Consider the following 117,154-nt stretch of genomic DNA (forward strand, 5'->3'; position numbering starts at 1 on the left):
TGATCTTTATATCGAGGGTTGAAATACAAAATAGACCAATGAAACTCATTTTTCATGTAGTGTAGTATATTCTTGAAGGCATTTATATCACAAAATAGTTCTTTAATAGGTCAAAGGAAGGGGACGCCTGGGTGGTTCAACAGGGTAGACAATTACCTCAGGTCATGATCCTGGCGTCCTGTAATCCAGCGCCACCTAGGGCTCCTGCCCAGTATGGAGTCAGCTTCTCCATTTGCCTGCTGCTTTCCCTGCTTGTGCGCACTCTCTGTCACCCCTCCCCCTTCAAATAAATAAATAAAATCTAAAAAAATAATAATTCAAAGGAAAAATTCCTTTTTTGGTAACTAAAATAGCCGAGTAACTGTTTTGAACCATATAGCTAATGTGAATTATGTCATTAACTTTCCTTGTGATAGCTGCTAGAAAGCTCAGAACCAATTTTACAAACTTACCTCAAACAACTATGAACTTTATTGGCATATGCCGATCTTTCTGTTATCTTAAATAACCATATTCTCTATGAATCCCCTAATTATTTTTACCTTGTGCAGTAACACTGAAAGCTGCTAAAAACTTTTATTATTATTATTTTTTAAAGGATTTTATTTATTTGACAGAGAGAGATCACAAGTAGGCAGAGAGGCAGACAGAGAGAGAGAGAGAGAGAGAGGGAGGAGGAAGCAGGCTCCTTGCCCAGCAGAGAGCCCAATGCAGGACTCTATCCCAGGACCTGAGACTATGACCTGAGCTGAAGGCAGAGGCTTAACCCACTGAGCCACCCAGGCACCCCGTATTATTATTATTTTTTAAAGCAATCTCTACACTTGAGTTTGGGGTTCAAACTCAAGATCCTGATATCAAGAGTCTACCTTTGGCAGAGGTAGACTGACTGAGCCAGCCAGGCACCCCTCAAAACTTTTTAAAAAAGAATCAGAGGGGCACCTGGGTGACTCAGTCAGTTAAGTGGCTGCCTTGGGCTGAGGCCATGATTCCGGGGGCCTGGGATAGATAGTCCCATGTAGGGCTCCCCTATCCCTCTGCCTTTTGCTCTGCCACAAGCTCCCCCTGGTTGTACTCTCTTTCTCTGTCAAATAAATAAATAAAATGTTTTTAAAAGAGAGAGAGAATCAGAGAGGTGCCTGGCTGGCTCTGTCAATAGAGTGTGTGACTCTTTTTTTTTTTTTTTTTTTAAGATTTTTATTTATTTATTTGACAGACAGATTACAAGTAGGCAGAGGAGATAGGCAGAGAGAGAGAGGAGGAAGCAGGCTCTCTGTCGAGCAGAGAGCCTGATGTGGGGCTCGATCCCAGAACCCTGGGAGTCCTGGGTTCAGGCTGCACTTGGGTATAGAGATCACTTTAAAAATACTAAAAGAGAGTCAGATATAAATAATAGATAAATAAAAATACTCTGACAGTATTGTTATGGGGAACATCCCCTTAGGTAGAGGAAAGGAACATAGTAACTCCTCACGTATAAATTCAATCATCCAACAAATGTTAGTTGAAAATTTCACATGCCAGACTTGATTTTAAATATTTATTAGATTCTTAAAATATGATAAGAGTTTCGTGGAAGGAAGCAAAAATTACCCTTAAGATACAGGCATGCATATATGTAATTTTTCCTTTATTGCCAGATTTCCAGCCCCTTCTTAAGGAAGAAGGGGATGAAATGTGCAAGAAGGAAAAGAGCATGAAAATTGTGGTTTCTCTTGCTGATCCAAGAAGTAGCATGATGTACACATAAAAATCTGTCATATTGTCATATTGTCAAATACATATAGAATATATTTCCAGGCTCTGTTCTGTCATGTTGCTGTCTTTCTAATCAGTTCTTCTGGACCCCATCTTTTCCCACAGCTATGACTTTGATCAGTTTCATCATTGTAGCAAATATGCAGTTGCATGTATTCCTTCAACAGAAATGTACTAATTTACATGCCAGAAACCATTCTAAGGTTAATAATAGCTAACATTCACTGAGCACTCATTAGATGCTAAACTCTTTGCTAAGCACTTTGTATGTATTATTTCATTTAACCTTCACAATTGCTCTGTAAGTTTGGTGTGGCTATGATTCTGAGGGTTTTTTTTTTCCCCAGATAAGTAAACTGAGATTTGGAAAGGTTAATTAACTTGACCCATGTCACACATGCAGTAAATGGTGGAGCCAATATGTAATTTAATCCCAGGTCCCTTGACTGTGTGGATGTTCACAAAGATTTCCCCTACACAATTAGATGTACAGTTATTCCCCCATTGTCTGCACCCTGCAGCCCCTGGTAACTTCTGTTCCACTTTCTGTTTTTATGAGTTTGCCTATTCTAGATACTTCATATAAGTAGAATCATATAATATTTGTCCTTTTGTATCTGGATTCTTTCACTTACTCATACAATGAGTTGGAAAGTATTTTCTCCTCATATATTTTGAAATAGGTTGAGAAATGTAGGAGTTAATATGTTTAATGTTTGGTAGAAATAATCAGTGAGGCCGTCTGATTCTGAGTTTTTCTTGTTGGGAGGTTTTTGATACTGACTTAATCTCCTTATTGGTAATAATTCTGTTGAAATTTTCTATTTCTTTATAATTCAGTTTCAGCAGCTGTGTGTTTCTAGGAAAATTTTCCATTTCATCTAGGCTGTCCTACTTGCTGATATACAATTGTTAATAGCATTCTCTTATAATCCTTTTTATTTCTGTAAAATCAACAGTAATGTCCCCAGCTTCTTTCTGATGTTATTAATTTAAGTCTTCTCTTTTTTTGTCTTAGTCTACCTAAAGGTTTTTCAATTTTGTTGTTATTTTTAAAGAATCTACCTTTGGTTTCATTGATTTTCTCTATTTCTATTCTCTATTTTATTTATCTCTGTTCTAATCTTTATTATTTCCTTCCTTCTCTTAGCTTTAGGTTCAGTTTGTTCTTCTTTTTCTTATTCCTTAAAGTGTAAAGTAAGGTTGTTGATTTAAAATGTTTCTTTTTTGGGGGTGCCTGGGTGGCTCAGTGGGTTAAGCCTCTGCCTTCAGCTCAGGTCATGATCCCAGGGTCCTGGGATCAAGCCCCGCATCGGGCTCTATGCTCAGCAGGTAGTCTGCTTCCCCTCCTCTCTCTCTCTCTGCCTGCCTCTCTGCCTGCTTGTGATCTCTCTCTCTGTCAAATAAATAAATAAAATCTTAAAAATGTTTCTTTTTTTGAAGATTTTTATTTATTATTTGACAGACAGAGATCACAAGTAGGCAGAGAGGTGGGAGGCGTGGTGGGGGAAGCAGGCTCCCTGCTGAGAAGAAAGCCCAATGCAGGGCTAGATCCCAGGACCCCAGGATCATGACCTGAGCCAAAGGCAGAGGCTTTAACCCACTGAGCCACACCAGAGCCCCTAAAATGTTTCTTTTTTTTTTTTTTAAAGGGGACTTAAGGTCTTTTTTTTTTTTTTAAGATTTTATTTATTTATTTGACAGAGAAATCACAACTAGGCAGAGAGGCAGGCAGAGAGAGAGGAGGAAACAGGCTTCCCGCTGAGCAGAGAGCCCAATGCGGGGCTTGATCCCAGGACCCTGGGATCATGGCCTGAGCCGAAGGCAGAGGCTTTAACCCACTGAGCCACCCAGGCTCCCCCTCAGTTTGTTTCTTATGATTAAGAGTCCCTTATGGTTTGTTTCCCTGATTTTGTCTTATTTTATTTTTTCCTCTCTTCTCCAGTGATCCTCTGTTTTGTTTCTTTAATTCCACATATGAGTGAGAGTATATGATAATTGTCTTTCTCTGATTTATTTCACTTAGCATAAAACTTTCCAGTTCTATCCATGCCCTTGTAAATGCAAGATTTCATCTTTGTGATGGCTGCACAATATTCCATTGTGTGAAACTGAGGGTTGTTGGGGGGTGGGGGGAAGGATAGGGTGGCTGGGTTATGGATATTGGGGAAGCTATGTACTATGGTTAGTGCTGTGAATTTTGTAAGACTGATGATTCACAGACCTGTACCCCTGAGGCAAATTATATATGTTAATAAAATATATATATATACCACATCTTCTTTATCTATTCATCTGTCAGTGGACATCTAGGCTCTTCCTATAGTTTGGCTATTTGGACATTGTTGCTACAAGCACTGGGGTTAAGGTGGCCCTTTGGATCACTACATTTGAATCTTTGGGGTAAATGCCCAGTAGTGCAACTTTTTGAGGAACCTCTGTACTGTTTTCCACAGTGGCTGTACCAGCTTTCATTCCCACCAACAGTGTAAGAGGGTTTCCCTTTCTCCATACCTTTGCCAACATCTGTCACTTCCTGACTTGTTAATTTTAGCCATTCTAAGAGGTGTGAGGTGGTCTCTCATTTTGGTTTTGGTTTGTATTTTCTAGGAAATTTTTCATTTCACTTATTGTACTTTTCAACTCCAGAATTTTTGGGGTTCTTTTTATAATTTCTATCTCTTTATTGATAATCTCAATTCTATTTGACATTGTTCTACTAGTTTCCTATAATTCTTTGCTCTTGGCTTCCTTTAGCTCTTTAGACATATTTAAGACCATTGATCTAAAGTCTTTGTCTAGTAAATCCAATATTTCTTCAGGGAGATTCTTCAGGAAGTTTCTATTAATTTGTTTTTACTTGTGAATGGGTCATACTTTCTGTTTTTTCTTTGCATGCCTTGCAAGTTTTGTTGAAAACTGAATGTTCTAAATATTATTATATGGCAGCCCTTGAAATATTATTCTCCCCACTCCCTAAGGTCTTTGTTTGCTTCTTGGTGTAGGTGGTTGTTGTTTGTTTGTTTAATAGTCTAATTTATTTTTGTAAATTCTCTGTTCTAGAATATGGCCAATGAAGCTTGTATTCAATTAGCTTAGTGGTCAACTAGTGTTTTGATAGAATTTCCTTAAATGTCTGGAGTCAAGAAAAGAAAAACAGAAGAGGAAAAAGAGAAAGGAAAAAATACTCTCCCAAATTTTGCAGACTGGCTCTATGTTGGGGCACTCTCAATGCTTAGCCAAATTCATTTACAATTCTATGTTAGCCTTCAATTCTTCTCACACAAATCCTGAAGATCAGCCAGAAGTGAAAGCTTAGGACTTCTCAGGCCTTTTCTGAGCATGTGTGCAGCTCTGGGCATGCATGTGGCTTCTCAATTTCCCAACACGAGAGATGTTAAAAACTCTTTATTCTCCCACATACTTCCTTTCATAGCCTTTTCTATCTCAGGCTTTTTAGCCTATCTATTGGTTGTCCTGATTATTTTTTTTAAAAGATTCTATCCATTTATTTGACAGAGAGATCACAAGTAGGCAGAGAGGCAGGCAGAGAGAGAGGAGGAGGCAGGCTCCCCGCTGAGCAGAGAGCCCGATGCGGGGCTCTATCCCAGGACCCTGGGATCATGACCTGAGCCGAAGGCAAAGACCTAACCGGCTGAGCCACCCAGGCACCCCTGTCCTGATTATTTTTTTAAAAGATTTTATTCATTTATTTGACAGAGAGATACACAGCGAGAGAGGGAATACAAGTAGGGAGTAGTAGGAGAGGGAGAAGCAAGGCTTCCCGCTGAGCAGGGAGCCCGATGTGGCGCTTGATTCCAGGACCCTGGGATCATGACCTGAGCCACCCAGGTGCCCCAGTTGTCTTGATTATTATCCCTTTCCCAGGCTGCTCCAGACAATACTTCTGCCTTTAAACGCTTTTAGCAAAAGCTACCCAGGAAGCCCTGGGAATGTTCTAAGTCAGGTGAAATAAAGGCAAACCCTTACACCAGCTGTTGAGGGAGCCACTAGTCCAGTTGAAACACCCAGTCATGGGGCGCCTGGGTGGCTCAGTGGGTTAAAGCCTCTGCCTTCGGCTCAGGTCATGATCTCAAGGTTCTGGGATTGAGCCCCGCATCGGGCTCTCTGCTCAGCGGGGAGCCTGCCTCCTCCTCTCTCTCGGCCTGCCTCTCTGCCTACTTGTGATCTCTGTCTGTCAAATACATAAATAAAATCTTTGGGGGAAAAAAAAAAAAAAAAAAGAAAGAAAAGAAACGCCCAGTCACAACCTTTGGGATTAAGGCCTATATTGCTCCCTCTGGTGGTATCAACTTCTCCCAGAAGTACATGCAGGATGTCATCTTCTTGGCTGCTGGGGACCTGGGGAGTGGGAAGTTGCTAGGCAAGTGATCAGAAACACCACTGCACTCTTTTATTTTAACATAACCACTTCTTTTCAAGTAAGCTTTCTCTGCTTTTTTTTAAGGTTTTCACCGGATTCCAGAGTTCTGCAAAAGGTGACAGTTTTTATCATCTAATTAGTTGTTTTGTGGAGAGATGGAACCCTGGAATTCCCTAGTTTGCAATTTTTGGTGATGTCACTCAACAAGCATAGTTGCTGTAAACTTGTTATTATCTTCCAGAGTTCTTATAAAGCTAATTTTGAGAGTGTTTGCCAGTTTGTTTCCTGCGTTTGTGAACAGAAGGATTTGGGAGTTTCCTACTCTGTCATTTTTGCTGATGTCACTCAAACACAGGAATTTTTTGTATCTGGACAAATTGCCCATCCCAGTATTTTATACCACCAAAGAATAATTACTGAAAGGAAGCAATGTCTGGCCACTCTGACTTCTATACTGGCTTAGTGTTGGTTTTCAGCCCCAGCATTTTCATTGTAGGAAGCTCTGTCTGAAAGAAGATAGGACTTATTAAAATGACCAGCTGCACTTCTATTAGAGCAATCTCTACATTTAAAAAAAATGTATTATTTCGGGGCACCTGGCTGGCTCAGTCAGAAGATCATGCAACTCTTGATCTTGGGGTTGTGAGTTCAAGTCCCATGCTGGGTGTAGAGATTACTTAAAAATAAATGAACTTTTAAAAAATAATAAAAAATAAAAATAAAAATGTTATTTAGCTTTTCTTCTCTCCCTCTTTGCTTTCTTTCCATTAGCACATTTTCTTCCTTTTACTTGTCTGTATTTTCCTGTTTCTTTGTGGTTAACATGCACGTTAATTTTATAATCAGAAGAAAATCAAGCTTTTCAAAAAGAGGTAAATATCTTGTTTCATAAATGGAATAAAAGAAGTTTCGTGAATGTGATAGGAAAACATCAAAGCTCCTTACTAATTCTCATGAAGAACGGTTACATTTTTCAATTGTCTTTTCACCTGAGGAAAAATAAAAACAGTTGCAGTATTACTTTATTATATTACAGTGTTCTAGAATTGATAGTTAAGAATTTTTCAGCCTTTCTTTAGGTCGTGGTGGTCATACATACCTGAAGGAATGGCTCTGGTGGGTTGAACTAATATTCAGTAGGTATTCTTCAGTTTATAACCTTTTGGAATTATTTAACCCAATGTTCATATTTAAAAAAAGAATTTTTTTCAGAGATCACAGTCAGGTTTAGAATAAGCTAACAGTTATTCAGGATTTCTCTTTTTCTCAGGTATTTTCAGTAAATTCTCATTTCCTTCCATAATTACCTGTATACTCATATACATAGAAATAGTCACATAAACATAACTTACTTTTCTATAATAAAAAATTATCTCAAGAGTCTATTTCTATCTCTATCCTACACTCAGATCCATGTAAGTTGGGTTTCTGTGTATCTAAGTCAAAAGCAAATTTAACTTCAGCTCTCACTGACTTGACATAGTTGAGTCTCACTGTTTAAGGCCTACACTATGGGTAAACAACTTCCCCAGAAAAGGTCTCCAAATGAGGGAGCATTCTGGGAACAAATAATAGAAAGAGATAAGGATAATGTTGATGTCAGACTCTAGAAATTGAGACTGTGAACCTTTCAATAAAATCCTGCCTTTTTGGTCTTCTCTTCTGGCAGAAGCAGAGCTTTCTTAATCATAGTGAAGTCAAAATTAAATGCTTATCTACTACTCATTTCTCCGGAATACATGATGTATTTTCTCCTCATTTACTAGCCACTTGCACATATTTGCAGATACTTTGATTGGTGGGTCATAACATGTTAGAAATTATCAACCTAAAAAAAACTATCAATCTTGGCTCACTGGAATAATGATAACTACTAGAGCATCAGTAAGTACTATCTTATTTTATAGCCACTGTGGGATTTATTTAATTGGGAAAAAACATAGCACTAAACTGGAATTTTGTAGATGTTAAGAGTTTATATAGCACAAGTGTATGTATAAGAGCTTTTGATTCTTTACATGGGCTGGACTTCACTTGAAGAAGTATAGTGTATGTAAAAAATAGTACAGATAAGCCAAGTTTTGTTTATAGTCATATTCCCTCACTTAGTCATGAACTTTGTCTCCCTTGCAATGGGAATTGGAAAAGCTACCAATTTTGTAGCCTGTGCCTTTGTCCTGGTGCACACTGAGTATATTAGTCATGTAAGCAGAATTAAAGTGCTTTACCTGGGACTTCTGTTAGCATCATCATAATTTTTACTCCACCTTTCTCATTCTTATTTTTAATTTTTATACTCCCAAATTAGTTCTCATAGTATTTTACTTCTGCCAAAGACGGTCTTTTATTATCCTTATCTCTTTATTTAGGAGAAATTTTTAATTTTAGAGTGTTTGGAAAATACTATATATTTCAACATATATTTGCCCTTATATAAAGCCCTCCAACTATAACATTGCTGAAATTGTTAATTTTACAGTAACATTTCTTAAGTTAATTTATCTGTCTTACATGCCCTTTGATGTTTCATACTTTGTTCCTAGGACCATTTTTATTCCTATCAGTCATTTTTATTCCTATCAAAATACTAGAAAAAAATCTATATGGTATAAGGAAATTGTAGTGGCTTTGGTCATTTCTACCAAGAATTTTTTCCAAGAATTGCCTAGCCTTTATCTGGTTTATTTACTTTTTATCTGTTTCACTCTAGTTCAATTTTATCTTCCTACTTTTTGAATGAATAATTGACTATGCATGAAGGGATGGTCTGCATCCAAAGTGTTCTGGGCTCTACAGTAATAGTGATCTATGCCCAGGGGGAGCAGAATTCTACTTGTCACAGATGGTGGAAAAGCTGAAAGATCCAGATACTGACTGAAGAAAATAAAACATAATTTCTAGTTAAAAATCACTTCAAAATTTTTTCAGGTTAAACTATGACCAAATATGGTTTATTCTGGTAATATGAGTGGTTAGATATAAGAAAATCTATCACCATAATCCATAATACCACCAAATTAAATGAGAAAACCTTATGATCACATTCATAGTGAAAAGGAATTTGATAAAATTCTGCAAGAATTCCTAATAAAAGTAAAAGAGGAATAGAAAAAACATAAATAATAAGAGTTTTTTTTACTGGGAGCTTGGGTGGCTCAATCATTTAAGCACCTGCCTTCCACTCAGGTCATGATCCCAGGGTTCCGGAATTGAGTCCCACATAGGACTCCCTGATTAGTGGGTGGTCTGCTGCTCCCCCTGCTTGTATGCTCTCTTTCTCCCAGTCACATAAATAAATAAAATATTTATTTTTAAAAAAGAGTCTTTTTTTTTTTAAACCAAAAACCAACAACGAAGAGTATCCTAAGTAGCAAAAGACAAAGCATTTTGTTTAAAAGCAGGAACTATACAGAGGCACCTTGGTGGCTCAGTCAGTTAAGCGTCTGACTCTTGGTCTTGTCTGAAGTCACGATTTCATGGGTCATGAGATTGAGCCTCACATGGGGCTCTGCACTCAGTGGGGAGTCTGCTTGAGATTCTTTCCCTTTGTCTCTCCCCTGACTTGTTTTCTCTCTTTCTCTAAAATAAATAAATCTTTAAAAAAAAAATCAGGAACTATATAGATATTCCTACTATTGTTATTATTCAACATTATTTTAGATATTTTATGCTTTTACTGTTCAATATGAGAGCTACTAGTCACATGTGGTTATCTACATTTAAATTAATTAAACTTAAAATTTTCAATGTAGCTCTTCAGTCTCAGTATGCACATTTAAAGTGCTCCGTAGTTAATATGTCTGGATGCTACTGTATTAGACAGCACAGCTTTAGAATATTTCCATCCTCACAGAAAATACTCTAGACAGTGCTGTTCTAGAGACTGAAATAAGATAAGAAAATCTGTGTCTATACAGTGAAAGATGAGATTAAATGATCTTTTTTGGGCTAATGTATACTTATATACATAGCAAACCCAAGACTTCAGTAACAAAAACTCTATAATTAATAAAATAATTTGGATTCAATATCAATACACAACAATAAGCAATTTTCTATACCATAGCTATACATACCTAGAAATGGAAATGAGAAAATATCACAGTTACGATAGCAGAAACAAAGAACCCCTAAGCCAAACAAATGAATACATATACTGCATGATTTTACCTATATGTGGAATCTAAAAAGTCAAGCTCATAAAAACAGAGAGTGGAATTGTGGCTCCCAGGGTCTGGGGAGAGGATGTGGGATAAATGCAGAGATGCTGGTAAAAGAGTTCAGAGGTTTATTAATGTAGGATGAATATGTTCTGGAGATCTCATGTCTAGCGTGGTGACTATAGTTAGTAATACTGTATTGTGTTCTTGAAATTTACTAAGAGATTTATTTAAGTTTTTATTCAAATTCCAGTTAGTTACTATATAGTATAATTTTAGTTTCAGGTGTGCAATATAGAGATTCAACAATTCCATACATCACCTCGTGTTCATCACAAGTGCATTTCTTGATCCCCATCACCTAGTTCACCCATTCTCCCCCCACCTTCCCTCTGATAGCCATGAGTTTATTTTCTACAGTTAAGAGTCTATTTCTTAAGACAACTGACAGAATGGGAGAAGATATTTGCAAACGACATATCAGATAAAGGACTAGTGTCCAGAATCTATAAAGAACTTAGCAAACTCAACACCCAAAGAACAAATAATCCAATCAAGAAATGGGCAGAAGACATGAACAGACATTTCTGCAAAGAAGACATCCAGATGGCGAACAGACACATGAAAAAGTGCTCCATATCACTCGGCATCAGGGAAATACAAATCAAAACCACAATGAGATATCACCTCACACCAGTCAGAATGGCTAAAATCAACAAATCAGGAAATGACAGATGCTGGCGAGGATGCGGAGAAAGGGGAACCCTCCTACACTGTTGGTGGGAATGCAAGCTGGTGCAGCCACTCTGGAAAACAGCATGGAGGTTCCTCAAAATGTTGAAAATAGAACTGCCCTATGACCCAGCAATTGCACTATTGGGTATTTACCCTAAAGATACAAATGTAGTGATCCAAAGGGACACATGCACCCGAATGTTTATAGGAGCAATGTCCACAATAGCCAAACTATGGAAAGAACCTAGATGTCCATCAACAGATGAATGGATCAAGAAGATGTGGTATATATACACAATGGAATACTATGCAGCCATCAAAAGAAATGAAATCTTGCCATTTGCAACAACATGGATGGAACTAGAGCGTATCATGCTTAGCGAAATAAGTCAAGCAGAGAAAGACAACTATCATATGATCTCCCTGATATGAGGAAGTGGTGATGCAACATGGAGGCTTAAGTGGGTAGAAGAAGAATAAATGAAACAAGATGGGATTGGGAGGGAGACAAACCATAAGTGACTCTTAATCTCACGAAACAAACTGAGGGTTGCCGGGGGGAGGGGGTTTGGGAGAAGGGGGTGGGATTATGGACATTGGGGAGGGTATGTGATTTGGTGAGTGCTGTGAAGTGTGTAAACCTGGTGATTCACAGACCTGTACCCCTGGGGATAAAAATATATGTTTATAAAAAAAAAAAAATTAAAATCTGTACTTCAAAAGACACCATAAAGAAAATGAAAAAAGCAGTCGATGCTGGGGGGAAAAAAACGCAAATCCTATTTCTAATAAATGACTTGTAAAAAAAAAAAAAAAAAAAAGAGTCTATTTCTTGGGGCACCTGGGTGGCTCAGTGGGTTAAGCCTCTACCTTTGGCTCAGGTCATGATCTCAGGGTCCTGGGATCGAGCCCCACATTGGGCTCTCTACTCAGCGGGGACCCTGCTTCCCTCTCTCTCTGCCTACTTGTGATTGCTGTCAAATAAATGAATAAAGTCTTTTAAAAAAGAAGTTGTTACAAAAATAAGAATACTGTATTTCTAGGCCCCATTTTCTGCCTTCCTTATTTTGTACAGTATTTGATTCAACAAAATTGCTCAGCAGGGAGCCTGCATCCCCTTGTCTCTCTGCCTGCCTCTCTGCCTATTTATGATCTCTCTCGGTCAAAAAAACAAAATCTTTTTTTTTTAAAAAAGGAGTCTGTTTCTTGATATGCCTCACTTTTTTTCCCTTTGCTCATTTGTTTTGTTTCTTAAATTCCACATATGAGTGAAATCATATGGTATTTATCTTTCTCTGGCTGACTTATTTCACTTAGCATAATGCTCTCAGCTCCATCGATGTCATTGCAAATGGCAAGATTTTATTCTTTTTGATGGGCAAGTAATATTCCAGTGTGTGTTTGTTTCTGTGTGCGTGAGAATATGTGTGTGTAACACATCTTCCTTATTCATTCATCAGTCAGTGGGTACTTGGGCTGTTTCTGTAGTTTGGCTATTGTAGATAAGGCTGCTATAAACATCCTGGGGCATGCGAATACCTTTGAATTAGAATTTTTGTATTCCTTAGGTGAAACCCAGTAGTGCAATTGCTGGATCATAGGATAGCTCCATTTTTAACTTTTTGTGGAAGCTCCACACTCTTTTCCAGAGTGGCTGCACCACTTTGCATTCCCACCAACAGTGCAAGAGGGTTCCCCTTTCCCCACATCCTCACCAGCACCTGTTTCTTGTGTTGTTGATTTTCGACATTCTGATAGGTATAAGGAGATAGTTTTGATTTGTATTTTCCTTATTATATATGATGTTGAGCATCTTTTCATGTCTGTTTGTCTTCTTTGGAAAATTGTCAATTCATGTTTTCTGCCCATTTTTAATCAGATTAATTGTTTGTTAGGGTGTTGATTATTTGACTTTTATAAGCTCATATAGATTTTGGATACTAACATTTCATCAGGTATGTCATTTGCAAATGTATTCTCCCATTCCACAGGTTGCCATTTAGTTTTGTTGATTGCTTCATTTGCGGTGCAGAGGCTTGTTATTGTGACAGAATCCCAATAGTTTATTCTTGCTTTTGTTTCTCTTTCTTCAGGAGGCATATCCAGAAAGAACTTTGCTACAGCCAAATTCAAAGACATTACTGCCTATGATCTCCTCTAGGATTTTTATGGTTTAGGTCTCACATTTAGGTCTTTAATCCATTTTTTAAAAAAGATTTTATTTATTTATTTGACAGACAGAGATCACAAGTAGGCAGAGAGGCAGACAAAGAGAGAGGGGGAAGCAGACACCCTGCCAAGCAGAGAGCCCGATGCGGGACTTGATCACAGGACCCTGAGATCATGACCTGAGCTAAAGGCAGCGGCTTAACCCACTGAGCCACCCAGGAGCCCCTTTTTAATACATTTTGACTTTTTTTTTTTTTGTATGATGTAGGAAAGTGGCCCAGGTTCATTCTTTTGCATGTTGCTGTCTAGTTCTCCCAACACCATTTGTGAAAGATACTGTCTTTTTGCCATTGGATAGTCTTTCCTGCTTTGTAAAAGTCTAATTGACCTTTTAGTTGTGGGTTATTTTCTGGGTTTTCTGTTCTGTTCCACTAATCTATGTATCTGTTTTTGTTCCAGGACCATACTGTTTTGATCACTAAAGTTTTGTAATATAACTTAAGTCCAGAATTTTGATGCCTCCAGTTTTGCTTTACTTTTTCAAGGTTACTTTGGCCATTTGGAGTCTTTTGTGGTTCCATACAAACTTTAGGATTATTTGTTCTAGCTCTATGAAAAATACTGTTGGTATTTTGATAGGGATTGTATTAAATGTGTAGATTGCTTTGGGTACTATAGACTTTTTTTTCTTTTTTAAATAACATATAATGTATTATTTGTTTCAGGGGTACGAGTCTGATTCATCAGTTTTACACAATTCACAGCACTCACCATAGCACATACCCTCCCTAATGTCCATCCCCCAGCCACCGCATCCCTCTCACCTCCCTCCCCTGCAGCAACCCTCAGTTTGTTTCCCAAGATTAAGGCTCTTATGATTTGTCTCCCTCTCTGGTTTCATTTTGTTTCATTTTTCCCTCCCTTCCCCTGTGATCCTCTGCCTTGTTTCTCAAATTCCTCATATCAGTGAGATCATATGATAATTGTCTTTCCCTGATTGACTTAATTCGCTTAGCATAATATCCTCTAGTTCCATCTATGTTTTTGCAAATGGCAAGATATCATTTTTGATGGCTGCATAGTATTCCTGTGTGTGTGTGTGTGTGTGTGTGTGTGTGTGTGTACACACACACCATATCTCCTTTAAAAAATATCTTATTTATTTATTTGAGAGAGAGAGAGAGAGAGTGCAAGTGAGAGAGCAGAAGAAGTAGGAGCAGCAGAGGCAGAAGGAGAAGCAGGTTCCCCATTGAGCAGGGAACCTGATGCCGGGCTTGATCTCAGGACCCTGGAATCATGACCTGAGTTGGAAGGCAGTTGCTTAACCAGCTGAGCTGCCCTGGCGTCCCTATATCACATCTTCTTTATCCATTCATTTTTGAGGGACATCTAGGCTCTTTCCACAGTTTGGCTATTGTGGACATTGCTGGTATAAAGATTCTGGTGCACGTGCCCCTTCGAATCACTACATTTGTATCTTTAGGGTAAATACCCAGTAGTGCAATTGCTGGGTTGTAGGGTAGCTCTATTTTCAACTTTTTGAGGAAACTCCATACAGTTTTTCAGAGTGGCTGCACCAGCTTGCATTCCCACCAATTGTGTAGGAGGGTTCCCCTTTCTCCACATCCTCGCCAACACCTGTCCTTTTCTGACTTGTTAATTTTAGCCATTCTGACTGGTGTGAGGTGGTATTTCACTGTGATTTTGATTTGTATTTCCCTGATACCAAGTGATGTTGAGCACTTTTGCATGTGTCTGTTGGCCATTTGGATGTCTTCTTTGTAGAAATGTCTGTTCATGTCTTCTGTCCATTTCATGATTGGATTATTTGTTCTTTGGGTGTTGAATTTGATAAGTTCATTGTAGATTTTGGATACTAACCCTTTATCTGATATATCATTTGCAAATATCTTCTCCCATTCTTTTGGTTGTCTTTTGGTTTTGTTGACTGTTTCCTTTGTTGTGCAAAAACTTTTTATCTAGATGAAGTCCCAATAGTTCATTTTTGCCCTTGCATCCATTGCTTTTGGCAATGTTTCTAGGAAGAACTTGCTGCTTCTGAGGTTGAAGACTTTGCTGCCTTTGTTCTCCTCAAGGATTTTGAGGGATTCCTGTCTCACATTGAGGTCGTTCATCCATTTTGGTTTATTTTTGCATGTGGTGTAAGGGAATGGTCCAGTTTCATTCTTCTGCATGTGGCTGTCCAATTTTCCCAAAACCATTTGTTGAGGAGACTGTCTTTTCTCCATTGGACATTCTATCCTGTCTTGTCAAAGATTAGTTGACCGTAGAGTTGAGGGTCCATTTCTGGGCACTCTATTCTGTTCCACTGATCTATGTCTGTTTTGGTGCCAATATCATACTGTCTTGATGATTACAGCTTTGTAATAGAGTTCAAAGTCTGGAATTGTGATGCTGCTAACTTTGGTTTTCTTTTTCAACATTCCTCTGGCTATTCAAGGTCTTTTCTGCTTCCATATAAATTTTAGGATTATTTGTTCCATTTCTTTGGAAAAAAGTGGTAGGTAGCATAGATCTTTTCACAATATTTGTTCTTCCAGGGGAGCCTGGATGGCTCAGTTGTTAAGCGTCTGCCTTCGGCTCAGGTGGTGATCCCAGAGTCCTGGGATTAAGCCCCGTATTGGATTCCTTGCTCTGTGGGGAGTCTGCTTCTCCATCTCCCTCTCCTGCTGCTGTGTTCCCTCTCTCATTGTCTCTCTCTCTCTGTCAAATAAATGAAATTTTTAAAAAATCTTTAAAAAAATATTTGTTCTTCCAATCCATGAGCATGGAAAGTTTTTCCATTTCTTTGTGTCTTCTCAACTTCTTTCATGAGTATTCTATAGTTTTCTGAGTACAGATTCTTTTCCTCTTTGGTTAGATTTATTCCTAGGTGTCTTATGGTATTAGGTGCAATTGTAAATGGGATCGACTTCTTAATTTCTCTTTCTTCTGTTTTGCTGTTGGTGTATAAAAATACAACTGAATTCTGTGCATTGGTTTTATATCCTGACACTTTACTGAATTCCTGTATGAATCTAGCAGTTTTGGAGTGGAGTCTTTTAGGTTTTCCATTAAAAGTATCATATCATCTGCAAAGAGTGAGAGTTTGACTTCTTCATTGCCCATTCAAGTGCCTTTTATTTCTTTTTATTGTCTGATTCCTGAGGCTAGGACTTCTAGTACTATGTTGACTAGCAGTGGTGATAGTGGACAGCCCTGCCATGTTCTTGACCTTAGGGGAAAAGCTTTCAGTTTTTCCCCATTGAGAATGATATTTGCTGTGAGTTTTTCACAGCTGCCTTTTATGATATTGAGGTATTTACCCTCTATCCCTACACTGTGAAGAGTTTTGATCAAGAAAGGATACTGTACTTTGTCAAATACTTTTTTAGCATCTATTGAGAGTATCATATGGTTCTTGTTCTTCCTTTTATTAATGTATTGTATCTCATTGACTGATTTGTGGATGTTGAACCAAACTTGCAGCCTATGAATAAATCCCACTTAGTTGTGGTGAATAATCCTTTTTAATGTACTGTTTATCCTATTGGCTAATATTTTGGTGAAAATTTTTGCATCCGTGTTCATCAGGGATATTGGTCTATAATTCTCCTTTGTCTTTGTCTGGTTTTGAGATCATTCTCCTTTGTCTTTGTCTGGTTTTGAGATTAAGATAATGCTGGCCCTCATAAAATAATTTTGGAAGTTTTCCTTCCATTTCTATTTTTTGGAGCAGTTTCAGGAGAACAGGAATTAATTCTTTTTAAAATCCTTGGTGGAATTCCCCTGGGAAGCCGTCTGGCCCTGGGCTCTTGTTTATTGGGAGATTTTTGATGACTGCTTCAATCTCCTTACTGGTTATGGGTCTGTTGAGGTTTTCTATTTCTTCCTGGTTCAGTTTTGGTAGTTTATATGTCTCTAGGAATGCATCCATGTCTTCCAGATTGTCAAATTTTCTGGTATATAGTTGCTCATAATATGTTCTTATAATTGTTTGTATTTCTTTGGTGTTGGTTGTGATCTCTTTTCTTTTATTTATTATTTTATTTGGGTCCTTTCTCTTTCCTTTTTGATAAGTCTTGCCAAGGGTTTAACAAACTTATTTAATCTTTCAAAGAACGTTTCAAAGAAGTTTCATTGATCTGTTCTACTGATCTTTTGGTTTCCATTTCATTGGTTTCTGCTCTGATCTTTATTATTTCTCTTCTGGCTTAGGCTTTATTTGGGTTTAGGCTTTATTTGCTCTTCTTTCTTCAGCTCCTTTGAGTTGTAGGATTAGGTTGTGTATTGAAGACCTTTCTTATTTCTGGAGAAAGGCTTATATTGCTATATACTTTCCACTCAGGACCACCTTTTTTGCATCCCAAAGATTTTGAAGAGTTGTGTTTTCATTTTCATTTGTTTCCACGAATTTTTTAAAATTCTTTAATTTCCTGGTTAACCCATTCATTCTCAAGTAAGCTGGTCTTTACCCTCTATGTATTTGAGTTCTTTCCAACTTTCCTCTTTGAGTTCTAGTTTCAAAGTGTTGTGGTCTGAAAATATACAGGAATGATCTCAATCCTTTGGTACCAGCTGAGACCTGATTTATGACCCAGTATGTGGTTATTCTGGAGAATGTTCCATGTACACCAGAGAAGAATATGAATTCTGTTGCTTTGGAATGGAATGTTCTGAATATATCTGTGATGTCCGTCTGGTCCATTTTGTCATTTAAAACCTTTATTTTCTTGTTGATCATTTTCTTAGATGATCTGTCCATTTCAGTGAGGGGGGTTTTATGGTCCCCTACTATTATTGTATTATCATCAATGTGTTTCTTTGATTTTGTTATTAATTGGCTTATATAGTTGGCTGCTCCCATGTTAGAGGCATAAATATTAAAAATTATTAGATCTTCTTGTTGGACAGACCCTTTAAGTATGATATAGTGTCCTTCCTCATCTCTTATTATAGTCTTTGTCTTAAAATCTAATTTGTCTGATATAAGGATTGCCACCCCAGCTTTCTTTTGATATCCATTAGCATGGTAAATTGATTTCTACCCACTCACTTTAAATCTGGAGGCATCTTTGGGTCTAAAGTGAGTTTCTTGCAGACAGTATATCGATGGATCTTTTTTTTTTAATCCATTCTGATATTCTGTGTCTTTTGATTAGGGCATTTAGCCCATTTACATTCAAGGCAGTTATTGAAAGATATGAATTTAGTGCCAGTGTATTGCCTGTAAGGGGACTGTTACCATATATTGTCTCTGTTTCTTTCTGGTCTACTACTTTTAGGCTCTCTCTTTATTTAGAGGACCCCTTTCAATATTTCTTGTGGGGCTGTTTTGGTGTTTGCAAATTCTTTTAGTATTTGTTTGTCCTGGAAGCTTTTTATTTCTCCTTCTATTTTCAATGACAGCCTAGCTAGATATAGTATTCTTGGCTGCATATTTTTCTCATTTAGTGCTCTTAATATATCTTGGCAGTCCTTTCTGGCCTGCCAGGTCTCTGTGGATAGGTCTGCTACCAATCTAATATTGCTACCATTGTAGGTTACAGACCTCTTGTTCCGAGTTGCTTTCAGGATTTTCTCTTTGTCTTTAAGACTTTCAAGTTTTAGTATCAGATTATGGGGTGTTGACCTATTTTTATTTATTTTGAGGGGAGGTCTCTGCATCTTAAATTTTGATGCTTGTTTCCTTCCCCAAATTAAGGAAGTTCTCCACTATAATTTTCTCCAATACACCTTCTGCCCCCCCCCTTCTTCTTCTGGGATCCCAGTTATTCTAATATTGTTTCATCTTATGGTATCACTTATCTCTCAAATTCTTTCCTCATGATCCAGTACTTGTTTATCTCTCTTTTTTTAGTTTCTTTATTCTCCATGATTTGGTCTTCTATATCAATAATTCTCTCTTCTGCCCCATTTATCCCAGTGTAAGAACCTCCATTTTTTAGTACACCTCATTAATAGCTTTTTTTTTTCAACTTGGTTGTATTTTAGTTCATTTATTTCTGCAGAAAGGAATTCTCTATTATCTTTTACGCTTCTTTCAAGCCCAACTAACATCTTTATAATTGTCATTCTGAACTCTAGTTCTGACATCTTACTAATGTGCATATTGATTAGGTCCCAAGCAGTTGGTACTGCCTCTTTATCTTTTTTTGTGGTGGGTTTTTCCACCTTGTCATTTTGTCCAGAGAAGAATAAATGAATGAGAGAACAAAATGCTAAAAGAGTAACACTGACCCCAGAAAAATATACACTAATCAAATCAGAAGAAACCTGTAACTGGGGGGAGAAGAAAGAAAAAAAGAGAAAAAAAAGATCAGGCTGGTAAATAGAACAGAGGCACACACTTGATTTTGGTTATATTTTGGTCTTCTAAAAGAAACTGCCTCCCAAAATTCTAAAGAAAGAAAAACATGTGTGTGTGCGTGTGTGTGTGTGTGTGTATACATACATACATACATGGGTGAACATGATGTTAAAGGATGAAATATGACTATAAAGATGAAAATTTAAAAAGATTTTTTAAAAGGAATTGATAATGGTGCAAAAACAATGAATACTGTTATGCTGAAAAGAAATTTAAAAAAAATTTTTAAAAGGAATTGATAAGAAGCTAGTTGAAAAAAAGAAAAAATAAGGAGAGAATGTGATCAGGCTGGAGACTTGAACAAAGCCATATGCTAGATTTAGAGTATATTTTGGTCTATTAGAAGAAACTCTATCCCAAAATTTTAAAGGAAGAAAAACTTATATGTATACAAAAAAATAAGGTTAAATATAATGAAAGGATAGAATATGAGTATAAAAATGAAAATTTAAAAGTATTTTTATTTTTTTTAAAGATTTTATTTATTTGCCAAAGAGAGAGAGCACAAGTAGGTAGAACAGCAGGCAGAGGTAGAGGGAGAAACAGGTGCCCTGCTGAGCAGAGAGCCAGATGCAGGACTCGATCCCAGGACCCAAGGATCATGATCTGAGGCGAAGGCAGATGTTCAACAAACTGAGCCACCCATATGCCCCTAAAAAGGATTATAAAAAATGTATTGAAAAGATAAAATAGTTATAATAGGTTAAAATAGGGGCGCCTGGGTGGCTCCGTGGGTTAAAGCCTCTGCCTTTGGCTCAGGTCATGATCCCAGGGTCCTAGGATCAAGCCCTGCATCAGACTCTCTGCTCAACAGGGAGCCTGCTTCCCTTCTTCTCTCTCTGCGTGCCTCTCTGCCTACTTGTGCTGTCTGTCAAATAAATAAATAAAATCTTTTTTAAAAAATAGGTTAAAACAGGAAAGAGGAAAAATTTTCTAAAAAAAGAAAAATAGAAAAAGAAAAAATAATGAAAATTTTAAAAATTTAACTTTGAAAGACTAAAGTATCATGGGAAAAGAGCCATGAAAACTGTATTGCATTCCCCTAGCTCTGGAGTTCCACTGTTCTCATTGATCAATGGACTTGGTTTGGTTGGATGTTCTTGCTGAACTTCTGAGGGAGGGGTCTTTTGCAGTGATTCTCAAATGTCTTTGCCTGAGGGGGAATTGTACTGCCCTTGCCAGGGCCAGGGTAAACAATCTGCTTAGGTTTGTTCTCAGGAGCTTTTGTTCCCTGAACGCTTTCTGTACAGCTTTGGAAGATGGGAATGAAGATGGCAGCCTCCCAATCTCTGGCCCAGTGGAGCTGAGAGCTCAGGACCCCACTCCTCAGTGCGCCCTCAAAGAAAAGCAGTCAGTCCTTCCCATCTCCCTGGTCTCCGGCTGCACTCCAAGCTCACCCAGCCTGTGACTGAGTGTTTCTATCTCTGGTTCATGGCCCCGTTTGGAGTCTCCAAACCCAGCAGATTCCTGCAGTGTGCTTCCATGCCACTCTTCCCAGTGGAGGAAAGGGGGTGCCCCCGATCTGCCACTTGTGGGGTCCCTGCTTTGCCACTTGTTGGGTCCCTGCTTGAAGAGCAGTGGCCCGACAGAGCCTCGGATCACTGTTTAAGGTAATTCCGAGCTGAGAGTCCACTCCTCAGCTCTGTCTCTGCAGCCGGCTTCCCTGCTCCAATATCTGGGAGCTCTGCCACATTCAAGACACCCCTGGTCTTTTGTGACCCTGCAGTTCATGAGACCACACTGTACCAGTGTGGGCTCCACCCGCAGCTTAGCCTCTTGAGTGACGTCCCTCAGTGGAGCAGACTTCTAAAAGTTCTGATTTTGTGCTGCGCTGCTCTACCACTTGCCAGGAGCCCCCACCCCCCGTCTATCTTCCCATATATATTGCCTCAGATTCAGTTCTCCTTACGTACTACCTTCCAGAAAGTGGTCACTTTTCTGTTCTTAGAACTGCTGCTCTTCTCTTCCATCTCCTGTTGATTTTGTCGGTGTTCAGAATGGTCTGATAGCTATCTACCTAAATTCCTGGGACCAGATGAAATTTAGGTTTCCTATTCCTCCACCATCTTGCTCCTCCCTGGGTAGTAGAGACATTTTAGCAATATTTTTTCTTCCAATCCATGAGCATGAAAAATGTCTTTTCATTTCTTTGTGTCATCTTCAGTTTCTTTCATCAGTGTTTTATAGTTTTAAAAGGTTTTCACTTCTTTGGTTAGGTTTATTCCTACACATTTTACCATTTTTGGTGCAAGTATAAATTAATTTCTCTTTCTGCTGCTTCATTGTTGGTGTATAGAAATGCAACATATTTCTGTACATTGCTTTTGTATCTTGCAACTACTGAATTCATTTATCAATTCTAGTAGTTTTTTGGTGGAGTCTTTAGGGTTTTCTGTATATAATATCATATCATCTGCAAATAGTGAAAGTTTTACTTCTTCCGTCCTGATTTGGATGCATTTTATTTCTTTGTGTTGTCTGATTGCTGTGGCAAGGACTTCCAGTACCATGTAAAAGTGTACTCCAGTACCGGAGTAAAAGTGGTGAGAGTGGATATCCCTGTCTTGTTTCTGACTGTAAAGGAAAAGCTCTCAGTTTTTCCCCATGGAGGATATTAGCTGTGGGCTTTTCATATATGGTCTTTATTATGTTGACATATGTTCCCTCTAAAACTACTTTGTTGAGGGTGGTTTTTTTTTTTGTTTTTTTTGTTTTTTTTTTTTGGATGTTGTACTTTGTCAAATGGTTTTTCGGCTTATATTGAGATAATCATATATTTCTTACCCTTTGTTTTATTGATGTGATGTATCACGTTGATTGATTCGTGAATACTGAACTACCCTTGTAAACTAGGAATAATTCCCCTTTGATTGTAGTGAATGATTTTTTAAATGTATTGTTGGATTTGGTTTGTTAGTATTTTTAAAAAAAGATTTTGTGTGTATTTATTTGACAGAGAGAGAGAGCAAGCACACAAGCAGCCGAGCAGCAGGGAGAGGGAGAGGGAATGAGAGGGAGAGAAGGAGGCTCCCTGCCGAGTAGGGAGCTCCATATGGGGCTTGATCTCAGGACCCTGAGATCATGACCCAAGCTGAAGGCAGATGTTTAACAGACTGAGCCACCCAGGAGACCCTTGGTTTATTAGTATTTTATTGAAAATTTTTGCATCCATATTCATCAAGGATATTGGCCTATATCCTCCACTCTTTTTTAGTGGAGTCTTTATCTGGTTTTGGTATCAGGGTAATGCTGGCCTCATAGGATGAATTTGGAAGTTTTCCTTCCTTTTCTGTTGTTTGGAATAGTTTGAGAATAGATATTAATGTTTCTTTAAATGGGTAGAATTCACCTACAAAGCCATTTGACCATGGACTTTTGTTTGTTGGGAGGGTTTTTTAAAATTATTATTACTGATTCAGTTTCTTTGCTGGTTATCAGTCTGTTCAAGTTTTATATTTCTTCCTGTTTCAGTTCTGGTGATTTATATGTTTCTAGGAATCTATCCATTTCTTCCATGTTGTCCAATTTGTTGGTATCTAGTTTTTCATAATATTCTCTTATAATTGTTTGTATTTCCATGGTGTTGATTGTTATTTCTCCTCTCTCATTTGTGATTTTATTTATTTGGGTCTTTTCCCTCTTCTTGATAAGTCTGGCTAGAGGTTTATCAATTTTATTAATTTTTCCAAAGAGCCAGCTTCTGGTTTCATTGTTTTGTTCTATTATTTCTTAGTTTCTATATAATTTCTGCTCTAATCATTATTTTCTTCCTTCTGCTGACTTTAGGTTTTTCTTATTATTCTTTTTCTAACTCCTTTAGGACTAAGGATAGGCTATTTGAGATTTTTCTTGCTTCTTAAGGTAAGCCTGTATTGCTATATACTTCCCTCTTAGGACCACTTTTGCTGCATCCCAAAGGTTTTGAGTTGTTGTGTTTTCATTTTCCTTTGTTTCCATGTATTTTTTTAAATTTCTTCATTGATTTCCTGGTTGACCCATTCATTGTTTAGTAGCATGTTGTTTAACCTCCATATATTGATGGTCTTTCAAAATGCTTTCTTGTGTTTGACTTCCAGTTTCATTGCATTGTGGTTAGAAAAGGAGCATGGTATGGTTTCACTTCTTTTGTATTTGTTGAGGTCTGATTTGTGACCTAATATGAGATGTATTCTGGAGAATGTACCATATGCATTTAAAAAGAATGTGTATTCTGATATTTTAGGATGGAATATTCTGAATATATTTGTTACCTCCATCTGGTGCAGTGTATCATTCAAAGCCATTGTTTCCTTATTGATTTTCTGTTTAGATGATCTCTCTATTGATGTAAGTGGGGGTGTTAAATTCCCCTATTATTGTAGGAGATGAATTAGATCATTTATGTTTGTTATTATTTTATGTATTTGGTTGCTCCCATGTTGAGTGTATAAATATTTACAATTGCTATATCTTCTTGTTGGATTGTCCCCTTTATTATGATGTATTATCCTTCTTTGTCTTTTGTTACAGTCTTTTTTTAAAAGTCTAGTTTGTCTGATACAAGTATTGCTACTCTGGCTTTCTTTTGATAGCCATTTGTATAATAAATATCTCTCCGCCCCTCACTTTCAATCTGCAGGTGTCTTTAGGTCTAAAATGAGTCTCTTGTAGGCAGCACACAGATGGGTCTTTTTTCATCCATTCTGACACCCTGTGTCCTTTCATTGGGGCATTTAGTCCATTTCTACATAGAGTAATTATCAATAGATATGATATTGAGTTCCATTTTATTACTTGTTTTGTCATTGTTTCTGGGGATTTCTCTTATCCTTTCTTCCAAAATATTCTATAAGTAATACAAGATTAGACTTATTAGAAAAGTTAGTTATGTCTTCTGCTCCCTCATTTCAGTCTCTTCTCTTCCTTTATTTGTGGTTTGTTCTGTCCAAAATTTACTAAGGGATTTAATCTTAAGTGTTCTCACCACACAGATACACAGACACACACAAAACTAAACTATGTGAAGTGACATATATGTCAATTAGCTTGACTGTGATAATAGTTTCACAATGTATACATATAAAAACATAATCTGGGACGCCTGGGTGGCTCAGTTGGTTAAGCAGCTGCCTTCAGCTCAGGTCGTGATCCCAGCGTCCTGGGATCGAGTCCCGCATCGGGCTCCTTGCTCAGCAGGGAGCCTGCTTCTCCCTCTGCCTCTGCCTGCCATTCTGTCTGCCTGTGCTCGCTCTCTCCCCCTCTCTCTCTCTGATAAATAAATAAAATCTTTAAAAAAAAACATAATCTTGTACACTTTAAATATATACAAATTTTACTTGTCAAGTATGCCTCAATAAAGATGGTAAAAAAATTTTTAAAGAACTTATAGAATATTTTGGAATACAATTAAACATAAACACACAGGACTTATTTGAAGAAAACTGTAAAATCTCATTACAAATATTTTATAAATATGAAACAATCTCATGAACCCATGAAAAGGCACATTCAGTGTTCTCAAATGGGGAGACTTAATGTCATAAAAATGTTGATTCTTCCAGAATTAATATATAAGTGTAATGTAATTCTGATTAGAATCCCAGCAAGATTTTTTTGTCAAGGCAATTAGATATAATGCGTAGCCAAGAAAAGTAAAAAATAAGAACACTTAGTGAGGGTTTTCCTTCGTAGGTGTTAGGAAATGCTATTAAGCCAGTGTGATCCAATCAGTCTAATAGTAATACAAGATTAGACTAATCAGTGCAGCAGAATAACAAATCCAGAATGAGACTCCAAGATATATAAAAAGTTAATGTATGACCAAGTCAATAGTTCAATGGGAAAAGGATATATTATTTAATAATTGAAACTGGCACAATTGGCTATCCATTTCAAAGAAAATAAGAATGGATTCTTACACAATTTCAAAAAATAAATTCCAGATGTCTCAATACTTAATATACAAGTAAAATGGTACATATGCAGAGTCTGGCAGATTGGGGGTACAGGGCAGGAGCAGAGGATATCTTTCTAATAATGATTGTATATCGATACACTATATAAAAGAAGAGATAGAACTATTCAACTATGTAAGTATTAAAAGTATTTTTTAAAGAAGAAAAATAAATTAGTTCATTCTGATATTTCCAGTTCAAAATTAAGATTATAGAATTTGTACTCAACTTCTTTGATTTTATAATTGTATCTCTTTTGTGCTGAAATCTCGGTTGCTAGTGATATTAACATAATTATTTACTTTGTTATTCTAAATATCTAATAGTTTTAAAATAACAATTCCAGTATTGTTGCTAACAATATGATTATTGGATTAATTCAATATTTCTGTGTGATTCTTTTTGTCTTTGGACTATAGCCCATCACGTTAGTCATATTACTGTGCTTTAAAGAAAACTGAAATAATTCTCTGGGTAGTTCTGCCAACAACTAATACATATTTAGAGTTATTTTTTGCATTTTTGTTTTGTCCTGTTTTCAACTTTTAGGGATCTTTGGTTACATTTTTTATAATCATGAAAAAATTTACATGATTTCAGAGTCAAAACTATGAAAGACACATTCAGAGAAGTCTAGCCTTCATCCCTTAATGCCAACAGCCTGTTCCTTCTTCTTAGAGGTAACAATTTTTATTAACTCTTAGTTTATACTTTCATTGTTTGTTTTTTAAAACAAATAGTTATATGTTTTTATTTTCCCCTTTATTTCATAAAAGTTAGCATACTGTAATACTGCTCTGCACTCTGTTCTTTCACTTAACGGTATATACTGGAGATCACACCATAGCAGCATATAGAAAGCTTTCTTATTTATTTTTACAGCTGTATGGCCTTCTGTTGTTCCAATGTACCATATTTCACCCAGAAAATCTCTTATGATGGAAATTTGGGTGGTTTAAGACTGGCTATGTGGGGAAAGGGTATTGTGAAATAAAAGAAAACATATGTTGACCTCTGCCCCCAATTCCTGGCACAAAGCTCCTAAAACCCTTGCAGTTGCCTAAGTGATAAGAGCATCAGTACCATTCCCCCCAAATATTTGGTTTTTAACCTTAGTTCCTGATACAGAGCTCCTAAATCCCTAGGAATTTCCTGGGTAATAAGGCTGTCGTTTAGTCTAACAAGGCAACGCTTCATGGACTCTTTAATGACTTCAGGAGTCATTCAGGAAACTAGCCATCAGAAAAACCAGGCCATGATTACAAGCTTGGAACTTTTGTCTCAGCCCCCAATCCTCCAGGAAGGGGAAAGGAGATGGAAACGGAATTAATAATCCATCATCCTATGTAATAAAGCCTCCATAAAAATCCTAATCATATAGGGCTTAGACAGCTTCTGGGTTTGTGAACACATTTACATACTTGGGGGGGTGGCACATCCCAACTCAACAGGGCCAAAAGCTCCTGTGTTCAGGACCCTTCTGAACTTTGCCCTATTTCTCTTCATCTAGCTGCTCAGTCACTGCATTTATTATATCTTTTATAATAAACCATTAAACCTAATTAAGTGTATCCCTGAATTTCATAAGCCATTCTAACAAATTACCAAACCAAAGGAAGGGGTCATGGGAACCCTAACTTATAGCTGGTCAGTTAGAAGTACAGGTGACATGCACCCCAATGTTTATAGCAGCAATGTTCACAATAACCAAACTATGGAAAGAGCCCAGTGTCCATCGACAGATGAATGGATAAAGAAGATGTCAAAACAAACTGAAGGTTGCTGGGGGGAAGGGGGTATGAGAGAGTGTGGTTGGATTATGGACATTGGGGAGAGTATTGCTATGGTGAGTGCTGTGAAGTGTGTAAGCCTGACGATTCACAGACCTGTACCCCTGGGGCAAATAATACATTATATGATAAAAAAAATAAATATGGCCACTAAAAAAAAAGATGTGATACACACATACACACACACACACACACACACACACACACAGGAATATTATGTGGCCATCAAAAAATGAAATCTTGCCATTTGCAATGACATGGATGGAACTAGAGGGTATTGTGTTAAACAAAATCAGTCAGAGAAGGACAACAATCTTATGATCTCACTGATATGTGGAATTTGAGAGATATGGCAGAGGATCACAGGGGAAGAGAGGATAAAATGAAACAAGATGAAACCAGAGAGAGAGATAAACCGTAAGAAACTCTTAATCTCAGGAAACAAACTGAGGGTTGCTGGAGGGAAGGGGGTGTTGAGGATGGGGTAACAAGGTGATGGACATTGGGGAGGGTATGTGTTGTAGTGAGCACTGGGTATTATATGAGACTGATGAATTGGAGACCTGTACCCCTGAAACATATAGCATTATATGTTAATTTTTTTAAAGGAGTACAGGTGACAACCTGGGACTTTGAACTGGTATCTGAAGTGGGGCAGTCTTGTGGGAATGAGCCCTTAACTTGTGGGATCTGATGCCAACTCTAGGTAGTGTTAGAACCAAACTGAATTGTATGACACCCATCTGGTGTCAGAAGTATTGCATGGTAGTACCGTGAGAGTAATAGAGAAGCACAGGAGGAAGAATATTTTTTTCCATACAGGTATTCTTACACATTGATGATAAAAATATTTAGTATCATAGTCATGGTAAGCAATCTGGCAATATAAAAAATGTTGAAGATGCATATAATATGATCCCATTTTTTAAAATAATCTATGATCAAAAGCACATCTATCTGTCTGTCTATGTATCTGTCTATCCTTATCTAAGTATGGGGGAAATAGAAAGATAAATATTAAGTTGTTAATATGTATGACAGGGGTAGAAATGGAGAAGAGTTGGGGTAGCCAAGCTAAAAATGAAGGAAGGAAGGAAGGAGGGAAGAGAGAGAAGAAAAGAAAAAAAAAGACTGTATATGTTAGCTAACTGAACATGATTTTTAAAAGAAAAAGAAAAGAAAAAATGTTGTAGTTAATAAATATGGTACCCATATATTCACATTTATTCACTTAGGTAAAATTGTGTGGATATATGTGAAAATATTTTTAATTATTTACAAAATACGGGAAAAAGATGCCATGTCCTATAACAGTGTAAAATTTTGAACATTTTTCTTCATTTAAAGGTTTTATTTATTTATTAAGAGAGAGAGCACAAGCAGGGTGAGGGGTAGAAGGAGAAGCAGACTCCCTGTTGAGCGGGGAGCCCGATGCAGGGCTCGATCTGGAGCTCAATTTCAGGACTTCTGGATCATAACCTGATCTGAAGGCAGACCCTTAGCCAATTGAGCCACCCAGGCACCCAGCAGTGTAAAATTTTAGATTACTTAGGAATAAAATATATGTAAGGGCCTATACGGAAAGAACTTTGAATCTTTAATGAGAAACACAAGAGAAGACTTGAAAGAAGTATACCATGTTGCGTGAGGGGAAGTCTCAATATTGCAAAAAATATGGTCTCAAAAATATTTACAATTGTAATGCAAGCCCAATAGGATTTTTATTTTGGAATTGGGTAAAATATTCTGAATTTCATCTAGGAGAGGAAACAGCCAGTTTTTGGAGAGAACAGTGATAGGTACTTGCTCAACTAGATATTGGGATGTATTCTAAAGTAACAATAAGATAGTATGGCAATGGCACAAGAATAGGCAGTTGATAGGGCAACCAAACACCCCAGTTGGCCTGGGAGTGATGGGTTGCCCAGGACACAAAACTCTCAGTGCTAAAACTGAGACACTTCTGAACACACTAGAATGGTTGGTCATCCTAACAGTGGAAAAGAAAAGCCTAAAATCAAACCTTAATAAATAAGAGGGTATCACAAATCAGTGGAAAAAGGAAGGGTTTGGGGGTGCCTGGGTGGCTCAGTTGGTTAAGCATCTGTCTTCAGCTCAGGTCATGATCCCGAGGTCTCTCTCAAATAAATAAAATCTTAAGAAAATAAGAATTTTGTAAGAGAGGGTTTCAGAGAAATGGCAGCTATTTGGAAAAAATGAATTAGGCCCCTACTTCATAACATATACCAAAATAAACTCCAGATGGATTGGTGAGTTAGATATAAAAATAAAAAGTGAAAATGTGAAACAGTAAGAAATTATGTAGGTAAACATTTCCCTCATTTGGGTATAAGGAAGAACTTTCTAAGTATAAAGACAGCAGAAGATATCACAGAAGAAAATGTTGAATATATAAGAAATGTTGAAAATACTTGAATTTAATATATATATTCTATGTATAGAATTTAATTCTTGTACACATTAAAAAACAGCACACATAAGCGAGAAAAGCAGATTATAAATAGAAGGTAAAAAAATTTGCAAAAATATATTATAGACTAAAACAGCCACAGCCAAAGGAATCAAAGGACACATGACAACTAAATGTATTGTGGTATCTTGGATGAGATTTGGAACCAAAAAAGACAATAGGTGAAAAATAGGGAAATGTGAATAAAGTATGGACTTCAGTTAATAATAATGTATCAATATTGGTTCATTCATTGTGACAAATGTACCACACTAACGTAAGCTGTTGACAGCAGAAACTAAGTGTGGGGCATATAAAACTTATTGGTACAATCGTCACCATTTTTCTTTTTTTGAAAGATTTTATTTTAAGTAATCTCTATACCCAGCATGGGGCTCAAATTCATTACCCAGAGATCAAGAGTCACATGCTCCACCAATTAAGCAAGCTCGCCAGGTGTCCCATTCACAACTTCTTGAACTCTAAAGCTATTCTAAAATAAAAAGATGGTTAAACTATATATATGATATAAATACAAACTGGTGGTTGCTAGTGGCACAGGGGTGGGGAGCATAGGCAAAATGGGTGAAGGGGAATGGTAAGTACAGGCTCCCAGTTATGGAATAAATAAGTCATGGGGATAAAAGATACAGCACAGGAAATACAGTCAATCATATTTTAATAGTGTTGAAAGGTAACAGATGGTAGCTACACTTGTGGGGAGCATAGCACAGTATGTAGACTTACCTAGACTTGTGGAATCACTTTGTTGTACACCTGAAACGAATGTTACATTGTGTATCAACTGTACTTCAATATAAAAGTACATGAGAATTACAAAAAAAGGAATATACATATACATGTGTGTGTATGTGAAGACACTGACCAATATGTATAAAACTATATGTGAAGGTTAATATATGTCAAAATATTATATGTAACATGTATACACATATAACATATATAATATATATAACATGCAAACAAATTAGAAAGATGAACATCTTTAAAGAAACATGAGCAAAAGCATATAGATAAGTGGTAAGTATGTGAGAAGAAATGTTCAACCTTTCTCTCATACAGTACCAAAGATATGTAAATGATTTTGACCTTTCTGGAAAGGAGCTTACCAGCATATAAGAGCTTTAAAATGTTCATACTTTTTGACTTAGTAAGTCCCCTTCAAAGTAACTAGCTTAAAGGGTTTATCTAACTTGCACACAGTGTTTTATGGTCGAATATGTTCTTCACTGGGTTATCTGTGATAGGAAGTAAGTGGAAAAGGTCTAAATGTGCAACATTTGGGGAATATGGTGGTGAGCTTTATGATCTGTACATACTCTGAAGCCATTCAAATATATCAAAGAGGAATGTAGCCTAATGATCAAGAACATAGGTTTGGGTTTTTTTTAATATTTTATTTATTTATTTGAGAGAGAGCGAGTGGGGTGAGGGGCAGAGAGAGATGCAGGCTCCCCGCTTGGACTCAATCTTGGGTCTTCAGGATCGTGACCTGAGCCAAAGGCAGACACTTAACCGACTGAGCCACCCAGATGCCCCACAGTTCTAGAATTATTATTATTTTTTAATTTGGTCTTTGGTGTGTTTTGTGTTTTGTTTTCTGTTTTGTGTTTATTTGCTTGTTTTTTGTTTTTTGTTTTGTTTTGTTCAGTGAAGCCAAGAGGCTGAGGAAGTACATAGGGGTGTGGAGGCCAGAATCTAGCCTGATGAGCAGGATGATGCAGGTTCCCCAGCATACGGTCAGGCACATGCCCAGCAACAGGACAAAGAACACTGTTCGTGGCGCTAGCCGGTTGGGGAGCCCCAGGAGAAGGAACTCAGACACACCACTCTGGTTCTCTCAGCTTATGTTCATCTTCTTCTGCTGGGGAGAAAAGGATAGTGAAAAAAGCAGAAATCAACAAATGTTGTTTTAACAGCTGATAGATTGAAATGAGATCCTTTCTACTGATGAAAAAAATTATTTGGTCTTTTTTTTTTAAGTATCCTTTTCTCATGTTTTCAATTATGTCTGTAATCATTTTACACAGAGTTCTAGTGTTCAATGATTCTAATACTGAAGAGTTACCTAAAAATTTGGAGTCCAATTCTGCTATTGTGTCTTCAGGCATTGGCTACTGGCAGGGTATTGCTTCATGTGTTCTGTAATATTTTTATTATAAATCATGTTCAGTGTGGTTTTACCTGTGGGGATCTTGTGGAAGATTCGTCTGATTAGAGCTGTTTTAGGTTGCTTCTGCCAGGTATTTCAAGGGGTATCAACAGCTAGGAAACACTTTCTACTAATTTTTTGACGTGGGGGTATTCTTGGACCTTGCAGGATGTTTTAAATCCCAAACCCATGTGAAAGCAGGCTTGAGATTACCAATTCTTACAGGGAGACCTTTTTACTGCCTTCCCAGGTATGAGGCTGTCTGCCCTATACTGGTGAATGGAATTTAATCTAGTTCACTCTTATCATAGGGGTAGTCCCTGAAAGTTTCAACTTTCTACAGGAGTCTTAGTTCCAATCCCTGTCTTACTTTTAGGCTCAAGGCTGTTTCCTGCCTCTGCCTAGTCTTCAAAATCTAAGCCACCTGCATCCCATCATTAAAACAGCTAAATCCTGCTAAATGCTCTGGTTTGAGGTTTTCCACTTTGTGTTTGGACCTCTAGTGACTTCCTTTACTTACTTGCACACCCAGCTATATTTCTGAAAGGACACTATATTCTATTCTGTATTCCTCCATGTTTTACAGTATGGACAGACTTTCAAGTTACTTTCACCACATTACTAGAAATGGACATGAAAGATTATTTTTGAAGGAAAATAATCTTAAGATGGCAAGCAGCACTGGCTTAGATGTTAATCCTTCACTGAGGAGGCCATCCCCCTTTCACGGAGGAATGTAAACGGATTTTTTTTCCTGCCCTACTCCACTTTAAAATATTTTTGCTTGCCTAAAAAGGAAACAAAATTGTCAACCTATCAGTTACCTGAGGTCTACTGCCTCTTTTATTATTCTTTTTACCTAAATCTTGGTATATTTGGCAGAATACCAGATTTCTTGCCAGTTTCTTGCCGAGGACCATAGTGAAGGTGGGGAGGATACATCTCACATATGCACATATGTATATATTATGGATGGGTCATTTTTTTAAAAAGATTTTATTTATTTATTTGACAGAGAGAGATCACAAGTAGACAGGCAGGCAGAGAGAGAGAGAGAGAGAGGGGGGAAGCAGGTTCCCTGCCGAGCAGAGAGCCTGATGCGGGACTTGATCCCAGGACCCTGAGATCATGACCTGAGCTGAAGGCAGCGGCTTAATCCACTGAGCCAATCAGGCGCCCCCGATGGGTCATTTTTAGTATGAGAGAATTGATCAGATGAATGACTCTCCAGTTTTTTGGTGAGCTCTGTTACAAAGGTAAAAGCTGTTTGGCGTGCCTTTTAGGAAAAAGAATAATTTACCTCCTTTCACATATTTCAAGAATGAATGTATAATATAATATGGATACAGAATAAGTTGTGAATGGGTGAAACTTGAATGGTTGGTCATCCTCATTTCTTCCCTCTTAGTCATCAAAACCCAGCCTATCTACCTCAGAATTGCCTTTCTACCTTAAAAAGCTATCCGGTCTCCTCCTCTAGTCTTGTCCTTCTGTCCTTGGCACTGTTGTGATTGTCTTCTTCCTGAAACATATGCTTAAAATATTTTAGATGCTCCCCATCACCCTCAAAATAAAATGCAAACTCCTTAGCATAGCATAACTAAATAGTCCATGTCTACCTCACGATTCTTATCTCGAGAGTCTCCAGTATATACCTTGCATTTCAGTTGCACCAGATTACTAGCACTTCCCCAAAACTCTACATATTCTTATTAGGCCTAAGAAAACACTTAATGAAAATATTATTGGTTTTAACAAAAATATTATTGATGAGTTTTCTTCCATTTCGGCCAGGAAAGTAAACCTTAATAAATTCTGGTATTGGTGTAAATAGAATATTGAACCTTAATGCTGTAAGCTTTAATGTATCTACGTTTCAATTTTTCAACTGCTTTAATGTTCTGGAAAAAATTAACCATTCAGGAATACATAAAAACATGTATATGGGGCCCACATTTTTCCTTTTGCCTCAGGCTCCAGTATGGCTCAGTATGGCACTTTTGTTGATCCTGTCCTTATTGAAAATTTTGATTTCTGTTCATCATGGATTTTTGCATTAATTTTAAATGACAAATACTGAATTGTCTAGATTAGGGAGGTTTTCTTTTTGTATCCCCTTAAATTCTGTGCACACAGTGAGTGCCTTATTCATCCCACCCTTATCCCACACTTGCTTGAGATCCTTATAGGTATATAAATAATCCATCTGTGACTAGTGGGCATCTTAAAATATTGCAGTTGAAATACAGAGCTTTTATTCCTGGAAGTGGTTTCCACCATACCTCCCCACATTTTAGTACAGAGCTCAGAGTTCTGAAGTGGGAGAAATTTTATTTTTAAAATAATATTTATTTTTTGAATAGGTAATACATTCACATGATTCAAAATTCAAAAGGCATACAGAAAAAAATGTAAAGTCTCCTCCCATCCTTACCGTCTAACTACCTAGCCCCTCTCCTTGGAGGCAAACAACAAGGATATTGTTTAACAATATCCTACAAGAGATAATTTATGCTTATTCAAGCAAATGTGTACATATATTTTAATCTCCTTTTACACAAATGGTAGCACATTGTGTCTTGTATCTTGCTCTTTTAATTTAACTATGTATTGGAGCTCAAGTCATATTGGTATGTAAAGGTGTTCTTCATCCATTTTTATAGCTGCATAGTTAAGTATCTCATTGTAGGAACATTATTTAATCAGTATCTCAATGAGAGGCAATTGGGTTGTTTCCAGTCTCCTGTTATAATGCTGCAGTGAATAACTTTGTCATTGTGAACATGTGAATATATCTATGGGATGAATTCCTAGAAGTCAGATTTCTGGAATAGATCTGTACATATATAATTTGGTAGATACTATTTAACTGTTGTCCATGGAGATGGTACCAATTTACACCTCCACCAGTAATGTAAGGACAACTGTTTTGCTTACGCTGGCCACATGTTATCAGGCTTTTGCTTTTCCAGTCTAACAGGTAAGAGATGATATCTCAGTGTAGGTTTTTATGGGCCCAGCACGCTTCCGCTGTGCTACTCTGCTTCTCAGTGTATGTTTTTAAATTTCTCTTAAATATAAACATCTTTTCACATGTTCAAGACCACATGTATTTCCATTTCTTTGAATTGTCTCTTTATACCCTTTGTCCATTTTTCTATTGAATGGTCTTTTATTATTGATTTATAGGGACCCTTTATATAATAAGGAAATTAGTCCTTTGTAGAAAAGTTTCAAATATTTGCTTCCTGTTTGTTGTTTCTCTTTTAACTTTGCTTATAGAAGTTTTTGCTGTTCAGAATTTTTTTATGTAGACAAAATTAAAAACCTTTTATTTTATGGCTTCTGAGTTTTGTGTGAAGTGGGGAAGCTTGATGAAAACTCACTCAAGAATAAAGACAAAGGGGATCTTAATAATCACTATATCAGTAAGGAAGGGAATGTGAATCAGCTGACCATTAGAAGTTTCTAAAATTCCATAACCTCTGCAATTTCCCCATATTTATTCTGTATTTTGTCCCCATGTCTATCTCCCCAGAGTGATTAAAACAAAACCCTTGACATGTTGAGGGCCTATGTGTTTGTCTTGAATAGGAAGAATGGGCTGAATTGGGAATAATATTTAATCTGATAGGAAGAAGACTCCTGAAGTATTGGCAGCTTTAAGAGGAAAAGAAAGCATCTCTGGGACCTGCCTGAGGGAAGAAAAGAGAAGAAAGTGCTTGAAAAATGGGGATCAGTTCTTTTGACATGGTGGTGTAACCTGCCTCACAATGATAATGAAAGACAGCTGTTTATAAAAAGAACTAGACAAAAAGGAAAAAAAGAAAATTAAAAGAACTAGACAGTGTTGATAATGTTTCCTTTTTCATGATAAGGTACAACTAGTAATATCATGACATTATATTTTTAATTTGAACAACACTGGTTTAGTACCCAAGTGAGTTATATCATATAGAAAATGGCTTAAGCCTTTAAGGAAGTGACTATAGGTCTCAAGTATAGCTCAACAAATATTGCTGAGTCCCTGACTCTTGTTTCCTTCTTTTTCCTTTTTGTCATTCTACTCCTGTCTCCCTTCTTTACCAAAGTACAGTGTTAAAACCCAAGTGGGATTTTATCTTACTTTTTCATGGCTTCTCAGCTTCCCTGTTAAAAGTTTATAGAACACTAGAGGAGCCCATGTAGCTCAGTAGGTTAAGCAACTGCCATTAGCTCAGGTCCGCACAGGCCATGATCTCAGGGTCCTGGGATAAAGCCCCCACGTCGGGCTCCCTGCTCAGTGGGGAATCTGCTTCTCCCTCTCCCGTTGCCACCCCCCCCCCAGCTCATGCTCTCTCTCTCAAATAAATAAAATCTTTTTTTAAAAGTTTATAGAACATTGTATTTAAGTATTTCCAACATTAGGGGTATGCTTATGTTCCTTAAATTGGAAGATGTCAAGAAACACTTTCAGGGGTTACCCAGACACTGGAACTATAGAATGGGGATGGCCATTTGTCTGCCTTCCCTTCTGCAGCCTGTTCAACGTGATTACTTAACTACCATCCTCTCTCCCTACTCAACTTTGCTGCCCTTTGAACCTCAAGGTACCTCTCATTGGCACATTATTCTATACCCTGCCTCCTTTCCTATCTGTTTTACTCCCTTTCCATGTTACTCCAGATTTCTCTCACAGCTCCCCCATATTCTTAATATGTCCCCACTTGCACTATTTAAATCCAATCCTCCAGTCTCTTGCCTGAATGAGTGAAATACTCTTATTACTATTCTGCCTTAATCCAGCTACCGTCTAGCTGCTGAAGTGATCTAAATACATACATGACAGTAAGGGGAGGACTTTCATTCATTTCAAACAATTCTATACTGTTTTAAGTTTTAAAACATGCATATAGTACTGTTGTCATTAAAAAAGCACAAATATCATATTACTCCACTGTTTAAAATCCTCCAATAGTTTCTCAGTGTGAGATAAAACTCAAAATTCTTAATATCATACACTCCATTAGCTCTGCCACTTCAATTAGTCAACTTCATTGACTTCTTTTCTCTTGTTCTCCCAGATAATGACTTTGCCAGGGTTATCAAAGATGCTCAGTTCTGAAAAATAGTATTAAAGAGCTACCGTTTAAACATCTGGAGTGTGCCAAGTGCTTTACATTGTGATCTCATCTTTCAACCCTGGTAGGTGGGCAATACCATTTCAATTTTATGAAGACACTGAAGATCAGAGGTTAAGTGACTTCCCTAAGGTCACACAAATGTTGGCAGGTAGATTCAGGATTTGAACCCAGTTCTGCCTAACTCTCAAACCTATTTTCTCTCCACTATACCATGCTATCTTTAGAATGAAATGTTCCAGTCACTCTGGCCCTACCTTTTAAAAAAGCCTTACTTCCTATCGTTAGGTAGGAAGTTTAGGAGTTAGTTTAGCATCATAGTTCAGACCATTTAGTTCTGGGGTCAAACTGCATAGATTCAAATACCATACCTTTAATTTATTAGCTTTGTAACCTTGAATTAAGTTAATTTCTCTTGAGCCTCAGCTCTCTATCAATAAGTGGGTATGGTAATAATAGTTCCCATCTCATAGAGTTGTAATTTTTAAAAAGATGACCTATGTAAAATAATGTGGCAAATAGTATGCATATCCTCAGCAAAGTATAGCTAGTATCAATATATTGCAGATACATCTCAAAATTCTGTTGGCCCTTTTGTTCCTCTAGAGTTCCTGATCAGTACATCTGAATCTTGGCTTGCTATATCCTAATTGTTCCTTCTATGTATTTATGTATAAAAGAAAGTACCATAATTACATTGTATAGGCAGGCTTTGCCTTTAGTTTTTTTCTTTCTTTCTTTTTTTAAATTAACATATAATGTATTATTTGCTTCAAGGGTACAGGTCTGTGAATCATCAGCCTTATTACACAGTTCACAGCACTGAGTGATTTTTTTAAAGGTATTGCTTCAGAGGCACCTGAGTGGCTCAGTCTGTTAAGTGTCTGCCTTTGGCTTAGGTTGTGATCCCCGGGTCCTGGGATCAAGTCCTACTTTTCTTCTCCCTCTGCCTCTCACAAATGACTAAAATCTTTAAAAAAAGATACAGCTTTAAATACAGACAACAAATTTTATTAGTTCTTACATTAAATGACTGATTGCTGAAATGTTCCTCATTTGCTAAGGTATCACAGAATGTCATGATTTAATTGTCAAACTGCTTTAGCATTTCTTATAGGAGTACTAAAAGTAGCAATGCAATTATATTCTTGTATCACAGGATTTGTCAGTTTTGCTATGTGTAGTGACCAGTTCCACTTGCTCGTCTTCAGAGTGGGACTTCATGATTGCCCGGGTAACCTCCTAGTGTATATTCCTATCTGCCCTTGTTGGCTCACTTTCCATGTCGGGTATCAAGTTTGGGCATCACCTTGAAGCAGCTGTTTTAGGGAAGTCAATCACAAAGCCAGCCCTCAACTGGATACTCTTGACTTGTGATTGGTGTAGCACTCAAATGAACTATCTAAACAAGGCCTTGGATACTTTCAGTCCCTACACAGTCATGGCCATGTACTGTCTGCCTCTCCAAACACCTGTCCTCACCTTCTCTCCCACTCTTTTTAAGGAATGGCAGCATAGGCCCTCAACAGCCTTGGCTGGTATCACCTGTGGTTTCCTTACCACAGTTCTTGGCCTTTTTGCTGCCACACTTTTTTTTTTTTAACAGACAGAGATCACAAGTAGGCAGAGAGAGGAAGGGAAGCAGGCTCCCTGCTGAGCAGAGAGCCCAATGTGGGGCTTGATCCCAGGACCCTGGTATCATGACAGGGCTGAAGGCAGAGAGGCTTCAACCCACTGAGCCACCCAGGCACCCTGCTGCCACACCTTTTAAGATGTCCCTTGTGGTCTGTCTCTGTTGCCCTTTGACTGGAGATCATTTAATCTAAGCAATATTCTTACTCTTCCATGGAATAAACATGCAAGTTACCAGACTTTTCTGCATCAGCCTCTTTTGAGTCCAGATGAAACTGGAAGAGTATGAAGAGTTTTAAAACACCACTGAGTGGTCTTTGAAATAAAATCTTCCTAGGCCAAGATTTTTTTTATTAAGGTACTGTTAGGAGTGAAAAGTTTTCTTTTTTAAAGACCACCGATTGCTTTGCATGTAAATGTTATCTTACATGGGGTTTATTGACATATTTTTTTAAAAGATTTTCTTTCAGAGAGAGGGAGAGAGACCAGCAGTGGGGAGGGGCAGAGGGAAAGAAAGAAGCAGACTTCCCGCTGAGCAGGAAGCCTGATGCCCTCTGGGTTCATGACCTGAGTTGAAGGCTGACTCTTAGCCAACTGAAGCACCCAGGTGTCCTCTAACTTGTTATATTTTATATCTAGACTCCCTCTAGAGATTTGTCACCATAAATAAATACAAAGTTCTTGCTTGGTTTCCTTGTACTGTTATCTCTAATGTTCATTTAGACTTATGAGCAGGGGCCTTAGGGATAGTCTTGGTCCAGTTTTCACAGTATGTTTAATAAAACCCGGAGGTCCTAAGACTGTGCCTTAGGCACCACAGGAGTGGGTGAAATGGGGGTGGAGGTGACAACAGTGGGCCTCTTCCAATGCAGCTTTGGTTTTCTATTTTATATACTAGGCTTTCAAGTAAGATTTCATTTCAGGGTAAGATTCTGCTACTGCAATCCTTTTGTTTCATATTCGGAGTCTTAAGCATTCTACCCTGAATATTGAAATGAGAACTTTGAGTGTTATTAGGGCTGAGAGTACCACCTTTCTATCAAGATACTGAAGTTTCTGAGATTGACAAAGCAAACAAAAGCTCAAATTGTTGCTCTGGTATACCTAACCTCCTTGACAATGAGGACAAATGTTCTACCTTTTCTCTCTCCCATTATCTGGTACCAAGTAGTACTGAACATATACTTGGTGCTCAAGCATATTTTATAAATCCGACAGACCCTCTCTCTCATTATGTACATTAGCTGAGCAGCTAAACAGTTACATTTGTGTCTAAATGTGATGAGAGTATTTTAATACCAAATGAAGGAAGACTAAGAAGGAATAGTTAATAAATTAAAAAACAGTAATATATAATAAAAAGGAGGAATGAGGGGCGCCTGGGTGGCTCGGTGGGTTAAAGCCTCTGCCTTCGGCTCAGGTCCCCTGGGGTCCTGGGATCGAGCCCCGCATTGGGCTCTCTGCTCAGAAGGGAGCCTGCTTCCTCCTCTCTCTCTCTGCCTACCTGTGATCTCTGTCAAATAAAATAAATAAAATCTTTAAAAAAAATAAAAAGGAGGAATGAATTCAAGAAGGCAAAGACTAAAGGACCCTTCGTTTATGACTTGAGGTTTTCTGTGAACACACTAAATTTTGTAGAGAAAAAAAATCAAAGGGGATATATAGACACAAATTATATGCCAGATACCTACCCTAAGAGCCTGATTTCTCCTGGACTTCAAAATGCCATTCTTCTTACTACTGTACACATACATGTTCTCCAAACAGCAGCCAGACCCTCCTAAAACTTAAGTTATATCACTCATCTGCTAAAAACCCTCAAATGGCTTCCCATTTTGCTTGCTAAAAGCCAAGTCCTTGCAATGTCCTATAACCCCCTACATTATCAGTGCACTTACCCGCCTCCCAGCCCCAATCTGTCTCATGCTTATGTCTCTGACTTTATTTACTATTCTCCTTACTTATTTTGTTCCAGCCCTGTGGACTTTGACTGTTCTCCCTCAGCATCATGGCATGCTGCTCTGACCATGGGAATCTTTGGACCTGCTGCTACCTCTGCCTGAAATATTCTTCCCAGATACCAACATGGCTTAGTCACTTAATTCTTTCAGGTCTCTGAGAACTGCCACATTCCCAAGAAGGCCTTCTCTAACCATTTTATTTCAAATAACAACAACCCCACAAACATTCGCTAATACCCCAGACTCCGCTTTCTCTCCATGGCACTCATTATACTGGCATATTTATGGGTTTGTTGCCTGACTCCCCTCTCATAGAACATAAGCTCTACATGGGCAAGGACTTTGGTTTTTTGTGCACTCTTGAAGCCGTGGCACCAAAAACAGTGTCTGGCACAAAAAAAAAAATCACTTGAAACTTTCGTGAATTTCCTCACCAGGATTTTAAAAAATTTCCTCATAGTACCTATATGGTGGAAAACTTAAAGGACTTGAGGCTTCTAGAAATGTGTATTTCCCCAGCCTTCATAGATCTGAACTAGAGGCTCCCAACAAGTAGTTCCATATTAGGTCTACACTTCAGTCTACTGGCATTTGAAGTTGGGAGGGGAATCCAGTCAATATAATCTCTTCTACTACACTGTGGGAACTGACTGTCAACACTCAACCCCTTCCCTCCCCATCTCATCTCAAGGTTCTCCTTTCTCACAAAAATGCCACACACACATCCCTGGAATACCATGCTGTTCCTCGCACAGAGCCAAGTACCCAGACAGGTACTTCAGTCTTGGAACCAGCCTACACCACATCTCTCCAGGGTGTAGGTGATAACCAGAATAGAAAGCTTTCTGAATCAGAGTTGAATTTTGTAGAAGCCTTTATTTCAGTGATCAAAAGAATGCAGTAAATGGAGTCTACGCTGATTAACATTAGGCATGCATCTCTACTTGAAACTGCTGTTAGTTTCTGACTGGCCTAAATCTTTATCACCTATTTAGGCACATCTTTGAATATTTTGGACTCTGATATACAGGGTAAGTAAGCTTCTTCCTTGTGGCAGTTTAGTAATGAGAATTATGCTCACCTGCTAGATTCCTTTATAACTAAAGGTCTCTAGACACTCAGGCTACCTGTACTACCTTGAGACCATACCTTACACATTAAAGTAAGTCACAGCGTAAGGGAAGGAGAGAATCTAGAAAGCTCAGTGTATTGTTTAAATATCCCATAGATTTTTTTCCAGCACTGATAGTCAAAACACTAGATAAGGAAGCCTACAGTTAAGTACCAAATTACTCTTCTCCCACTGCTGCCCTTTCTGAGAGACAAAAGGTGTATATCCAATCTCCCCAGAAATCTGAAATGAATCCACACAAATGACAGATTTTACCTTATGTGGTCCCACAATCAAATTATAGAAAGCAGTTCCACTATCAAAATTATACGGAGCAGTTACTGGGACTTTTGAGAAAGCACAGTCCCACATACAGTAATATGTATCTATTAGAGTTTTCCATTCATCTGTCAATTGTTTTCACAAGATTAGCATTAAAAAACACAACCAAGTACACATATGAACCTCAACCCCCCCCCCCACACACGTGCGCGCGCGCACACACACACATATTGGTCTTTGTTCATTCTCAGATGACAGGATGTCCCAAGAGTGACAAAGGTGGGAGCCAATTCCCCCATAGCCTTTTCTTTAATTATCCCATCAACCGCTCTTCATTTCTTGAAGTACCTTCCTTTTCCAAAGACGTAATGCTGAGATTAGTCAGAAAGGCTTTCTGAGAAAACTGGCTTGGATTTCTGGGTCTGTTCCAGTCGATTCAAGATGAACTGGCTTGTATCAATGAAGCGCTCAACACAGTTCACAAAACAGGCCTCAGCCCGACTGTCCAACTTTGGCCCAGGCTTGTCCATGCACTTCTCCTGCCCAGGACAAGATACAGAAACACAAAGAGAACTTGAGAAAAAAATCAGGAGGTGGGGAGGGAAAGGTTACTTCTTGTTATTTAGAGGAAAAACTTCACCTAAAAACAGTATCTGATATGTTACTATTTCACATTTGACATGTAGCAAGCAGTTATCTAGAGCCTTACATTAAATTCTCCCAACAATCCTATCATTAATCCTCATTTTACAAAGAGGGAAACCATGGCAGAGATATCTTACCCATAGTTATTGGAACAGAAAATGGGGGGGGGCTATTATAGAGCCAAAAAAAAGGAGGGGCGGGGAGAGCAAAATGCAAGTGAAGTAAACTTTCACTGAATTTGGTTTTAACTCCAGAATGCCGCCACCATTAAATGCCTTTAGAGTAACTGCAGGGGAAAAAAAAGGGTGAAAGAATAAATCACAGCAGTGACACCCCAAAACCTACCAAAGGAAAAAAAGGAATCTATTACCCAAGATTCTATAACCTTTTCTACTTAAGCCAGAAATTCTTGAATGCTCTCGAGATGAATGGAAAATTATATATAAATTATTCCTAAAGGGCCCAGAGCTTACAAATTCTTAAAGGAGTCCTTAACCACATCCCCTCCCGGCCAAAATGTAATGAATCACATTAAAAAAAAAAAAAAAAAAGCACCAAGGAGTATATAGGTAATCATCTGTCAGGGGTCAGAGTCCAACAATACCATAATCTTATGTGAAAGGGACTATAGAACTGATGACTACATTCAGTTCAAGATAAGTGGCTCAAATGAATTTTCTTCGTTATTATCTGCTGTGTGAACAAGTTTAACACTCTCCACTTCCAAGAAAATTATCCTTAGCCTCTGAATACGATGAGGGTTATTTTTTTTTACCCCCCCACAAGGCAGGGCAGTTATGCTGTCCTTGGCAGCCAGAGAACATTTTGATCCCCAGCTGCAAATGCCTTTCCACCCTTCTGCCAAAGTCCCCTGACAGGGCATACTCAATTCCTCAACCTTCAGACCTGAAAGAGCCTGGTATTACACAACAAGAAAGCAAATAAGTGTGTGGGGGGGCTGGGGAGGGTAGATAGATTACGCCACTTTTACAGTTACTGGGCTAGAGCCACTCATTTCTCATGGGCGATGGTTAAAGCAACTGGGTAATCAGGTAAACCCCGAGTAGCCCAGGAACAGGAGACTCACTCCCTGGGACTCGGGGCTCCAAAAAAAAAAAAAGAAAAAGAAAAAATCTCTGTGCTGGTGGCTCTCATCAGTCTTGGTGGCCAGCACTAGGCAGCTTCAGCCTCAGGTGCCTAATGAGCTGCTTGGGACAGGGGAAAAGTCGGCTGCGATTCCCAGTCCTCTGCAACAACAAAGCCAAGGTCTGGGGTGAGAGTCCCCCGAGAAGCGGAGTCACCTTCACCTTTTCTATCTTCCGGCTTGATCTGAGAAACCTGAGGAAACCAAGGGGGTGCTACCGGGTCCTCCCGCTCCCCGAATCCCAGACGTCCTGGGCAGCTCCGCCGGGCAAGAACAGGGGGAAAGTAGGTACAGTGGCCACGTCCCAGCCCCAGGCTGCTTACCCAACAAAGTTCCGTCATCTGGTGCACCAGTTGCTGGAAACGCTGCTTCTGAGTCTCCACCTCGATGAAATGTTGCAGCTGAGGGTCCACCGAGCCCAAACCCGCTGCGGACGAAGACGAAGAGGAATCCATCCCAGCGCCGCCACGCTTGCCGAGACGAACTCCGTACCAACTCACCGACCTTCACGTGTCTCCACGACGGAACCGGAACCACAACCTGACTGTCTCTGGGCCCGCCCCGTGAGCGCACTGCGCTGGCGCGCGGTCCTGAGCGTGGCTCCGCCCGCCGCTCCTCCCAGCCTCCTATGTGCCCGGCTCCCGCCCGCGACACCGCTGTGGCGCTTCAGGTGAGCCCTGAGGCCTCACGGTTGCAGCCCAGTGCCGCGGTGCTGACAAGAAGCTTTCCGAAGAGAAAGGGAAAAAAGTAAAAAAGGAAGTTGCCTAACATCACGTGGCCGGTTTCCGCCGGCCCAACAGCCCCGCCCCTACCCACTTCCAAATTGGCCCGCGCTTTTCGTGTTACAGTGCTGGTTCTGCCAAGGCCCAGACACTTGGCCCATCTGTTAGCCGTCCTGGGGTTCCAGTTTTCTTTGAGGGTGTATTCCCATGTAACGGAGGAGAAAGAGACTCCAAAGGAAATTGCCCCCAACTTGCGGTAATATCCCGGTAATATTACATGCCTGCTGTGTGCCAGTTGCTTTGGTGCTGGTGCTTTGCTTGTGAGTTTGTCTCTGACTCAGAGCAGGGTTAAATTGCTGAGGATCTTGTGGAGTTCTTAAAGTAGAAATGTGCCAAACCAATGCTACACAACAGTTTTCTGGAACACTGAGATAGGGCGCTTCAGGGAGGTTGCATGACTAATCGAGATAGCAAAAAACCCTCATGCTTTCCAGTAATTTTTATTTTATCAAAACACCCTCCCCTCCCATTTTTATGACACCATTTTATTCTTGCCAAATTCTGCCTCCCTCCCCCCAAGCTCTAATGCCTACCCAAAGATCTGTTGGACCCCTTGTCAGGCTATTTACACCCCTCCCTCCCCCAAACTTTGCATCCCAAATTTCGTCCATCCTGACTCCTGGAAATTGGAAAATTTTCTCTCTCAGGTCAATACCAGGCACAGAAATTCCTTGGTTTTTGCTCAGAAGGTACTATCTCAGAGAATCAAAGAAGAGAGTCATTCTTAGATGTAGAGAGAGGCCCTTGTGTATTCACTGAGAGCATGGAGGCTCCAGGACCTGTAAGCCTGGGATTTCCTCTGAAGAAGTGAAATTGGGGCTTGTGGAGGAGAGGAATGGAACCAAGAAGCTTATTGGTGAGCTCAGGATTCTTCATCCATGACATCTAGGATGTTGCTCAGAAGAACTTTGAAAGTGGGCCGTTCCTCTGCTTTCTAAAACCAAAGAAAAAGCAGTGTGTTACAGTGGGCTAGAATCCAGAATTCAAGGGAAATGCAATGAGTAAGCAGAAATGTTTATTAAGTATATACTATATGCCCTTTTGTATACCGTGTCAATTACACACACACACACACACAAAAGAAAAAGGAAAAGAAATAGAAGTGCTCCATGAAGTCCTTGTTCACTTTTCATTTTTAGTAACTGAGGTTATTAATGTGATGATGACAATTTGCAGATTAAACTGACAAACACTGATTAAAAACTGAGGGTGAGGGGCACCTGGGTGGTTCAGCCATTAAGCATCTGCCTTCTTCCACTCAGGTCATGATCCCAAGGTCCTGGGATTGAGCCCCCATCCCATCATGCTTCCTGCTCTGCGGGAAGCCTGCTTCTCCATCTCACACTACCCTTGCTTGTGTTCCCTCTCTCGCTGTGTCTCTCTCTGTCAAATTAAAAAAAAAAAAAAACTGAGGGCGAATTCATTACAGAATTGTACAACAGTGCATCATTATTTTGGATCCTCAAATGAAAAATGGCTACTAAACAAGTTTAAATGTTTGCCAGAACTGAAATCTTGTAAACTTTCAAACACCGTTTTCTCATCCCATAGCCGAAGTTTTACAGAGGAATTAACATTTCAAGACCATGGGCTGCATCATTGAGCAGGGATCCTGAGCACCTGGGACATTTTATTACCACTGTCTGGCCTGTAGACTGAGGCCCTTTGTGACAGTCATGGTCCATAAACCCCTGAGGTATTTAGTGATTCACAGCATCTTCATGCTAGAAGGGTCTCAATCCATCAGAACCAAAAAGTCATCAGTTTCTTGTTCCTTTGAATCAGTGGCTCTTAAACCTAGCTGAGTATCAGAATTTCCTGGGAAGCTTAATTTTTTTTTAGATTTTTATTTATTTATTTGACAGAGATCACAAGTAGGCAGAGAGGCAGGCAGAGAGAGAGGAAGGGAAGCAGGCTCCCCGATGAGCAGAGAGCCGGAGGTGGGGCTCTATCCCAGGACCCTGGGATCATGACCTGAGACAAAGGCAGAGGCTTTAACCCACTGAGCCACCCAGGCACCCCTCCTGGGAAGTTTAAAAGGGCATTTCTGGGTTCAGCTTCAGACATACCTAACTGGAATCTCTGAGGATAAGGCCCAGTCATTTGCACTTTTAATTAAGAGTTCCCCAGAGATTCTGATATGCATCCAATTTCAAGAGTATTACTTTAAACAGGCTGTGGAGAAAGGGCCTGTCTGAAACAGTTAAACTAGCAGAGTGAGGATGTCCTAGCTGGGAGGGAGCATCATCAATCCCCCTTAATCCTGGATGGCACAGGAGAGAGAAAAGGGAAATGGTTGTCCCTTTCTCCATGCTTCCTTTGTGACCTCAGTCATTTGTTGAAGGGAAAGGAGCCATGCTCTGATCCAAGTACCCACTTTTCACCCCACCAAGAGGGCTCCAGATTCACATATGTGCTTGTTGGACACCGTCCTGCCCTGTTTCTACTGGTGCAGCATTCATTTCCTACTAGAGGTTTCGGTTGCCAAATTAAGGTTGCCAAGGAACTACTGAAAAGTGGAGAAAGCACCTCTGAAATAACCCAAGTTCAGAGCACCAAAACATTTTAGTAATAGTGGGACAGACTCCTTACTTTCAAAATACCACACCTACCCACATACTCCATGATGTACCCTATGTTAAAAAAATGAATAAAATTAATTTTAGTTCCCTTTCAGGAGGATTTTTTTTTTTAATTCCAGTAGGACTACAGCCAGAAAGTTGGCAGCTAGTTAGTAAAGTCGAAGAAAGGTCTAATGGCTTCCAAAGGAATTAACATAAATTCTAATGGCTTTTCTTTTTATGTGTCCATACATTTACCTGAGTGCCTTTAGCTGCCTGCTTATGCTAGGGGATGTGGCCTCACAACATCACCTCCCCTAAAGCTGAGTTGGTAATGGGGTCTGCTGAGACAACTCTAGTGAGAACTAGATAAGCCTGGGAAAGTCTCTGGCCATCAAAGGAGTGGGGTACAGGCGGGGTTCCAGAATGTGTGTGACTGTTAGTGTGTCCCCAGCTGCCACACGGCCAGGGAGAGTGGGGACTGGGGGCCTGGCTGGCTAAATGGGAAAGGAGGCTCAAGGAAATAAGTTAAAAGATCCCCCCCAAAACGCTTACCTCATGCCAGCAGCTGTACATGATGGTATATACCCTTTCTGAAGCCAGATGAGGCCTATACAGGCGTAAGCCTTGGGTGATATGTTCAGCGGTTTCACTGTTAGAAAATCTTTCATATGGCATCTTCCCCAGAGAGTAAATTTCCCACATCAAAACCCCTAGAAAATGAAAAATGTAGTAAGCTGATTTGCAGTCTCTTTGGGTAGTTGGGATCCTCGTCTTCCTAGATTAACCTCAAATACTAGATTCCGCTGATTCCCTACTCTGTGAATTTTACATTTCTTTCAAACTTCTTCTCTAGTACTGACCACACTGGAGGATAATCAGGGTTGTACTGGACAATTAGCTCCTCTGGAGTGAGACAGCCTCTTATTTGTCTTTGTAACTAGCCAGTCTGGCAGAGTCCGTTGGGACATAATCAGTATTCAGAATCTGTGGAATACTGAATAAATTGTTTGTTCCTCTCAATATATTGCTTAAGTTCTAAGAAAGCAGGGATCATGTCTAGGTTACTCTTTTTATCCTCAGGAACCCCTGTGGTGCCTGACAATAGTAAGCACTCCCTAAGGATTAGAAGCGGGAAAACAACACATAATAATCTCTCTGTGTGGTTACAAAGTGCCAATTTCCCCATTGCATTCTTCCTTTGAGCTGTGTAATTTGTATATTTCCTCCACTTACCAAAAGCCCAGATGTCAGATTTGCTGCTGAACTTGCTATACATAAGGACTTCTGGTGGAGACCACCGGACTGGAAATTTGGAGCCTACTGAGCTGGTATATTCATCATCCAGGACATACCTGCCAAGGGTTCAGGACTTGTTACTGTTACAATTTTGAAGAGCTTGACATTTACAATTTCTTGGCACAGTGGCAGGAGCCGCACAAATACATGCTTGCCGGCCCCACTGTCTTTTACAAATGTTTAATGTACTCCTGTTTTCAGATCTGATTTAGCTTTCCTGATGGACAATATGGTTACAGCAAGGATGACGTGAAATAAGATCTATTAGGTACTCCCTTCCTCTTCCCTGTCCCCCTCTCTGTTTTATCCTTCCTTCTATTCTGCCATTGCCAGTGGAATTAGACTGCTTAGGAAAGGAGGAGGCCCAGGTTGGGGTGGGGGTTGCTGGTAAAGACAACAGGATTAACAGATCAAGGTAAGGTATTGGGGAATATTCGCTTGAAAAAGAGGGAGGGAGAAAGGCAAGGAGAGGGATATTACAATAAACCAAGAGGAGGAAAGAAGTGACTTAAAGAATTCAGAGAAAGAGAAGGAAGAGAAAGAGGGTGAAAAAGACTAGAATGAGGGAGCAACCAGAAAGGGAGAGGATACAAAACAATAATGCTGTTTCATGTATGTACTGTGCTATTTTTCCTCTTAGAGGGAAAGATGAAAAAGGCACACCCACCTGGAGAGGCCGAAGTCAGATACTTTAACAACTCCTTGATCATTTACCAAACAGTTTCGAGCCGCCTGTAATAACAATAGGTACCAGTGAGACTCTGTCCCTGGCACACGGGTTAAAGGCACAAAACTCCTGCCCACCGAAGGGAATGAAGTCAGGGAAGCCTCATTTCTTTCAGCTCCAGACCTTTTCCCACCCAACAGGAGTCAGGTGATGCCACTGAGAAGCTCTGATGTGTTGCCACTACATCTAAAGCAACCTGCTGTCTAGACAGAAGTAAAGTACCAGAGCGCACGCAGAATGATTTCGTTCACACCGACAATTCTCCAACACCCCATCCTTTACTGAATTGCTGAGAGAATGAGGGAGAACCAAAGGCAGGTGTGTTTTGTTTGCTTTTCTGCCAGTGGGACTAAGACACTTTGAGCCTTGGTCTGGCTGAAATAAACAGGGCCACAAAACTCTGATGCCTCCAGAGGCCAGGAGGGCAAAGTGATAGAGGGACTCAGAGTGCAGGAAAATTCAGAGCACACCATTGGGTCTGTAAGAGAAGCTGCTCCTGGGCTCCAGGCGACTGTTAGCATGGCCTATGAGAATGAGCCTGGTGTTTCAAGATGGCCAAGACTGTCAAGAGAAGCTGGAAATTCAGGTTTTTTAAATGTGTTTTTAAGTGTTTGCTAGCTAATAAAAAAGAAATTAAAAAAAAAAAAACAACAAACAACAAAAACGAATGACTGATGTAACCAAACAATGGCTCTGTGCCAGGAGCAGCCCCACTGAGAAGCGGGGTTGCCCTTCTGTCCTGGGTGGGGGACCCCACCATTTCCTTGTTGCCGTTGGGGGCTGGGCGCGAGTGATGGCTCCCACTCCCACTATGGCTCGACTTGTAGCGTTGAGGCTGGAGATCCTTCACTGGCTGACCACTGGGGCACAGGCCCACCTAACTCATAATGTTTTCTAGATAAAACTGAGATGATGATCCCGGCCACCCTCCTCATCCAGGTACGATACCTCTTCCACTGTTACTTCCACCCCCTCAGTCCTTGATCTCAGACCAGTCCTTCTGAGGTCCTACCAGGTCTCGGTGAAGGAATTGCTTTGACTCCAGGTATTCCATGGCTTCACAGACATCCTTGCACATCTCCAGCAGCTGCTGAGTCTGGAAGCGGTTGCGCATTTCCCTCAGGTAGTTCAGGAGGCAGCCATTGGCCATGTACTCAGTGATGATGAAGATGGGGCGCTGTTTGGTGCAGACGCCATACAACTGAACCAGCTTCTCATGGGAAAGATTCCTATGGGAGAGGCAAAGACCCAGTCCTCCCTTTCTGGCTCTCCATACTAATGAGAAAGGGGCTGGAGAGGAAAGGGGCTGGTCCGGAAGTAGAGCATCAGATAAGGGACCGTGATAACAAGTGGAGTTTCCTCCTTCCCACCCTAAACCCCAAAAGTGCCTAATATGTGAGGGCGGGGCAGGGATACAGAGCCCAAACAGAACAGAAAATAAGCCCAGGGCTAACTGAACACTAAAGCTAGTCAGAATCTGTCTTCTCTTTGAAAGTCTCATTTTTTAACACTTATCACCAAATGCTACTGAGCTAGTACACACCCAGTTCCGACACTGCTATCGCCAATCAAGGCAAAGAAATGGTTACCTTAGCAGTTAGTACTTCTGCCAATCAAAGATTGATCTCAGGCCCTGGCCCCAAATCTCTCTCACTCCAAGTCACCTTAAGCCACGGTGGAAACTGTTCCGGTAATTCCTAGACTCCAGCAACTGGATTGAAGGTTGAGTTTGGGCTGTAACTCACATCATGACTTTGGCTTCTTCAATGAATTCATCCTCGGACATGGAGCCTTCTTTGATCATCTTGATGGCCACGTCGTACTGGCCTCTCCATTTCCCATACTTCACTACCCCAAACTGTCCAGTCCCCAGCTCCTTCAAGAAGGTCAGGTCCTTTGGATCAATTTCCCATGATCCTATAACAGCAAAGCCTAGATATGATTTTTTTGGGAATTGTGTATGTATAATTCCTATAATAGATAAGAATCTCTACTAGGGGTAGAAATAGGCAGGCAGTAAAAGGGAAATGCTCAAGAGTACTAATCTATCTTTGCTCAGATAAATGTCAGGGACAGGGTGGTTACTGGTTGGAGGGATTGGAATTTTAGGTGCCAGGCAGCCATAAAGGAAGGAGAAAGTGGACAACCTCTTAAAAGCCCTTTATGATTTTTTTTTTTAATCACACAAGAAATAATCCCTTCATGAATCGATGTGTTTGCAGTGCCTGTAGGAGCCACCAGAGGGAGAAAAATTATTAAATAATTTGCTTGGCTCTGCCCTAATCTTCCTCGAGGCAGCTAGTGCAGAGCAGTGTGCTACAAGGTCTACTTGGGTCTGCCCAAGGAGTCCTTGTCACTGGCCCATCCACCCTCCCCTAGAGAAATAAGCAGTTACCGTAACCCAGGCCTGCAGTGGAAGGTGCATTCTTGTTTTGTTGAGACACTGGATATTTGAGTCTAGATATGAGCCCTGAAACATACAGAGGAGACGGTCATGTTGCTGGTGCAGTGTAGGAGACGGGATGATGCACACACCCTCACATAAAGCCTCACACTTCTGACAGTCATCCTTCTGGTACATTGTGAATCCCAGAAGATCTCCATGAACCCAAATGTTTCTGGAAGCTTCTCCTCTCACAAAAGAATTTTCAGAAGAGAAAAAAAAAAAAAAAGACAGAAAATACTCATTGATGTACACTCCTCAACTAAATATATCCCCACCTCCCATCCCAGACTTAGCTCACATCTAGCTTCTGCTTTTGTTACTAAAAGCATAAGGACCCCCTAAAATGACAGTCTCGACACTTGACACTTGACACTGCCTTGCGTGGAGGTAGCAGAAAGCAGCAAGTCTTCCCAATAAAGCTTATCCCATGTCTTCATGTCCTCACCAATCTCCAGGTTTTTAAATGTCTACCCTACTTAGAAACTGTCTTTGGGTATTTTCTAATCTGTATGTTCTCTGAGGGCAAGGACCTTGACTGATAATTTCACTGTGTTCTCCTCCGGTACCGAGAACATTGCTGTGTATACAGTAGGAGCTCAATGAGTACTTGCTGCTTTGTTAATTACCAGGATCTTCTATGTCTTTCCTTTGCACTGAGCATCAGTCACCAAATAAAAAGTCACTCACTACTTGCTGTAAAGTCATCCTTTGACTTCCCCTTTACTTGATCTTGACCTGGCATCCTACGGGTTTTCTTTCACCAAATTTGCACTGCCCTGTGAGGCTTTTTCTTCCCCTCACCACCTTGTCCGGAATTGCCTTTCCTGGTTCTTGACACGTGCTTCTTCTCTGGTGCCTCTGATACTCACCGGCAGAGTTATGCTGATGGTAGTTGATGAGCTCAGGTATGGTGCTGAAAAGGTGCTTCTCTGCCAGGTAATACTGGCTCTGAGGTGTGGAACACACAACATAATGGCGGATCACCCCTTGAGGGTCCCTGAAGAAGTGGAGGCTGGGTCAGTGACTTGGGAGCAAGGGTCAGCAGGACCCAAGAAGTAAAGTGAAATGAATTTTGCGTGTAAGGGGCAGAGACCATAGGAGGGGCACACCATGAAAACACCTCTGTCCTTTGTCCCCAGGGCCTTGACACAGTTAACACTCACCCTGTTGATTTTGCAAACACAGACACGGTATATTTTCCAGCTTTGCTGGAGTCTCTGACAATGAAACCTCCTTCTTTCCCCTGAAACAACAAAAAAGAAGCCAACTTTAAGGAGGAAGTGGCACTCACACCTGCATTCTGCCTGCCCGAACTTGAGAGAAAAATTGAAGACTGAATTTTACTGCTGAGTGAGTGCCATGTTTTAGCAGCAACATCACTGCTTTTGATAGTGAAAAGTCTTATTGAGACCACCACCCCCCATAATATGACAGTCTTGACACTGCCTTGCTTTGAGGGGACATAGAGCAGAAAGCCCTCACTTGTTGTGCAAGGAGAATGCCATTTGCCTGTGGTCACACCCTTACCTCTTGCTTTAGCAGCTGTTCAGCTTGACTCCGGGTCATGTGTTTGGAATACCACCTGTAAAGGGAGAATGTTTCAGTGGCTCTTAGGCCATGGCACTAGCTGCTTAGAGGTTAGAGCGCCTTCCACAGTTCATCTATGCCAGTGGTTCAATCCAGTTCACTCAACTCCTACTTATGGAGTACCTATCATGTGCATAGTACCCTGCATCCCTTTCCCAGAGCCTGGTTGGAATTGAAGAGTAGAGGACAAAAGGCAGGTGGCAGAGGGATGTAGGGATGAGATCAGGGACAGGGCACCCAAGGACAATCCATTTCCACAATTCAGGAGAAGGGACAGTGACAGAAGGTTGACATTTTCACCCTTTCAAATGCTTCCTATCCAGCCGTCAAATCCTTTTCCTTGGTTCTTCTGGATTTGGGGGGAGGGCATGATGATCTCTCCAGCTCTCATAAGCAAAGGGTGTTTGGAGTGAGGGTAAGACATAGCTACTAATTTAAGATGGTGGCATCATTTGACCCAGTTGGTACTGACTTTAATAAGTATCTTGAAATAACATATTGAAAGTATAAACATGTATATACTGTATTCAGTTCCTCTGGGAAGACTGTGCGCTGGGCACATAAGCATACTCACTCATACATTTCTATGGAGTCTTCTGCTTCGGTGACATAGTTACTAGGGATGTAGCCTTCCTGCCTGAAGAGGAGACAATGTGGTAGATCACCCAGCACTTCCCATCCTTGTGGGTGGAGGGAGGACAGATTCATATGCACTCCATATCTCTGAGCTCAGAACCAATCTCAAATGGAGATCTATAAGCCACTCCCCTCCCTCAAAGAGGATCATGCCACTGATGCATGGCTAGGCCAGTGAAGTGTGTGGTTTCTGCACATGCGACACTGATTATATATGTACATGACAACATATGGCCCAGACCCTATAGGCTTAGAGATGTGGCCACAAGCAAAGCACTCTGGGAAGGATTTGGCAGGACAGCATATTCCCTTTGGGGTGGAAAGAACAACTGCTGACTGGGATACCACGTAGGGGAATTAAGCTGCAAGCTTCTGCACACGTGTGGAGAGGGTTCCAGAAGAGCTGGAGTGGACTCACCCATTTTTATCCTGTGCTCGCCACCAGGGTAAGTTGCTCTCCTCCAGGATAAAATACTCGTCACCCTTTCGTAGCTGTAGGTCATTTGCATTCATCGGCATGTAATCATAAAGGGCTACAACCTTTTTCAGCTCACTTGTAGAGACAGGTGTTGCTGTTGGCTCAGGGGGCAGTGGCTTTTTCAAGATCTGTGTAGTTGGGGGAAAAAGTATGGGTGTTTGGCTAGATATGAAGCACCCACCTCTTCTCCCACAACTCTCTGGCTTACTCGAAACACCATTCTAACCTAAATCAGGCATAAACAAAAAAGGTTTATTCAGCATTCATTCAACAATGATTCTCAAGTATCTGTGCTGGGCTCTCAGCCTCAAGTGCACGTTGGAATCATCTGGAGAGTGGTTAACAATCCCGGGCAGTTTCCTATACCAATCACGTCAAAATCTCAGGGGTGGGGCCCAGGCATCGGTATTTTTAAGGCTTCCTGGACAAAAACCACGAACAGCCACGATCAAGAAAGCTTGGCACTGAACTAGTACATGGATCTGCTAAGTGGCCCAGAATCTTGGTTTCCTTGTTTGTAAAATGAGCATAATAACTCCTACCCTGCTTACTTACAAAGTATGAGAAAGTGCTTTTTAGACTTCAAAAAGTAACCAAAAAACCAACTTTTAAAATAATATATTAGTGGTAGGGTCAAGTATTGGGTATATGGGTGTTTACTGTTAAATTCTTAAAACTTTGTTTGAAAAATATTTTTTATTTAAAAAACCAGGTTTTGTTTTGTTTTAAACAGGTGATTGGATTAAATTGTTGCCAAGAACATCCTAACAGACCCCTCTCTCACCACCAAAGAGTGGTAAGATTTGTCCTATTCAGGACAAATCCCATGTCTCCACATGAACATCAATTAACACTGCCAAGTCCCATGGGAGTTCTAAGACAGGTGTGTTTTCAGAGTGTTACTGTAAGATTCCTTTTTTTAATTTAAATTTTATTTTTAAAGTGATCTCTATACCCAACATGGGACTCGAACTCACAACCCCAATATCAAGAGTCACAAGCTCTACTGACTGAGCCAGCCAGGCACGAGTGTAAGTTTCTATTTAAGCAGTAACAGCATAATTTCCCTGTATACCTGGTCCTCCTCAGGCGTGGGAGGAAGAGGCTTTTTTGTCTTTCTGTGCGAACTCCCAGGTTTTAAGCCTGCAAAGTAAGAAACCAGTATTGATATAGAATGCATCTTAGGAAAGGGCCAGGGACAGATTTGCTCAGGGACTTAGCTTTTGTACACAGTTCCTTTAAGACAGTTCGGAGAAGTCTGAGGGGGTACAGCCTTGTGCCAAGTCACATGGTTTGGAGAGCAGAGCTCCAGTGGTATTTGCGCGCCGACTAATCCCCTTCCCCAGGCCCCTCTGTGCATTGGCCAACCCTTTAAAGAGTGACGGATAGAATCCAAAGAGACAGAAATTTATCTTGATCGTATCTCTTACTTCCATTCCGGTTCTCCAGAATTTGGCAGCCCATCGCATTTTTGGCTGTCTGAGAGCAGCAGAGATACTGCCCATCTATCCAGAAGCAAGGGTGGTATTTCTGTACCAGGTCGCTATTGTACCGGATTACTGTAAGAGGGAGAAAAGAGAGAAAGAGATCACATCTGATGTTCTGAAGAATTCACCATTTGCATGTTTTCCTCTTTGACAAAGTGTAGTGGTGAGCTTCAAATAACTCTCCCTTCCTCCCCCACCCTGAAGGAAAGCAGACGACAAACCAGTTAGCTCACATCCCTGGCCCTGGAAAGTTCGTATGCAGTTCTCTGCAGTGTGCTGTCATGATGACGGTCTCCTGACTACCAAGATAAGAATATCTGATGTCTCCAGAGCCCAAGAGAAAAACAGACAGACACACACACACACACACACACACAGAGTCTGTTTTCCCAGTAAGCATTTCAATCCTCTTGTAAGGCAAAGTGTGGATGACGGTGTTCTTTTCCAGATACAGGAAACAATGTGCCCAAGCCAAACTCTTACTCCAGTTCTTAGCATACCAGTGTTCCAGCCACCTGAGTGATCTTTTATTTTATTTAAGATTTTATTTATTTATTTGACAGACAGAGACAGGGAACACAAGAAAGGGGAGCAGCAGGCAGAGGGAGAAGCAGGCTCCCAGCTGAGCAGGGAGCCAGACATAGGACTCTATCCCAGGACTCTGGGATCAAGACTGAGCCACGCAGGCGTCCCCTAAGTGATCTTTTAGAGATATTTGCTTTAGTGAGAATGTCTGCATCAGGCTTTCGGTGTTCAGAGAATAGTCAACAGAATGGAACTCAGGAGCAAATGAATTGATTCTTCCTGGTTCCATTCTTCCTAGGGCCACTGAAGTGGCCTGAGCTCATTGTGGGAGACAAACACAGCACCTCCATTTCCTTCACAGAGTCATGAGGCTCAAAAGAGGTCCCAGAAGCCAGTCCTTTGTAAAGAATACAATGGTTTGCAGATAGGAGGAATTGGCATCACTTTTTTTAATACTGTGGTATCTCTAGGATCTTAGCATGAAGTCAATTGGTCAAGTCCTCCTGGGATCATGTTGTCAGATAACAGAGAAGCAAAGACAACTGAAATAATTGACAACAGCTAGCATTAGGACAAAAAGACCTTAAATGGTCTAAGAAAATGCACATCTGAGGGGCACCTGGGTGGCTCAACCGCTTAAGGCATGTGCCTTCAGCTCAGGTCATGATCCCGGGGTCCTGGGGTTGGGCTCCCTGCTCAGTTAGGAGTGTGCTTCTCCCTCTCTCCCTGTCCCTCCCTGCCATGCTCTTTCTCTCTCTCAAATAAAAAAAAATAAAAAAATCTTAAAAAAATACAATGTGTACATTTGAGGACCTACACATTTCAGTGTTTACTGCTAAGAGGAAGTCCACATAACTTCTTTAAAACATTAAAAAACAAGTAAAAACTTTCCTCTATAGAGAACAACTCAAGTTCTTAAGAGCTTGCTAGTTAAGACTTAAGACTTTGGGGGAAGCCTAGAAGCTTCTGATGGCCCAGCGCATTTTACAGGCAAATGAACAAACGTGCTGGTTTTTTTTTTTTTTTTAAGTGCTATTTTAATGCTTTTCTAAGAGCATTTGAAGACTTCTAACCATCAGTCCCAGTCCATCCTCACCCCTTACTTTCTCAGCACTCCCTTTCACCATAGTACCAAGCACAGTGTGGTGGGAGCTATTCAGATAAGGAGTTGCATTGTCTGTAGAGAATTTTATTTTATTTAATTTTTTAAAATACTTTAAAGATTTTTATTTATTTATTTGAGAGAGAGAGAGAGAGAGAGAGAGCATGGGGGGGGGTGCAGAGGAAGAGGGAGAAGCAGACTCCCTGCTGAGCAGAAAGCCCCACAATGAGAGGCTCCACATGGGGGCTGGATCCCAGATCCCAGGATCCTGAGATCATGACCTGAACTGAAGGCAGAGGTTTAACCGATTAAGCCACCCAGGCACCCATCTATAGAGGATTTTAAAACAATAATAAAACCAACCCAAAGTCTTTCTTTTATTATTACCAGCCACTGGCAATTCTGAACCATGTTCCAGATATCAACCGAACTGATTGCTCTATTTCCACTCTCTGCCCACCCTCCCCCCACCATTATTCTTCACTCAGGGATTTGAAGACCCTCTGGTCAGGCCTAGACGTTGGTAGACCTGTAAAGAATTGTTTCTCTCTCTCTCTCTCTTTTTTTGGGGGGTTGTATATAAGAATTTCTTTTTTTTTTAATTAACATATAATGTAATGTTTGTTTCAGGGGTACAGGTCTGTGAATCATCAGTAATACACAATTCACAGCACTCACTATAGCACATACCCTGCCCAAGGTCCATTACCCAGGCACCCCAAACCTCCCAGCCATCTCCCCTCTAGCAACCCTCAGTTTGTTTCCTGAGATTAAGAGTGTCTTATGGTTTGTCTCCCTCTCTGGTTTCCTCTTGTTTCATTTTTCCCTTCTCTCCCCTATGATCCTCTGTCTCATTTCTCAAATTCCTCATATCAGTGAGATCATAGGATAATTGTCTTCTCTGATTGACTTATTCTGCTTACCATTAATACCCTCTAGTTCCAACCACATTGTTGCAAATGGCAAGATTTCATTTTTTTGTTTTTGATCTGCCAAGAATTCCTCATCAACCCCTGGCTACTCTGATAAACTAAGGTATGCGAATAAGCTAATGAGGGCACATAATGCTTTCTGCCCTCTCTACTTCCAGCAGATCATAAGGAGCTCACCCTATGTTCCCAAATACTGCCTGCCTCTTAAGAGGTCCCTTGAAGATGACACCTTTTCCTTTTGTTGCCCAATCCAAAGCTGGTATTTCTAGCTACTTAGGTGAGAATTGCCAAAGTAGAGTGTTTGTCATGGACTGTGTCCCTCCCACCCCCGAAATTCATATGATAAAGCCCCTCAATGTCATGGTACTAGGAGATGGAGATTTCGGGAGGTACTTAGGTCATAAGAGCAGAGTCCTCATGATGGAAATAGTGCCCTTATAAGAAGAGACTTGAGAGAGATTCTCTCTCTCTGGCATATGAGAAAGTAGCCATTCTGCAAGCCAGGCAGATAGTTCTCACCAGAAACCAAACCCACTGGCACACCGAACTTGGACTCCCAGCTTCCAGAACTGTGATAAATCAATATTTGTTGTTTAAGCCACTTGGTCTATGGTATTTTTTTTTATTAACAACCCAAGCTGACCACCACTGTGTCCAAGTGAGAGCGCCAGGAAAGACTACTGCACTGATGCAGAGGGCCAGTCCTGTCTGGGAATATTAATGGTTGGTGCACATATCCTAAGTACTTGATGGGCTGAAACTCTGCTTCAGGCATGCACGAAGTAGTCCTCCCTATACTGGTTGTTGGAGTTTTGCCAATGCCCCTCTTTCATTATTGGTGAGCTCACGCCCTTTGCTTATTTTTGATATTACAATTTGGAGAGCATCTATTGAGCTTGACCAAAGAAAGATTCTAGAGCAAATGCAGACACCTATTTGCGGTGCTATACCATTAAAAGTGTGCACTGCTGTGTTCAAGGAAATGGAAGAAGAGAGTGCATGGCTACGTCCTCAGGGATGCAACCTCTGCATGGAAGGTGCCACTGAAAAAAGATGGCAGCTGGATATGGGGCACCTGAAGCCCTACTTTTATTTTTTTATTTTTATTTAAAAAATTTTTTTAAAGATTTTATTTATTTGACACAGAGAGAAAGAGCACAAGCAGAGGGAGCAGAAGGCAGAGGGAGAGGGAGAAGCAGACTTCCTGCTGAGCAGAGAGCCTGAGGCAGGACCTGATCCCAAACTCCTGGGATCATGACCTGAGCCCAACATAGCCACTTAACCGACCGAACCACCCAGGCATCCTGAGGCTCAGATCCAGGACTGGGGAAGTTTCCCTCATGTACTTTCATAGCTAATACCCCTGCAGACGTAGCCAGTACCCTGATGAAGTCTCCTTCTCATGTTAGTGATTTGCAGTTGGTGCATTTCATCCTACAGTAGGAAAACTCAACCCCGGAGTAGGATTTTATGCTGGCTAGATTAGTTCATGACTGGCATTGCCAGCACCTGGGGACATTCTGGTGTTGTTAGAACTTGCACCTAAATCTCCTAGCAACTGTGGTATTTGTTGCAAGGTCCTTCCTTTTTGGGTCATGTTGTTGGCCCAGGCAGGCTCAACAAGACACACACCCAGGTCTAGAACAACTGGAAATGAAATGCCTTCCGTCAAATGCAAGAGAGAGAAGGCGACATTGCACTGTAACCCACACTAACCATCCACACTCATAACCCAGTTGAAAGGGTGGTGTTTTCTGTTTGTTTTGGCTTTATTTTTACTGTTGTAAGTTTACCTGCCCAGTGAACTTTAATAATAGTGTATAACCAGAATGATAGGTTTGCCATTTGAGTCAGTAAACCAAGTTTACAAGCTGAATATTCTTATCCTCTGTCATTGCTCATACCTTGAATGTAGAGGGCACTCTAGAAGTATTTGTTAGGCTAATCTATGACTGGTTTTGAAATTCGTCGTTTAAGTGTAAAGGAGTTACTAACTTGCACATGTTACATTTTTTTTTCTTTTCTGGTTCTCCCTCAGTATGTCCCATCATCCCCTATCTCCAAACTAAATCCTAGCTGTCCATCAACATGGAGCCCAACTACCCATGGTGGTTGTTTACCCTTACAGAAATATCTGTTGATACAACAGATATGCTCCCTTTCTGTATGCAAGGCACTGTATGACACACTGTGAAGAAAATCAAGGAAGTGCAAATATACAGGCCCTCTGTGTACTCGTTTTGTACCCCTAGGGCTAAAGCAGGCCTCTTACTTTAAAACATGCCAAGAATTGGACTTCGTGGCACAAGATAGCACCAATTTGCAATCTCAACATGGCCTTCCTCTAGAATATCTTGCAGCCAACTACAGGTGTACTTTCTGGACTTGAGAACACCCAAGCAGCATGACCTAGGCAATAAGCTTAGGTTCTGGAGTCCTACAGACAAAGGGATGTGGTGAAGACCCAGGCTTCACCTCTCTGCAAGTCTCTGAGTGTGACCATGAGCAGGTTACTGAACCTCTCTGAACCTCAGTTCCCTCATCTGTAAATAGGGGAATGATACATACTTCATAGGCTTATTGTGAGGATTAAAAGCTAGTATACTTGAAACAGTGGGCACTGAGCCTGGAACATACTAAGTGCTCATTAAGTGAGTAATTAGTAATTACTATACGATTGTCTTGAACTCAAGGTAGCTGTGGGAATTCAATGAGATAATAAATGTAAGATATCTAGCTCAGTGTCTGGCATGTAGCAAGGATTCAATAAATGACCCCTTTCTTCCTTTCTCCTCTCCTCTTTCAGCTCGAAAGATTTGGTGATGTTTATTTTGGCCAATCAGACTTGCATTCAAGGGAGTGAATAAGGGTGGTACAGTGAACCACTGAATATCAGAATCTAAATGTTAAGACAAAGGGCTGTCGTGCAATAACCCAACCATGCTGTTATCAGTCTGCCATCCTTCCTGTTTCTCTAGGCAGCCTTTCCTGATGTCAACTCAACCAGTTAATCTCTCAGTCACTTGACATGTGGCTATATATACACACAAATATGTCTGCATGCATCCTGTGCTGCAAGCCTTTAGAGTCAAGTTTATCTCAGCACAGTGTATGGGCTATGTCAAGTGCTGAAACTGTGTTCAAGTTTAAGTCCTCACAAAGCAAGGAACATGAACATGTTCCTTAGAAAATATTTAGCCACAGTGAAGAGATATACAGTGCTTTCCTGTACAGTGTTTTACAGTTTTCTATGGCTTTCACACACATTACTTCATTGGATCATTCGGACAACCTTGGAGGTAGGTATGGCAGACATTGTTATGATTTCTCTTTCAGAAGAAGAAATGATGCCTTGGAAGAAGCTCCTTGGCCTACTTTCCAGAGGTCACCCAGTTTATTTGTGGTGAGTGAGGGCTTGGAAGGATATTCCCCACTGTAACTTCAAGCATTTTTATGATAATCTAATCACCAGAACTAGGTATTTTATATTTAGGACTTGAAATATTGCAATGACCATTGAATGACACACCACACCACCCTCAAAATTGGTGTAAAGTGTGGGACTGTTTTATAGATAGAGAAATAGAGGTGCCTACAATTGTAGAATTGCACTAGAGAGATAGTGGTAGAACTGGGTTGAAACCCTAAGTCTAGCACATTATATTTTATTCATAAAAGGGAATATGAAACTCAATTGTATCACTAATAATGGAGAAAATGCATTCTGCCATCCTTGCTCTCTGTCATCCTCCTTCCCCCTCCCTCCTCTCTTTCCTTCCTTCCCTTCTGCCTCTTCTCTTTCTCCTTTCTCTCACCTCCCTTTTTCCATCCATTCTTCTTTTCCCTCTCCTTCTCCCTCCATCCGTGTCTCTTTCTCCTTCCTCTCTTCTTTTTCTCCCTCCCCACTTTATTCCCTTCTTTCTATGGAAACTAGTTTCTTTTCCAAGTAGTTCTCACCATTTTTGAGCTGGTGAATCCAACGCTTCCGCAGTTCTTCAGTTGGGGAGAAGACATAAAGAGGCCCTTCATCATACACAACCTGAATGAAGCAATGGACACACAGACTTCAGCAGTTAGGATTCAGAAGAAAGAAGAAAGTCTTTGAAGGAACTAATCTTAAGCTACAATTTTGTATATCCATAGTGGAAAACAAAGAAAGGTAGGGTCTTATGTCAGTATCCAGGGTTGTAGGATTTAGAAATTCTTAGCTTTTTAAATAGTCCCAGATCCTCATGACTTATGTTTCAGTTTGTGTGTAAACTTAGTTCATAATATTTCCCCCAGCCTTGGTGGAGACAGGATTTGTGTTTATTCAACAAAGAATATTTTATGATCTTATTAAAACTTGAGTTTGTATAGAAGAGAAATGGAAGTAATGATTTGTATAACTTAAGTCTTGTTTGGTAGATGAGGGTTATTCACTTGGATAGTATGAAGCAAAATTTTAACTTATGGCAATTTTTTCTCCTACTGCCTAGTGGCCTCCCCTTGCCAAAACAAACCAAGTTTGAAACCACAAAAGAGTAAAGTATATATCTACTTCAAAAAGAGAAAAATATATATTAAGCATTGCCTTCAGATCAAACAGGCAGTAATTTTTTGAACATTTCACATGTACAAGGCATTGTGTTAGGCGTTCTGGAGGTTCATGAAACATGTGGTTCTAATCCTCACAGACTCAACAGACATTACGTACTGGATTCTGAAATCAAATGTAAATTAATTTGAATTATCTGGTATTTGGCATTACCCACTAGCCCAACCAAACAACATCTTGTTGAAAGACGGTAGTAAAAACTATGTCTAAAACACTCCTCCTTCACAGGTTTTGTCGACTTTGATATAGTCAGGGACATGAACAAGATCCTTGCACATTTTTCTCTTTGGTTCTTAATCTAGCTGTGCTCATAAATCCATGACAGAAAGCCCCCTCCCCTGAGACTTTCCACTTCCTTTTCTGGCTTTCACTGTTTGCAGAGGCTGCTATGTTCACAACATGTGACCTACAGAGTTTTTAGGACACAAGCAAACCAAATTGTAGATTGAATATGAAGCTTTACTCTCCTTCATGGGTTACAGTGCATCTCTGAAACAGATGTCTATGTGGCTATTCAGTTACTTCAGACTAGAATAGAATTTAGGTTTATGTGTAATGTAATGAGCCTTCCCCATACCGAACTTCCTAATAACTACTCCTTCCCTCTCCTTTTCTGTCTTTTCAACCCACATGACCACCACTAGACAGATAGGCAGAACCAGAAGGAAGTGAAATGCTCACCCAACAAACAAAGCATCTTTCTCAATGCAGTTACCATAGACAAGACACACTATAATAGAATTACTGCCATTATGGATTCTCTTTGAGGTGTAGGGACTAAAAGGTACCATGTTAAATAGGGAAAAAAGAAAAGAAAACAGTCTTAGCCCATGTCAGTCTCATTTCTCTCTTCAGCTTCCTTGTCCACCTCAAATTCTGTTCACTGGGACCTAGTATTCTTCACTGTGCCCTGCACCCCAACCCTAATTATTACATTACAGGTACCTTTGAGAGCTGGTGAGAGAAAACACTTTACCTGGAATGGGTAAGGGAACCTTTCAATGATTGAAATCTGCTCCATTTCACTGGACTCTTCACCCCTTCTCTGCAATGAAAGATGAAAGCATATGCCACTGTAGAAAACAGTGTGGAAATTCCTCAAAAAGTTACAAATAGAGCTACCTTATGGCCCAGAAATTTCACTATAGGTACTTACCCGAAGAATACAAAAACACTAATTCAAAGGGATATGTGCACCCCAGCGTTTACAGGAGCATTACTTACAAGAGCCGAGATATGGAAGCAGCCCAGATGTCCATCAATTAATGAAAGTATAACGAAAATGTGATATATTTATACAATGGAATGTTATTCAGCCATTAAAAAGAATGAAATCTTGCCATTTGCAACAACATGGATGGAGCTAGAGAATATAATGCTACATGAAATAAGTCAGAAAAACACAAATACCATATGATTTCACTCGTATGTGGAATGTAAGAAACAAATCAAACAAGCAAAGGAAAAAATGAGAGAGTCAAGGCAAGAAACAGATTTTTGAGTATAGAGAACAATCTGATGTTTACCAGAGGGGAGGTGGGTGAGTGGGTTAAATAGGTGATGGGGATTAAGGAGTGCATTTGTGATGATCACAGGAAGATGTATGGAACTGTTGAATTACTATATTGTACACCTGAAACCAATATAGCACTGCACGTTAACAAACTAGAATTAAAATAAAAACTTAAAAAAGAAAGCATAGTTATTGGTTGATGCATTGTTCTTTTTTGGTTTTCCTTAGGTATTGGGAGTCCTCTGTAGTCGCTCCAGAAGAATTTCCTGCCTAGACAATGCTAATTATTAGAGATTGCTTTCTTTAACCCAGTAGGGACACATGTCCATAAGATCCAGCACATACGTGTTCAAAAAAAACCTCAGGCATCTCAAACTATCGAGGAAAGGGAGGTTACCACTACTTCTGGTGTGTGTGTGTGTTGGGGGGGCTATTTCACACCATACATGAAAGTAAATTCAAAAGCTTAATGGATGGATTCAAAGCTTAATATAAAAATGGGACAATGAGTGGACAGAGAAAAGAAATAAATGACTATATATAATTTTATGGGAGACAAGACTTCCCACTATAATGCTAAAGGTTAGACTCATTAAGAAAAGATGAACTAATTTGATGACATAGATTTTAAAACCCAGAATGGTAAAAATGAACAATTAAAAAACACCATAAACAAAGTTCAAAGATAAATGAAAAACTAGGGAAAATATTTTCAACATGTATTATAATTAAGGATTGATTCTTTTAATATATCAAGATCTCTTTTTTTTAAGATTTTATTTATTTATTTATTTGACAGACAGAGATCACAAGTAGGCAAAGAGGTAGGCAGAGAGAGGAGGAAACAGGTCCCCTGCTAAGCAGAGAGAGCCCAATGCGGGGCTTTATCCCAGGACCCTGAGACCATGACCAGAGCCAAAGGCAGAAGCTTTAACCCACTGAGCCACCCAGGCGCCCCTATATCAAGATCTCTTAAAAAGTACTAGCAATAAGGTAAACATTTCAGTGGAAAAATGGCAAAAAATGAACAGGCAATTCACAAATGGAAAAACATAAATGAACTGTAAAACATATAAACAAACGTTCAACCTTATGAGTAACCAAATATTGAAAAATAAGTCAGCAATGAAATATCACTTTTCTTGGCTGTCAAATTAACAAACATATAAAATATCTGGTAATGGAAAGAATGTAGAGAAATAGAGGTACTCTCATGTATAGCTTGTAGAAGTGTATAAAATTTAAATCACACTGCTAGAAAATAAAATTGAATAAAAAGATAAACATAACCAAATTGTGCAGATTTAATAAAGAGAAGAACAATATTTTACTTCTAGGAAGTTATTATAAGGTAAAGAATAGCAAAAGTTCGTAAAGATGTATGCAAGGATGTTCTCAGTGTGGTTATAATATCAAGTTGGAACAACTTAAATATGTAATAGTAAGAGATTGGTTAAACAAATTGCAGTATATTCATAATAGAGAATACCACACAGCCATTAAAATCACATTATTAAAGATTATCTATTGTCATGGGAAACATTTCCATATATTGTTAAGTTGAAAAAGTACATTACAAATCAAGATGTGTAGTATGATTCTAAGTTTTATATACCTAAGTACATAGGGGCACCTGGCACACTCAGTAGGAAGAGCATGTGACTCTTGATCTCAGGGTCCTGAGTTTGAGCCCTACATTGGGTGTAAAAATACTTAAATAACATTTTTAAAATATTTATTTATTTATTTTAGATGAGAGAGAGAGTGGAAGAGAGGGTGCGAGTGGGGGGAGGGGCAGAGGGAGAGAATCTTCAAGCAGCAGACTCCCGCCTGGGCCTAGAGTCCATCACAGGGCTGGATCCCAGGACCCTTGAGATCACGACAGGAGCCAAAACAAAGAGTTGGATGCTTAACCAACTGAGTCACCCAGGTGTCCCCTAAGTAAATAAACTTTACAAAAATAAATACATAATATACATATTAGTGTGAACATATGTGTTGCAAGTGGAGAAAAACAACTGTAAGTCTGTATACCAACATACATTAGTCATTTCTTTTTTTTTTAAAGATTTTATTTATTTATTTGACAGACAGAGATCACAAGTAGGCAGAGAGGCAGGCAGAGAGAGAGAGAAGGAAGCAGGCTCCCTGCCAAGCAGAGAGCCCAATGCGGGACTCAATCCTAGGACCCTGAGATCATGACCTGAGCCACCCAGGTGCCCTACATTAGTCATTTCTAACTGAATAATGGGATTATGCATGATTTTATCATCTTTATTGTGCTTTTTTGTATTTTCTAGAGTTTCCAAAATAGGTACACACTACTCTTGTAATTAGGAAAAAATAATAAATGATATTTTTAAAAGACTCAACTCGGAAATCCATAGGCATTTTGCCTTGGAGAGGCTCTGAGAAATGAGAGGAGAATCAAGAGTGAGTTGTTAAAGAATCTCATGACTCAGGGGCGCCTGGGTGGCTCAGTGGGTTAAGCCTCTTCCTTTGGCTCAGGTCGTGATCTCAGGGTCTTGGGATCGAGTCCTGCTTCGGGCTCTCTGCCTGGCAGGGAGCCTGCTTACTCCCTCTCTGCCTGCCTCTCTGCCTGCTTGTGATCTCTGTCTGCCAAATAAATGAATAAAATCTTTAAAAAAAAAAGAAAAGAAAATTTCACATATTGGGACTCCTGGCTGGCTCAGGCAGTGGAGCATGTGACTCTTGATCTCAGGGTTGTGAGGTGGAGCCCCACGTTGGTTGTAGAGATTCCTTTTATTTAATTATTTTATTTTTTATTTTTAAAAATAATTTTATTTTTTTATGTTAGTCACCATACAATACAACATTAGTTTTTGTGTAGTGTTCCAAGATTCATTGTTTATGTACAACACCCAGTGCTCTATGCAATACGTGCCCTCTTTAATACCCCACCAGGCTCACCCACCCTTCTCCCCTCTCCCCTCTAAAACCCTCAGTTTGTTTCCCAGAGTCCATAGTCTCTCATGGTTTGTCTCCCCCTCCAATCCTCACCCCCATATTTTTCCTCTCCTTCTGCTAATGTCTGGAGATGCCTTTTTAAAAACAAAATCCTTCCAAAAAAAAAAAAAAGAGAGAGAAAATTTGATATGTCTTCGTAAAATTGGTATTAGAACTTTTCAACATTAAGTGAGTTGTTCTGCATCTGGGGGAAAAATGCTGAAACTCAGTATAACCAAGAACAGAGTGAAGAATTTTGTGAGGGAGCTTTAACACATTGCACAGCATCACAGGTTTATTTACAGAGAGTTGAAGTGTTCTAAGTTTCTCACCACCTGTTCCTGCTCTGACAACGGGCTCTACTTACTGGAATCTGTCTTTCAGGGGGAGGATTTTTTTCAGGAACCACTGTTTCAACGCAGGTGATTTTCTCAACGTCTATCGAGCCCTTCTTACTGCCTCTTCTCTGAGAAAGAGAATGAGGAAGAAAATGGAGAAAGATTAGGAGTGACTAAGCAACCAGATAATTAGATTTTGTTATCTAATCATTCAACATAGTGAAGTGACACCCACACCCTATCCATCAGAACCTGCCATTGGGGGGGTGGGGAGCAAGGACACTTCCAGATCTATTAATCTAAACTTCCTTGACTACCAGATAGAGGGCAAATACTATAGAAGAGTGGATGACTGTGTGTGCCTTTACCATAAAAAATAAATAATTTTTGAGACTTGGATTTCCTTCTCAACAATATTTAATGAATGATCACCAACTGTAAGATTCCAATGGTAAGATTTCCCCCTCCTTGCCCATGGCTTCTTAGCACCTTTGAATTTTTGCTCCAGTGTGCCTGCAGTTAGTTCTAGGCTAGGAAACATTTTTCTGAGTTTGAAATAGACCTAGGTCCCTACCCACCTCCCTCTTCCAACCAAAAAGTTATCTACCTCCTCAAGGAAGATCTAAGGCCAAATCCTAGATACTCAGGTTTCACAGCAGAGAAACTTACCCCACGTTCAAAGTCATACTCATAGTAGGAAAGTTTGTGCACAGTCAAGAGAAAGAGGCGCTTCTTGAAGTTTAAAGGCGAGGTCTTCTTTTTCTGTTGGGATCGCTTCAGAAAGATGCTCTCCAGTATCACGGCAGCCATAGCTTCTTCCTGGAGCTCACTTGTGTGCTGTTGATAAAGAAAGTTCTTGAGCACCCAGCACATAAATCCTCATCCCTCCTGGTTTCCCCTCAGCCTGGCCACTTAGTTTCAAATGGAACAGAATCGTGCAAAGCTAATGAAGAGCCTTCCTCCTACCTTCACATCCTTCTTCCACAGCCTCCATCTCGGCCAGTCTTCAGGTGTAATAGATGCGCATTGAATAGGGAGGATGGGTTCAGCGTGAGTTCATGTACACTGGTTTTTTGTATAAGATCATGGAATGCTCTGGAGTCAAAGGCCATGTACCTGTGTGCTTGGTAATGTCTGGAGGCCATTTTATACTAACCACCCTTTATTGTATGTGCAGGATCTGTGAACAGCAAAAGTCTCAGTGCAACTGTTGATTCTGATATCCCCAGAAGGGACAATGCAGGTGCTAGAATTCCACTGAGGCAGATATTGGACTTTCAGTTCCCAGTTTCCTAGACAGTGAATGCAGTTTTTCAAACAGTGTTCCACCGGGTCTGTAACCCAGGGGTCTAGTAAGAATATGGAGGCTGCACCTGCAGTTATGGACGTATACTAACTGCCGCCCAACCGATTTTGCCCATCAGCCACTGGCTGAGCTACAAAGGATACAAGCTTTGTTCTAAAACTGAAAAACAATTTTGAGGGAGGCAGTTATTGGTTGTTTTTGGTTTTGGTTTTGGTTTTGGTTTTTCCTCTCCTTTTTTTCTTAGATTGGTTCTTGTAGACATTGTCATACAGAAGTGATGTAACTGTCTTGCTCTTATGAATGCCATCTCTGATTATTTACAAAAAGTAACTTGTTTACCCTCTCTAAACTCACAATACTCTAGAAAGACTCAGTTTAGGTAACTGAAGTACAGAAGTGCAAAGAAAGTTATGAAAAATCACCACTGGCTCTTTTGATTCACGCAAAACATGCTTCTTATTAGTTATTCACTTAAAGTTTATGCACAATTGCATAGTACAAATTCCAAACCTTCCTTAGAAAGATAAAGTGAAAACATAAATACTGTCACAAAATGGGGCACTAAGTAAGTATTGAAAAAATCACCAGCTCACCTCAAATTTTGTTACATGTGGGTTTTTCTTAAGGGGGGAATAGATGGCATTTTGTAAATCTAAACTCCTTGTGCTTCTGGTGGCACCGTGGATTCTGAATAAATAAAGTCAGCATCATTTTTTACCTGCCAAGCACAGATTATTGCTCACACCAGGGAAGCAAGGGAGTGGTTTTTATCAAAGTCTGAGGCTATCTGCACCGTTATTTTGCTCTTTCCTGTGGTGTAGAAAATTCTATTACCATACTGGGGAGACATTAAAAATAGGTTAAAGGAACACCAGGGATGTTCAGAATGATCACTTTGCCACTTATTCACCATGTTGATGCAACTCTCTTCTGGTGCTGGATTCATTCAATGGTTTATAAATGATCTTTTGAGAAAAATTAGGCCAAGGAGCGTACCTCTTCCCACACCTTGCCACACAGTTCCCTGACTCCTTGGTTTAAATGGTCTCCCGCAGGAGTGACGAACTGATAAGACCGGAGGACTTTCTAATGCTCAACACCCACAGAGATTTCTGTCAAACCTGAAATTATTCAATTATTCAGAAGTAGTGGTAACCAAGTAATGATACTGTATTCTCAAGAACTGTCAACTTATAGAGATCCTTGTAACAATACCATTTTTTTTCCCACAGTGAATTCCGATTGAGTACCTCTTCACAATCAAAAAGACTCCGATTACAGAGGAAAAAATAAAGCCTTAATGAAAGTGAGTAGCATGAGCAGTAAATTGGATCAGAAGCCTCCCAACAAACTACATCCAGTTTTCTTTCTGTTAGCTGAATAAAGCATACCCATCATTTTACCTTCAGTTTTGTTGCAAGCTCTTGATGGACACATTCCCTGCTCTGTCCCAGCATCCGCTTTAGTCTTGGCCTCTGCTCTTACTTCCTATAAGATAGGTCCTTCTGGAAGCTGCCTCTGCTCTTTTTCTCTTTTAGAACAAATCCAGTTTGTACAAGAGGACGCCTTCCTCTCTTTCAAGTGTCTATTGGGTTAGGGTTCAGTGCTGGTCTAAATATGAGGAAGTAAGCGAGTCTCTCAATAGCCATCACCCCTCAGAGCAAGGGGTGAAATGGCCTCTACGGTTAGACTATTGAGTTAAAGGATTGCCAGGATTTCCAAGGTCTGGTTGCCCCTTCTTTGACTGCTTTCCCCTTAATTCCTTGTGATCCAGTCCAGACACACAGCCTGAAAATGTGGTAGTTCCTTCTTAGCCATCACCGATCCATCCACCAATATAATGTGAAAGGAGGTGAATCTGTCTTTATGTCTTCCTGAAGGTTGGTGTGTGATGGACCCTCTGCACTGGAGGGCAGCTGCAACTTATTTGTGGAAGTTTCTAAATTTTTTTCTAACCATATCAGCAGCTGACAGTCAACTTGACCACAAAGGACGCACCGTGAGGGCTGACCCTCCACTTCACTCAGACAGTGGGGGTGGGGGTGGAAACCAGAAGTGACATGAATATTATACACACACACACTAACACACACACACACACACACACACAGAGTTGTTCATATAAAGAAAGAGGAAGAAAAATAATAGAAAAACACAGAGCTCTTCATTTAAAATACAGAATTCCAGCATTAAAATGTTCTCTTTATTATACTACAAATGCAAGGATTTTCATGTAGCCACATTTGCAGCCTCCCAGCTCCCTGTGGAGCAGCAGAATTCATAAAGAGAATGCTTGTAAGAGCTCAAACATCTAACAAACTTCACTATGCCAAGGAATTGATACAAAAAGCACCTGCAGGATCAGTAAACTAAACCTTTGGTCCTATCATTTGGCCTTTGGCCCTATCATTGCTCAAGCTAAGAGAAACACTATCAGGGACAACACCAGAGCAAAATTCAGAAGACTGCACAGACTGTTTATCATTGGGAAGAGTCCTGGAGATGCTAGTTAGAAATAACCAGTCAGTCATAGTTCAGATAGCTACTTAGCCAGAATATCCAAGAAATATCATTCTCTCTTTATTTCTCCTTTAAAGCATTACTCAATTGCCCAGAGCCTATCTATTTGGTTTTCTCCCCAGGGAGTGGGAGGAAACTTGTGTTTCTTTCAGTGCAGTCTATACTCATTATTTATACTCATTATTTCATTTATTTCTCTCAACACAGAGCTGAGAAAATGAGACTCATGGAAGTTGTGTGACTTGCTCAACCTCATCCATTTATGACTCCATAGCCCTTGCTGTTTCTGTGATACCTACCTCATTGCCTCCCGGATATATAAGGCATATATATATAATATATATATAATATATATATATATGAATATAATTATTATTTTTTTGCCTTCAATGAGTTTTGATGCTATCTACTTCAGCACCCTGTAATCCCCCATGGTTATCATCAAAGAGTAGTTAGGAGAGACCTTCTGCATCTTCTAGGAACATTTGGCAAAAGAGGAAATGGTGGTAAGTTCAGGGGATGAGAGAGATTGCAGGGTCCTGGAGCATTTTCCTCTGCAATAATCCTCCAAGTAAAAAGGATGATTTAGCCCTGTTAACTGTCAACTGTACCTTCTCCCACATGTGGACTCTTTTTAGTCATGCCAGATTTTCTTACGTTTTCTTTTAAATCTTCCACAAGGAGATCCTAACTGGTGTTACTTGCTGTTTTCTTTTCAGGATTTCTTTTCATTGTTGATGGGATAAAAGCATAAGATTAGGTGAAACACCCATCCACTCTTTGTCCCTAGGGTTGTTATTGCATCCTGTGAATACAAAATTTTGATCAAATGTATTTTCTTTTACACTATAAAATGTTGCAAATAGATGGTATAGAGAAGAACAGTACACTCAGGTACTCACCAAGCTCTAATACAGTCTTAACATTGTGCCATAATTGCTTCTGGTGTTTTCAGAAATAAAATACTACCCATAGAGTCAAAACCTCTTTGGATACTCCTCTTCAACCAATCCCCGTCCTTCCTCAGAGGTTAACAATATCTTGAATTTGGTGTTTATCATTCCTAGGCATGTTTTTACATTATTACTGCATATATAAATATCCACAAAAGATATTTAGTTTGGTTTGCATGTTTAACATTTTTTTAAAGATTTTATTTATTTATTTGACAGACAGAGATCACAAGTCGGCAAAGAGGCAGGCAGAGAGAGAGGAGGAAGCAGGTTCCCTGCTGAGCAGAGAGCTCAATGCGGGGCTCGAACCCAGGACCCTGGGATCATGAGCAGAGGCTTTAACCCACTGAGCCACATATTCTTCAGCAGCTTGCTTTTCTTCTCAGTATAATTTTTTAAGAAAGATTTACTTATTTATTTGAGAGAGAGAGAGAGAGAGAGAGAACACACTTCGGTGTGAGTGGGGCGAGGAGCAGAGGGAGAGAGAGTATCCCAAACAGACTCCCAGCTGAGTGTGGAGCCCTGCATGGGGCTTGATCTCACCACCCATGAGATCATGACCTGAGCCGAAATCACAAGTGGGATGCTTACCCTACTGAGCCACCCAGGTGCCCCTCCCAGTATAATAGTTTATGATTTATTTATGTTGGTAGCTCTAGACTATTTCTATGTGTTTAAAGTATTCTGTATGATGAATTCATCACATTTGGTTTGTCCATTCTCCTACTGATGGATATTCAGATTGCTTGTTTTCAATTATAAGTGATGCTGCTGTGCACATCCTTGTGCAAGTGATCATGGTTTTCCACTCTCAGAATGAATTCTCAGTTACTCAGACGAAATGGCAAACCCAGGTCTGGCTTATCTGTTGGCCTATGTGCTTTGTGTTATCCCTTGTTCCCGTTTCAGTCCTGTCTTCCTGAAGTTTTACTATGGAATCTGGTAGAATTAGCAACTGTCTGAAATTAGAATAGGTATGATGGGCTAAATTTAGCTTCTCCCCGAATCTCTTCTCAGTCCCAAGAAGCATCTCTCAGGTTCCAATTGAGATTTTCACTGAGAATTCCTTGGCCTGGGAACCAGAAGAGACATCTTCTTTAGAATATAACCATAGCAACAAAGAAACCAAATTACTCTTGCTAAATTCCCAAGAAGCTCTAGTCATTATTTGATAAACTTCATGGTCAGTGTAACAGGTGACCAAATTTGTGGTGAGGCCCTCCAGCCAAAATCAGTTTTCTGGCTGTGTGTTTCCCAGGGAACTTCTCACCTCCTGCAGTCCTCTCTAAGAGGTCTTGGGTCTCTGGTTCTTCTTCAGCTTCTTGTCATGTTAACATTGACCATGAGAGCCAGATGGTTAATCTGAAGTCTGCACTCAGCATCAGACTGGTGGTAATACTTTCAGCACTGTCCCTCTGCTCTGAGGGTGACTCCTGTGGTGTCCATTTTTAGCTCTGGACTTGAGAGGCACTTTGGCCTTCTCTTTAGGTTCAGTTTTTGTTTTCCCTGGCTTAAACATATGCTGTGTTTTCTCTTTCAATAGTAAATGAACACATTTAATTATAAAAAATGTTTCAAGGATAAGAATATTAAAAAGAAAATCTCAATTACAAGCTCATTTTGCAAAGGCATTAATCTTGGGGCATATTGCGTGCATTTTGCATTTTGAAATATATTGACAAAGTAGTTTCCAGAGGTATTTTACCAATTTCCACTCCAGACAGCAGTTTTTGAGAGTCTGCTTTTCCCATTCCTTTATTTATTTTCAGCTCCATTTCTAGTCAGTTTTTTCACTCTGTTTTTATTGCTGACTAGTCTGCTTTTTCATTGAGCCAGTGATCTGGAACTCCAGTGTATTCCAACCTACAACTTGTCTAAAATTTAACTTATCTTGACTCTCTAGAATCTTGTCTTCTAAGGATGAGCTAATTGACTATAGTTTATTGTTTTTAGGGATGCAAGGCTGTGAGATGAGCTTGACGTTCAGATAAGCAACATTAACTCTCAGGGCATCTGGTTGATGCTTCTCCGAGAGTAAGAAGGAAAGCCTGGGATTAAGGATTTTGTGTTTCAAACACCCTGTGTCAGTGCACATGAACCGCTATAGAAACTGAAAGTCACACGTGGCCTATTTGTTTCAGGGTCCTCAGAGGAGTTCTCTCTCTCCCTCCCCTGATGGTTTCATTTGCATAACCAAGCAGCTTTGGAGTGAATTAGGTCAATGTCTTGTTTCTAGCTTCTTGTTGAATACTGCCTCACTGAAAATTCTAGCTCTCCCTTATTCCCAGGAGTTAGCAATTGGCCTCAGCGTAGCATCTTTGGGCAAACAGCAGCAGGGATCTGGCAACTTTTTGGAGAACATCTGAACTTGTTTTCAAAAGGCATGTCTTCCCCTTACACCTAAGTCACTTCCTGGTATGGGTTGAGTCCGCTGAAAGGAAAGTCTCTGTAGGAGATTTGTTCAAATGGAAATAGTATATCATGGTGATGATAATTTAAAATTGCACTGAGACCCTTGAAGTGGATGGAAAATTGCACTGTTTCTCACCATAAAGAGTTCACAAAGGGCTCCAGACAAACACATCACTGGCCATAAGCAACAGAATTTGGGCTTTAACACAAACAGTTTAAACAGTTTGGCTATAAAGGAGGTCAGAACAGAGCAAACAGGGTTAGCCTTAAGGGATAGTGTTTTGGTTGAATGTTTTAGGTTCCATGAGTATTTGCATTTTGTGGCTTATTAGGAGGATGGCATTGTTTTATCAAATAACTGAGGCTCCCAAGAGGCTATAGCACCCTGGTTTCAGGGGCTTGGCATGCAAAAGGAGGGAAGGAGCAGAGCTAGAACACAGCTAACAGTACAGAGGACAGTCCCTCAGCTTTATAGAGCCCACCTCTGGGCTTTGCTGCTGTTCTGCGTCTGGAAACCCACAACATGCCATAGAGATTTGGAGCTTGGAGAACTGGGTGATCAGGACACTGGGCCAGGACTGGGGCGTCTGGGTGGCTCAGTAAGTTAAGTGTCTGCCTTTGGCTCAGGTCATGGTCCCAGGGTCCTGGGATCGAGCCCTGCATTGAGCCCCACATCAGGCTCCCTGCTCAGCTGTGAGCCTGCTTCTCCCTCTCCAACTCCCCCTACTGTGCTCTCTCTCTCTCTGTGGCAAATAAATAAATAAATAAAGTCTTTTTAAAAAAGTTAATTGGGGATGCCGGGGCGGCTCAGTTGGTTGGGTGGCTGCCTTTGGCTCAGGTGATGATCCCAATGTCCTGGCATCAAGTCCCACATCGGGCTCCTTGCTCCGCAGGGAGCCTGCTTCCCCCCAACCCTCTCTCTGCCTGCCTCTCTGCCTGCTTGTACTCTATCTCTCTGACAAACAAATAAATAAAATCTTTTTAAAAATAAAAATAAAATAAGAAAGGAAATTGGACCAGGATTCCATTTGGAGGTCTAATAGCTCATCCAAGGATGTCTTGATCAGGGCCACCAACCACTTTTATTCTACATGCCACACCATCTACCCTAGGCAGAGCCGCTCAGGCAGTATAAAAATCAGAGTAAACATGGAGATATTAGCACTTACAATTGCCAGGCTTTAACCGTTTTGTTTATATTAACAGAGTTACTATTCATGACAATCCTATGGGGAAGGTACTAGAAAGGGAAAGGAAAGGGCAGGAATAATCTAATGCAATTCAACAACTGTTCATTAAGCTCTGAACCTATTCCCGGGAATGCGGTAATGAACGAGATAAAAGGAGGGTGTATAGGAAGATGGAATACAAGTAGAGAGAGTAGGGGGAGAAAAAGGAGTAAGGGGACGGAGAGGGGGGAAAGGAGAGGAGGAGAGAAGAGAAAGGAAGAGGAGAAATGATGAAGATAAAAGAAAGCCGTGCACATGGCAGGCAGTGCTAATAGGAAAAACTGGCCCCATGACCTCAGGGGTCAGCCCCACTGTTTGGGCTGAGGATGAGGCTAATTTCTTCTGGCCCAGTCTGTCACCCACATCACCACGAGGCTGGCACACACAATCCTTCCAATAAGCCAGCTCTGCTCCTGGCAACAACGGCCCGAATTAGCCCATGGCAGGCAACTTCCCCCCAGGGTTAGCCTGGGCTTTTCCCCAGTTTACAAAGGCACGTGAGCTTTTACTGTTCTCTCAATGTGCCTCTTAGATTTTCTTTTCCTAAGGGCCTCTGGACACAAATCTACCTTTTGCATCTTCAGGCAGTATTTGACCAAATGGCACATTTGTATCCTCCTGCCATCGCCAAGATTCCTCTTTTGCCAAGGTTTGCAAGGGTGCCCACTTCCAACAGTTGCTACCTGTTCCAGTGGTACCCTCATGTCCCTCTTTGCTCTTCTTCTTCCCCCCACAACCTGACTCAGAAGGAACCCTTCAGTCCCTTCTGATCATCGGGAAGGGCTGCCAGGGCCTTGCACTGATGACATTGCTACCCTCTGTCAGCCTCCTTTTCGGGCAAGACTATATGGCACGAGCCATGCTTTCTCTCCTGCCTTGGGGGGCGGTCCCCATGAAAAGGATTTGCGGCGGCTGCCCAGCCCTTGCCATACCCCAGACCCACCTCAGTCCTGACTTAATGCAGGTAGCTTCCCAGATGCATTGAGATGCCAGGACTTTGAAGGTGTAATTCGATCTCAGAAGACACTGGCCCTGGAGACATATTCTTACAGTCCAGAGAGGAAGGACAGTCTGAGCAAACCCCACCCTTTCACAGCCACTCAGTTCCCTTTTTTTGTTTCCTGACTTAAACCAATGCCTTTTTTTTCTTCTTCTCAGCAGCATGGTATCTGGTTCCCTGCTGCTGTCCTTATCCCCCCACCCAACCCCCAACTGTCCCCGCCCTTCATTTGCTTGGGACCTCTGACACTCCTGTCTTGAATGTGCTCTTGAAAGTGTTCTGCTCAACATTACTGGGGCCACTGAGACTCTAGATGGGGCTGGGTTGGCAAACAGGTCACCATGCTGACCTCCCCAAGGTAAAGGGACCTGGTACCCTAAAGATCTGTGGGGATAATCAGCAGAGAGCGGAGACTTAGAGGAAGGACAAGAAATGCAGACCTGCAAAGACAAAACAAAGGGTCTAATGAGGGAGAATGTCTTTAGAGCCTCCTGTCCTTGAAGGCAGTGGACATTGGGGGGTCACACCGTTACTCTTGATAAGGAAAGATGGAGGGTGCTCACAAAAGGGACCCCAAAGTGCAGAACCTGAGAGAGAGAGGTAGAGACAAGACTTCCCCCTGCTGAGTCATTTTCTAAGAAAGCCCTTTTTCCCCCTACAGATAAAAATGTCTGAATGTAAGCCCACACAAAGACTTGTGCCCTTCCCCATTTTCTGTGGATGTTGATTTTCTCCCTTTCAAATTTGGCCTCAGGGATTAACTCTTCATGTACACCTTTCTCTTTAACTCTGTAAACCCATGAACCCAAGTAAACACGTCCCTCAAAGCCCGAATGTGTCCTCAGCTACTTCCTAGCCTATGTCTAGCCATAGTCATCTCTCGGAGCCTTCTCCTAGAAAATGCAGCTGGTCGTGGCTGCCGACCAGGATGGCAGCATGGCCCCGGCTGACTGGTCTGCAAGCCCACCTTGACACAGGGGGCATGGCCATGTTCTCGCCCCCAGGTGCTGGATCTTAACATAGGAACAGATCACAGATCTCACCAGAAGTCTGTCTGTCAGAGTTTTTAAGACAACAAGGTGTTTTTTTTTTTTTTCTAAAGCATTTTGTAGGAATGGTAGAGTGGGTAATCCTCACATCTGCACAAGATAGATGGGCAATAAGTCTTGCACGATCTCACTATATCATTGACAACATACATCGTCTTACTAGCCACCTCTGAACAGCTGCTCTAGTCTCCTGTCTGAGAGTCGCCATCACAGACATTTTCCTTCCCTCCCCCTTTCTTCAGTCAGATGCTCACTGTTGTCACCTGGCCCATCTCTTCACAAGATCCATCTTGGGGTGGAGATTGGAAATTGATAGGCATACAGTGGAGGATCTGGACAAGGGAGAATGGGACAGGGGATAGGGTAAGATAGACCTAGGCAATTTTTTTTAACCATCTTCCCACGAGCCCTTCCTTAACACACTTGTCTAGATGATCGAAGGGCTGCACCCAAATAGTGCAAATAAATGGCCTAGTGTCACCTCAAAAGAGTTCCAAGGTAATATAAGGTTCTGGTTTTGGTAGTATCCTGCTTAACATTTTTCCTAATGAGCTTTGAGGAAGATACAGAAAGTAGCCTAGCTAATTTGTGAATGCTACAACGCTCTCGGGGGCAAGACTGGGTGATGGAACCAGAGCAATCAGTTTGTAAAAAGATCTTGATCACCTGGTATGAAGAGCAAGTGTATTTTACCAGAGCTAAGGGTCATGTCCTGTAATGGGGCACTGAACTGAACTTTAAAAGACTCCAGGTGAAGGTGGAATAGCAGTAGGATTTGTGCAAATGGTTCAGAGGTTTTTGCTGATAGTAATGAAGAGAAACGTCATGTCAGTAACATGGCTGCCAGAAAATCCAAGGTGAAAATAGGCTTCCTGTAAAATATCTAGATAGAGGAAAGTAAATAGGCCACCTACTCTGCAAGGTCAGGCCATATCTAGACTCCTGTGTTCAGTTCTGGCGCCTCATGTTAGGGAAAATTAATGAGCAGGAGCATGTCCAAAACACAGACCAGGATTAGTGAAGGGAATCAAAGCCAAAGCCACACCATACAAGGTGTGATACAAAGATCTAAGGTTGACTAAGAGGGGCCATGTTCACTGTCTTCATAATTCCATGTTACTAACATCAAAAGCCTCTAGAAGCCCCTCAAAGTCCAGTGAGACTGCCTAAGAGCCCAAAGAGAAGAATATGCTGAAACTATGGGCTGGCTGTCCGGCAAAGAAACTTTTAGGAAATGTAGTAGCAGGTAGGGGTACTGTTTTCATTATCTCCTTCCCAGAGACCACCCAACAAAAAGGGGATAATCTGAGAGTCAGCTCTGGACCCCTGGGTGTTCCTGGAGAATTATGCAAGCAGGAGACCCCAGGCTTTCATAGTTCCTTAGCCCCTAATCACTGGTACCCCTTCCTGAGTCCCTGCTCAGTTCTTCATCAACCTCTACCCTGGTTGCACTGTGTGATGACATGGTTAGGTGCAAGGCTGTGGTGCTAGAAACTACCTGGGATGAAATTCCAGCTCCACGAAATAAACACCTGTGTTGTGCCTCAGTTTCCTCACCTGTTAAATATTAGTAATGGCACACAGTGCATGGGGTGGTTTGGATTACAAGAGGTAGTAGATGAGGTGTTTAGGAAAACGCCTGGTATATATTAAGTGCTCAGTAATTGTTAACTATTATAATTTCCAGGCCACAACAGACATACTGTATAATGGTAAAGAAACCCAGGCTCTGGAATCAGATCACCTGTGTTTGTGTCCTGGTTCCACTAAATACTATCTACAGTGGGCAAAATGTTGATGATCCTACGGCCTCAATTTTCTTATCTTTAAAATGGGTATGATAGTACCACCTACCTCCTGGAGTTACTGTGAGAATTTTATGAGACAATCCATTTTAAATACTCAGTACCCTGCAGTCTTTCTCTGCTACACTCTTGAAACCTAGCACATGACTTCTGCCAGGTATGCAGGGAAAGGAAGAGATGCTGGATATTTTTTTTTTTTTATCTCTTGGCCTGTTGATTGTTATTGTGCGAGCTGAACAATTTCATTGTCACGTTTCAGGGCAGCCAACTTGTTCCTTCAATAAAAGGGGGCTGCTTGAATGCCGATCCTTCATACTGTTTTACAAAGTACTTTCTAATTATAAATTTATGAGACTGATTATTTTGTTACCGTGTCCCTGCCCTAGCAGCCCAACACAGAATAGGAATTCAATTAACATTTGTGGGATGAACCAAACAGCCATGTGATAAATGAATTAGAGCACTGGCTCCCTCCAAGCCTTCAGTTAACCAGTAGTTCCCTGTCAAAAATAGTCCCAGTGTCCTTGATATGAAACAGTAACAGAACCTGGGTGTGTAGGGCTCCTCCCTTTGATCCTAGTCCTCGCTTCCCTCGGAGATTGGGACAGGGACGCCCAAAGGTCTAGAACGAGCACTGTTTCCCTCGTTTAACGCTGCTACCTAGCGGCGTCCGCCAGAAGCGATGAAGTGAGGAAGAACTGCAAAGCTTGGGCACCCGACCCAGGTCAAAGATAGGATCGGCCTCAGGCCTGGCCCTTCCTTAAGCTCCTATCCACGGCTCCGAAGCGAGTCCTCTCAGCCGCCAGAGGGCGGTGCTCACAGAGCCTTAGACTCTATGGTCCTTCTCGCCACTCCCATGAGCAAGAGCGACCAGAAACCTCCTATATACTTCCGTTTCCGGGCACGTCTCTTTCTTTCTGTGTGGATTGCGCTCTCGCAAACATGGTAGGATTTGGGGAGCGGGCCTGGTAACATCCAGCTTAATCTTTCCACCCCCTTCGACGGAGGCCGACCCAGGCTGGCTTTAGGTCCATTCGCGGACTCGTTGTACCAAAGAAACCCAGCGCTGCTGGGATCGGCCCCGAAGGCACTGGGCTTCGGGGTCAGGAAATGAAGTGATGGGATCAAAGAGGTAGACTAAGCCGGGGTTGGAGGGAACATGCACGCTCTCCACTTCGGGGCCCAGTGAAGGCCGCTGGACCTGAAGCACATGGCGGCTGTACCACCTTCTAGTCAGGTGGTGTGTGCTCGCGAGGACTGAGAGTCGAGCCTTCGGGGGAGGTCTTAGGTTCGGCTGGGTCGTTAAGGGCGTTGTGCAAAGGGTATCTGATAACGCTGCTCGTTCTGAACGGTTTCTTTACTAGGTGAACGTTCCTAAAACCCGCCGGACTTTCTGCAAGAAGTGTGGCAAGCACCAACCCCACAAAGTGACACAGTACAAGAAAGGAAAAGATTCTCTTTATGCCCAGGGTAAGACGGCCTGTATATAATTTGGTTTTAGTGGAATACATACACCGTGCCGTGCCCCGTCCCTCACTGCCACTTGGGTATTGTTTTTCTGCTGGAAAACCCAAGATAAAACGTGTAAGAAGACTTCGTGTGGCAGTTGTGATTATCTTTGGTATGTTGTAACAAATAACCTCATTCTTCCAGGAAAGCGGCGTTATGATAGGAAGCAGAGTGGCTATGGTGGGCAGACGAAGCCTATTTTCCGGAAAAAGGTTAGTAGTAATTACCATTTGACATGCTTCTGTAGTAAAGACTTTGCATTTTTCTCTAGCCTAAATACAGTACAGGTGTGTGTTTTCATAGTTCCAGCGATTCCCTACGTTACCTGCAGTGACCCATCTAGGAGGCAGTGTAGCTATGAGCGCAACCCCGGTCTGACTCTAGTCAGACTCTAGTCTACAATCTTGCAATATCTTGGTGTTTTATTATTTTTGTCCTAACCTTTTTGAAGAGGCAAAATTAAGTTAAGAGGAATGTGCTCTAATTTCCCAAGGACTGAAGTTTCAGTACACCAGTGAATCCTTTCTTCGTTACCTTTCATACCCTAGTGAATCTTCAGCCCTTGCTTGCAGTGAGAATTGCTCTCTTACTTTGCTTCTCAGTTCAGAAGCCTGCATACTGCAACCAATCTCGTGAGGCTTTCAGAGTTCTTAAAATCATCATGTAAGCCTCCCACTGCACTTCTGAATTCTCCTGTCCTCATCCAGGCCAAATGAGTTTCTGTTCTGCCCTAGGTGATCTGGTGCCCCTTAAAGTACATAGTGCCTGGAACAGCATTCCTGTGAACACAGCATTTCTTTTGGTGCTTTGCTCATTCAGCCTCCTGCCAGAAAGTACTAAGGAATAACAGTTGTGTTCATTTAGGTGCCATAAATGGTTTGAGCTCAAGGTGGTAAAGATTGCCTTTTCGCATTTGGCTAACTTCTTTAGAAGGTGGGAAGATTCTGCCTAGGCTTTGGTTTTTTGGAGAACTGTGAATAGGCAGAAGTAGAATTCTGATTATAGGAGTAGTCTTAAAAAGTTGATTCCTGTACCTTGAGTTAAATAGATACAGTTGAATACACATAAATTGTAGACATAATTTTAGGTAGTCTCTAGAGAATTGATAAATCTGAAGTAACAATTATTAAATTCTGTTTATTGAGAAAGTTGTGTTCAGTTCATGGTTTCAGGGATTTGGTTGACCCATTTTTGTTTGTGGGGAATACAAGTATGTAGAGCTGGTGAAAGGCCACAAGTTCAAGGTGGTGTGATAAATGACCATTTGGTAAGAAGCTCTTCAGGGTGTTTGATGGGAATAGAGGATTTGATGGCAATTAGATGATCTACCTTTGCTATTAAATTTCTTCTTAAATGCACTGATTCTCACATTTCTGTTTTCTCCCCATAGCTAAAGACAAATTGCTAAAACTGTCATTTGCAAAGCTTCCCTTTAAGTAGTACTTAACCCAACAGTCCTCTGTTTTGAAGAAAGATTTTCTGCAGTGATTTATGAAAGGATTGACTTCATTTTTTCCAGGCTAAAACTACAAAGAAGATTGTGCTGAGGCTTGAATGTGTTGAGCCCAATTGCAGATCTAAGAGAATGCTGGCTATTAAGAGATGCAAACATTTTGAACTGGGAGGAGATAAGAAGAGAAAGGTATATAATTGCAGGTGGAAGGGTGCAATCTTTCCTGTTGGGTGAGGTGAACATTTCTCTCCACTTAACTGATGGTGGAATCCGGAACGGGGCAATCCTCATAAAAATAAGTAGATCCATAGCTGAAGGTATGAGGTTTTGGTATAATGGTTTTGGTGTTGGTTTTGGCATGAGTAGTAGAGGGATAATGAGGAGACTTAATTAAAAGGAGGTGATCCCTTTAGGGGGATAATTGTGTACTTGAGAGAGTAGAGGTTCTTTGCAAAATTAAAAAAAAAACTCACTTTTTTTTTCTGTTCCATTACAGGGCCAGGTGATCCAGTTCTAAACTTCATATTTTTATATTATGAAGACAGTAAAATCTTGAGGTTATGTTCACTTCATTTGGTTGCAGTTGGTCTTTTAAGATGGAAATAAAGTACTGGCATCAATAAAATTCCTCTCATGGGGCAGTTTATGCTTGAGTCTTCTGGGTACTTTATTTTGGATTGAATTTGGTGGTTGAACATCCAGTTTGGCACTTAAGTTACATGAGCTTTCATGGGATTCCTTTTGCTGTTAAACAAGGGTTATTATCATGGGATGTAAGTAGAGTCCCATGGTAACTATCAATTATACCCATAGTGAACGTAAAGTTTACCTAGAGTGAAATAATTTCTCTCCTATACCCTTGCTACTTCAGTCCTTCAGTGAGGAATTTAGGCTGTTTTTATGCACAGCATACTGTATGGAGCACACTATATTCTATATTCTCAGACTTAACGCTAACATTGTTCAGACCTTTTGACATAACCCCCCAGATTTCAAAGTAGACATAAATTCTCATGTTGAAATAACAGCAGAAGATAAAATTTCTAGTGAATTAAGCTGCCTGGCAGAATTTAACAGGGATATATGCTGATTTTTAAAGACGTCTAATCATTGCAAATTTTATACTTTTTAAGATTGATTTTATTTGACAGAGTACCAGTAGGCAGGGAAGCAGGCTCCCTGCTGAGCATAGAGCCCGATGTGGGGCTTGATCCCAGGACCCTGAGATCATGACCTGAGCCGAAGGCAGAGGCTTAACCTACTGAGCCACCGAGGCACCCCTGTATACTTGATTCTTTTTTATTTCATTTTTTAATTTATTATTTTTGTATACTGATTAACTGATCTTCAGCTTTTCATACTTGTGCAGCAAAACTGGAGGCAAAACATAGAAGCTATACCTTTTGGTGACCAAGTACATCTCAGTGGGATGGAGCAGTTCCAAACTGCCTTGTTTCCGTGGGTGATTAAGTCTGGGCTTGCCAGTTTTAGCAAATGATTACTCCAATTTTATTTACAATAAATGGAAATCACCTGACCGGCAAAGGAATTGTTAACAACATGCACTTTGTATTTGGAGGGTCCCTTGCTAATTTTGTGCTATTGCACATTCAGATGGTGGAGCTGCTGCCTTTGGTTCTGTGAGAGAAGGCTCATTGTGAATGGAGAGGGGATGAGCAGGCTTGAAGCTTTGACTACAGATTGGTCCTCAGGCAAATGGTAGGGAAAAAAGATTCTAATGTCTGGAAATGCCTTTAAAATGATCCATTCCCTGTGGCACCTGGGTTATTCAGTCACTTAAGTGTCTGACTTGATTTTGGTGCAGGTCATGATCTCTGGGTTATGAGATCGAACCCCACATCAGGCTGGGTGCAGGGCCTGCTTGGCATCCCCTTTCCTTCTGCACCCCCTCTTAAAAAAAAGGATCCATTTCCACATACCCCAGGCTGAAGGTCACTGCCTCGTCACATCCTGGAAAGGAGGCAGCTTAAAGGGGAGAGGGTGTTCTGGCCAGAGATCATAATGGAGCAACTACTGCTTGTGAAAGTAAGCCACCTGCATTTGTTGGCTCTAGATTGCAAAAAACCTTAGGATTTAGAAACCTGTGTGGTGGAATGTTTGAGATGGTTCCATAAAGATTCAGTAATGTGGTCTCTTGGGTTGCCTCTGTAGGTTATTCCTGCTGGGGTGTTAGCTTTGTTTTTGTCTTCCCTTTGGGCTAAGATTATACTTAAAGAGTGCCATCCAAGCACCTCAGTAGGTAGTAGTTTAAGGGTTAAAAATCTGGGCTGAAATCTTGCCTATAGTTGTGTAGTGGATAAGTACCTACCTCTGTTGGTGAGGATTCAAATGGCTCGATAGTTCATATATCTAGAACAGTGCCTGGCACATACTATAGTGCCCAATAAATTACAGCTATTATTTAGCAATTTGTTTCAAAAGCCTTTCCCCAAAATGTTTAGAAATACCTTTGCAAGTTTTTCTTACGGTCCACTGTGGAAAATTTTATTGAAGGAAAGAAGGACAGCTAAAGTGGGAATGGAAGGGAAGGGATACACCAGTGGGGGAGTGAGTTTGGCAACAAAACACACATTTTTTTCCTTTTAAAGTAGGGGCTTAAACTCATGACCCTGAGAGAAAGACCTGAGCTGAGACAGAGTCAGACACTTAATCAATGAGCCATAGAAGCCACAACAAAATACGTTTTAAAGAAGGTTTTTTAGTGTAGTCTAGGTTGCTGCCAGCTGAAGTAAGACGGTGCCTGTGGGATTTATCTTGGTCTTTAAATCTGAAGTCCACTGATAAAACCCAAGCTCTCTCTTCTCAGGCAGGAGCTGTGTGATCATGCAGTCAGGAATACAGGCCAGCCCCTGTCCCAGGGAAGCAATAGAGATGGTATGAAAACGAGGTCCACCAATCTCCTGCAGGTTTACCATAGCCACAGCCCACGCTAAGTCTGAGAGAGGGCGTTCCCACACTTCAATGTTGTCTTCCTGAAAAGTAAGCCAAGAAAATAGGTATGAGAGCTTGGTAACAGCAAGAAGCTGCCTTGTTGGTAGTGGCACTCAGTATTATTGTCAGAACTACTGAGCACTTCTGGGAAAAATTAAAATCCTACAGCATGCTTTGGCAATAAGGTAATGGTCAGCAAAAAAAGGAGCCTCATTACTGATTACAACATGAAGATTAAAAGTAAATATTCTCAAAAGATGAGTGCACATCCTCTTATTTAACAGATTTAGGCCCAGGACAATGTGGTACTTGGGCATAAGGCCATTCCATCTTAAAACGCACAAACATTTAGATGAACCGTAAACTAGAAGGCAAGAGTATGTTCCTGGCCAATTCCTATTTTCTCCCATACAACATTATTTACTGTACCTTTCTAAGCCGGTACCCCTGCTTGCCCAAGGGGTCTTGGTTGATGGCAATTACATCCTTATTCTGAAGGAGGGCTTTGGCTTGAGGGCTGATGTGTCGGAGGTCATTGGACATGAGTAATGGAGCGGCCATGATAGCCCACAGGGCCATCTGAGTTACCTGCTGATCCCAGCTGAGGCCAAAGTTACCAATCACTAACTGGGACAAAGAAGAGCAAGAATTTAAATTAAAAAAATGAAACATTTTCAAAGTTACCTAGACATAAGCCACTTTCTATGGCACCCTGCTCTGAGTATTCTCAGGTAAGGCCTGCTTCCAGGAATTTTTCCCTTCTGATTTACCTTGAAAAATCAAATAGGAAACAGGTCCACTGCATGGGCTTGAACAAGGAGGGCTCAGGTTCTTACCATATCTGGGTCATTCCAACCCCCTGGTCCTGCGACATCAACAATTCTCTTCTGGTTAGATGATGTCCAGGCCAAGATACTCTTTACACTTTGCCAAGAATCATATACATCCTCAAAATTTCTCCAGTGATTGCAGTACTGTCGGATTTCTGTGTAATTGGGCTGTGAAAACAGACATAACTCTTTTATTTACTTTCTACTACCATTCTTGCAACATGGAAACAGTCAAGTTTATAATGGAATTTCACTGTAAGAAGTCTACTTCAGAAGTAGGCCATATAACTTAAAATCTCTCCTTTAAATGGCTTTAATATTGTTTATGCTGGAAATTTGCCAAATGGTAACTAAGTATCAGGATTCTGAAGATTTTAACTTTTTTCACAAATTACTGGATTTTCACACTTTCTTAAAATAGACATGTATCACTTCTGTAATCAAATAATTAAAATGATCTGTATAAGTAAAAATAAAGGCTGCAAAATTACATAGGACAAATAAGCATAAGAGAAGGCAATCTGAATCCGAGGTACATACTTTATTAATGGAACGAATAACAAGTTTGTAGATAGGGAGAAAGAATATCAGGTTTACGATGCTGAGAAAGGGGAGAGTATTTTGCAGAGATTAGAAGCAAAGAACAGGGATTCATTCTATAAGTAATTATTAAACACTTACCATAAGCTAGGGATACAGTGATAAAGTCAGACAAGGTCCCTGCCCTCCTGGAGCTTACATTCTAGTGGGGGAGACAGACAATAAGCCAGTAAACAAATAATTCCATACAGTGCTAAGTTCTTACAAGGAAATTCAGCTGATCAATATGATAAAGAATAAATGGATAGAGGGCTATTTGAGAGTACAGAAGAGCTGTTTGAATATGTAGCATTTGGTTTGAGACTTAAACGTTAAAAGGAGACAGCCATTTAAAAATCTTGGATGAAGAATGTACCAGGCAGAAAACAAAATGCAAGTGTAAAGTCCCTGGGGCAGCAGCAGGCTTGTGTGTTTTGAGGGAAAGAAAGAAAACCCAGTGCAGTCATGGAAAGAGGGAGGGTAGGCTGGATGAAGGCCAGGACCACATCAGTGGAGTGTGATTTTATTCTAAATGCAATGGGAAGCCAGTTACGGCTTTTTTAAGCAGGGGACTGATAGGATTTACATTTTAACAAGATCACTGTGGTGCTGCTTGGAAAACTGATGGCAAGATGATGGAGATGGACTAGGCTGAGCGGAGAGGATAGTGGCTGGAAGACCAGGGTGGATGCAACAGAGATGGAAAGAAATGGGCTGATTTGGGATGCGTTTTGTAGATAGTACTGACAGGATTGCTGGCGAATAGGCTGTGAACTGCAGAACAAAGGGAAGAATAAAAAATGACTGATTTCCGGGGCACCTGGGTGGCTCAGTGGTTTAAGCCTCTGCCTTCAGCTCGGGTCATGATCTCAGGGTCCTGGGATGGAGCCCCACATCGGGCTCTCTGCTCAGCGGGGAGCCTGCTTCCCTTCCTCTCTCTCTGCCTGCCTCTCTGCCTACTTGTGATCTCTCCCTGTCTATCAAATAAATAAAAATCTTTTTTTAAAAAAATGACTGATTTCCAAGATTAGAATTCAATTACAGCAGGGAAGAGGGTGAGAAGTGACTGGATCCTGAGAGAGATTGTAGGATGAGCCTGTTAAACAAGACTGGACGTTGAAGGAGACCCTTCAGTCTCCTTTGTTCTTAAGTTCTGAAAATCTATCAGCAAGGCTCTGTTGGATTGTGCGCTCACTAGCTCACCTTACGAAAAGGCCACATATAAAGGGGCCACTCACAGGAATACACAATGCTTCTGCCAGTCCTGTTCAGGGCCAAGGACATATGCTTATAACCTGTATGAGAAAACAATGGGTAAAATGAGGTAAAGAAAGGAATTTCCAGCTGGCGTTGTGTATTTTAAAAAGAGGCTGCCTGGAAGGGCTGTGGTTATATTTTAAACCAGGAGCAGTGATGGGTGGTTACTCTGTGATTAAATTGTGTTTAGTACCTCCCAGACTGCTGGGATTGTTCTCAGGAGGTAGTGTGGGATGGTGCATACACTGAGGAAAGGGAGGAATGTAGATGCTCTTTTCTCTGGAACTAACATTCCAGATGCTTTCCCAAGTGATGTTATGGAAAGTTATAATTACTATTTGTAATAAAGTCAGAGCCCTCCTGAATGAACTGTGCACATTATTAGCCATGATTAGGCATGCATGGATTTTACATGCATGCATGAAGGAATGCATGGACAAACTGAAAGAAAAGAGGTAGGAGCTCTGGCACATTGAGAATAATTATTTCCGGTGATGTGACTAAGCATTTAAAATGTGATGATGAGCTCTTTGGAATGCTCCAGTTACCCTGGCCTCCAAGTTTCTTCCTTTGCTCATGGGTAATTCATACCTTTTTCCAAATGTTCCACGCTGTCACAGTAACAACCATCAAATTTTAGCAGATCTACTCCCCAGTCAGCAAAGGTCTTGGCATCAATATCATAGTGTCCAAAACTCCCAGGGAAGCCTGCACAGGTTTTATTTCCAACATCTGCATAAATTCCTAGCTTCAGTCCTTTGCTATGAACCTGAAATGAGAGAAAAGGATCACCACAATAGAAGGGCAATCATGAATTAGAGAGAAACACTCTAGGCTGGGGGCACAGATAAGTATATTTCACTAGGAATCAGGGGCTTTTTTCACAAACCCCCCAAATTATCCAGATGAGTTAGCTGGGAGACAAAGTCTCCAATGTTGCTGAGTTCAAACTACATATGTAGGTTATGATACAGAACTAAAGGGAAAGCTATCACTCTTATCTTTTTCTAATGGGATCCTAAAAGTTACCTTTCCATGGCAGTGATACAATTATCTGGACAAAGACTCTCACCATGACCATACCTTAGGCTCCTCTGTGCCCTCTTCTCAAGTAGGTCTTACACTGTTTCAGCAAGAATCCTGCTAAGTCATCGCCTTACCCTTGATATCTAATCAAGTTTCTCATCCCCCTGCTCTTCATGTCTAACTCCTTGGCCTGCCTGCCTTTAGAGAGAACCCTCTTGCCCTTAATGTCTCCTCTTGGTAATTTTCCATCCACTGACCCCCTCAAGTCTGCTCACTGACTCTAAAACCCTACTCGTCTTTGTTGTATCTGAAATTGATCTTGGCTCTTTCCCCTATTACAGTAGTCGTGAACACATCTGTCTTCATTGCCTTTAACTAGCATCCAGCTCTGTTACTCCTTAATTTCCAGAATATATTCCTTCTGTCTTTGACTTTATACTTACAATTGTAATAGCTTCACAAAGCATATGGAAATATATGCACACATTTCAAGACCCAAGTTCCCTTTTCCTCCTAGAGAATTCAGTGGTTTCAGCAAAAGGAGAACTTCTTCAATACTGGCCTCAAGTGCTACTGAAAGACTGGGATCTGCTGATGGAATGAAAATTCCATCTGAGAAACCTTACAATTTGATATTTAGATAATAGATGCTATTTTACTTTCTCAGTTTTTCTGAATAAGCTTCTGTACAAAAGTGCTTACAGTCTCCTGAATGAAAGAGCATTATCTGTAAACTCACATAATCAGCAAGGCCTCGGATCCCACTTGGAAAGCGTTTAGGGTCTGCCTGAAGTCTGCCTTTTGAATCCCTTTTGGGAGCCATCCAACAGTCATCAATGCAGAGGTACTCATAACCTACATCCTTCCAGCCATCTGACTCCATGAGTTCTGCCATCTGCATGAAGAGCTTCTCACTGAAAGAGAAATTCCAAAAATTGTTGTAATTCATTGAACAAATAATAAGGCATCTTTTGCTTTTGCAAGTTTTTTTTTTCAACCCAGTTACTACCCAGTTCAATAGTAATCAGCAAGGTAAAATGGACTGGGGCCTTTTAAAAATTTCCCCCTGGCCAAATACTTCCATCCTAAGAACCTCAAACAATTAGGAATGAGAAATACATGAAATTGAAAACATAATTAGAACTAAGATGAAAGTTCAGTAAAGTAAGAAACCACAAAGTTACTATAATCAACAGCTTCTTAGATATTAACAATAACCTGTTTGGAAAAAAAACCCAACAACAAGATACCACGCACAAGAGCAACTGAAAAAACAACAGAAAAACCTAAAACACCTAGAGATAAATTTAAGACATGTGCAGGATCCATATGAATAAAACTATAATGCTCCCAAATGATTTCAGTAAATGGAAAGATGTTATTTTGCTCTGGGATAAGAAAACTCAATATTAAAACACACTTTATACATTGTTTAAAATAGGCTCAACGCCAGTGTGGATCCCAACGTGGTGCTTGAACTCACGACCCTGAGATCAACACCTCAGCTGAGATCAAAAGTAGGATGCTTAATCCTACTGAGCCACCCAGGCATCTCTTATACATTTAACAAAATCCTGAAAAAACCCCAAAAGGACTTTTTTAATAAAAGATTTTATTTATTTATTTGACAGATAGAGAGAGAGAGATCACAAGTAGGCAGGCAGAAAGAGAGGGGGAAGCAGGCTCCCTGCCAAGCAGGTAGCCCGATGCAGGGCTCCATCCCAGGACCCTGAGATCATGACCTGAGCCAAAGGCAGAAGCTCAACCCAATGAGCCACCCAGGTGCCCCCCCCAAAAGGACTTTTTAAGGAACTTGGCAACATGGTTCAAAATTTCACCAGAGAGATAAAACATATGAACATTCTACAAAAGATAAATGAAACTGGTACAGTACCTGTAGCATTAGAATACACAAATCAATGGAATTAAAGAGAAAGTTCTGAAAGAGATCCTTCCAGCCATCTGGTATCATGGAATCTAGTATATACATATTTTTTAAAGATTTTATTTATTTATTGAGAAAAAGAGTGAGAGCATATGCAGGGGTGGACGAGGAGGGGAGGGGCGGACAGAGAGGGAGAAGCAGGCTCCTCACTGACCCTGGAATCCTCACCTGAGCTGAAGGCAGACCCTTAACCAACTGAGTCAACCAGGTATCCCAGGAATTCAGTATATATCAAATGTGGCGTTCCTTATAGGAAAATAAGGTCCAGGTGGATTAATGTTTAAATATTTTAAAAATCCATTAAAAAAAAACTACTAGAAAATGTAGGTGACTATATTATCTTCGGGTAGGTAAAGACTTTCTCAACATGATGCCAGAGCCAGAAATCATAAAAACCAACATAAGCTGGAACCACCATTTTCATAATATATGATAGACCAAACACCCATACACACACAGCCCCAAAACCAAACCCAAAACATTTCAACTAAAAAATAATTAAGTGGAAATAAAAACACCAGATTGGCAAAGTTTTAAAAGAATGACAAAAATGCAGCGTTGGCCAGGGTGTGGGGAAATAGTCATTCTCATACACTGTTCTTGGGAATGCACATTTGTAAAACTCTTGGGGAGGATAGTTTGATATGTAACAAAATAGTTTGATATGTAACATACCTTTGGATCCAGTATTTACACTTTCAGGAAAGAATCTTACAATGTAAAAGGATGATTAACACAGCTTCACAATAATAAAAAAGAAATTAAAAAAGAAATTTGAAGAGCTTGAATAGCTATCAAGAGGAGGTTGCTTAAATAAATTATATACATATAATTTGCATTTGTGAAGCGCTTATTCTGTGCCAGGAAAACTTTATTTTCACTATAATTTTCTTTACTATCTATATTTTTATTTATTTATTTATTTATTTTTAAAATTTTTTATTTTTTATAAACATATATTTTTATCCCCAGGGGTACAGGTCTGTGAATCACCAGGTTTACACACTTCACAGCACTCACCAAAGCACACACCCTCCCCAATGTCCATAATCCCACCCCCTTCTCCCAAACCCCCTCCCCCCAGCAACCCTCAGTTTGTTTTGTGAGATTAAGAGTCACTTATGGTTTGTCTCCCTCCCAATCCCATCTTGTTTCATTGATTCTTCTCCTACCCACTTAAGCCCCCATGTTGCATCACCACTTCCTCATATCAGGGAGATCATATGATAGTTGTCTTTCTCTGCTTGACTTATTTCGCTAAGCATGATACGCTCTAGTTCCATCCATGTTGTCGCAAATGGCAAGATTTCATTTCTTTTGATGGCTGCATAGTATTCCATTGTGTATATATACCACATCTTCTTGATCCATTCATCTGTTGATGGACATCTAGGTTCTTTCCATAGTTTGGCTATTGTGGACATTGCTGCTATAAACATTCGGGTGCACGTGCCCCTTTGGATCACTACGTTTGTATCTTTAGGGTAAATACCCAATAGTGCAATTGCTGGGTCATAGGGCAGTTCTATTTTCAACATTTTGAGGAACCTCCATGCTGTTTTCCAGAGTGGCTGCACCAGCTTGTATTCCCACCAACAGTGTAGGAGGGTTCCCCTTTCTCTGCATCCTCGCCAGCATCTACTATCTACATTTTTTTGCATTTTCATGCATTAGTTTTATTACCACATATAAAAATATAAAAATAAACCCACCACTACTTAGAAAAAAACGGAAAAGACAAAAAGAAATATGTGATGGGAAGTACATTCAGCATCCCTGTATTAAGCCACCACAGCTTTGAACTGTGCCTGTAAGCATCTGTGATTTATCTCCATTTATTTTGTGCATCAAAGCCAAGAGAGGTTATATTTTGGGCCTGGGAATGCTCAAAAAATTTTCCATATAAATTAATGGTAATTCTTCACTTTAAGCCATTTCCGCTTATGGAACTCTCAACTTTTGGACACCAGGGGAAACCTTCATAAAGTTCCTCCAGGTCAATCTTCTAGCCAGATGCCACTAGCTAGGGTGGCTGGGGGTGGGGTATTTCAGAGACTCCCTGGTTCCTCTAAACTTCCTCCAGTTACAGCCAAGGAACCCCTGGCCCCCAAAGCAGAAGAAACAGCACGTGTCTTAGTCCTCTGTCTCTCCTACTCACCCCAGCTGTGGTCACTACCCGTGCGTGGCAGACAGAGGCCGAACATCTGTTCACAAGAAGGGCCTGAACAGAACTGGATGGTGAATGGATCAAGTTCCTAGTTGGGTGATCCAGCACGGAGAGATGGAGAAGCAGGGGCTGCTGGCCCGACTCCTACCGCAGGAGGGGCACGCCAGAGAAAGTTTAGTTCTCGTTTCCAACCAGGGCAATTTGCTGGGGATAAAAAAGCAGCAGCAGGGGCGCCTGGGTGGCTCAGTGGGTTAAAGCCTCTGCCTTCTGCTCAGGTCATGATCCCAGCGTCCTGGGATCGAGCCCCACATCGGGCTCTCTGCTCAGCAGGGAGCCTGCTTCCTCCTCTCTCTCTGCTTACTTGTAATCTCTGTCTGTCAAATAAAGAAATAAAATCTTTAAAAAAAAAAAAAAAAGCAGCAGCAGTAGGGCGGCCCTCCCTCAGGCTCAAATGTTCTCTCTGCGACCCTCTATCCTCCCAAATAGAGAAGATAAACTCACGGAAAGGCGAATGCAAGGGGGTACTCAATATCTCTCATACCTGATACAGGAATCCGGCTCTCCTTGGCAGTCAGTGTTGCACATGAAGCGCTCCCAGTGCAGCCAGCCCATGGTAGGAGTCATCGCCAAGCCATTGTCCAGGGTCCTGGCACCAGGGAAGCTCCAGAGAACCAGGGCCAGGAAGCGAAGTACTAGCAAGAAGCCTGACTGCGGCACTAGGCTTTTCAGCTTCATCGCCACCGTAATGCAGTATAAATTTCCACCGGTAATCTGGGCTTTTAAGTTTAACTTTAGAAGCGGACCAATCACCGGTGAGTTATTAAATACTGACGTTATTGTTTCTCAGGCAACTGGGACGGTTATCCCCAGAGGCGGACCAATGATCAGTCACGTAAAACACACCGGAACCAATCACACTCTGCCTTTCTCGATATTGGCCCGCCCTGTTTCTATACCAGAAGGAAGTGCGGCACTTTAGAGATCCCGAGTCTAAGCCGAGAGTTGCTCACGTGACCGAGATCTCACATGACGTAGGCGGTCACGTGATCAGTCGCTTACGTGAGCAGAAGTAGTTCTGGTCGTCGTCTACCGTCTCGCTATAGCCGTTTGAGGGAAGAAGGAGGAAAATTATCCGGTATCGTTAGAGGTTGGTGTGTGGGTGGGAACTGGGGGCCCTAGGGTGGTGATGCTGAAGACTAAAGTAGGATCCGCGGGCCGCCTCCGCCTTTTTCGTTCCCCGCTTTCCCCTCCCCCGCTCCCCCCATCCTCCCCCCCCCCCCCCCGCCGCCCAGTGCCGGGAAGCCGCCTTTGCTGCGCCTGGTGGGGAAATGGTGGACGTTCGTGACTGTGTGTGTGTGTTTGTGTATTTGTCTGTTTGGGCGGGTCTCAGGGGACCCTTAAGAGAAACTCTGAGGTGAAAACGCTTGAAAACCACGTCCCTGGATAAGGAAAAACAAATATTAAGACCAGTGGCTGGAGTGCCGGTCCATCCATTCAGGCACTTACTTCCCACTGATTGTCTGTCTGTAGGGGAGGCACCAAGTGAATTTATCTGTAGAGTCACATCTAGGCAGATGCTGTGTGCCTGACAGAGGCGCTCAATAAATGTTTCTACTAAATTGAACATTTAAATAACGTCTGTTTTTCTACTTACCATAACAAACTACATGTTCAGTTTCGGACATTCAAAAAATAATAGTATACTATGAATTTTTTAAAAATTAGACGTAATTAATCACCGGGAGATAAGTACTCAGTATTTTGGTGTATAAAAAGTATGTGTATAACACACGTAGAAATACACAGTTTCTTGACCCACAAATGGAATCCTGGTTTCTACTTTAGCAACTTAGTACTGGTGGCCCAGGAGATACAGTAATGAAGCAGAACCTCCCTGCCACTATAGAGGGGATGTTAATTTCTAGAGTGCTTAAGGCATGCAAAAAACCAGTCCATAAATCATCACTCAAGCCTGAAGATGGTTTATAGGGAGACTGTTATTTGTAGATTCAGTGTGCCAGGCATATAATAGGCAATTAATACGTGTTTGTTGACTCCTCAGTGTAGTTTTATGGCAGTTATTACACTTTGTACTTTCTTTCCAAGATGTCCAGTGTTTCCAGACCATGTCAGATAAGCCATCCACATACACAAAATTAGAAAACTTTATAAAAGCAAACATTTAAATTTAATTTTTTGCTAAAATAAAATGCATACAGAAAATTAAGAATGCACAAGAAATTGAAAAAATAACATTGAAAAAGCCAGAAACCTGCCACTATTAACATTTGCTGCATTCCCCATGTATATATATTTTTCTAACATTTTGTTCCAGTGACAGTGATTTTTAAAAGTTAAAAACTGTAAAGAAGTATCTTGGGTAAAGAGTGAAAATTTACCTCACTCTACCTTCTAGTTCCTGTTTTCTCAGAAAACAAACTTATATTATGTGCTTTCAGATCCTCTGTGCATTTACATGCATAATCCGTGCATGCTTATATTTTAAAATAAGTAGGATCATAACTATGCACATTTTACTTAATACATGTTGGAAATCTTACTAGGTCAGGGCAGATCTTTTTCCTTAACAGCTGCATAGGATTCCATTTTAAGGATACAGTATATTGTAATTCATTCAACCATTTCCCTATTGATGAATAGTTAGGTTCCTAATTTTCAGCCATTACTAACAGTGCAGTAGCAGTGAACATAATATGAGTATTTCTGTTGACCAGGTTCCTGGAAGGAATTTTAGTAGGGTCAAAGGATGTGTGAACATATATATATATATTTTTTTTCTACCTAGTTGAGATTATGATGCAGCCATGATTTTGGCTCATAAGATTATCGCCTCATGTTATTAAATATTTGTATAATTTTAAAATTAAAATTAATTTTTAAATAAGTAATATTCTTTCTTAATAAAATACCTTTTGAAGAATATATAGCTGCATAAATCTTTGAATTTCAGGTCATCTCTTAGGGCATGTAATCTGAATGGATTTACTGTATCAAAAAGTGTGATACGTGTTTCCAAATTGCTTTCCAGAAATATTGTATCTACTTTCGCTCTTCTAGGAGTTTTCAAGAACCTTGAATATTAGCACTGGCTTATCCTTACTGTTTAATTTTTATTGTCTTGGTGGGTGAAAAATATTGATTAATTCTGGTTTTAACTTGGATTTCTGATGATTGATGAGGTTTTTCCTAGACAATTCTCCTGTTCCTCACATCTGTATTTCCCCTGTATTTAATCTGTTATCAAGTCCCGCAGAATCTACTGCTTTCTTTTTAAATTTTTACTTTATATTTTTTAAGATTTTGTTTATTTGAGAGAGAGAGAGAGTGCATGCACAAGCGGAGGGGTGGGGGAGGATAGAGGGAGAGGGAGAAGCAGACTCCCCACTGAGCAGAGAGTCTGACCAGGCGAGGTTCCATCCCAGGACCCCGAGATCATGACCAGAGCTGAAGGTAGCCAGTTAACCCACTGAGCCACCCTGGTGCTCTCCTTTTTTAAAGCTGCTGTTGTCTTAGGGTGCCTGGGTGGCTCAGCTGGTTAAGCCTCTGCTGCCTTCTCCGGTCCTGATATGGGGGGTGGGTCCTCACTCAGTGGGAACCCTGCTTTTCTTTGCCCCCTGCCTGCTGCTCCCCCTCCTTGAGCTTGCATGCTCTCTCTCTCTCTCTCTGTCAAATAAGATCTTAAAAAAGCAAACAGAAAAAACTGCTGTTGCCTTAGGTGAATCCCTTATATCTGCCTCAAAGTGATTAGGTTTCTAGCTGATCTTGCTGGTGTCATACCAGCCCCCTCTGTTTGAGTTCCACACTGTTGCCAGGGTGATCTATTATTTGAAAGGGCTTTGATTACATCATTTCCCTCCCCTCACTCCCCTGCCCACCTCCCTCTCCTCACTCCCTTACCCTCTCCCCACCCCTCACTCCCCTGCCCTCACTCCCCTGTTTAAAATCCTTAGAAGGGCCTTAGTGTTTGTCTATCAAGTAAGGTCTTTGGGATCTTATGTCTGCCTTGCCAGCCTTACCTCTCGCCGAGCCTTATCCTGTTTTATGCTCCATCCGTAATTTTTAAAATTTACTTGTGGATCCCTGAACTGGTGAGTCTGTTTTATTTAACAATTCTGTACCAACTGTTAGAATTGACCAATTAGTCCCTGTTTTATACCACCTTTTCACCTTGCCCAGAATTTTGTCATAGCAGGGATACTGTTTATTTGCCCGTTTGCCTTTAGGCAAAGATGTATAATGCCCCTGTAGGACCATAAACCCTTTCTGGGCTTATTGATGTTTGTATCCCAAAGACAAATACTGGACTTTGCAGTTAAAAAACATGAAAGTAAAGTGTGAATTACCCATAATGTCTTTTTTTCATTTATCTCTTAGGCCTTAATATTTCTGTGATTTTACTAATTGGCATGAGTTTTTAATATAACAAGGATAGTAATGTATTGGTGTATGTATTTTTTCAGGTGTATTGTTTTGTATTGTCTTTTAATTCTTTTGAATCTTATCTTTGATGTAATGGAGTTTTTCATTTTTATGTAATCAGGGATAACCATCTTGTATTTGTTCACATCTTCCAGTGATTTTGTTGCTGTTTTTATGCTTTTATGTTCTGACTGTGATGTTAATATATGTTCAGTGTAGAAAACTTAGAATATACGTGATGTTAACATATGTTCAGTGTAGAAAACTTAGAATATACAGAAATGTCCAAAGAAAATATTCCTTTAGTCAAAAAGTTCCCATAATCCTACTGCCCAAAAATAACAACTGTTAATGGTATCCAACACATAATAGGTATGGAGTAAATAATGGTTACATAAACAACATAAAAATTTGGTGTAGTTTTTTTATTTACATGAATGTTTTAGAAAAAAGCAATACATGTGAGTTTTACAGTACTAGTTTGCTTTTTTCTCTTACTATACTGTGGACATTTTTCCATGACAGTAGTCTTCTAATTTTTTTCAGCTACACCGAAATCGCATTGAGCCAAGCTTGCCAGTAAAGAGCCCAACAGTCACCATGATGCTGAGCACAGAAGGCAGGGAGGGGTTCGTGGTGAAGGTCAGGGGCCTACCCTGGTCCTGCTCAGCTGATGAAGTGATGCGCTTCTTTTCTGATTGTAAAATCCAAAATGGCACATCAGGTATTCGTTTCATCTACACCAGAGAAGGCAGACCAAGTGGTGAAGCATTTGTCGAACTTGAATCCGAAGATGAAGTGAAATTGGCTTTGAAGAAGGACAGAGAAACCATGGGACACAGATACGTTGAAGTTTTCAAGTCCAACAGTGTTGAAATGGATTGGGTGTTGAAGCATACAGGTCCGAATAGTCCCGATACTGCCAACGATGGCTTCGTCCGGCTTAGAGGACTCCCATTTGGCTGTAGCAAGGAAGAGATTGTTCAGTTCTTTTCTGGGTTGGAAATTGTGCCAAATGGGATGACACTGCCGGTGGACTTTCAGGGGCGGAGCACAGGGGAAGCATTTGTGCAGTTTGCTTCACAGGAGATAGCTGAAAAGGCCTTAAAGAAACACAAGGAAAGAATAGGGCACAGGTACATTGAAATCTTCAAGAGTAGCCGAGCTGAAGTCCGAACCCACTACGACCCCCCTCGAAAGCTCATGGCTATGCAGCGGCCAGGTCCCTATGATAGGCCGGGGGCTGGCAGAGGGTATAATAGTATTGGCAGAGGGGCAGGGTTTGAAAGGATGAGGCGTGGTGCCTATGGTGGAGGGTACGGAGGCTATGATGACTATGGTGGCTATAATGATGGGTATGGCTTTGGGTCTGATAGATTTGGAAGAGACCTCAATTACTGTTTTTCAGGAATGTCTGATCATAGATACGGAGATGGTGGGTCCAGTTTCCAGAGCACCACAGGGCACTGTGTACACATGAGGGGATTACCTTACAGAGCCACTGAGAATGATATTTACAATTTTTTCTCACCTCTTAACCCCATGAGAGTGCACATTGAAATTGGACCCGATGGCCGAGTTACTGGTGAGGCAGATGTTGAATTTGCTACCCATGAAGATGCTGTGGCAGCAATGGCAAAAGACAAAGCTAATATGCAACACAGATATGTGGAGCTCTTCTTGAATTCTACTGCAGGAACAAGTGGGGGCGCATATGACCACAGCTATGTAGAACTCTTTTTGAATTCTACAGCAGGGGCAAGTGGTGGTGCTTATGGTAGTCAAATGATGGGAGGGATGGGCTTATCCAACCAGTCTAGTTATGGGGGTCCTGCTAGTCAGCAGCTGAGTGGTGGCTACGGAGGTGGTTATGGTGGTCAGAGCAGTATGAGTGGATACGACCAAGTTCTGCAGGAAAACTCCAGTGACTATCAGTCAAACCTCGCTTAGGTGAAGGAACACTAAACACCTGTTACAGAAATAAAAGCTCTGCATTTATGGGAGTTGTAGAATGAGAGTGATGTCTAGTATATCCAGTATGATTGGTAAATGGGAAATATCATTGATTCTGATCACTCTTGGTCAGCTTTCTCTTTCTTTTTCTTTCTTTCTTTCTTCTTTCTTTTTCTTTCTTTCCTTTTTTTAAAGAAAAAAATTAAGTTTAACAGTTTTGCATTACAGGCTTGTGATTCATGCTTACTGTAAAGTGGAAGTCAAGGTTTTACAACTTCAAGCTCAGTAATTTCGAACACTGAAACATTCATCTAGGGTATAATAACAACGTTCAGTATTGACCATAACTGTTAAAACAATTTTCAGCTTTCCTCAAGTTAGTTATGTTGTAGGAGTGTACCTAAGCAGTAAGCGTATTTAGGTTAAAGCAGTTTCACTTATGTTAAATGTTGCTCTTATACCACAATACATTGAAAACTTTGGATGCATGTTGAGAAACATGCTTTTCTGTAAAACTCAAATATAGGAGCTGTGTCTACGATTCAAAGTGAAAACATTTGGCATGTTTGTTAATTCTAGCTTTTTGGTTTAATATCCTGTAAGGCACGTGAGTGTACACTTTTACTTTTTTTTTTTTTTTTTAAAAGATCTGGGACAGTTTTGAGATGTAATACCAATACCTTAGGAGTTTGGTCATGTTGTTTGTATGAGATTCTGAGGCTTTGATTTAAATCTTTCCTTGTATTGTGATTTCCATTAGATGTATTGTACTAAGTGAAACTTGTTAAATAAATCTTCCTTTTAAAAACTGGAAAAACAATCTTGTACAGTGTGACTTTTTAAAAATGTTCTGTTGGATGAACCATTTCTTTTTTTTTATGTTCAGTTAGCCAACATACAGTACATCAGTAGTTTTTGATGTAGTGTTCAACGATTCATTAGCTGCATATAATGCCCAGTGCTCATCCCAATACATGCCCTCCTTAATACCCATCACCCAGTTACTGTATCCCCTCAGCTCCTTCCCTTCTGTAACCCTCAGTTTGTTTCCTGGAATCCAGAGTCTCTCATGGTTTATCTCCCTCTCTGATTTCTTCCCATTCATATGAACCATTTTTTTAAAAAAGATTTTATTATTTGCGAGAGAGCGCACAGGCAGGGGGAGAGGTAGGCAGAGGGAGAAGCAGACTCCCCACTGAGCAGGGAGCCTGATGTGGGACTTGATCCCAGGACACCGGGATCATGACCTGAGCCAAAGGCAGACACTTAGCTGACTGAGCCAGTTAGGCAGCCCAAACCATTTCTCTGATACAAGTCCTCTGCCCTTTAAGTTGTTTTTAATTTTTAAATTTTTATAAATGCACATTAGTATCTTTCTACATACCTTATTGTGTATATCAGTAATTATTTCTAAACTGTATGTCCAGAAGTGGAATTGCTGAGTCAAAGATACCCACATTTTTTAAGGCTTTTGATTTTGCATTATTAGAAAGATTATGGTAGGGTTATGGACATTGGGGAGGGTATGGGCTATGGTGAGTGCTGTGAAATGTGTAAACCTGATGATTCATAGACCTGTACCCCTGGAGCAAATAATACATTATATGTTAATAAAAATAATTTTAAAAAATAGGTTATGGTACTTTGTGTTTGCACCAGAAGTGTAGCCCCCCTCTGCCGCAGTGATGCATATTATTATTCTTGGTCTTGGCTAATTTGTTAGTTGAAAAATGGTATCCCATTGCTATTTTAATTTCTGTGCTTAAGATATAGGTGGAGTATTTTTCTGGTTCTAAACCTCTCATTTCCATCTCAATGTGCACAGGACTGTTGAGTTACTTTGGAGACTGGACTTCATCAAGACAGCATTCTCTAAAAGCCAAGAAGTAAAGGCAAATAAATCCCCTTCTTTTCATTTAATCATAAGTGGAAAATTTAAGGCACCTTTATATGTTTTTAAAAAAGAAGGAAGCCTATGTTATATAAATAATTCAGTTTCCTCCATGAATTTATTAATAGTCTCTAACACCCTTTAAGGTTTTTCAGGGCAGTTAAAAGCTTGTTCTTAACCATTGGTTCTCAGAATCTGATTCCCAGAATCATCTGCAGGGCTTGTAAAAACATTGATTACTGGACCTCACTCCTAGAATTTCTGAAATTCGGTAACTCTGGGTTTGTGTTTAGGAATCTGCTGATGCTCTTGGTCTCAATGACCGCATTTGTGGCCCATTCTTGTCTAATAGCTAAAGGCTCAGAATGCCAGCTTTAAGCAACTTCCTTTGTGATTATGCTTGCCTCCCCTAAAGTACAGATTGCATATGATTGTTTACAATATCTTGCACCTCCCAGGAGGACTTCAAACGCCTGTGACACCAGGGGTTATCTTACATTTCTGCATATGTAGTTGCTGTTAGCAATTACACCTCTCAGTGATCTTCGGCAGGGATGCCCTCAGGTCACTACCGGCTGCACCTGACTTCTACAAGTCAGTTTTGTGATCTCCTGACCAGCCAGGGCATAGATTGTTATCTTTGGCTCTGCTTATAGCTTGGGGCCCAGAGAAGGGCTCTGAGAGGGGAAGCAAATACCAAATTGGTATTACCCATTTATTCAAGGACATTTTTTATTGAGTATCATTTCTAGTAAATCATTCACACTGGGGGTACAGTGAGAGGTAATTTGAGATTCTTTAATGACTTATAATTTCTGTCACAGCTTCCAAAAGAGCGAGAAATCCATTTTGACTCATGTCATACTGAGCCAGTCATTACCTTGCCCTCCCAAGTGACTTCAGGAAGCCTTTCTCAGGGAGTTGACAAGTAGGTGTTTTTGCTTCTACTTTGCTCAATTTTCCAGAATGTTCTCGAAGTATGAGCATAGATTCTCCAGTTAGCCACTAGATGGCACCAAATGCCAGGAAAGGACTGGCTGAGACCTGTGCTCAAAGGTGTTTGTGGCTCTTGTTGGGTAAGGAAACTCCAGAACATTTAGGGAAGAGAGAGAGAGAGCGAGAGCGAGAGAGCGAGAGCGAGAGAGCGCGAGCGCGCGATCCTGGAGAAGTTCAGCAGTCAGCACTAGAGGTGTGGAAAGGGACAGCAGTACCTGTGAGGGGAGCAACGCTGATGTGTACACACACACACACACACACACACACACCCTTCTAACTCTCAAATTTAACACCCTAACACTACCCAGGAAAGTTCACTGGGGGGTAAAGTGGGAAACCCACTCATAGCTCCCCAGCCACCAAATCAGGAGCTACTTGGCAGGCCCAGGCTGAAAGTCTGCAGCCACAACAATCATGGCCTAAGGGGGTCTCCACTGATGGCTGATGCCTGTGGTTTTCAGAGTGTGCTTCCTGCACCAGCATCCTGACCTGGAACTTGTTAGAAATGCAAAGTCTCAGGTCCCTCCTAGACTGACTGAATCAGAAACTGGGGGTGACATCCCAGATCTGTGGTTTAACACGCTCCGCAGGTGGTTCTGATGCACAGAACCATTGGCTGATGTAGCCATCCTGTTATTCACCCATTCATTTATTTCTGCATTCATTTATCCAATCCTAAAGGAGGTCATAAACCAGAGACAATCTTAGCTGTACGCCTAGCGCAGCTTTATATCTTCCCCTCCCAAACTGGTATGAAAACACATGACAAATTCACTTACAAAGCAAGGTTCTTTCTCTTCGGGGAGAATTCCTAAGTTGTCAGCAAAAAGGAAGATTTCTCCAAGACGGGCCTCCAGGGCTGTTGCAAGAACAGATTGTCGCTGTTGAAATGACATTCCACTCACTGCACCTGACACTTAGCTGGGAATGTCACAGGGTCTGTTTCACAACCTGCTCTCACAGGGACCAAAATTCAGTCTTGTGAAGGCAGGGCAGTCATGTCCATGGGGTCCCCAGGTTAGCTGGGTCCATGGAGCCCATGCAGAGGGTTAGCTTGTGCTTGGAGTCTGTCTGTGGGAGGCGTCCTATCCCCTGGCAGCGATCTGCTCAGACAGATGCACAGAACGCACCTCCTGCCAATATCTGGGAATGGCTCTAACTTATTCAATAATTATTTTGTGAACTATTTACCTATTCCAATGTTCTGTCTGACCAGTATACTAACTAGCACATCTACCTGTGTATCGTGAGGACCCTTTTCTAAGGTCCTTTTTCTCATTCCAGCTCTCCCTCTTCTTTGCAGGGAGCTTGTTTCTCTTACACGCGAGGCTGTTACATGTCAATGCCATCCCCACTATAGAGATGCCCAGACTGAGTTTCAGGAAGGGTGAAGACCAGTCTGTGTTTGGGAAAGAAGCAGAATACTGGAGGGGAGGAGGAAGTGACGTTTAACCAGGGAAAGAGGTATGGCTCAAAGCCGAATAGGATGGTATAAGAGTAGCCGCGTCCTGGGACCTGTGTGGTGAGGGTGGCGGGGACGAGCGCAGAGTCCAGCTCCTCCACTCTCGCTGCTCAGCCCGTGGTGGTCCCCTTACCCTACCGCAAGCCTGCCGAGAGGCAAGCAAAGGGTTGAGGGTGGGCGTGAGGCTCAGGAAAGCGGAAAGGGAGTTCGATAAGATTCGAATCCTTCCTTTCCCCTCCCGGTTTCCGGAGACCCTCACTCCACATCCCCCGCCACCACCCCACTTGTGTTATTTCGTTTTTCCGTGGAAGGGAGAGGGGCGAGGCTGCGCGGGTAATGGCTGCCGGCTGGGCGGGGACTGGTGCGGGCGGTAGTGGGGGTGTGGTTAGCGCGGCTTTAGTCGGGGGACCGAAACCCGGGGCGGGGGAGTGGGGTGTTAACGGAGCTCTGAGCCGCGAGCCTAACGCTTCAATAACTGCGGCTGTACTAGTTAAGACTGGTCCGGGCACCTCGCTCCCCCTCCCAGGGCCCTCTCACTTCATTGGGCCCAGCTGGGAGCAGGAGGCCATGGCCGAACCGGACTTTGGGGCACTGAAGGAACAGCCTCGGAACCTTGCTGGGCGCCCCTTCCGTGGGTCTGTTTCCTGGGGAGTGGTGCTTCCTGTGCCCCGAGCTCCTCTGCCCCTGGGCAGCCCTGAGAGCAGGCGGGAGCTCGCCTCTGGTGGGTTGCGGAAAGCCGCTTTGCCCCTCTGTGGAGCCCCTTGCCGGGCACACGATAGGCGCTCAGTACACCTTCATTTCAGTTGAGTGTTGATTCAACTTTTATGGCCGGTGATTAATCCTTTTCCTTCTTTTATTGAAACTCCCATTGCCACTGGATCACGGACAAAGAACCTGCCAACTGTCACGACATCGTATTGGAACTTTATTTTTTTTATTTTTGCAAAGACATATTGCTTTATTTTATTTATTGTGTTATGTTAGCCACCATACAGTACATCATTAGTTTTTGATGTAGTGTTCCGTGATTCATTGTTTGCATATAACACCCAGTGCTCCATGCAATATGTGCCTTCTTTAATACCCACCACCGGGCTAAACCCTTCCTTCCCCCCTTTTCTAGAACTCTCCCTTTGTTTCCTGGAGTCCATAAAAAGTTCTGAAGACAAGTTGCTTATTTTGTTTATTTCTCAACTCATAGTATTTTGCTCTTTGGCGGTGGGGGGAGGAGGGAGGTTTTCCTCTGCAGCAAAGCATTAAAATACTCTGCAGTCTTCCTTGAAACTTCCTCCCACTCATCAGTTCACACCAGTTTGTCTTTTCTTTCTTGTTTTTGAGCAAATAATCAGGTGTTTCTTGGTGATTCTCTTGTTTCTTGGTGATTCTCAAGTTATTTCAGGTGTGGCCGTTTTGATTTTTGCTTGACTAGTTAGATTGTAGACTTTTTAAAAAGTTTTTTTTTTAAGATTTTATTTATTTATTTGACAGAGAGAGCACAGGCTGGGGGAGAGGCAGGCAGGGGGAGAGGGAGAAGCAGGCTCTCCACTGAGCAGAGCGCCCTGCATGGGGCTTGACCCCAGGACCCTGGGATCATGACCTGAGCTAAAGGCAGAGGTTTAAACATGCAGCCCACTGAGCCACCCAGCAACCCCTAGGCTGTAGCTTTTATCCTTGGGCAAATAGGAGGGTTTTCAAAAGTTCCTATGCAGTGGAAACAGGGGTGATTGACCACAAATGGGCATAAAGGTCTTTTGGAGATAATGAAAACATCCTCAACTCAGATTGTGAAGTCTTGCACAACTCTAAATTTACTCAAAACCATTGAATTGTAAACTTAAAATGGATAAACTTTGTGAATATAAATTATACCTCAAAGAAACTTAAAGTGCCTATGGAGTAACAAGTAAAGAATAGTGAAGATATGATATATCTCTATGATATAGACTAGTGGGAAAGGTAGGTTATAGTGCTAAAGAAAAATACAATGGCCTAAAGGGAATGACAGGTTTAAATAGGTTTTTCTAACACCTCATTTCACCTAGGCCTTAGACTAGAGCCCTGTCCTGGGATTTAATCTGTGAAATACTTTGTTCAGTTTTAGCAAGAATTTTGCTGTCATCTCCCTGCCCTTGACATCTGATCACCTTGGCCTGCCTTTAGCAAGAATCCCCCTCCCCTTGATGTGTCTTAGTAATTTCCTATACACTGACTCACTCTGTTTTTTGGCTACAAATCTCTACTTGCATTTGTTGTATTCAGAATTGAGCCCACTTCTATATTGAAGTCAGGTTTCCCTCATCATAATAGTACTGGAAAAAATCTGTCTTTACCACCTTTAACTAGTGTCTGGTTCTGTTTTTCTTTGACAGAAGGCATTCTCAGAGCTTCTGGTAGTATATATATCAGTCGGGCCTGCTAGGAGGGCAACTCCTTTTTAAAAGACCACCTAAAAGTGCCCACCCACCCATTTGTTCATGAAATATTTGCTGAGTGCCTACTTATTGCCAGGCACTGTGCTGGGTGCTGAGGAAACAGATGGGAGCAAAAATCATCTACATTGTCCGTATTTGCATGGTGCTCATACTCTAGTGGAGGAGCCAAATAGCCTGCAAAGAACCATACAAGTGTGCACTTGCATTAAGAGCAAGTACCAGGAAGAATGGGTCCATGGAGTTATGAGAATCCATAAATTAGCAGGAGTTGGCTTGGTCAAGGTGGTCAGGAGTGCTGCCCAGAGAACATGATTATCGAGCTGAGGTGAGGGGTAAAGATAAAGGAAGAGTAGAGATGAATTAGGTTGGAAATAGGGCTTGGGGAAGAAGGTTTAAAGCTATTTGTTCAGAGATAGCATGGTGAGTAAAAGAGACTGAAAGAATGCCAGTATGGCTGGAGTTCAAGAGAGTGGAAGAGCAGCATCGGGAGAAATGAGACTGTGCCCAGATGTAGGGGTCAGGACATACAGGACATTGGAAGTCAGCTTGAACCATTTCATCTATATCCTAAGAGCCATTGGAAGCCCCGTGGGTTGCAGATAATGAATCAGATTTGTCTTTTGAATACAGTATGGACAAAGGAGTGGGAAGGGCTCAGAATGTACTGAGAAGTCCCGTTAGGAACCATTGCAACAATCTAGAGTCAAGGAGATGATCAGCTTAACTACAGTAGTCTTGGTTTAAATGGAGGGAATAGGTATATTTTACTCCCAAGTAATTTCCCAATTACTTGTGAAGTAAAATCCATGAAACTCGGTGATAGACTGGAATTGGGAATGAGGGAGAGTGAGAAGTCAAGGAGGACTTCCCAATTTCTGGCCTGTACAACTGGATGTTTGGAGGTATTGATCAGAGAAGATAGTAAGTTCAAGGATGACGTTTGTGAGTTTGGTATTAGATATGCTGTGTTGGAGGTGCCTTTGAGAACACCAAGAGAGCCATGCAGATAGCTCAGTGGATGGATCTGGAGCTCAGAAGAGGAATCTAACCTGGAGACATAAATTGCATATGGGTAGTGATTGAAGCCTTGTGCATAGATAACATTGTCCAGGTCAGAGAGTACGAGAGGAAGAATGTAAGAGAGCATAGGATAGAAAGTAGCCTTGAGAAACTCCAGGATTTAATGTGGAGTAGAGGAGGATCAGCTTGCAATGAAGATAGGGAAAGAGCAGGCCGGGAGGTTAAAAAGAATAAGAGGGGCTCGTGTCATTGAAGCCAAAGGAAGAGACTGTTCCAAGAAGTAGGGAGTAGACTGTCAACAGAGTCTGCTGGTGCTGAAGGGTCAAGTAATATGCAGAGTGGTAAGCAGGTGTTGTATTTAGGAATATGGAAGGTCATTGGGAACCTTACCCAGATCTATTTTCGTAGAGTGACAGGGCATGAACTGAAGTGTGGTTAGTAGAGTGGGAAAGGCAAGGAAATGGAAACAGAGAGTATAGGCAATTATTTGAAGCAGTTTGGCTGAGAAGGGCATGGGAATGTCAGGGTAGTCACAGGATTGGGATTAGAAGTCCAGAGAAGCCTATTTATTTAAACAAGGAGAAATCTTGTTGATGTGTCAAGTTTATAATGCAGAATCTATTGGGAGTTGTGTGGTTGAAAATATAATGGAGAAAAGGGATAAATTATAGGGTACCTTTGCTGAGAAAGAGGAGGGTCTGGGAGCCAAAGCAGAGGTGGAGAATGTAGTGTTCAGTAGAAGAGAATACATCTGTCTAAACTGAGGGTACTGCTGACATAATGTCAGCTAGTGTCAGATGTTTGGTGTTAAGGAAGATGAGGGAACTCCCTTCTGAAAGCTCCGCCTATTATTATTTCTGTCAATGAGAGTGTGGTCATCTGTCTGTAGCGAGAATAGAAGACGAGGAGGAGGAGGTGGAAGTTCAAAGAGAATGGAGAAGGTTTAATCAGTTGTAAGGGTGAGAGTGGCTTGACCAGAGAATTGTAGAAAGAATGGGGAGTAATGTTGATGGCCAATTTCTTTCAGGTTGTTGATGGTAAATTTATCATGAAACACGCTTTACTTGTTCTAAGTGCTTTTCTGCATGTCCCAGTATTTTATCTTATTTAATCCTCAAAGCAGCCCCACAAGGTAGATATTGAAATGATGAATGATGATGAAATGGATATTTCAGATGATGAAATGGATATTTCATCCATGAAATGGTTACAGCAAAATGACGTCACTTGTTTAAAGTCAAAGATCTTACATTAGAGCCAGGTATCAAACCAAATATTCTGTCTCCAAAACCCGTGGTCTTAACTACTACACTAAAGTAAGTCTCCCAAATAGGTCCTGGTCACACTTTACTATTGCTAAATATAAATGTATAAAATCGTATTTAATGACTGTATTGTGTTCCATTGTATGGATATAGCACATGTTAGGATGTGACGTATACATTTTTCTCTTAATAGGTACAAGCTCAGTTTCCAAGACAGGAAGGAACTCTGTCATGTGTTTCTTTACCCCGACTGCCATGTAGTAGGCTCAGGAAGGCTGGGAGAGAACATGTTTTTTGTTTTTGTGTTTGTTTCTGTTTTTACATTCTGGGGCTGAATAGAGGCTCCTCCAAACTATTCATCACAGTATACTGGGCCCTGACTCTCTCATAGAGGGAGACTCCATGGATTTGTAAATTGGTTTTATGCTTGACGGTCTGCTCAGTTAATTTTCCAGAAATTCTCCAACTACAATTCTGCATTCTCAAGCCAGACAATAGTTGACCCTCAGTTCCAGAAAGAAGATAGCTTATTTGAGGCTGAGTTACAGGAGCAATTCCCCCTCTTTCTGCTTTGCTGGATTTTCCAATGTTTTATAGGGAGTATATGTAATTTTCATTTTGTGGGGAAAAATGAAGTTAATTTGCCTAAATAAAAAGTCAAGTTATGCAGAGGATAGAGGTCTAAGATTTGGTGCTTTTGAATCTACTATAGCTAAACTTAATGCTTACTCTGTGATCCAACAATTTCTTCCTTAAGTACATACCCAAGAGAAATAAATGCATATGTGTACATAAACGTGTACATGAATATTAATAGCAACTCTTTTGTAATTGCCCCAAATCAGATACAACCTTAATATGAATAAATAAATGAGTAGATAAACAAACTACAGTACAGCCATACAGTGAGATTCTACTTAACAATAAAATAAATAAACCCCCAAATAATAATGCTGAGTGAAAGAAGCCAAACAGACAGGAGTATATACTGTATAATCCCATTTATACAACATCCTAGGAAAGGCAAACTGATGTGTATTTACAATAATTAGATGTGTGGTTAGTTCTGGAGGTTGGGATTAACTGGGAAGAGGCCCAAGGGAGCCTTATGAGGTGATGGAAATGTTGTATATCTTGGTCTTATATGGGCAGATACACAGGTAGAGTTCACTGAGCTGGTCATTTAAGATTTGTGCACTTCACTGTGTGAAAGTTATACCCCAATAAAAAGGTTAAAAGAAAATGCAAATGCTTTTGTCAGTCCCCTTCCTACTTCTTTTGACCTTTTCTTCTCTTTCTCCTTCTCTCCATCCCACACTCCATTTCTTGTATCCTTTTGGGAGAGAGTTGATGACACATCTAGGCACTGATGCCAATCTACCCATAATCCTGCCTATCAAATGTTCACATCCCCCTCAAGTGGAAAATATAGAGGATAGTTTATTCAGGGAGTAGGATTTAAAAAGTTTGGGGTTGAAGGATGGCTCCTGGGAATGAATGCTCTTTCCTCTTCCCTTGCATCTGGATTAGATATGTATCTTTGGACCCTCGTGTCCATTGCGGTTTTTCTTGAAGAGCTAATGTCTTTGGAGTCAGGCAGATTTGCCTTTGAATCTCTGCTGCAACACTTATTAACAGTTTGTCTGTGGGGGAATGACTTAAGTTCTGTGGTTCTCAGTTTTTTCCCATTCAGAACATGGGTGTAGCAATCCCTACTCCCTGAGCTTGCTTTAAAAATTCAGTTTTGGTAACTACACTTATCATGGTGAGCATTGTGTATGTATAGAATTGCCAAATCACCATATTGTACATATGAAACCAATATAACCTTGTATGTCGACTGTACTTCAATTTAAAAAATGCAGTGAGGTAATACACGTAAAACACTGCCTGCTACAGAGAAACCTCTTGATTTTGGAAGTCTTTCTGATTTCCCCATTTGGTTGTGAACTTGTGCCTTTTGAATTTCTGGTGACATCTGGCCCTGCTCTGTTGGGACTTTAAACCATCTCTCCTGTTGTTACTACTACAACAACCAGGAGGAAGACTAATACCTACAGTATGATTCTTTAAAAAAATTTTTTTTAGGGGCGCCTGGGTGGCTCAGTGGGTTAAAGCCTCTGCCTTCGGCTCAGGTCATGATCCCAGGATCCTGGGATCAAGCCCCATGTCGGGCTCTCTGCTGAACCGGGAACCTGCTTCCTCCTCTCTGTCTGCCTCTCTGCCTACTTGTGATCTCTATCTGTCAAATGAAAAAATAAAATCTAAAAAAAAATTTTTAAATTTTTTTCAGTGTTCCAAGATTCATTGTTTATGCATCATACCCAGTGCTCCATGCAATACATGCCCTCCTTAATACACACCACCAGGCTCACCCATTCCCCTCCCCCCTCCCCTCTAAAACCCTCAGTTCGTTTCTCAGAGTCCACAGTCTCTCATGCTTCATCTCCCCCTCCGATTTCCCCCAATTCACTTTTCCTTTCCTTTTCCTAATGTCCTCCATGTTATTCTTTACGTTCCACAAGTAAGTGAAACCATATGATAATTGACTTTCTCTGCTTAACTTATTTCACTCAGCTTAATCTCCTCCAATCCCATCCATGTGGATACAAAAGTTGGGTATTCATCCTTTCTGATGACAAAGTAATATTCCATTGTGTGTGTGTATATATATATATATATATATATATATATATATATACACATTATATATATATATATATATATATATATATATAATGTTTTTGCATTTATTGATTTTTTTAAATTTTCAGCATAACAGTATTCATTATTTTTTCACCACACTCAGTGCTCCATACAATCCGTGCCCTCTATAATACCCACCTTGTACCCCAACCTCCCATGCCCCCACCACTTCAAACCCCTCAGATTGTTTTTCAGAGTCCATAGTCTCTCATGGTTCACCTCCCCTTCCAATTTCTCCCAACTCCATTCTCCTAACTCCCCTTGTCCTCCATGATATTTGTTATGCTCCACAAATAAGTGAGACCATATGATAATTGACTCTCTCTGCTTGACTTATTTCACTCAGCATAACCTCTTCCAGTCCCGTCCATGTTGCTACAAAAGTTGGGTATTCATCCTTTCTGATGGAGGCATAATACTCCATAGTGTATATGGACCACATTTTCCTTATCCATTCGTTCGTTGAAGGGCATCTTGGTTCTTTCCACAGTTTGGCGACCGTGGCCATTGCTGCTATAAACATTGGGGTACAGATGGCCCGTCTTTTCACGACATCTGTATCTTTGGGGTAAATACCCAGTAGTGCAATGGCAGTGTCATAGGGAAGTTCTATTTTTAATTTTTTGAGGAATCTCCACACTGTTCTCTAAAGAGGCTTCACCAACTTGCATTCCCACCAACAGTGTAAGAGGGTTCCCCTTTCTCCACATCCCCTCCAACACATGTTGTTTCCTGTTTTGTTAATTTTTGCCATTCTAACTGGTGTAAGGTGATATCTCAATGTGGTGTTAGTTTGAATCTCCCTGATGGCTAGTGATGATGAATATTTTTTCATGTGTCTGATAGCCATTTGTATGTCTTCATTGGAGAAGTGTCTGTTCATATCTTCTGCCCATTTTTTGATATGATTGTCTGTTTTGTGTGTGTTGAGTTTGAGGAGTTCCCGGATTATAGATCATGGATATCAACCTTTTGTCTGTACTGTCATTTGGAAATATCTTCTCCCATTCCATGGGTTGCCTCTTTATTTTTTTGACTGTTTCCTTTGCTGTGCAGAAGCTTTTGATTTTGATGAAGTCCCAAAAGTTTATTTTCGCTTTTGTTTCCCTTGCCTTTGGAGACATATCTTGAAAGAAGTTGCTGTGGCTGATATCGAAGGGATTACTGCCTATGTTCTCCTCTAGGATTCTGATGGATTCCTGTCTCATGTTGAAGTCTTTTATCAATTTTGAGCTTATCTTTGTGTATGGTGTGAGAGAATGGTTGAGTTTCATTCTTCTACATAGAGCTGTCCAGTTTTCCCAGCACCATTTATTGAAGAGACTGTCTTTTTTCCACTGTATATTTTTTCCTGTTTTGTCAAAGATTATTTAACCATAGAGTTGAGGGTCAATATCTGGGCTCTCTACTCTGTTCCACTGGTCAATGTGTCTGTCTTTATGCCAGTACCATGCTGTCTTGGTGATCACAGCTTTGTAGTAAAGCTTGAAATCAGGTAACGTGATGCCCCCAGTTTTATTTTTATTTTTCAACATTTCCTTAGCGATTCAGGGTCTCTTCTGATTCCATAGAAATTTTTGGATTATTTGCTCCAGATCTTTGAAGAATGCTGGTGGAATTTTGATCGGAATGGCATTAAAAGTATAGACTGCTCTAGGCAGTATAGACAATTTAACAATGTTTATTCTTCCAATCCAAGAGCATGGAATGGTCTTCCATCTTTTTGTGTCTTCTTCAATTTCTTTCATGAGTGTTCTGTAGTTCCTCGAGTACAGATCCTTTACCTCTTTGGTTAGGTTTATTCCCAGGTATCTTATGGTTCTTGGTGCTATAGTAAATGGAATTGATTCTCTAATTTCCCTTTCTGTATTTTCATTGTTAGTATATAAGAAAACCACTGATTTCTGTACATTGACTTTGTATCCTGCCACGTTGCTGAATTGCTGTATGAGTTCTAGTAGTTTGGGGGTGGAGTCTTTTGGGTTTTCCATTATTCCATTGTATATATGGACTGTATCTTCTTTATGATTCTTAGCCCTGTCCTTGGCCTCACACAGCCTCTTTCTTACTAAAGAACAACAGAGAGGGCGTTTTCATTGGCCTCCACAACATTCCGGGATGGTTGATACGAAAAAGCTAGTTGTTGCTATCCTGTTAAAGAAGTGAAGACAAGGGAGACATCTTGATTTCTCCAAGATTCTATATAGTTGGCAATAGGTCTAGCATGGACAAGTCTTCTGTATCTTGCCTTTTTGGGGGGCATGTTAAGACACTGAAGTCACCAAAGTAAATAAAAATAGAGTTAGGATTTTTTTCTCTACCCCAGACTCTGTCAGACTCCCCCAATTCATTCCTAGCACATGACCATGAAAGTCAACTGTAACACATATACCTATTTATTTCCCTCCTTGCTGACCCATTTTAGGCATCCTTGAATGCTAGTTATGCTAGTTAGTCGATCTCCAATTCTCTCTCTCTTTTTAAAAAAAGATTTTATTTATTTATTTGACAGAGAGAGAGATCACAAGTAGGCAGAGAGGCAGGCAGAGAGAGAGGGGGAAGCAGGCTCCCTGTGTGGAGGCCGAGAAAAATTAAGGCCATCCCACCTCAGGTTTAGCCTTAGCATAAGTACAGCCATCTTAGCTTCGGCAGCCATCTCAGGCCCCTGTCACCAAGGGCTGAACTTTCCCCTACTTTACTTTAGTTCCAGGGACCCCCACCCTGCTTTAGTTCCAAGAAAGTACCCCCACCCTGCAACACCCTGGCAACAGCTAATCAGCTTACTGCAGAAAAGTCTGAAATTTCTCCTTCTCCCCCTGCCAAAACTCTTGTAATGACCCATAAAAACCCCTGCCTTAACTAGCCTCGGGGTCCAAGTCCCTACTCCACTGGGCCAGGTATACTTGGGTCCAAGCTTAAGCATGTCCCCTTGGGGTCAAAGTCCCTACTCCACTGTGTCGGGTATACTTGGGCCCAAGCTTAAACTTGTCAAATAAACCCTTGTGTGATTACCTCCGTGTTGGCTCCTTGGTGGTCTCTCAGATGCGAAAACTCGGGCATAACACCCCGCTGAGCAGAGAGTCCAATGTGGGGCTTGATCCCAGGACCCTGAGATCATGATCTGAGCCAAAGGCAGGGGCTTAACCCACTGAGCCACCCAGGCGCCTCTCCAAGCTGCCTCTTTTAGGGAAGGTGCAGGGAAAAGAGAATGGATGTTTGGTAAATACTTCTCTGTGTCAAGCAAGGAGCTATTTGTTTTATAGGGGTCTAAACAATCCTGTGAGAGAAGTACTACTATTGGATTTTGGAGATGAGGGGACTTGATTTTGGAAAAGACAATTAGTTCCTAGAATAGTCACTCAGCTAATATGTGGCAGAGGCAGTATTCCTTATCCTCATCCATCGATTTGATTTTTTTTTGCTTTATATTTGAATAAAGAACATGTGACAAATAGGCCAGCCTTTCTCTGTGTCAGCCCCTTTGTAGTCACCATCAGTCAAGATGTCTGCTTGAAACCAAAACCATTCACCTTAACCATAGAAACAAATCACACATTGATGGCCCATAATTTCCACCAAAGCTTTGGGCAGATATTCATCTACATATTAATCCCTTTATTTATTCCTTCAACAAATATTTATTGAGCAGTGACCTATACTAGGCCTCCTGTGAGTGTGACTGTTAACCCCCAAGTGGAATCATCTCTCTTTTACAAATGAAGCATGGCTCTTATTGGGACCTGTGTTAGCAGTAAGCAGTTTTGGGTTTAGGGTAAGTGGGGATAGAGTCTCAGAAAGAAGAAAAGAAATATTGTGTCAGATACGTGGGATTCTGGGAAACTTACTAACCCCAAAAGGATTCTTGTTTTCAGCCTCAGGCAGCAGTATTTTGGATGGCTTCCAAATGGATGGGAGCCTGGAGGTGGAGTTCTAAAGAGTCTGAGGCTCAGATGCTCCCCTTTTAGGTCCCTCTCCTCACATTCCCTGTACTCCTGGGTCTCAGATGGTCATGCATGTCTCTGTATCCGAAACCTACTTTTTAGCATCTGTATATTTCCTCCCATGCTGTAAGGATATCTTCTTCACTTGGAATGGTCAGATTTGGAACTGGAAGTCCTCCCCACTTTAGAGGGGCTGTCAGGGTATATAGTGCATCTGGGAGAAAGAATGAGTTGGGTGTAGAAATCTATCACTATGACCAAGGTTTGGATGAAAGATGAACTATGCCTTGCACAGAAGTGTCCCTTAATACATGTTTTCTATATTTAGTCTTGAGCAGAGTTTTATGGCTCTGTTATACTCTGTACTTCCTTCTCAGAAGTACACAATGTTTCCTAAACCACTGATAAGAAGTTAAGGAAATGGGATGCCTGGTTGGCTTAGTCAGTCAAGCGTCTGCCTTTCGGCTCTGGTCAGGATCCCAGGGTCCTGCCCAGTTGGGAGCCTGCTTCTCCCTCTCCCTCTGCTGTTCCCCCTGCTTGTACTCTCCCTCTCTGTCAAACAAACAAATAAAATCTTAAAAAAAAAAGAAGTTAAGGAATTGACCCACATTGAGTCTCATACAACTTTATGTACTATTATGTACCCAAATCCTTAAAGGCAGATTAATTTTTCTAGTTTTGTGAACAGTTATTATTTGTTCTCTGTAGAAATTTATGAAAGTATATAAATATATATGCCAAAGGAAATTACTGTTGACATTTTGGCATATTGTTTCCAGTTTTTTAAAAATATTTTATTTATTTATTTGACAGAGACCACAAGTAGGCAGAGAGGCAGGCAGGGAGAGAGGAGGAAGCAGGCTCCCTGCAGACTGGAGAGCCCGATGCGGGGCTCGATCCCAGGACTCTGAGATCATGACCTGAGCTGAAGGCAGAGGCTTTAACCCACTGAGTCGCACAGGCGCCCCTGTTTCCATTTAAAAAAAACAAATCTTCAATATATAATCTTTCTTCTTTCCCCTGAGCTTTACTGAGATAACGTTGTGTAAATTTAAGCTATATAAGTTTAAGGTCTTGATTTGATATATTCACATATTGCAAAATGACCCTTGAGACCGCCTCAGAAAGCATTTTACCTGAGTCTTAAAAAACATCAAAATGAGGAGAGTGGAACAGAGGGTAGGAAGGGAACTAACATTTTATGAATGGCTTCTATGTGCCTGGTGCTGTGCCAAATGTTTT

The 117,154-nt window shown here is 40.9% G+C and overlaps 5 protein-coding genes across 9 annotated transcripts; 2 read left to right on the top strand and 3 right to left on the bottom strand.

Annotated features, from left to right (window-relative positions):
• Positions 1–41,511: 41,511 nt before the first annotated feature.
• On the bottom strand, positions 41,512–44,418 carry TIMM8A (translocase of inner mitochondrial membrane 8A). The gene is made up of 2 exons (XM_059157246.1): positions 44,161–44,418; positions 41,512–42,587 (listed from the first exon to the last, which is right to left on the bottom strand). Exons 1-2 carry the CDS (start codon positions 44,290–44,292, stop codon positions 42,426–42,428), a joined length of 294 nt encoding a protein of 97 aa, XP_059013229.1. The 5' UTR covers positions 44,293–44,418; the 3' UTR covers positions 41,512–42,425.
• A 621-nt stretch (positions 44,419–45,039) lies between these two features.
• Positions 45,040–77,322, bottom strand: BTK (Bruton tyrosine kinase). 4 transcript variants are annotated; one of them, XM_059157245.1, is made up of 20 exons: positions 77,178–77,316; positions 72,298–72,445; positions 68,484–68,651; positions 67,844–67,942; positions 63,973–64,041; positions 62,357–62,438; positions 55,784–55,912; positions 55,429–55,496; positions 54,294–54,481; positions 53,814–53,876; positions 53,180–53,234; positions 52,816–52,895; positions 52,522–52,649; positions 51,602–51,676; positions 50,952–51,123; positions 50,219–50,435; positions 49,147–49,211; positions 48,417–48,535; positions 47,736–47,893; positions 45,040–45,553 (listed from the first exon to the last, which is right to left on the bottom strand). In XM_059157245.1, exons 3-20 carry the CDS (start codon positions 68,622–68,624, stop codon positions 45,482–45,484), a joined length of 1,980 nt encoding a protein of 659 aa, XP_059013228.1. In that variant the 5' UTR covers positions 68,625–68,651; positions 72,298–72,445; positions 77,178–77,316; the 3' UTR covers positions 45,040–45,481. The 4 variants fall into 4 exon arrangements, with proteins under 4 accessions (XP_059013228.1, XP_059013227.1, XP_059013225.1 ...); XM_059157244.1 differs by lacking the exon at positions 72,298–72,445 and having other exon boundaries at positions 77,178–77,322; XM_059157242.1 differs by lacking the exons at positions 72,298–72,445; positions 77,178–77,316 and adding an exon at positions 70,524–70,848.
• On the top strand, positions 77,127–83,696 carry RPL36A (ribosomal protein L36a). The gene is made up of 6 exons (XM_059156818.1): positions 77,127–77,198; positions 80,836–81,033; positions 81,453–81,558; positions 81,742–81,809; positions 83,117–83,239; positions 83,547–83,696. The coding sequence occupies exons 1-6, from the start codon at positions 77,127–77,129 to the stop codon at positions 83,565–83,567; spliced, it is 588 nt and encodes a 195-aa protein (XP_059012801.1). The 3' UTR covers positions 83,568–83,696.
• Positions 83,697–85,527: 1,831 nt separating this feature from the next.
• GLA (galactosidase alpha) lies at positions 85,528–94,624 on the bottom strand. Its single transcript, XM_059157735.1, has 7 exons — positions 94,348–94,624; positions 90,434–90,608; positions 89,260–89,437; positions 88,615–88,706; positions 86,839–87,000; positions 86,432–86,629; positions 85,528–86,043 (listed from the first exon to the last, which is right to left on the bottom strand). Exons 1-7 carry the CDS (start codon positions 94,539–94,541, stop codon positions 85,780–85,782), a joined length of 1,263 nt encoding a protein of 420 aa, XP_059013718.1. The 5' UTR covers positions 94,542–94,624; the 3' UTR covers positions 85,528–85,779.
• A 196-nt stretch (positions 94,625–94,820) lies between these two features.
• On the top strand, positions 94,821–101,019 carry HNRNPH2 (heterogeneous nuclear ribonucleoprotein H2). 2 transcript variants are annotated; one of them, XM_059157812.1, is made up of 2 exons: positions 94,821–94,941; positions 98,793–101,019. In XM_059157812.1, exon 2 carries the CDS (start codon positions 98,847–98,849, stop codon positions 100,194–100,196), a length of 1,350 nt encoding a protein of 449 aa, XP_059013795.1. In that variant the 5' UTR covers positions 94,821–94,941; positions 98,793–98,846; the 3' UTR covers positions 100,197–101,019. The 2 variants fall into 2 exon arrangements, with proteins under 2 accessions (XP_059013795.1, XP_059013794.1); XM_059157811.1 differs by having other exon boundaries at positions 94,821–94,953; positions 98,793–100,838.
• The last annotated feature ends 16,135 nt before the right edge of the window (positions 101,020–117,154 follow it).

Source organism: Mustela lutreola, chromosome X, assembly GCF_030435805.1.
Source record: "Mustela lutreola isolate mMusLut2 chromosome X, mMusLut2.pri, whole genome shotgun sequence".
Taxonomy (NCBI): Eukaryota; Metazoa; Chordata; class Mammalia; order Carnivora; family Mustelidae; genus Mustela; species Mustela lutreola.

What these genes read in the sequence shown, in the direction of transcription:
- TIMM8A (XM_059157246.1), bottom strand. Translation starts at nt 44,292, where the DNA reads ATGGATTCCTCTTCGTCTTCGTCCGCAGCGGGTTTGGGCTCGGTGGAC. An exon ending in AGATGACGGAACTTTGTTGG is followed by an intron (nt 42,588 to 44,160) that starts GTAAGCAGCCTG and finishes TGTCCTGGGCAG; the next exon opens with GAGAAGTGCATGGACAAGCC.
- BTK (XM_059157242.1), bottom strand. Translation starts at nt 70,577, where the DNA reads ATGCTGGGACAGAGCAGGGAATGTGTCCATCAAGAGCTTGCAACAAAA. An exon ending in AGCTTGCAACAAAACTGAAG is followed by an intron (nt 68,652 to 70,523) that starts GTAAAATGATGG and finishes CTTTATCAACAG; the next exon opens with CACACAAGTGAGCTCCAGGA. An exon ending in GAAGAAGCCAAAGTCATGAT is followed by an intron (nt 50,436 to 50,951) that starts GTGAGTTACAGC and finishes CCTCTCCCATAG; the next exon opens with GAATCTTTCCCATGAGAAGC.
- RPL36A (XM_059156818.1), top strand. Translation starts at nt 77,127, where the DNA reads ATGAAAAGGATTTGCGGCGGCTGCCCAGCCCTTGCCATACCCCAGACC. An exon ending in TCAGTCCTGACTTAATGCAG is followed by an intron (nt 77,199 to 80,835) that starts GTAGCTTCCCAG and finishes GATCGGCCTCAG; the next exon opens with GCCTGGCCCTTCCTTAAGCT. An exon ending in AGATTCTCTTTATGCCCAGG is followed by an intron (nt 81,559 to 81,741) that starts GTAAGACGGCCT and finishes TCATTCTTCCAG; the next exon opens with GAAAGCGGCGTTATGATAGG.
- GLA (XM_059157735.1), bottom strand. Translation starts at nt 94,541, where the DNA reads ATGAAGCTGAAAAGCCTAGTGCCGCAGTCAGGCTTCTTGCTAGTACTT. An exon ending in GTTGGAATGACCCAGATATG is followed by an intron (nt 86,630 to 86,838) that starts GTAAGAACCTGA and finishes TCTTTGTCCCAG; the next exon opens with TTAGTGATTGGTAACTTTGG. An exon ending in AGGGGTACCGGCTTAGAAAG is followed by an intron (nt 86,044 to 86,431) that starts GTACAGTAAATA and finishes CTTACTTTTCAG; the next exon opens with GAAGACAACATTGAAGTGTG.
- HNRNPH2 (XM_059157812.1), top strand. Translation starts at nt 98,847, where the DNA reads ATGATGCTGAGCACAGAAGGCAGGGAGGGGTTCGTGGTGAAGGTCAGG.